At 40.8% G+C, this 124,786-nt stretch overlaps 1 protein-coding gene across 7 annotated transcripts; it reads right to left on the bottom strand.

Moving 5' to 3' along the window:
• Nucleotides 1–3,392: 3,392 nt before the first annotated feature.
• B4GALT6 (beta-1,4-galactosyltransferase 6) lies at nt 3,393–85,194 on the bottom strand. Of its 7 annotated transcripts, none has more exons than XM_081801447.1 (9): nt 84,523–85,191; nt 62,960–63,076; nt 56,510–56,623; nt 39,444–39,568; nt 32,865–32,981; nt 25,991–26,178; nt 21,975–22,097; nt 21,593–21,694; nt 3,393–4,081 (listed from the first exon to the last, which is right to left on the bottom strand). In XM_081801447.1, exons 1-9 carry the CDS (start codon nt 84,635–84,637, stop codon nt 4,042–4,044), a joined length of 1,041 nt encoding a protein of 346 aa, XP_081657573.1. In that variant the 5' UTR covers nt 84,638–85,191; the 3' UTR covers nt 3,393–4,041. The 7 variants fall into 7 exon arrangements, with proteins under 7 accessions (XP_081657573.1, XP_081657577.1, XP_081657572.1 ...); XM_081801451.1 differs by lacking the exon at nt 3,393–4,081 and adding an exon at nt 17,612–20,977 and having other exon boundaries at nt 84,523–85,190; XM_081801446.1 differs by lacking the exon at nt 3,393–4,081 and adding an exon at nt 17,612–21,099 and having other exon boundaries at nt 84,523–85,189.
• Between the last annotated feature and the right edge of the window lie 39,592 nt (nt 85,195–124,786).

Here is a 124,786-nt window from a genome sequence, read left to right as displayed (position 1 = left end):
GGTGTTATGCACAAACAATGAATCATGGAACACTTCATCTAAAACTAATGATGTAATGTATGGGGATTAACATAAGAATAAAAAAAAAAAAAGAAGGGAAGGATCAGAGAAGAGATAACGAATGAATGGGGTCATATAACTTCCCACAGTGGGAAGGCGAGAGCTGTGGACATGAGCCCAGTGAGGTTAGTATTGCTGGAGACAAAGACCAGAGCAGGGAGGCCAGCCTGACGGACAGCAGCTGGCGTGCGAGGCTCCTTCTGTGCCACCCCAAGTAATCTTCAGTGCAAACAAGCACAGAGGACTTGTTCATCTCATCCCAATGCAGGGTGTTAAGCAGAGAAGTGGTACGATTAAATTGGAATGCCAGATGATTGTTTCTCATTTAAGAAAAAAACGTCTATGCCCTACTGTGTGTGTGTGTGTGTTTGTGTGTGTGTGTGTTTAATTCTAGTATAGTTAACATAAAGTGTTACTGAGTTTCAGGTGTACAACATAGTGATTCAACACTTCCGTAACTGAGCTCAGTGCTCCTCACGGTAAGTGTACTCTTCATCCCCGTCCTCTGTTTCACCCATCCCCCGCCCCCCTCCCCTCTGCTAACCATCTGCTTGTTCTCTATAGTTAAGAGTCTGTTTGTTTTTTTTGTAAAGGTTTTATTTATTTATGAAAGAGAGAAAAAGCACGAGCTGGGGGCGGGGGGGATGCAGAGAGAGAAGCACCGCTGAGCAGGGAATCCGATGCTGGGGCTCGATCCCAGGACACTGAGATCATGACCTGAGCCATCCAGGCATCTAAGAGTCTGTTTTTTTATTTGTCTCTTTTTTTGTTTGTTTTTGTTTCTTAAATTCCACATATGATTAAAATCATATGGTATTTGTCTTTCTCTGACTCACTTATTTCACTTAGCATTATCACCTCTAGGTCCATCTATGTTGTTGCAAATGGCAAGATTTCATTCTTCTTTATGGCTGAATAATATTCCATTTGTGACTTGTGTGTGTGTGTGTGTGTGTACCATTTTTTCTTTATCTATTCATCTATCAGTGGACCATAATTTGACTATTGTAAATAAAGCTGCAATAAACATAGGGGTGTATATATCTTTTCAAATTAGTGTTTTCATATTCGTTGGGTAAATACCCAGTAATGGAATTACTGAATCATGTGGTAGTTCTATTTGTAATTTTTTGAGGAATCTCCATACTGTTTTCCACAGTGGCTGCACCAGTTTGCATTCCCATCTACACTGCATGAGGGTTCCTTTTTGTCCACATCCTTGCCAACACTTGTTGGTTTCTTGTGTTTTTGATTTCAGTCAGTGTGACAAGTGTGAGGTGATATCTCATTGTGGTTTTGATTTGCATTTCCCTGAGGATGAGTGATGTTGAGCATCTTTTCATGGGTCTCTTTGCCATCTGGATGTCTTCTTTGGAGAAATGTCTGTTCATGTCTTCTGCCCATTTTTCAATTACATTATTTGGGGTTTTTTGAGTTGTATAAGTTCTTTACATATTTTAGATAATAACCTTTTATCAGATATGTCATTTGTAAATATCTTCTCCCATTCTATAAGTTGTCTTTTAGTTTTGTTGATTGTTTCCTCTGCTGTGCAGAAACTTTTTATTTTGATGTAGTCTCAATAGTTTATTTTTGCTTTTGTTTTCCTTGCCTCAGGAGACATACCTAGAAAAACATCGCTATGTATGCCCTGTTGTTTTAACTTCTCATTTTGAATTAATTTTCGCCTCAGAGAAGAAAAGTTGGAAAAATAGTATATAGAGCTCCTTACCCAAATTCTAATGCTAACATCATACATGATCATAGTACAATTATCAAAACTGGGAAAACAACACGGATATAAGGTTTGCTAGTGGCATCCAACCTGTAACAGTTTCTCGGTCTTTTCTTACTGTATTAGATTCCTGGGGCTGCTGTAAAGTACCATAAACCAGGCGGCTTAAAACAACAGAAATTTATTCCCTCGCAGTTCTGGGGCTGAGAAGTCCAAAATCAAGACATTGGCAGGGCCCTGTGCCTTCTGAAATCTGAAGGATAGGATCCTTCCTTGCCTCCCCTCTAGCTTCTGGTGACTTGCTAGTAATCTTTGGGGTCCTTGGCTTGCAGCGGTGTGTCTCCAGTCTCTGCCTCCTGCCCAAATCCACCAGGAGCACTTTGATGTAGTTGAACCCCTTGTGTTTATTACTCCTTCTAGCCAGAGAGAACACACGCCATGGGGAACCATAGAGTGTCTCACTGAGAGTGTTGGAAAGAACTATTATAGGATTTGGGCTTTAATTGAATGAGTTGAGAAAGAGTCTAAGGAAGTAGGACTTCATCGAGATTGGACGCTGTCTGAAAGTGAGGGCAATTCTATGGGTCACAGAGGTTTATCTGTAGGGAGGGCAGAGCAGAGAAGAGGAAGAACTGTAATTGGTAATGAAGCAGAAGCAGTGACTCCTTTCAATAGAGGGGAGGTTTGGTGCTTTGTGGGTTTCACGGTGATTTTGGTTTTTGTCTTTGTCATGGTCTCAGAGCAACCTTGATGATGCTGATGCTCTGTGATATTGTCATGTCCAACGGACCACTGCCCTATGGTGAGCACCAAACTAGCTTGTGATAACACTGAGGCCAGTTCCTCCACGCGTGAGCTGCTTCCCCACCCCTCCCTCCGCTTTATCTCCATGTCTATAGAGGTATTTAGAATAGAAAATCAGCAGGTAGCAATGCTGGCTTCGTTGTGGGAATGGGGAGAATTAGAGGAGTCTGTGACTTCTCTGGCACCCATCAATGGCTAGCAGATTGAGTGGATGAGCCAGCAACCGAGCTCAGGAATACGGGCAGAAGAGCAGATTCGTAGGCAGAGATGGTAAGTTCAATTTCAACCATGCTGAGCCTCAAGTAACCAAGCCACTTTTTAATCTCATACCTTGGGAGTTGGCATTGTGCGCACACATATAAGCAGAAAACAAAAATCGCCAATATTAAAATAACTCCAGAAACATTCAGATAGCACCTGTCCAACAGGGACATTTAGGGTATTTATGCCTTAAACTACATTTTGTCTGCAGAGACAGCGCTTCCTAGGAATTCTGTTCCTCATCCAAACCCTCATTTTTTTTTTTAATTTTTTTTCAAATTTATTTTATTATGTTACGTTAATCACCATACATTACATCATTAGTTTTTGATGCAGTGTTCCATGATTCATTGTTTGTGTATAACCCCCAGTGCTCCATGCAGAACGTGCCCTCCTTAATACCCATCACCAGGCTAACCCATCCCCCCACTCCTCTCCCCTCTAGAACACACAGTCTGTTTAAAACCCTCAGTTTACAGCCATTCCTTCTTTCTACTTCCCAGTTTGTAGAACACACCCCTCGCTTAGCCCCACTCCTTCTTACTGCCTCTCAAAATGGAAATAAGCTCCCAATCAATTCCATTTCCCAGCCTACCATTCACTGTGGGTTAGAACGGCCCCAGTTAATTTAAAGCCAAGGCAGATGGCAATTCATCTTTGGCAATCAATGCAAATGCTGAAGGTCTGTTCTGGAACCGCCTGCAGCTAGCAGGGGAGAGGGGCTCCATGCAGCCTGCTTACATAAACGCTGGACATGCGGCGCTTCCCTCCAGGCTCAGCAGTCACCCACCTGCTGGCCCGGCCACTAAGGTCACTCCCCAGGAGGCCAGAGGCTGTGCAACCGGGTGTCAAGCCTGCTGTGGAAAGCGGTGGCGGGCTAGAGGGAGAGAACCCTGAGGTTGGCCTCAGAGCCCCCGGCAGCTTCTAGATGACCTGCGCTGAGCTGAATGAACACTGCTCCACAGTTTTCCCTGGCAAAGTGTTTTCGGAAAAGACATTGGAATGTATTTTGAAGTATCTGCAGAGAGGGTCCAGCACACAGTCAGTGTTCAGTAAATATTTGCTGCAGGATAGGGGCGCCTGGGTGGCTCAGTCGTTGGGCGTCTGCCTTCTGCCCCGGTCATGATCCCGGGGTCCTGGGATCGAGCCCCGCATCCGCGGGAAGCCTGCTTCTCCCCCTCTCACTCCCCCTGCTTGTGTTCCCTCTCTCGGTGTGTCTCTCTGTCAAATAAATAAAATCTTTAAATAAATAAATAAATAAATAAATAAATAAATAAATAAATAAATATTTGCTGCAGGATAAGTGAACGGCTTGACTCTGAGTGGGCAAACAGTTCTCCTGTGAGCCCTTACAAGGTCTCGGGGTTTTACCTGGATGTTTTTTCCTCTCATACGGACACATGAGACATGGCACCATGACCTATCAATCTACAAGAAACAGACCAGTTTGTTGGGAAACACTAAAAGACTACCAGCTCCTGGTTCAAATCCTGAGTGCCAAGGTTCTACATCCTTGAACTGATTTCAAGAACTTAGTCACTGGGAATGTTTAAAAATAGAAAACAGTCTATTTAAAATGTTCTTCTGCCTAGGGCCAGGGCCAAAAGAACAAAAGTGTCCCTTCATTCAAATTATAATTAAAGACTATTATTGAGTGGGTTTTGCTTCAACATCCTGAAAGGCAGAGACCCACAGCCGTTCCAGGCCAGCCCACAGAGAGGCATCATGGGGTGGGAGCCCCGCATCGTGGGGCGTCAGGGCCCTGCACAGGGGGTGAGCCCGACTCAGAGCTCGAGCTCATGAGCCTGAGATCAGGACCTGAGCCGAAATCAAGAGTCAGGATCCTGCATAAGTATTTGGCATCTTGTCAGGAGTCAAGGCCCTTCCTGCTTCCTGAAAGTTCTGTAATGAATATTCCAACATCCATTCCATACATTCTGCTTCCTTTGAAGAGCAATGCAAATGCTCCTGGAGAAGGGAGTGGGAGCAAGGAGTTTAATCTGTCTAAATCAGTCTCATCATCTTTGCCCCCATGTTTAGTGTAGGGGTGCTCAGGGACCTAACGTAGTCCAATCAGAGGGAAACCCGGGACTTCTCTTTCACGGTGAGATAAGAATGTGACGTCTCCCCTGGAAGAGCCCGGGAGGTGCTGGTAGGCGTCCTATGAGGGGTGATCTTCAGGAGGGAGCCAGTTCCAGAAAGGCAGAAAGCGAGGCTTGGTGACATGTTGGCACAGCTGAAGCATTTAATATTTCTTGAATTTTCACTGGCATTAACCAATACTTTATTTTTTAATTGTGTTTGAATCAGGGTTTTTTAAATCGATTTTTCTTTATTTATAAAAATAGCTTTTTAAAAATTATATATACTTTTTAAAAAGTTTTTTAAAATAAACTTTGAATTTTAGAACAATTTTGGATTTACTGATTTATTTATTTTGCTACTTGTGACCAAGAATGTCTCAAGGGGTGCCTGGGTGGCTCAGTCAGTTAAGTATCTGCCTTTGGCTCAGGTCATGATCTCAGGGCCCTGGGATTGAGCCCCATGTATGGCTCCCTGCTCAGTGGGGAGTCTGCTTCTCCCTCTCCTTCTGTCCTTCCCCTCACCCATGCTCTCTCTCTCAAATAAATAATATCTTTTTTTTTAAAGAATGTCTCAAATGATACAGCTGTAGAAATACCCATCTTCTCTCGGTAAGAGAAAAACATGTACCAAAAAAATCAGTAATGTTTCCAAAATAGGCTTTCTCATACATATTATTAAATTGAAAGATTCAATCCCATCATTTATTGAGAAAAAAGTTAGCAGAGTTTTTTCAAAGATAATTATTTTATTATACTTTTATTGAAAAGAATTTAATAATGTTCAAGAAACTAAAATTATAGCAACATATAGTTGTACCGCAATAGAATGTTCTTATTAATAGAATGCTATAAACATATTTATATAAATTTGCAATCATAATGTAAAATTATTTTTTTTAAGATTTTATTTATTTATTTGACAGAGAAATAGAGAGAGATCACAAGTAGGCAGAGTGGCAGGCAGAGGGAGAAGGAGAAGCAAGCTCTCCGCTGAGCAGGGAGCCGGATGTGGGGCTTGATCCCAGCACCCCAGGATCATGACCTGAGCCGAAGGCAGCTGCTTAACCGACTGAGCCACCCGGGCACCCCATTTTATTTTCATGCTTTAATTATGTTATCACGAACAGTTTCTCATATTTCCATATAATCTTTATAATTATAATTTTTATTTTTGAAAAATTTACAGCACTTTCATAATGTAATATACTTAGTCTCAATTTTGAGGACTTGTAGTTAGTGCTACAATGAACATCTTTATGAAGCGTACAGCTTTTTGCTTCTGTTGAATTGAGTGACCTAACATTTTCTAGAAGTATCTAACTCTTAGATGACATGGAGCCTTGGTCATCAAACTGCCTGGGAAGTAGTCTTGGCTTCACCATTACAAGCTGTTTGATCTTGAACAGATTACATCAGCTTTCTATGTCTTGGTTTTTTTTCATTTGTAGAATGGGAATAATCACAGCACCATTTCCAAAGAGTTATTTTAAAGACCAATTGTCATAATACATGTAAAAAGGTTTAAAACAATCCACAGAACATATTAAGTTCTCAAGAACTATGATATATTATTTGGAGTAATATTGGAGAATGAACATATTAATGTAAAAAATTCTATAACACTGAAGCCTTACCAGTTCTGCTTATTAGAAATGTTTTACCACTTTAGCAGATAGATCATTATGTCTCATGATTGCTTGAATTTTTATTTTTTGACTACAAAGGATGAACATTTATCTTGTATCTATTTTTTTTTAAAGATTTGTTTATTTATTTTAGAGAGAGAGCACAAGCAGGAGGGGCAGAGGGAGAAGGTCAGAGAATGTCAAGCAGATTCCACACCCACCTCGAAGCCCAACACTGGGCTCAGTCTCATGACCCTGAGATCATGTCCTGAGCCGAAATCAAGAGTCAGACACTTAACCGACTGAGCCACCCAGGCACTGTATTTATTTTATTTTTAATGTGTATGATCTATTCCATTTAATAAACCATTTTTTAAAATATATCTAATAGTCTGAAAGGTCTGACTCGTTGATTCATTTAGGCATGTGTATTAGTGTATTAATGTATTGTCGCTGGAACAAATTACCACAAATTCAGTGGCTTAAAACAATCCAGATTTATTCTCTTACACTTCCGGAAGCCAGAAGTCTAAAATCAAGATGTTGGCAGGGCTGTGTTCCTTCTGGATGGTTGGCCTCAAAGAGTGGTTCTCCTGGCCTTTTTAAGCTTCTAGAGGCCACTTGCCTCCTTGGCTCATGGCCCTTTCTTACAAGGAGCCTTGCGATTATATTGGGTCACTCAGATAATCCAGGATAATTTCTCCATCTCAAGATCCTAAATTTAATCACATCTGCAAAGTTCCTTGCACAGATTCTGGGAACTAGCACGTGGATATCTTTGGGGGGCAGGTGGGGTGCATTATTCAATCTATGACAACACACATGTATTGGTTCTTACACACACACACACACATACACACACGTGTTGAGCACCTGTCCTGGGTGCTGGAGCCAGAGGGATGAAATAAGACACCAAGTCTGTTTTCAGGGAACTCATGTTATTACCAGTGGAGATGGGCATGAAAGAACTGAGAGAAAGAGAGAAAGACGGGAGGAAGGAGGGAGGGAGGAAGGAAAGTAGAGAGAGGGAAAGAAAGTCAGCACTTCGGTAAAAAGATTGAAATGCTATGGCAGCCTAACAGAAAAACTTGCCCAGATTCCTGGGGGCCCAGAGGCATCACAGAAGAGGGAACAACTGAGCTTGTCCTTAGAAGCTAAGTAGGAGGCACCAGGCAAATAAGGGAAAAGCCATTCCTGGGGAGGAGACTGAACTGCAGAGGGACAGAGATGTGCAAGGACATTAAACAGTGCGACAAAGGCAAGCAACTTGGTTTCATTCGAGGCAGGCTATTTCATACCGAGTAGCAGAGGACGGATGGCCTATGCTAAGAAGTTAAAGAACCTGTGGGTAAAGGGGAAGCTGGTGTCAAGGTAAAAACAGGCAATGAACTGATTTGATCAGTGCTTTAATCCGTCCATGGCTGGGATAGACTGAATGACGGGAACCTTACAGTTGCCTGGTGGAGGAGTGGTAAATCCCATTTATCTTTCTTTTTGTTTTAATGGGTACCTAATACAATAACTAGAAAGGAAAAGAAATGAACTGGATGATGTTAAAGTTCCTTTCTGACCTAAAGTTCTCTGGTATCACAATCCCTATTCAATTTGTTCTCCCCATGGGACTGGTAATTACAATACTTTAGCTACTAGGCCTAGAGTAAAAAAATTACATTTACTCCCAGGACTTACAAAAGAAGTTTTTAGATAAGTAGCTACTAAAAAGTGTTATTAAAAAATTACTCAATTATTTCCCCCGATGTATACTCCAAAGCCTTTGGATAGATTGTTACTTCCTTACAAAAGCACACTATAAAAGCAATACCATATTCCTTATAACCTAAAAGCAGCAAAACCCTTCAGACCACAGACTCAGAAAAACAATGTTTATTGTTCTTTTTTTTTCTTAATTTTAATAAATTGTTGGACAATTTAAAGGTTGAATTCTAGAGTCATGAGTTAATTTCTAGAAAGTTTTTCCTAAGGCATGTAAATTTCTGGGGTTTGTAAAATTTCTCATCCACTTCTTATTCTACTTCTTTAGACCTTCCAATTTCCTTTAACCACTTCCATGTTTTGATTTATCTCAAAAGGGCAGCATTTAACTTTTGCTCTTCTGCCATTGAATCTCTTTCCTGTGACTTCTCAACAGATCCCTACTTTTACTCGTTCAGGGTGGTTGTGAAGACCAGTAACGAGGTATGACCTGAAACAGGCTTAGAAAGTACCTGGGCATTGTAGACATGTAGTGTGTGAAATATTATCTACATGAACTTTGTGGAAACTGAGCACATTATCCTATGAAATAGTCAAAAACTTGTCAAGATAATGGTCTTATTAAACAGTCTCTCATAATGGAGCGCCTGGGTGGCTCAGTTGGTTGAGTGCATGACTGTTGATTTTGGCTCAGGTCATGATTTCAGGATCATGGGATTGAGCCTTGTGTCGTTGGGCTCCAGCTCAGCGCAGTCTGCTTGGGATTCTCACTCTCCCTCTCCTCTGCCCCTCCTCCCGCTCACGCACATGCTCTCTCTCTCTCTCTCTTTTATTTTTTTAAAGATTTTATTTATTTATTTGACAGACAAACACAGCTAAAGAGGGAATACAAGCAGGGGGAGTGGGAGAGGGAGAAGCAGGCTTCCCATGGAGCAGGGAGCCCGATGTGGGGCTCGATCCCAGGGACCCTGGGATCATGACCTGAGCCGAAGGCAGACGCTCAAAGATTGAGCCACCCAGGCGCCCCCTCTCTCTAAAATAAATAATCTGTCATAAGTCTCCAGCATCTTTCTTCAGAAATAATAATAATTTATGGCCCAAAAGGAGAGAGGGAGGGCCATGGGCCAAGGCACCCCCACAGGTTCTACCTGAGCCTGTTCTGGCCTCAAGCAGTGGTTCCCAAACTTCAGTACCCATCAGCCTGGACCAAGGTCTACATCGGTGTGAAAAGTCCCGTGAGTACATCAACAGCAAGGTCCCATTAATGATTTAGGATTTACTGCCATGGTTTTTAATCCCAGCTGCATTTTTGAGTCACTTGGGAATATTTTGAAGCATACCCGTACCCAGGCCCCAACCCAGACCAATTAAATCAATTCTCTGGGGCGCCTGGGTGGCTCAGTCGTTAAGTGTCTGCCTTCGGCTCAGGTCATGATCCCAGGGTCCTGGGATCGAGCCCCGCATCGGGCTCCCTGCTCTGTGGGGAGCCTGCTTCTCCCTCTCCCTCTGCCCACCCCCTACTCATGTTCTCTCTCTCTCTCAAATAAATAAATAAAAATCTTTAAAATAAAATAAAATAAAATAAATCAATTCTCTGGAGGTGGTGCCCAAGTGTGATTACAGTTTAAAAAACTCCCCACCAGCTGAGAGTATCGTCCATGTAAACAGTTCCCAAACCATGGGAAATCCCTGCCTCAGCTTCCCAGGACTCCCTAGAAAAGGGCCGATGGGGCCCAGATATCTGGGTGATTGTTCCAGAATATCCAAAGCTCCTGAAATCCAACTCAAACTGAAGCTGTACTTGAAAGAGTCTACATTCTGTTGTCTTGGGAAAAGTTGTTTGGAAAAAAACCAAACAAACTGAATCCATGCTCTAAGGGCCGTAACTGAAAAAAGTGTCACTTAGCACGTATTTATTGAACACCCATGAGGAGTGCCAGGTAAAGATGAAAAAGAAATGGTTGTCTTCAAAGACATCTCACTCCAGTAGGGCTATTTTTATGTAGGTTTGAATACCCTTGATTATGAATAGCTTGTCACTCTGATCAAGGTAATCAAACTTGATTTTAATGAGGTCAAAACCCTTTCTAAAAGAAATGAAGTGTCTCAACAAGGGGTTCATTTAAGAAACACAAACTCAGCCCAGCTATCTTGAATGACGAGGGATTTATTTAAGGATTCATATGTATCTCACGGAACACAAATGGAACAGACACAGCTGGGCCTCACCAGGGACTGGGTCTGGAAAGCCATCAGGAACTAAAGTAACTACCTTTTTATCTATTTTTGAGGTGCATGATTCCCAATATAGGTCTTCTTCCTTCTCGATGCAGACCAGCTTCTCTGCTCACCTCACCACATGGAAGGAAATTTGGACTCAGTCCCCACCCCCAAATTAACTGCCTCAGTCCCTGTGTCCCTTCAAACTTCTGAGAATCTGGTTGGCTTGGTTTGTGTATTATTGTGCTTTCTCTGGGCAAGGCTCTATCCACCCTTTGTCCAGTGAGCAGTGGTGAGCAAAGCTAGAGGGGGTGTGGAACTCCCCCTTTGAGGAGGTGGTTGAGGCGGGTTTTCTGGGCAAGCTATGAGCGGGGCCGCTAAACCCACTGATATGGCCACAGAGGAGAAGTTATATTTGTCGCATTAACAATACAAACTAAACTGTCTACAAAAAAGAAAAATGCACAGTAAAAATGGGAAGAATAAAAGTTAAGCCTATAAAACATGCAAACACAGTATTAGCGACACTTACATAATGCAGCCATGATCAAACAAGAATTGTTTTCTTTACACTTGCTAAGGTTAATCATTAGCTAATGAAGAACAAACTCACTAGACAACATTTGTTCTGCTTCGCCCCGATACATTTTTTTAAAAGATTTTATTTATTTGACAGAGAGAGAGAGAGAGAGCACAAGCAGGGGGAGCGGCAGGGAGAGGGAGAAGCAGAATCCTCGCTGAGCAGGGAGCCCGATGTGGGACTCGATCCCAGGACTCTGGGATCATGACCTGAGCCGAAGGCAGACGCTTAACCGACTGAGCCACCCAGGCGCCCCTGCCCCAATACATTTTTAAATTTGTTTCTGTTGAAAATCGATTTTAGGGTTTGCTGTAAATTCATTTTTTTTTAATTTTGCAAAAATATTGACACAATGCCAGTTCCTAACTATATAAAATCACACTGGAACAAACAGTCTCACTGCCAACCCCGTGGCCTTCACCCCACTGTTCCCCTCCCCTACACAGACCACCATTTTTGTTATCCTGCCAGTGACTGTTTCGTAAAAGAGAAGCAAGCACACACATATATTTTTAGCTCCCCTTCTTTCATTCACAAAAGGCAGCATTTTATATAGTGTGTGAACCTTATTTTTTTACCCCCCACAGGACACCATTGGCCTGGAAACCAGTACAATCAGAACATAGAATTTAGGCCCCCTCTTTTTTGGCTGCAAAGTGCTTCAGTGTGTGGGTGACTAACTGCTTAGCTTCCATCTTTTGCTATTCTAAGTAACACCTCCATGAATAAACTTGTACACGTTATTTCACATCTGTAGAGATGTATCTTTAGAATAGATGCCTAAAAAAAGCTTTCTGGGACAAAGGGTAAAGGCTTTAGTAATTTTGCTGGATATTGCTGAATCCCCCTCCACAGGGCTTGTGACACTTTGCATCCGATGTATGAGAGCACTTGGCTCGCCACGGCCTCACCAATCGTGTTGGTGAAACTTCTGGATTTTTGCCAATCAGATGGGTCAGAATTGGTACTTCCACGTAATTTTCATTTGCATCTCTCTTACTGTGAGTGGAGTCGATCATCTTTCATATAGGGTACTTTACCTCTTTGGTAATAAAATTCTTAACTTTGAGGTCATCAGAGACTCACATGCAGTTTTCAGAAATGACACAGAGAGACCCCGGACCCTTTCCCCTGTCCTGCATGCAGTTATAATGCCATGTCACAGCTACCATACTGACCCACAGTCAAGATACACAACAGTTCCTGACCTTTCTTTGTAGGGGACATTCCTAGGAGTTGGACAAGATGGGGTAAATGCATTCCACTGACTTCTCCCACTAATCACCAAACAACAACGAAACCCCACCAGAAGACTGAAAGGTGGAGTATAGAAGGCAAACTCCCAGGGGACGTGGGGACTTGATGAGGAACAACCCAGGTGTGAGTTCTGGGAGTTTTTTTTTCTTGCCCCCTCAGTATCCCAGCCTGGGTGCTAGATAGGTCTGCAGCCCAGAAATGCTAATAGCAGACCCTCCCACCCCCATCCAAGCAAAGCCTGTTCTCTGTAGCCCAAGAGCCTAGAAGAGCACAGGCCATCAGGCAGACACCTTTCCAACATACCTGTCTATTCTACCAGAAAAGACAGGGCCCTCTCCATCTGAAACCCGCAATCATGTCCCCTCCACTCCCCACCTCCACCTTCTCCATGGTAGAGGTGAGGCTCTCCCTCACAGAGCCTGTGGATGCAACTCTTTGGGAACTCCCCACTTCTATATGACCTGTCCAAGACTTTCTCCATTTTTCTATTGGGTTTCCAAGAAGATTGTAAAATATTTAGAGGCAAAGGGGTGGCCCCCGTGAGAAGCCCTTGGCAAGCATTTCCCTTGCTTGGCTGTGGCCTACGTGGGGGAAGGAACTGCCTTATTTGCTCTCACGTCCTCAGCACAGCACAGTGCCTGACGTAATAGCAGGTGCTTAGTAACTGCCCGGACGTACTGGGGTTGGAGAGACCAGAAACAAGGCTGCCAGAAGTTGCCAAGCAGGTTAAAAGACTGGTTAATTACTCTATGCAAAATGACATTTATACAAGGTCAAGGGATAAGAGAATAATGAAGGGGAAGTCTGGTTACCATGGTGACCCTGTTCTGTCTGAACAAAAGCACTCACAGGATTTCATAAGGACTCCAGGGAAACAAATCGCTGCCATGATTTTTTCCTGATTCTAACAACAGTGGTGGTGGAAGAGAAGAAAGAAGGAAAAACAGGTGAAGAAAGGGAGGAGGAGGGATAACTGTGTAAAATAAAGTCCTTGGAAATCAACTAAATGCATTTTAAAAAGTGCCTCAGATAGAAATTATGTTCCACAGGTAAATTAACACCTTCTCTCTGGTATGAAGTCAAACAGGTGTTTCTAGCATCTACTCTCATTCTTTCTTCAACACAGTAGTGTCTTGTGACATTTATTTTATGGGAAGGATGACTTTCACTTTCCAGGTTTTTTTTTAAATTTAATAAAAATTTTAGCAGTGAATTCTTCACTATTCTATTTCTTTTATACACTAATCTATAATAATTTTTAAAAAGATTTATTCTCTACCTCAAACTAATATACTATGTTAATTTAAGTAAAATTTAAAAAAATAAAGATTATTTGAGAGAGAAAGAGCTGGGGGGGAGAGGCAGAGGCAGAGGGAGAGAATGTCAAGTGGACTCCCTGCTGAGCGTGGAGCCCAACGAACGTGGAACTCATCTCATGACCCTGAGATCATGACCTGAGCCAAAATCAAGAGTCAGACACTTAACCAACTGAGCTACCCAGGTGCCCCTACATTAATTTTCTAAAGCTTAGTACCTTTAAATTTTAAAAATGTGTTGAGTAAAAAGATGGGCCTGGCTCCCTATTCAGATAGATTTATAGGTAGGTCGAAATGCATCTTGATGATGGCACTTAATAGTCCTGATTAAGGCACTGATCCTGCTGAACACAGCTCTGAGTAGGTATGACATATGGAGTAATAGCGTAATTTAGAATGCTATGGAGTGTTCTGCCCTAACAGATGGCAAACAGTGTTGCCCTGACAGGATGGTCATTCACTGAGCGCTGTGCAGGATGCTGGGTATACAAAACCAAATGGCACTGACCACTGCCCTCAAAGAGCTAACAGTCTTTGAGAGAAAAAGAAAACGCATAAGCAAATTTAATGGCGTAAGACATGCTTTAATAGTGCAGTACTACATGTAGGGGGCAGGAGTGCAGGAGAGGGAGGGGCAAATTTTACTTGGGTCGGCCAGAGACAGCTTCCAGAGGAGCTAGTCTTTTTTCTTTTTTTTTTTTTAAGCAGGCTCCAAACCCAGTGTGGAGCCCAATGCGGGCCGTGAACTCACGGCCCTGAGATCAAGACCCAAGCCAAAATCAAGAGTTGGACACCCAACCAACTGAGCCACCCAGGTGCCCCAAGAGCTTGAGTCTTTAAGAGATAGGTAGGAGACCCTCTGGTGGATGAGGGTAGAAAAGGTCAATGGGAGTAGTTCACGGGCAACTGGAGAATGAAACAGGGTGCGAGAGGGATGGGCAGGGAGGTGTTCGTCCTGCAGAGGCCAGCAGAAGCCAGATCATTCAGGCCCTGGTCTGAGCAGCAGAAATATTTGGACATTTTTCTAGAAGTAGGCAATGGGGAGCCACTGAAAGATTTAAAGCACAGTAGTATTTCAAAAGACAGAGTTTTGTGTGTCAAGATGGAAGACATATTCAAAACAGAAGGCATACCTTTGCAGTAAGACTGGGAGGATCCACGCACTTGTTGCAGAAACAAAAGACCCTACAGATTGAAGAGGGACTTCAGAGGTGGAGCTAACACCTTGATTGTACGGAGGAGAAAGGCGAGGGTGACTCACAGATTTGGCCTTGAGTTCCTAAGTGGACGGTAAAACAAGAGGAAGACCAGGTTTTGAAGATGGATATGATAAATTCAGCTTAGGACATACCGGGTTTTGAGTTTCTGTGAACAAGCAGGTCGAGATGACCCATAAGTTGATGATGTGGGTCAGGAGCTAACAATTCTCAGCTGGACATTTGGCTTGAGAGCCTCCTGCTTGTACTTAGGGACGTCATGAGGTTAAAGTTCTGCGAGTATAAGAGATCACCTGCTGTATGTGGCTGTTTACATTTATCTAAGACTTAACAAAATCCAGTTCCTGGCTCACGCCAGCCACATTTCAAGTGCTCAACAACCACATGTGGCTAGAGGCTACCATACTGGACAGCACAGTCCCAGAACCTTTCCATCATTCTAAAACATTCCACCGGACAGTGTTACCCAGTGGTCCTAGAAACTGAGTTACTGATCAGAGAGAAGGGGCAAAGAATGGAAAGCAGAGGAAGAAGGGTCTTCCAAGGAAACTGGGAAGAAAATAGGTGAAAAAGCCAAGCCCAAAAGCCAAGGTAGGATAGAAAAAGCAGTAGAGGCCCACATGGCATTTAACTTTCTCAGTCACAATACTGAGAGAAGCTACACGTTACTGAATGCCTTCCATAAGCAAAGTATTGTAACAGGTGCTTCCCACGCTACCTAAAATCACACAAGCCTCTGAGCAAACGGAGCCCGATTCCCACTTGCTACATTTCTCCTCATGACTATTACTGCTAAAATTTAATTTTGCACCTTTGCCAATTTTACTAATTGTTTACATGCATTATCATGTATAGATAGGGTAATCACTAACTTCATTTCCTAATGGAATCAAAGAATGCAATATTATTTTTAAAATATGATCCAAGATAACTTGCATGAAAGAAAAGCCTGTTACTGTTGAGCTGAAAACTGACTTAATTATAAGCCAAGTTTTTGCTCAGCATGTCAGGCGCTGGGCTCAGTTCTCTGTTAGGATTAGCTTATTTAAGTTCTTCAGCAATCCTTGGGTAGTTCCTATCATCCTCAACTGTAAGATCAGGAAACTGAAGACCACCGGGGTTTAAAATTTTGCTAAAATGTCCCAGTGAACAAGGAGGGGATCTCTGAATTCAAACTCAGGTCAGTCTGATTCCAGCGTCTTTGCTTATAACCACTGCCTTCCACACAGTCCTATTAAAAGTTAACTGTAAATCCTCAAGATTCACTGTAGACAAACGATGATCTCAACTACCCTTCTGATACATAGGGTATACAGCTAAGAAACATTCCGTGCCTTGGGAAAAGCTTCTCCTACAAAGATGTTCTATTGGCCTAATACTGCCTTAGTAAAATCTAAAACCAGTGTTTGCAGAGGACACAATTGAGCACCTCATTTCATAGTACGTCGGTTTTTCAGTTGTTTCCATGACTGTTTTACTCACAGAAGACAGTAAATTCCACTAGTGTAGGTAATGTCTGAATCTTATCGGAGATCAAAGACTTCAACTGATGGAGTTAGGAGGATGAAATTAGCAACAGAATTCAGGTCCACCAAAATATGTTATAGGAATGTGTTGAGAAAGATACAAGCTTTATTTTTACAACCTATATATTTTTCTTTTAATTGTAGTATAATTTTGAGTGACATAGCACTATGTTCTCTGAAGTCACTTAAATTAAGAGCAATACAGTATATGCTCCTCAAGAACAGCCTTCTCTAAATAAAACAATCTGGGTCCAGAATATCTTCACAACCTTAAATCCATGTGTTTAAGACAGGACAAAAAAAATACATATATAAGATCATTAAACTGAGTTGGCATGTTTCATCAGAGGACACATTAGTACCATAGGTAGGAACCTGGGCCAGACTAAGCCAACTCAATTTTATGGCTCTGCATGATCTAAATGACTAAGAGATTATGATTCCACGATTGGCTTTCTTTGTGACATAAGAGTCACTACCCCGCTAGCTCATACTATGCATAAAAATTAATAATAATTCATTACACAAATAATTTAAGTTGACAAAATTCATGATCTCACATTCCAGGCCCACATACAAATCTAGTCCCTAGATATTATCTCCCTTAAAGATCTTCAATACTACTTGATACCTAGAAAACAAGAAGGGGATTGACCACCAACACACCAGCTTAGTTTACTCAAGTTTGCAGGCAGAAGAAATGTTAAAAACGACTCCTGGGGTGCCTGGGTGGCTCAGTCGTTGAGCGTCTGCCTTTGGCTCGGGTCATGGTCCCGGGGTCCTGGGATCGAGCCCCGCTTCGGGCTCCCTGCTCGGCAGGAAGCCTGCTTCTCCCTCTCCCACTCCCCCTGCTTGTGTTCCCTCTCTCGCTGTCTCTGTCAAATAAATAAATAAATAAATCTTAAAAAAAAAACACAAAAAACCAAAAACCGACTCCTTAAATATCCTTCTTGATACAGTAGATTACTAACTGTACTGATGAAAAATATTTAAATATTACTGTGTCTTTTCTGAGTTAAAAACTATGAGATCACTAAATGTATTTAAACTGTTGCAAAGGCAGATGCAGTGGTCGCTTTATGCTTCTGTTGCCATTCTCGTGCAACCAAGGTATTCATGAACAGTTCGCCTCAAAATTAGGAAAACAAACACAACAAAAAGCCCAGATAACCCCCAAAAAGTTCCTGAGCAAAAATAATTACAGTGTCACACAGAGTCTTTAGAACATTATATTTCATAAAAGACAATGATAAAAAAGTACAAACATTTCCATGAGAAGCAAAAAAAAAAAAATGAGAGTACAAGAAATTACTAGCATTTATTTCAGTGCATTTATGTAGAAGCCTTTCAGATCTAATAAATAAAATAATCTTAAGTACACTTCCTCTTTCTGATAAACAACACTATGGCCATTTTAGATCTCTCAATTGGCATACTTGTAAATACAAGGCAACAAATCTAGAGTACTAATATTTGTCTGAAAAGTACACAGAGAAATATAACAGATACAAGCAGAGGCCAAATCAAATGACACAAAATCTGCTTTCACTTGTAGGAAGCCTCCAAAAGAAGGACAATACTGTATTGGTTATTTTTCCATTTTACTTTAAAATGGATATCAATATTTTGGTTGTAAAAGGAGTCTAAGCAAGTTTTTAACACGTAATTATGTATTTGTATAATACTGTAAATAAGCTTTCTGATCGAACAGGTTTTCACAAAATATGAGCAAATTTAAATGCGGATTTTAAAAAAATACTCATGTGTACCCTTTTCCCTCTCTTTTCTACAAACAGGCTCATTAATCATTACTTCTCTCTCGAGGTGAAAGGCACAACGTAACATTCCCAGTTAGTGCCATAGGGACCTCAAAATAGCTCCATGTCCACATATATGTGTTTCTTGACTTTGAAACTAAGAAATACAACAGGTAAGTTATCAGAGGATGTCTTTATAATTTTAGAAAGGTTTCAACTTGCTTGATTTGATTTGTTCAGAAATAAAATACTTTTTCTGTTGGCATACCTCGCATTGCACTTGATACAGAATAGGCAATCAATACATGTTCCCTAAGAAATCCACCAAACATAATGATAAAAAGAATTTCCATTTGCAATGTATTTGTTAATTTTTATGGAACAGATTTTCATAAAATGAAGATAACTGAGCAAAACTATCACTCTTCTGGAAACATGTAAGTCATTCTTTATAGGCAAAAAAATATTAGGTATGCACTTAAAAAGCAAAACAAAACAAAAAAAAGGGGGGGAAAGCAAAAAACAAACTAATGAGATGATTTTCACAGGATGACATACCGTATTCAAAACTGAAGAGAGCAAAATAACATGGCTCACCCATAAAACAAAAATGGCTATTAGACTTAATCCAAGAAAATAAGGCAGATTCTAGTAGAACTGAGCTCTCCTGAAACTGTAAAATGTGTATCAAAATGAGGATTCCAAATGTGGGCAGCTCCACATTAAAAAGCAAAAAATACGTTTTACGAGTAAGACTCAGAAACAGCCCTAATTTTCCCCACAGTTAAAATATGTAAGTATTAAAAAAATATTTAAGTATTATTGGGTTAATTATGCTCTTATGCCCCTACTATCTTGTTAGTGATCACAAATGTTAACATTCCCAACCAACTTTCATTTCACCAAATTAAAAAAACTACATTGGCTATGAGACCAAAATGAACAGATATACAAATTCAGAACAAATCTCTTACTTTTCAGAAGGTTTGATTTTTTTGTGATTTTGAGTACCACCAAAAAAATGGAAGATAAATATCTTGGAAATATTGCTAAAGAAATAAATATGGAAAATTCTGTTTGCTATCATAAGGGAGAGTGATCAATTTTTTCAAAGTATAAGAATTTCAATTACATTATGATTTGGTTTGTGGTCATTTGTATTACTAATATTGCCATAAAAGATGATACTTCAAAATTAAACTTAAACCTGAGATAAATAACCATATTTCTGTTTTAGGTGAACAATCCATAAGGCAAATATTATCCCAACTTCCCTCATAGATAGATTTCTATTGTTCTTCATTGTTTTTGAAGATTCACTTTATAGATAATTTTTTGTTTTAAATTTGTGAAAATATTAAGATATTTTCTAGAATCTTTGGTTAACTACAGTTGATAATTTTCTAAGTAAGGATATTGTTTGGTTTTGCCATGAAAACTTCATCCAAATTTAAGATCAAGTAATATACTGGATGTCAGGTAGTGAGACCTGTTCTCAGAGAAGTGTCCTAGAACATCAATGCATTTAAATAACTGATTATATATTTTAAATCATTTCAGTGAGGCAATTTTAAGAATACCAGAAATGTAATTTCTTAAAAGTGAAAAAAAATATATAGTTCTAATAAACCTGGCCGACATTAAAGGTTCCCTTCAAAAACTTCAAATTCTATGAGTCTGAGAATTAAACTTAAAATTTGTCTTTATCTACTAAGCATTTATCTTCATAAAAATAGAACATTTAATTTCTTATCTAATAGTATAATTCATTTGTATATTATAAGTACTACTGGGTTTTCCATAGCTCATTCTTTTAAAAAAAATTGTTTTGATTTTTTTTAAATGAAAATTGTTTTCTGGCTCTTCTGAACTAGAAATAATGAAAGTGCTGTTCACTATGAATTAAAAAAAAAAATAGTGTACAAATACACACAACCTCGGGAAGATTTTTTTGAGGCACAAAATCCCTGACAATTACACCAAAGATACATGAAAGACAGTTAATTAACATAAAGAGGTCCTTTATATCATGTTACGTCACAACGTTTAAGATTTTCTTGGTAATACTCATGCAATGTGCATAAACAATATGGTTGTGATTTAGCAAAATCTGATGAGATTGCAAGCAAGGAAAAAAACAGGTAATCCTGGTAGGAAGAAAAGTGGTCTAAGTCCTTTCTTCTTACCCTGTAAAACCCTAAGAAAGCTGTGACTTCTTCCACACAAAAGGCTGAAGGTCTAAAGCTCAAAACTAGTATATAACAGTTTACTGTAGGAGTTGGCTGTCAATTATTGACAGTTCCTTCATTTCACACAAGGGTTAACCTTTGTTTAGTGACATAAATTTGCATTGTTTTCTTCCATGCAAATAAAAAATGTCTATAAAAGTCCGATAAAGGCATAACCAATTACATGCAAAACTGCAACACATCATCTTTTTCAACAATTTGAACACGTTGATTTACATCACATATATACAAAACATGTTTAAACAGAAATAAAGCATTCTCTTGAATTAAATTATATATTTTAGTATAAAAATTTTCTCTTTGTAGGGAGCTCTCTTAACTTCCAGATTTCAGCAAGGGCATCGGGTGTCTGCAGGGCTCGCCGTGGGGGTGTGTCTCAGAGAAGAGGATGGGTGATGGTCTCTAACCTCACACTGTAAACAAGGGCTGCTGGCTCTTCTCACGCAGCAGGGCACCATGACACATCCATTCACTGACCTCCAGTAAGAATAGACTCCCAGTTGATGATCCAGCATTGCAGTCTATCTTGCCATGAGAGCTACTTCTTTTAGTAGTCTTCAATTGGAGCTAACTCTGGCATGAGGTTTACAGATATATTTGTATACAACCTATCAACCAGTATTTTTGGCGTATATATTAAATTGTTCAACCCATCAATGTACTGACGCTCTTTTGAATATCTTAGTAATTTATACCTACGGTGTTAGAGAAAAAAATGAAAAATAACAGCAACACGTTCAAAAAGAAAAACTGACAACAAATATGCTCAAGGTCGTTCTTATTTAAAGCTTTTTCAATTTTTACTTTTCATACATAATTAAAAATCTTTTAAACCATCATCTAAATTAGCATTTTTACTAGTCTTAAAATGCCTCCTGAAAAAATTATTTTGGGCACTTACAACTTGGACATCCTTAAGAAATAAAATGTTTTATGAAATAATACATTTTATGTTAAGGAAACACTTTTTATGTAAATAGTTAACCGGGCTCTCTAATATAACATAAATACACATGTATTGCTCTTCGAAACAAGCACAAAAATATTTTACTTCTATAAAGAAAAATAAAATCAAGAGAAAATTCCCTGCAGAAGATTTTTTTGGGGCTGCAATGTTTTTTTTTAACAAATCTTTCATACATCAAATAATTCTGAAACCTTGTTATATGAAGGTGATAGTGAACTTACCGTCCTAAAAACTGGACTTCACCTCGATGGTGATGAGGAATAGACTTGTATTTTCCCAAGTCTCCCTCTGGTCTTGTTACATTATATCCAGCATAGTGAACTCTACAATACATAGAAATAAAAATATAAAGGAATAAACTGTGACTAAAAATTGATTACATGAGTTCAACTTGAAATGCAAAAGAATGTTATCATTAGAAAGAGGTCAAGAATTTCAGAAGGCACTCTTAATGAAGAAAGGCAGAAACACAAAGTAGGATTTAGAAACCTCAAAAATTTTCCATCCCAAAAAATCTTTTCTTGGAATAGCAAAATGCAATCTAACTAATAGAAAGGAAATTTATACAAATTCTATTATTAGGCAATTTGTACCTCAACATACCTGTTCCAAAGGTCATCATCTTCTCCTCCCCATCCCCAGAAGGCATTAGGAAAACCATTGATCTTTCTAAATTGTTCCACTGTCAGTCCACTTACACCACCAAAAAACTCTTTATATGGAAGACTAAAAAGAAAGACAGCATTCTAAAAATGAAATCAAAACAGTTTGCCATCTGAAATCAAGTTTTCAGTTTTATATGCGCTTTGCAAAATATATTCTTATTTTCCATATAAACAATTGTTCTGATTAAATCATTTTCTGGGAAATGTAAAGTACACCAAGAAAGAAAACATTTTCACAGTCTAGCAAAACATCTAAATGTGTTAGGTAAAACACTTGTGATAAATGAAATTTAATATTCAGTATTGTTACTTTGTAAGACTCACAACCCAGTGTTCAAAAATTGAGAAGAGGGCGCCTGGGTGGCTCAGTTGGTTAAGCGACTGTCTTCGGCTCAGGTCATGATCCTGGAGTCCCTGGATCGAGTCCCGCATCGGGCTCCCTGCTAGGCAGGGAGTCTGCTTTGCCCTCTGACCCTATCCCCTCTCATGTGTTCTCTCTCTCAAATAAATAAATAAAATCTTTAAAAAAAAAAAGATTAAAAAAAAAAAAATTGAGAAGACTTCCATACCAAAGTAAATTTGATTAAATACACCAATAGTTATCAATCCAATGTTAGATACTGTTAAGCTAATAAAGTGTTCTAAATTAATTGAATTATAAATGTGTTATTTATTATGTAGACCAGGATAAATATAAATTAGTAAATATAACTCTAGCATTTAATTTTGAAATGACTAGCTGCCTGTTCCTGTAATAATCATACCTGTTTGGTATGATACCATAATACTCATGGATATTTACAAATATATTATTTTTGATGTACTAATATTTAGATAAATGACTTTTTGATTGAGATATAATAAACTTATAACATTGTATTCATTTTAGGTGTACAACATAATGATTTCACACACACATATATATTGCAAAATGATTACCACAATAAATCTAGTTAATATCCATCACCACACACAGTTACAAAATTCTTCGTTTTCTTGTGATGAGAGCTTTTAAGACCTATTCTCTTAGCAACTTTCAAATATATAGTAGAGTGTCATTAACTCTCATCACCATGCTGTACATTACATCCCCAGGGCTTATTTATCTTACAAGTGACCTGTGTACCTTTTAACCCCCTTCAGCCACCCTCCCCATCCCCACCCACCACTTTTGGCAACCACCAATCTGTCCTCTGCATCTATGAGTTTCTTTGTTTGTTTTAGATTCCACATATAAATGAGGTCATACAGTATTTGTCTCTCTTTGAGAAATGACTACTACATTTTCAAATCTGGATTTATTTTCCTTACCTTTCCCTAATTCATACTCCAAGGAATTTGTCAAACTAATTTGTTCCTTTAGATATAGATTGGTTTTCTGATCTCAAGGTAGCATCCCTAGACTTAGTTCTGAATAAATTCCTGTGCCCCCAAACGTGCTAATGGGAAGCGTCAAGCCAGGGCCTCTACAGAGGCCAGGTCAATGTGGGAGGCCAACAGGGAAAACATGACCATGCACAGCATCCAGAAACCAAGCTAAGGGAATCCTGGCCAGGATGATGGCAGAGCTGCCTCAGAGAAGGGGAGAGAGCGGATCTCATTGTTTTTGTGGGAGGACTCTCCTCTCACTCCCTGTAGGGAAGAAGTGCCGGGTGTCAGCTGAGGTCAGGTGTGGTCACAGAAGACGGGAGAAGCAGCTCCTGCATGGAACTCACAGGGTGCACAAGAAAGCGATCTTGGACCCACTGGCCAAAGGCACCCAAAGACAATCACAGTGTCCCAGGAGACGGCACGAGGCTTACATTTGGGAAGTAAGGATTCTAGTTATAGTACCAGTTGGGGTTCAGTAGGGCTGATAAGGATTCGTGGCACTGTTGGGTTTCCCATGCCAGTTAGATTCTTCTTCCCTAAGCTAGTGGTTTGGGAGAAACCTGAGATTAGTAGATAGGTAGATATGGATAAATGTGTGTATGTGTGTGTGTGTGTGTGTGTGTTTTCATTAATGTGTATAAATTGGCAAGCACATTAATTCCATTTATTGTTCTGCTTAAGTGCAAACAACTAATTGCACTATACCCAGAATGAAGAAAGATTAGGTAAAAGGAAGGCGTAACAAACTAAAGAAGAGAAAACAGAAGCTCAACAAAAAATCCAGTAGGATTTCTCTCACACTGACCCAGGGGAGAGAGTCACTAATCTGGGGACCGGAGCTTTCTGGTCCACAGCCACCATAGTGTGGGTGCCATTATGGGGCAGGGATGCTCCATCAGGCTTCACCCGTGGCCCGAAGTCTACTCACTACCGGCACTACTCCTTGATCTGCTGACATTCTCCCTAAGCTACATTCTAATTTCTACTCAAATTTCCAAGATACCCTACTAACTCTGGGATCAGTCTAGGTAGATATAAGTATCACATACATTAATACTTAATGTTTTCAAGTAAGAGAAATTAATTTAGAATTCTTAGTTTATATGACCTATATGACGCTTTTTAGTGAAAATCAGTTACTCTGAATCTAATTTAACTCTAGTGGGGGCTAACCAAAACTGAGTTTCCAAGAACCAGGGCTAAAACCCAGATTCTGAACTTGGATGATCTTCCCCAAGCCCGTGGTAACACTGGACTTCAGAGTTCAGATACTGTAATAATTAAGAAAAGGTTTTCTCATGATAATGACCAGCAAAAAAAAAAAAAAAAAAAAGAAGAAGAAGAAAAAAAAAGCATTCCTTTCCTGTTCTAGTGCTGATTCACCTGGCCATGTCCTTGAGACTTTTTGCCTCCCCCTACTCTGTAGGTCGGGCAGCAGACAAAACTGTGATGTAGGTAACATCTCCCCTGCTCCAGGCTGTTCTGTCTTCTCTCCACTTCCATCAGTCAATGAGAACTGTGATGACGTGCATGCTTCAATGTCAACTTAAATTACCATCAGAGCTCCAATGACTGTTTACGTTTCAAGGTAGGTGCAGTCAGAGAGCAAGAAAGATCTGCCTCTTATTATTAAAGGCAAGACAAGAACCTATAACTTAGAAAGAAGACACACTGCACAGAAAGGGCCTCCTCCGCACTAAAACAAGTCACTGGAGAAGGGGAAGCAGGAGGGAGCCGCCACAGGGCGCCTGGGTGGCTCAGTCGTTAAGCGTCTGCCTTCGGCGCAGGTCATGATCCCAGGGTCCTGGGATCGAGCCCCGCGTGGGGGGCTCCCTGCTCAGCCGGGAACCTGCTTCTCCCTCTCCGCTCATGCTCCCTGCTCATGTTCTCTGTTGCTATCTCTCTCTCTCTCAAATGAATAAATAAAATCTTAAAAAAAAAAAAAAAGGGAGCCACCATGTGCGACCTGCACCTACGCAGGGCAGGTCCAGCGTGTGTGATCTCCTACAGCCCTAGGGGTGGACTCTATTGCTCCGATGGATGGACAAGAAAACCAACACGCAGAGACAGAAGGAACTAACCAAGTCCTATCACTGGTAGGCGTGCAACCAGAAAGTTAAGTCTACATTTGCTTGACACGGAACCCAGGTTCTCTTTCCCATCAACCCACATGCAAACCTCTGTGGGAGGAAGCACCTACATGGCGGGCAGGTGACTCTACATCCTGGCTCCCTGTGTGAGGACCAAATGGAGTGAAAGATACTCTTAGGCTTTTAGGCCCTCTCAGATCCAGCCACGTTAAGAGAGCTACCACTTCTGGGCGCCTGGGTGGCTCAGATGGTTAAGCGTCTGCCTTCGGCTCAGGTCATGATCTCAGGGTCCTGGGATCGAGTCCCTCATCGGGCTCCCTGCTCCTTGGGAGTCTGCTTCTCCCTCTGCCTTTCTCTCTCGCTCTGTCTCTCATGAATAAAAAAAAAAAATCTTTAAAAAAAAATTAAAAAAAAAAAAAAAGAGAGCTACCACTTCAATGACACGATTTTGTAAGTATGCTGTCTGCTATCAGGAGGAATGCATATTACTCACATATACATGTATTTATCCAGCTTTGCTGCAAAATGACGTGGCATTTCTCCACAACCATAATAGTTTCGGTCATTTTCGGGTAGATGATCCACATCATGGAAGATGACGCAGTCCCAGACACTGTCTTTCATGGCCTCTTTGAAGCCCACATTGAAGAGCATTGCACGGTTAAAAGGCTGTGTGCCAGTCTTCACAAAGGAAAACAGAAATGTAGTCAGGCTTTGTCATCTGACTTTTTTCTATGGTTTTCTAAACTTGTTGAAGCATGGTCAAATAACAATAGTAAATACATCCAAATCAACTAGGTAACATAAAAAAACATACGTCAGGATCTTCAAATACACTGTTTAGATTTACTTACTCCATTCTTTTGTACTTTGGTTACATATAAGAAAACACTGTTATCTAGTGCATTCACAGAACGTTTCTGTTTTACTTCAAATACATCAGGATACAGATCATTTATGACCGGGAGAAAAAAATAAAACAATTAAAAATAATATAGGTTGTATTTTTTAGTGACGCTTTCCCTATGTGTCAAGGCTAAGAGAAGCATGAAGTTCACTGGGACTGGACAAGCCCGTAGGCCTCCGCTTATGGAACAAGGCCAGCGAGAGCGAACTCTGTACTGTTAATGCTTACAATAAAGACAAACATTTTTAGAGACAAAAACAAGTGGAACTTATTACACAAAACCCAACTTCCTTTATTACAACCAAATTTCCTTTATTATTAAGAAAAATCTAGTAAAGTGCCCGGGCAACAAACACTTCCTATTTTTATTATTCTTGCTTATGATACAGACCAAGAGCACTTTAAGTAACGAGAAGATGGGAACTTATTACACAGAACCCAACCTCCTATGGAATGTCCACTTCCCTTCATTTATGAGGGAAATTATATGAAGGTGCACTGGCAATTAAATCACTTCATTCTGTATCTGAAGGAAATTAAAGAGCAATTACCCATGCCTTGGCAGTATTTCTCAAAATCATTTCCAAACTAGACAACAAAACAGGATGATGACAGAAGCAAATGAGATACACAACACAGTCATCATCAGAGGGCTGCCTCAGGATTGAGAAATGACTAATTTTTAGTCCCGAGTCCTGCACTAACTTGAGGTAACAGAAATCACTTTACTTTTTACAGCTTCCTTCTTCACCAATGAAAAAGAGAATAAAAAAGAAAGGGAGTTAAATTACAGTGTCATGTGTCATACGGGCACATCAACATCAGTGTGAACAAACTCCTTCCCTTTAAGGTTTTAAAAACTGTTTTTTATTAAATGTGGACAGAATATTTTATGGCTTATAATCAAAATAGTAAGTTCCATGTCTAACCCATCTTCATCTTCCAAAAGCAGAGCATCTCACCTCCTCTAGTAGTTTATTCCAGTACTTCTCTCCATATTGCAAGGTAATGAGAGTTCATACATTTCCTGGCTTCATTAACATTAGACATGGTCTCCTGACTTCATACCATGGTCACTGAGGATTCCCACCACCACACTCACTGCCCCTCCATCCATTTTCCCAATATAGTTATATCATAATTTTTGGCTTAACCAATAGTGTTTACATCATTAGGACTGCATAAATATTTCTTGAGTGCAGGGGTGCCTGGGTGGCTCAGTTGGTTGGGCATCTGCCTTTGGCTCGGGTCATCATCTCAGGTACTGGGATCGAGCCCCACATCGGGCTCTCCACTCAACAGGGTGTCTGCTTCTCCTTCTCACTCTCCCTTTCTGTTCTCCCCCCTTCTCTCTCAAATAAATAAATAAAATCTTTAAAATATATATATTTTTCTTGAGTGCCAAGTGAATTATGATTCTGTTTTCTTTTTCAAACTGGGATTAATAACCAGCTTCTGTTTTCTTAGTTTTCTAACTATTATTACTCTGTATAAAAGCCCCAATAGATATACCTTCTACTTACTAATAATTGATGTAATTCAAACACATCACATCATCTATCAATTCCTTTTCCACCCCCTCAAGCCCAATTCCCAGTCCCATTGCCCTGGATTCTTGCTCCAGTCTGGACTGGTCTGACCATTGGCACCTCTCATCCTAAGACTTCTTCATTCCTTAGCATCACCCCTGTCCCTGACTTGGCTCTCTCCATTTGCTGAGGCATGTCCTTCAGCAGCTTCCTAAGTAAGGGTCCATGGAAAAAAATATATATACATTTTTAGTCAATGAATGCTGGAAAATGCAATCAGTCTACCCTCATACCTGATGGACATTTTGGCTGGGTAAAAATTTCTAGATTAAAAATCACTTTCCCCTAGAATTTATTTTATTTTATTTTATTTATTTGTCAGAGAGAGAGTACATAAGCAGGGGGAGCGGCAGATAGAGGAAGAGAGAGAAAAGTAGGCTCCCTGCTGAGCAAGGAGCCCAAGGTGGGACTCAACCCCAGGACCCTGGGATCATGACGTGAGCCGAAGGTGGACGCTTAACCGACTGAGCCACCCAGGCGCCCCTCCCCTAGAATTATAAAGGCATGGCTCCACAATCTTCCAGTTATCAGCATTACTAAGAAGGTTCCTATGATCCTGATATATAATCACTGGAAATTCTTCCTACAGAACCTTCTTGATACCTTCTCTTTTTAATTTGTACTCTACAATTTCAAAATAACATGCTTCACAGTGGATCTATATTTCATTCACGTGTACATGTGAGTTCCTTCAATCTGAAGACATGTCTTTCCTTCTGGGAAATTTCCTTGTATTATTTCTTTGGTCATTTCTCCTCCCACTCCCTCCTCAGTTTTTTTCGCTCTACTTTTCCAGAACTCGGAGTAGCAAGTCTACTGCTAATTGTGAGCAGGGAACTGTGACAGCACCGCACAGAAGCCTTCTCTCTGCTCCAGGACGTCAGGGCCTCGGCTGGAGGATCCGCTCCCAAGGGGGCTCGCCCACACAGCCAGCAAGATGATGCTGCCAAGCTGGTTTCCCCTCCACAGGGCTGCCTGAATGTCCTCATGACCTGGGAGCTGGCTTCCCTGACAGTGAGGGATCCAAGAGACCAAGGCAGAAGCAGCAAGGTCTTTCATGGCCTGCCCTCAAAGTCACATGCTGTCGTTCTTCCAGTTTGGTTGCCCCTGCAAGTCAGCCCATATTCATTGCAGGAAGAGACCACACAGGGGCCTGGTTACACAGTGGCAAAAATCCTTGCAGGCCATCTTGGAAGTGGTTACCCCCGTGACATACTGGTACTGACTGATCTTCTTAATTTCTTATGTTTTGGTTCTATTTTAGGAGTTATTTTCTTAAGTTTATCTTCCAGCCATTCTATTCAAAGTTTTGTTTTAGTTAGGGCATTTCCTTATTCTGACCACTCTTCCTTTATGATGTCCTATTTTTGCAGATTCATTATCTTTACTCTCTGTGGATATTGATTATGAGCTTTTGTTGCTCTTTTAAGATGTTCTCTGTTTCCTTCATTGTCTCTGTTCTCTATACTCCCTCTTGTTGGATTGGTTTTGTCTCCTCTTGTGCAAGCTTTCTTCAAAATCTGAGAAGCCTTGGCGTTCGTGCTTGAGAGTGAGGCACTAAAAAGCTGGGGAGAGTCTCCACGTAGGTGTGCGAGGAGGACTGTGGCATCCCACTCTTGACTCAAACACATACACCACACACGCACACACATGTGCACAAGCAAATCCCTAAACCAAACTAAAACAAGAAACCAAAAGCCCCATTCCTCTCCCCTGTCCTCCACGTTCTTGGCCCAGAAAATGGCGACACCCTTGTTCAAGACACATACCCTGACACTGCCGACAATTCTCCATCACTCACAATGCACACCCGATTCGTCAGCAGTAACATTACTTTCCAATCCAATGTAGCCAGCCAAAGCCCACCAGAGCTCAGCCCCTGCTCCGCCACCAGAGCTGCGCAAGCCCATGCCTCCTCCTGCCTGGACATCTGCAAAGCGCTGTAGCCGCCCTCGTCTATGCCCTTGCCCCACTCCGTCTGCTCTCACCACAGTCCTCTTTTCAAAGCCTCAGGTAGATCATGTCATTGCTCTCCTCAAAACCCGCCGGTGTCTTCCAGCCTCATGTGTGATAATCCAGGTCCTCACCCAGGCCTGTTGGGCCCTCCATTATCTGCTTCACATGCCCTCTCCTCCTCAACACTGTCCCCCACCCATCGCTCCAGCAACGTCCAGATGACCTCTGCACAAACACACCACGCACTTGCCTGGAATCCACATCCCATCACATGACTCAGGGCTGCCCCAACTTCACCTCCTCCAGGAGGCCTTCCCTGAACACTCTGTATAAAAGAGCACATCTCCCTGCCTTTACTGCTCTCTCCGCCCTTTTAGCCCAGAGCACCTCCTGACATATGGCAAATTGTCCATCTCTCCTCACCAGAACGAGGGGTCTTGCCTTGTTGTGTTCACTGCTGTATCCCCAGTGTTGAATGAAGGAAAGGGCTTTATGGAGGTGATAAGGCAATGAGCTGGCCTCTTCCTTTGGAAATTTCTAAATATTAGATTAGGCATCTTTTCCCTGGGGCTAATCTGTTTCTCTAACAAAGACACTACTCATGCCCTGCCTCAGTTGGAGGGGTTGGGGGGATTCATACCTAACTGCTGGCTTCAAAAAACCAGACAGAGAAAAGGCCCGAGGGTCCCTAGGGTCAGCATGCAAACTTACTTAACCTCTCTGTTCTGAGGCCCTCCAGCTGAGCTGGGCCAGCAGTCAGGACTTTCTCTGGTGTGGTTTCTCCAGAGGATAAACTTAAACTTTCGTTTTTTACAAGACACAATGGAGTAACCACCTGGCAACATAAGCAAAGATGAGGAACTGGGAATTTGATTGTTTTGTAATCAAACTTTTAAACAATCCTGTTACTTTAGCCCAGTAATTCAGTCCATCTGTGACATCTTTCAACTGCTAAGATCCACAGGACTTTGTCCAGCAAACTGACACAATGCTTGTCACAGGTACCCTCAACGAGCACGTGGGTTTGAACACCCTCTGCTCTACGAAGGGACTCATTAGTGCCCCATCTGCTTCCTGGCTTCCAGAAAAGTGCTGAACTCCCTCAACGACCATCTCTTTGTCCTTCTGGCTTAAAAACTTTTTTTTTTTTTTTAAGTTTTTTTCTTTCACTCTCGTTTTTAGGAGTTTAAAAAGGAGATGTGGTAAATATGTGTACAATCTTCTATATTTAACTAGGAGTTCCAAGCCTTTCTTCAATTGCTTAGCACTTCTGGGCACCAGTCCAGCAGAAAAATCACTCTTCTATTTCATATGTGGTAAAAACATTACCACCTCAAAACCACCCACTATTAAATACATGGGCCTGAACTAATATTGATTAAGGCTGAGATTTAGACTTAAGAGGTTTGTAAAATATGGATCTTAGCTGCTCTGTAAAGGCTGCTTCATCACGTACCCAAAATAATTCAGTGGTGCTGGACTCTCAGAAGAATATGCCTTCAAAAACACAAACACAGTGCCCTCTTCCATAGCTCAGCTGGTAGAGAGAAGGACTGTAAAAACAGACGCAGACAGCTGACCTCCCAGCACATGTGGAGACTGAAGTTTCAAAAAAGGAAGCTAGAAGTTGGTAACTCTGACTTAGAGGTTTTTTAACTATGGCTACATGAAAGAAGCTAAAAATTTTGATTTGTTATCAGGTAAAAAAAAATTGATTTTCATAGTATAGGTTGTTACATTAAAAAGTACATCTGCACTATATGTATCATTGTGCAGGAACAAATCACCTCAAAGGGTGATTTACATACAGAGAAGTAAATGTTGTAATAAATACCGAGTATTTCCAGGGGAAAAAATAGAGGCAAAAAGCTAAGAGCCGATCTAGAATAAGCCACAAAGGAACTGGGAAAACATATTATATATAATAATCTCAGGAACAAAATTTGAGTATGTCCACAAAAAAACAAAAAAACAAAACAAAACAAAAATACCACAGAAGCATCTAATAATACAAGCCTGGTCACTTTCTGTATACTGATAAGTAAGGAAATCCATCCTTAGTCAGGTTTAGTGTGAGTAAAAAGAAGGACTATCAAGACAAAATGAGGTTATCAATGTCAAAACCAAAAGTACCCAAATTACAATATATTTGAAACACAAACAAAATGCACCATTTTAGAAATGCTACCTAAAAATCACTGATAAAATTCAACAAGTACCCTAGTGCTTGGGAGGTGGGGTAGTGGAAAGATGAGGAAAGAAATCCAAGATGATACTTTAAGTATAAAGCTAGGTAATGACAGAAGTGGAAAAAACCAAAAGTATGGTAAATACCCTCAAAGGTCTCAAGTAAGACTGAAAGAAATTGTATATATGGAATACTGAGACATGAAAAATAATTATAGAGAAAAAACCAGCTGATAATATAAAGAATAATTCAAAAACAATACTTCATTTTAATAGGTAAGACATGATGATTAAAATTACAGGAGCACATCAACTGATAAATGGATTAACAAAATGTGGTATATGTAACATGCTCAATCCCAAATAAGAATTTACCCAAATATAAAACCAAAGATTCACCTTAAGCTAAACATTTTTAATCCCACCATATCTAAGAGTTTATTAAGTTCCAGTATACTCAGTTACCATTTTGAAAAATATTCTCATCTAGAGGAGCCTGGGCTGCTCAGTCGGTTAAGCATCCGACTCGATTTCAGCCCAGGTCATGATCTCATGGTCGTGAGATCGAGCCCCACATCAGGCTCTGCAATGAGCATGGAGTCCACATAAGATTCTCTCTCTCTCGCTCTCTACCCCTCCCCCCCACTCATGCACATGCTCTCTCGCTCTAAAAAAAAGAAATAAAATTTAAAAAAATTTTTTTAAATTAAAAAGAAAAATATTCTCACCTGTTCAATGACATAAAAGGCAAATTCTAGCCTCTGCTTCTGGAGCATTGGAATCAGATGCAAGAAAAAAATCGGAAGATGTTCATGGCGATTACGGAAAGGAATGAGAACTGCCACCTTTAAAAACAAAATAGTCACATATGTAAATAAATAGAGCAGCAAGTCCTAGAGGTAAAGATAAAAACTGATCCTTAAAAATTTCTGAAGGTTTAAGGGTGCCTGAGTGGCTCAGTCGTTGAGCATCTGCCTTCGGCTCGGGTCATGGTCCCAGGGTCCTGGGATCGAGCCCCACATCGGGCTCCCTGCTCCGCGGGAAGCCTGCTTCTCCCTCTCCCACTCCCCCTGCTTGTGTTCCCTCTCTCGCTGTGTCTCTGTCAAATAAATAAAAAAAATCTTAAAAAAAAAAATTTCTGAAGGTTTAAAAGTCCCACCTTTATGGATTTTCTCACCAGAGATCAACAGTGAGAAAAGACAGACATGGCCCTTGACTTTGTGCCACTTAGGCTCTTGTGAACCTGGGGAGGTGTAAGTGGGCTCTGAGGGCCACTCCTTAGATTGTGGTCTTTATTCTAGCAACACCATGGGAAATCCTGGAAAGATTCATTAAGAGTGATAAAATCCCATTTGGGGATGGGCAAAGACTACCATGGAGAGTAGACTGGAGAAACCCCAAAATAGATTCATGGAGCTGGTTAGGACATTAACGCAATTAGTCAAGAGGCAATGGTAGTTAGAACTAAGGGGAGGGTGGAGAAGAGGAGAGGTACATGAATTTTTGAAACATTTAAGAAGTAAATTAACAGGGGGCGCCTGGGTGGCTCAGTCGTTAAGCGTCTGCCTTCGGCTCAGGTCATGATCCCAGGGTCCTGGGATCGAGTCCCACATTGGGCTCCCTGCTCAGCGGGAAGCCTGCTCCTCCCTCTCCCACTCCCCCGGCTTGTGTTCCCTCTCTCGCTGTGTCTCTCTCTGTCAAATAAATAAAATCTTTAAAAAAAAAAAAAAAGAAGTAAATTAACAGGACTGGTTTATGGATTAGATAGAAGTCGTCAGGGGAAGGGATGTGTCAAGAGTAACTTCTAGGTTTTAAAGCAGATCATAAATAATAAATTCCTGGTTTTTAAACTAAATTTAAAAGAGATTCCAATTGAATATCTATTATCCTACACGTGGTTTATCTGGCCTAGAGTTATATTTGAGAAATATAAGGGATATATCATAGAAGTTTCATAATTATATTAACATCTTTCATTTAATCAAAATGCACAATTAAATTTTTGATACAGGGTCATGTTTATTTCAGTGGTAGGATAATACTGAGTTTAAAATGAAATTGATAATAAAATTACATTAAAATGTTAAGCTTAACAAAAAAAGTACTGTAAGCATCAGCAAAGAGAGAAATTTATCCTTTATAAACAGCCAAAGAAATGTGTTTCTTACATAATCTAAAGAACAAAAGAAAAAACACATATATGGAAATTAAATGGTTTCTCAGTAAATCGATGTTTCTTCTAATAGGAAAAAAAATGTATTGGGACTCTGAAAATCAAGATTAAAACACAACATCTATATAAAATGTGTTCATATAAAATAAGAATAAATGAATATCATCAATCATCACATATTCAAATCCTCTATTTCCTGGATCCAAACTTTGTCATACAAGCTAAGTTGCCCTACAGTTTAGATTTGCCCTTTAAAAAGATGAAATGTTTTCTAAACATGACTTTTCTTAGCAATTTCTGAGCTAAGCTGTGTTTATTGTGTCAATTTTCTAATACAAGTTGAAATTAAATGTTTTATACAGATTATAAATCCCCAAATCATTGGATTTTTGAAGAACATAACAGTAAAATATACTTAAATTACAATATCAATGTGTCACTCTATATTCCAATTTTAAAATACAGTCAACCTGGTTATAACAGAAAATCGTGTAGGAACATTAAATCTGGGACTTCCTGAAATTTCACTTACATCAAATAATTTTTACCAGTGAATGAATAAATGCAAATAATTGAAAAGGCGTAGGTTTAGGACCTAATCCTATTTGTAAAATCAGGACATGACATTAGATATAGTCAACAGAAAACAGTAGCATTCACTTGTGTATTTTACATTACCAGGATCATAAATGAGAGAAATTTTTCAGTTATTAAAATAGTTTTATTTTAAAAAAGCCCACAAAAGATAGTTTAGCAAAACTGAGAATGTCTAATCTAGAAACGCCACCACTAATTTTCCCTTAAATGCTGATGAGGTAGCAAGAAGGCAAAAGGGCCGCTATGACGCTGTTCTCAGAGGCTAGAATTTGCCTTTTATGTCATTGAACAGGTGAGAATATTTTTCTTTTTTTTTCTTTTTAATTTAAAAAAATTTTTTTAAATTTTATTTCTTTTTTTTAGAGCGAGAGAGCATGTGCATGAGTGGGGGGGAGGGGTAGAGAGCGAGAGAGAGAGAATCTCATGTGGACTCCATGCTCATTGCAGAGCCTGATGTGGGGCTCGATCTCATGACCATGAGATCATGACCTGGGCTGAAATCAAGAGTCGGACGCTTAACCGACTGAGCAGCCCAGGCTCCTCTAGATGAGAATATTTTTCAAAATGGTAACTGAGTATACTGTTCACACTGTTTCATATTTGGTCTGTTGGTAGGAACTCAGAGGCTCTGGTGCCTCTGCCAGGCCCACTCTGGATCCCATTCCTGTCTGGCTCTCCCATAAGGCACCTCTTAAACTGAGAGGCTCCCAGAGCAAAGCTACCCCACATCTAAGAGCTGCTTCCACCCACCCAGTGACTGGGGACTGCTGGTGGGAGTCAGTGTCCGCTGCTGGTGCAGCCCACACTATGCCCAAATCAATACCACTCCCAAACCCATTAGGGACCCCTAGGTTCACTCTCAGGAGAGCGAACTGCTATGAAAAGTCAAAGGAGAGAAGGGAGTCAGATGGCGAGCGAGATCAGATCCCTACCACCGGCCTTACGTGAAGCGAACAGCGTGATAACTTCTGCAGAAATAAGCATCAAGCTTGCCCTTCCTCATTTTGAATTTGGCCACAAGTTAGCCACCTAAGACATAATGTAAATGGGCCATAAAAGCAGTTAAGGAGAATTACAGATATTTAAGGAAAGAAGCTATTAAACGGCTGCCGAGTCCATATTATTTAAATACAATTACACTGAGTGATGAGTTGAACATATAAGAATAAACAAAGTCATAGTCCCTAATTCAGTCATTTGTCCAATGAAGCATTTAAAATATCAAGAGCTGGTTTTCTTTCGTAATCTTATAAAGAAACAGAATATTAGAAAAGAAATTACCAGTGTCTTGGCAAATTCAAAATAAGCTAAACTGTTGTCTTAACAGCAAATAAATGTCCATATTTTAATGAGACGGCTATCAAATATCTTGACTATGCCTAAAGCAAAGTTTTTATTAAAATAAAGCTAAACGGTATCGTAAAAATTCATTTGGCATGTCCCTTCTTGTGGCTGTGGAATGACATTCTTAACAGTCTACAATTTATTATCTATAAAATGAAGATCTCAGTGTTCTGCAATAATCTATTTCGAGGGTTAATAACCTCTGTTTCAGGACATTTCTTATGTGTACCCTAATTTGCTGTTTGAGCCATTCTCTTGTTGATGCATTTCCAGGGGAGACACACAACATCTGGTCATTATCTTCTGCAAAATAACACTTCATCTTCATGAATCTCTCCTCACCACCTCCTATTCAAGCAAAATTATCCCATTCAGTTTGCACTCACTTTAAATCACTAATCTTACTGAATTTATGCACCTATTTTTCTCACTTGCTTATTTTCTCTTATACTCACCATGAGGAGATTAGCAAGAAAAGTGTTTACTACATACATTTTCCCCACCAAGTATGTGTCCTACTTTGAAACTTCGAGCACACCAGCAGCTCCGGCGTCCCTAAGTGACCCGACGTCACACTTTGCCTCCAGCCAGGGCACACTGGTCTCTGCCACTGCCGAGGGCGGACACAGCAGAAGCCACTGTGCTCTCATTCTCCTGCAGGGTTTCCGGCTCCCTCTTCCTCAGCCTCCCCATTTCCAGTGTCTACAGAAGCTTCTCAAACAGGAGGCACTTGATAAAAAAGGCAGGTTCTTGTCCCTTCCCACCAATAGCATCGGAATGTCTGAGCACTACGTTCAAGAATCGTCATTTTTACCAAAAACCCCAGATGGTTCTGCACAGATGGCTAAGACTCGTCTCTGAGCCATCGGGGACGAGAAACGGAACGCGCCGCGGGCGGCTGCCTGGTTCTTCAAGCCTTTAGGTTTTAGACGGAAGAGGTTCAGACCCTCCCAGCCCCACCCCCCAGAATGGAAAGGCAATGTCACAGGTGAACACTTCACTTTTAATGTTAGGAAAAGCATCACTATCTTCGCCTTCCAACACCCCTTTCCAACCTCTATAAGGCCTCCAAGGTAGGCTGAATTTTCCACTTGAACCTCCAGTGCTGAAAAATACCTGAGAACTGCTGAAATCACTAGATTTAGAAGATCTCTATTCCAATTAATTGGCCATCAATGAACTCAGTTGGTATTTTTTTTTTTAAAGAAAAAGAACCTCAAATAATAAGAATCAAGTGGGTAGCACATGTTTAACATAACATGTTTCTCTTCCTCTCACTCAGCTCTGTTCCAAGACTGGAATGGGACATTAGGAGAATGTAAACAGGTTGCGGGCAGGGAGAGGAAGGGAAGAGTCCTTACTTAATTATTAATTAGTTAAATATGGCAAGTTCAAGTCACCTCTGAATGATGTCCAAATTTCCTCTCCTACCTTTAGCTGCATAGCTCAGAACTAGAAACTGTATTCTGAGAAGGGCTTGCGTCAAGTTGAAATAAGAGCAGCATTACCATATGGTTCCTAAATAAAATAAGCTTATTTTTAGATCCTTGAATTAGCTTGCTCCTGGGAACTCCACTTCCAATACTGTTACTTAGTCATTCACATGGAGTTTACGGTCTACTAAAATCTTTAAACAGGAACTACTTCTGTGTGTGATATACCTTTCTCCCAGAAAATGAGAAGAAGGAAACAAACCAGAAAATTTAAAATCCAGTGTCTGATATAGACCAATGAAGAACAAGAATACTTAATTTTTTCAATCCCAAATTATTTCATATTACCACACCGTGCACACCTGAGCAGTATGCCCACATAAATACTTCTGAGGACCAACCTCCAATGCTACCCCACAGCTATTGTGATTAATGATGCTTTTTTTCTTCCATTAGCATTCAATATACACTCATCACCCAAGTAAGAAAAATCATTTATTTGCCCGGGACATTTTTTAAAGGTAGAATTGTATAAATTAGGCCCTGTTTTATCTACAAGTGTGAGAAAAATCAATCATGAAATACGAAGATTCACTTATTAACAGAATCTGACAACTGTAAAATAAATGTATTTGCCAAAATTTGTACTGGAATCCATTTAAGCAGCCTTACACCTTGTTTGAGGCAAAAAACCAAACATTTATTTAATAATTTGTCACAAGGCATTTATTTATCTCATAACCTCAATTCAACAACACTGGGTTTAGTGCTTACTTTAGACAAGATAATATGCTCTGCGTTAGGGATGCAGATATAAATAACACACTCCCCCAAACACAGAGTTCAAGGCCAATTAAGTCAGAGGGCTTTTATCTAAATTCTCCTTCTCAGCAGTGATTTTTGTTTCCGAAAAGACAAATATTTTAGAAAAATACTAATACTGAAGAGAGGAATTGAAAACTCTTCCCAAATTAAGGCTATATCACAATCCTTGAGGATAGAACGTTTGATTTAATCATATGTACTTTTCACTTGAATTATGTGAATGCTACTTCCTACTCAAACATAACCACCTTACAGGAATATGCACTCACTAGCCAATTTCACAGTACTGTGAGCAACTCTAATTTAAATCACGGTTTTCAATTTATTTTAAGCAGCAGAGGCAGACCCATTCCCTTCTAGTTTTTCAAATAAGACATTAATTAAAACTCTGACATGTGTCAAAAAGATAAAAAGCTAGTGCTCTGCCTTCTGAAACAGAGGTGAAGGACCCAAAGTTTTCCTTTTTGTGTCCCACAGGGAACTCTGAGCGCCTCTCTTAAGATTCTGGAACTTTGAGGAAAGCCAAAGTGAGACCCACCCGAAAATCACAGTTCCAGGACTTGGTGGGGCTAGGCCGGTGGGTGACAGTAATTGTTAGGGATAGCAGCAGAAGACAGAGAAAGAAGGAAACAGGAAAACAGGAAGAAAAAATCTGTTTTCCAAGCCAATCTCAAATGAGGTACTTATTAGCAGGATCTCCAAGAGACAGCACATGAGCACATATTTTGTAAACACATAGGTATGCTTAGAGTCTTCAGAAGTAACACTATTAAATCATACTTGAACTGTGATACCTACACATTAAATACAAAACTTCTGAGGTCTTACATTTTCAAGAGACAAATACATTTCACTGTATATTCTGAACCAAGCACACTTTTCCTCACTCAGACGCATAGTAACAATTACATTACTTATGAAAAAATTTACCTCACCTTCCATCTGGGTTTACAGTCTTTAGGCCTCCAGTGACCTCCTGGCTCAATATCTAAATCCTTGGAGAAGAGTTGATGAATTTCATCAAAACTGATTTCACTTACATTGACATTGAGGAATCCCCCTAGAAGGTCAAACACGTGAAGAACTGTTTTAATATGAAGCAAGACAAACAGCAGTCAGTAGGGTATGGCATAACTTAGTTGCCAGGACGGTACAGTTTATTCCTCTTATCACCACATAATTGTTAGTATCACCCCCTTTTGGTTGTAGTCTGGATGATACATTATACCATCACTCCACTCTCTTTGGTAAATCAGCCAAAGTAAATCAAATTGTTGAAATCTTTGGCTCTGAGTACTACAGTGAATATTTTACTATTCTTTGGGAAATGTTTACATGTCATTACAAATTAGCTTATTATTGTAATTTTACAACTTATTCAAGTCTTTTAAAACTACTCTTAATTTCAACATAATCAACATAGGCAGCATGAGAGCACAGTACGTAAGAGTTAATTAAGCAGTTAGATTGGCAGGGAGCCGCCGAATCCTACGTTCTGTGCACTAGGGACACTATTGAACTTCTCTGTGCCTCAGCCTCCCTCTCTGTAAAAGCAGATGGTGATACCTGCCTCCCAGTGTGGTTACATCCACTAGATAAAATAGTGCATGTGAAGGATCAAGCACAGCGCCAGCCACAAAGGTACGCACTCAATAGACGTTAGCTATTATTACTCTCCTCTATTTTACTCACGTTTCTTGAGAGAATTTGCAAACACAACTCAATAAATTTATATTTTTAGCACCTACCCAGTATCCCCTTGATATGCAAAAACTGGAAAACTATAGGCTTTTAAGATATTCCTGGTCTACTAGGCATTCGCTCTCTGAATTAACAAATATATTCCTGGAGGTGTTTTTAACTAGTAGCTTCTCTGTTGTATACCACTGAAATAGGAATGACTCTTGGATGGAAAGCCATTCCCATTAACTCAATCAAAAACAGAACTAAGAAGTTACAGAACTAAGTTCTGTCTCGCTGTTCATCTCATGAAATACGTACCAAGAAATGAGGTTTCCCACTTCAAGTCCTCTGAGCCTGAGTGGCCCTGATTCCACATATAAAATCCTCAGCTCCTCTTGGAGAGAGCCTTTTTCCTTCCTCCTGTTGTTCTATATTCTAAGGCTTTACAGCTGCCTCTCTTTCCATCCCTCCCTTCTTCCCAAGTAGGCCAGAATACCAGCAGTTTCCACTAAGCACTGAGGCATGCCATGGGGCGCGTAGGTGGCTCAGTCATTAAGCGTCTGCCTTCGGCTCAGGTCATGATCCCAGGGTCCTGGGATCAAGCCCCGCATCGGGCTCCCTGCTCCGCGGGAAGCCTGTTCTCCCCCTCCCACTCCCCCTGCTTGTGTTCCCTCTCTCACTGTCTCTGTCAAATAAATAAATAAAATCTTTAAAAAAAAAAAATTCATTAAGCACTGAGGCATGCCAGAGAGAAGTATTTCAAAATACAAATGTCTACATTTCAAAGGGTATGCTGGGAAAAAATATGCAATCTTCTCATGTCTGCCAGTTCTCCTGACAATGTGGTCTTTTACAACCAAATACCCAGCCTTTCATGTGACAAGATTCACCTAAAGGAAAGAGTAACCTATGAACTTGCAGAGAAAGGGCAGGTCATGACGTGAGACTGATCAGCCTAATTACTGACTCCGCTGACAAAAACAGAACCTACCACCGTAATCAAATAAAATTCACACAAATAAATCTGATGCACTTAATGGTATGTGTGATTGCTAAAATGACAGTCATTAGGCTAAATTACAGGCAGTTCACAGAAGTCACCGAAGCCGGGATTCTTCAAGCACCATGACACCGATTTCTTTGCCTATTTTCCAGCTTGACGGGACCTGGCCCAGTGGAGATCACCATGGTCAGCAGGTCTCTCCAGTCTCATTTAGGTTAGTTCTCATCTCAAACACGCATGCACTGGCAAATTAGGCAAGCCTTCTACCTCTCTCCTCACTGGGCAGGGCCTCCGGTGGCCACCGCCTTCTCTAATGCTCGAGGCACCCAGAGTTCACTTCCCGTCCAGCTGCCCCACCATGCACATTCCTCGGGGTCCCTCAGCAGACTTCCCATGTGCCTGTTTTTTTTTTTAATTGCTCTTTCCTCTGAAATCCCAATCTCTTACTGGCTGAAGGCCAAAGATGACCCCAGTGGCATGACATTGTCATGCCAGGGGTCACAGCAACATTACTACTGGGGGGTGTGAGGGGGAGGGGACAGGCCTCCAAGACAGGACTGCCACACTGGGAACACTGGAAGTGTGATCAGAGAGAGAAGAGATTTAGTGGGGTGGGGCAGAGTGTGATGGGACAAACAACTCTGTTTCTCGGAGTTGCTGCCAAGGCATTTCAAAGTATGATAACCCTACTCACACCCACCCAGAGTCCCAACATTTAGATAAGGATGTGACTTCAGGATTCCTGCCATAAGTTCCTGCTTTGCTTCTCCCAGGGCACCTTTTTAAATAATCACTTACAGTTAAGGCCACAAAAAAGTGAAGCGACCTCTGCCCCAGCCACCCTGTAAGTGACAGGTGCTGGTTCCCCTGCTCTGCCTCCTGCTCACTCCGCCTGGAACATAGGACTGCCCTTCCCCCAGCTCACTGCACCCCCTTGCTTCTGGGATCTGTAAGTAATTACATCTTGTGACTCAACTTCCTTTGTGGGGCTGTACTGAGACTAACTTCAGTCAAAACGACCCCATGGGTTTGGGTTTCACTTCCCCAAAGTGGGAGCCCGGATGCCGAGGGAGCTAGCTGCCAACCCCATGTGGCAGCAAGTCACAATCTGGGTAACTGGCAATGAGGATGCGACTGGGGGCGCAGTGCGTGTCCCCATACAAGGCCCCGGGGCTGCAAATGGCTTACTAACCTCCTCTCCCAGACCGCTCGTCCCCCTGGAAGGAGCCCCCGCTTGCTGGCAGTCTGTGGCGCTGCCACAGATCCCCACCCTGAACTGTCGCTGCTGTAGAAGTCAGACTCCCCTGCAAGACCGACCCCCAGCAGGCCCCGTCTGAGGTGGGTGTGTTTCCCACTAGTCTCCAAACAAGCCCCCGCTGTGTGGCAGGTCTGGAGGTAACTGGCAGTACTCGCGTGCGGAAGTCCCAGCACTGGGCCAAGGTGAGCTAATACCCACGAACACCAGGGCTCTGCCTCCTTCCCCCAGGCAGGCACAGGGGACGCGGGCTATCAGATCCTGGGAGCACGGGGAGTTCCCTCAGGTCAGTGCCACAAGGGGAGGCTGGCTGCTGGGCCTACGGCGCTCATGGTCAGGACTGGGGTGTGGAGCCTGCAGAGCCGGCCCTGACGCACAACACAGGGAGCGCTGAGCGGGGCGTCGTGATGCACCTCCCACGCTGCCTCGTTCCCGGCGGCTACGGCCAACGGGCCCCCAGCCCCACGGGGTATCAGGAGCCCGCCCGTGGCGTGGTACAGCAAAACGAGTTCTCACTAAGGGCAGGCCCCTGAACACATGGCAGCAGCTCCTTCCCAGTTCCCAGAGGAGGCTGGAAAAACTTCCAGACACTTGCAGGACCCCTGCTCAAATGGCTTGTGGGGCATATCATACGCCTCATCGCGGCTGCTCCCTTCTTGAGGTTCGGGACACATCAGCTAATGTCGCACTGGTGGAGGTGAACCCCGACCCCCTGGAGGGTCGGTCGGGATAACCTAGAACAGGAGGTAGCAGCATATGAGTCAGGGAAGAGGCAACCTCAGTCCCAGGTGCTCCCTGTTACTATCCTTCCAACCAGAACGTCCAACCACCAGTGTGAAAAGAAAGAGACAAGTAACTATACAGGGTAGAAATGCCAAGGTTTTCTAGGAAAATCTGCCCGTGGGGAGGGGGAGAAGGATGCTAATTGGCTCTTACAGGTCTTTGGAACCGGCTCCGAGCTGTTGATTTCAGCAGTTGAGATGCCTGACCTGGCCAGATTGGCCAAAGACCCCAAAATTCACAATTTGTACAAAAAACAAAAAACAAAACAAACCACTCAAGGTACTGAAGGCCTATTTTATTAGAGACACCCTAGAAGAGACTCCGGACTTGTCACCACAGCGACAGCACCCCCAAATGAATTGAGCTATCAAGGCAGGAGATGAAGACAAAAAAGGGAAGAGACTCTCAGGAAAAGACCTCCCCCACAAGCATCCAGAGTCCACAGGGATAAGGAGAAAGCATCTCTGCCTCTCCTAGCTTGGGTTTCTTCTTAAAGCTCCCCTCCGCGCCTTGTAATTGAGGGGTTATAATTCACTACAGCGTAATAGGCATTAGACCACATCAATGCTGTAGCTAGACATGAAAAAGATAATTTTCCCGAAGGCCAAATCTTGTTTGCCAGTAAAGGCAAATGGCCCCTCTGCCCCTTCAGCTAGGAACCCAACAGAGGGACCTAGGAGATATAAAGGCTTCCAAGCCCCTTATTAGTCTCCCTCGAGGAGTGGCTCCTCGACTCAGCTCCCTCCCGCATACGATGACCAACAGGTCCCTCTGTATGGGCAACTCTGGAGATCAGGGGTCTCTACTCTGAGACAACTCAAATACAAGTCAGAAGCCTTTGCTCAGGTGCTGTGAGCTCTTCAAAAGACTGCCAGCCCACCATGAGGGCAAACGCCATCACCACTTAGAATGTCCCAGCCCTGGTGGCAGGATCTGGGGTCCCATACTCTGACCTCCAAGAGTGGAAGCTGCTAAGGCCACTGCCCTAGGGACCCAGCAGTTCCCCAGAGTTTGTCTCTCTTTCTGGGGGACAATCACCCATATATTTCTCTAATTATCCACTAGGACACACATAATAGTCCTCCATTCAAGCCTGCCAACAGTTTTCATATTTTTATACAATAGGCAGAAACTGGAGCTCATTTTGGGGGCCAATATAATTGCTAGGCATGTTACCAGGCTCAACAAAGGCTGTTTCCTGAGTCAGTGGCCTACCAAGCTGATTTACCAACCCTGTCCCCATTCGACCAGCAGAAGGGCCCGCCCCCATGCATCCCTATGGCTTTGCCTGGCCTCTCTCTATGCTGCTCAAGTGCTCTCATGCAGGACATTCTGCAGTACACTATGTGATACTTGGCAGGAGCCCTGCCCAGTGCCCTTTGTAATCTTCCATCTGCCCAAGCACCAACACCACATGGATGAGTATGATCTCCACCTCGTCCCAAGGAGAACAACCCCCATGGTCTTGGGCCTTAAGGCCCAACCATCCAGGAGGAACCTCCAACTTATCTTGGCTTCCCTGATTAAGCAGTTCGTGTCCACCGTGGGTACGGTGCGCTGGGGCCGTCACACATACATGGCTCTCTCTACGTGCACTTCTTCACTCAACCTCCAATGCATTTGCCTCCATGCCAGCCCCCAGAGTCCTGTCTAGTCATACCAATGTACTTTAGTCTTACAAATCACTGAACACAATACCCCGCAACCATCTCTGCTCCCTCACGTCAAAACCATGCAGAATCCAGCCCCTGAGCCGAGGTCTGCTGCTATCCCTCACTGGAACTGGGTTAGATGCCACCGCACGGGGCACACAACAACAAATTAGTAAAGACAAATACCAACCTGTCAGCCGCCCTGCTGAACACACGGGGCTGTAACACCAAAGACTAGCCCTGATATAACAACATGATTCTCTAGCACAGGCAGTTCGGATAACGGATAACCATTCCATTTTAGGTTACCTACTGGCCAGGGAAGGAGCTGTATGTGCTGGAAAGGGCGCCACCTGCTACAAGTATATTAATAATTCTGGAAAACTTCAGACAAATTTACAAAAGATGGCCCAACAGGTACAAGTATTCCACAATCTCATCCAAGTGTTTCATCAAATACCTACTTTAACCTTATCCAGAGGCTTTGGTTTATTTTCTTGGTTGGATCCCAGCAAATGGTGAGGGCGGTTACGGACAGCATTTCAAATTGTTCTTTGTCTATTGATATTGCTGACTGGCATTTTTGCTTTGCTCAAGTGTTTCATGCACTGGGTGACCAAAACCCTGCCAGTGGTTAATATCGTCACTGTCCAGATAGTGCCTATGATTTTCCCTAAAGATTAATGCCTAGGCATCCAGGGTCAATTGTGATGAGAAAAACAACTATTGTTCTTCTGAAAAAACAACTCTGTTTTTCTGAATTGTTGCCTAGGCATTTCAAAGTATGATAACCCTGCTCACACCCAGAATCTGGACACTTAGATAAGGACATGAGTTTAGGATTTCCGCCATAAATTCCTGCTTTGCTTTTGCCAGGGCACCTTTTAAAATAATCACTTAGAATGAAGCCCACAGAAAAGTGAAGCGACCTCTGCCCCAGCCACCCTGTAAGTGACAGGTGCTGGTTCCCCTGCTCTGCCTCCTGCTCACTCCGCCTGGAACACAGGACTGCCCTTCCCCCAGCTCACTGCACCCCCTTGCTTCTGGGATCTGTAAGTAATTACATCTTGTGACTCGACTGCCTTTGTGGGGCTGTACTAAAACTGTAACTTCAGTCAGAACGACCCCATGGGTTTGGGTTTCACTTCCCCAAAGTGGGAGCCCGGATGCCAAGGGAGTTAGCTGCCAACCCCATGTGGGTGGCTTGTGCCTCCTCATTCAGCAGGTCATAATCTGCATATTCTTAATACACCAGCTCCCCCTTCTCAACACATGGTATTGGGGGAAAGACCCCAGGCACAGGAAGTGAGGAGAAAGGGGCGTATTACAGAGAATGGCCAAGAAGAGGCACTGAGCAGATGAGCTACTGGTGATGTGGTTTCCAAACAAACCTCAGGAGAGAAAACCTCTCAAGGTGAGCCTGTGGTCAGGGAGGACTGGGGGTCCTCCCCTCACTGCACCCACTGAAGCTACTTTCACGTCCTTTACATACTGGATGTCCCCTTCAGGTCCCACTCAAAGAAGCATTCCAGTGCTTTGAAACCAGGAGACGACACATCTCTCTTTCCTTGTAGAGAAGTAAGCAATCAGCCAGGCTAGCCCCCTTTATTTCATTTGCTGAGATTTCAAGGGCAACTGGGGAGGAAGGACCAACTGAGCTCCACAGAGAACCCCCAATCTTCACGCCACACCTGTGCTAATCAGAGCTCTTCCAATGAGAATGTGTGCTCATTCCCCAATTAGAAATTAAAAGCTCGAAAAATAAATATATTTGCTGAAATCAATGTATCTAGTAGTGCCATCAAATTTTGATTTTCACCGTTTGGAAGGCGGAACTGAGATTAGAAAGCAAAGAGCAGGGCCTCACCTGGGGTCAAGTGGAAGAATGAAAGTCAAGTGTAAGCAGTCCATTAGTCCTGGCAACAAAGCCTGCATGCCAAACTCTTTCTTTTATGTGCAAGAAAAACTTAGTTGCATCATTGGTTATATTCGACATTCACTACAATCTCTTAATGCTGAATTAGCAAGACATGCAATAATGCCACACAGTTTGGAAACCTAAATGGGCCTGGGGACCATTAGGTATGTGCAGGCCCAAACCATGGGCTCATGGTAGTGTGCACTGTAAGGTATCACATGACATGACTTAGGATATTACTTTTTCTATTAAAATATAATTCTTAAAAGAATAGTCAATACATATGGATTACCTATATTTACATTTTTTCTTACATTCCAAGTAAAATTTAAGGCATATATTATCTCTAGCCAGAGAGTTGTTTTCCCTATAAATCAACAGCTTTCCATGACTACTTCACTCAGCTTAGGGTCTATTATCTATTTTTTGGTATCTAAAGCCTAATTCTGGATACCCTGGCTTTTTATCACCACTTCACCCTCAGGGTTTCAAATGTGCACAGCCCAACGATCTGATGACAGTGTTGAGAAAGACCTGAATTTCCTGAAGAAATATCCCATCAGGTGAATTCCACTCCAAAGTCAAAAAATGACTTTTATGACAAGAGAGCACATTCTCTCCCGCACCCTCTGGGCTGCACAGCTCGAGGCTATTTGGTTACATCAGTCATCTTGTCCCCAGTCACCCACTGCCCCCTTTGGAGCCAACACTAGAAACTGCCTATTCCCAATGGGGAATTACTTAGGCTTCTCAACTTCTGGAATTTTTTTTTTTAAGATTTTATTTATTTATTTAGAGAGCGTGCAAGCAGGGCGAGGGGCAGAGGGGGAGGGAGAGATTCTCAAGCAGACTCCTCACTGAGCATGGAGCCCGAGGCGGAGCTCAATCTCACGACCCTGAGATCATGACCTGAAACCAAGTGTCAGACACTTAACGCCGCCCAGGTGCCCCCAAATCTAAGTATTCTAAACACAGAGTGGTTTTTAGCCATGCATGACCAATGCCTGGACACTGGATGGATGAACGAACGAACGGATAAATGAATGGGTAGGAAGGGCAAAGCCAGCTATGTCCAAATTCTGTCTCACCTCTCTTTCTTCTGCTTCCTTTCTACCTGTGTCTCCACCCGCTGGCTCCATCAGGTGCTAAAATACGCCTATAAGACATTTGTGCCAAAGGTGTCCCCCATGTAGATGACCCAAAATAAGAGCCCTCAGCCAGCCCAAGTTCTCATCCCCTAATCCTCCCCCAACACACAGTTGTTAACACCCGATTTCCTCCCTTGCTTATGGTTTTCTCCCACTTGACTCTGAATGATTAACTGAAACCTGCAGGTAACAGTCTGCTTTTTGTCCCCACCTTTGCCTTCTAACCCACCCAATGAGCCTTTGTTCCAGCCCTGAAGGTCTCACAGCCTTTACCACACTCTTCCAAATGGTTTTCCTAGTCCCCAGCTGTTGCAAAGCTGACAACCACTTCTGGTGTCACCATCCACAACTATTACTTATTTCCTCAACTCTGACACATGCACTCATTTATGTTTTAGCATCCTGACATAGGGACATACCCCACAATGTGTGCATTTAATGTACTGCTTCTTCCTTGTTCCCAAAAAGCCATTATAAAATTAATGGTGTGTCTTGTCAAGAAAATACGGCATGTCAAAAAAAAAAGGAAGAAAGAAAGAAAAGAAAATATGGTATGTCATATACTCCTCTTGTGATGGCAAATGTGTTTTCTGGAACCATTTCATTACCAAGAAATTTCCATATGTGGCACCTCAGTGTTTTTTCTAGAACGACCACCCCACTCCTCATCTTAAATGAACAAGTGTTCTTCCTTTCAAAGTGTGTTAAGTGCTCACTTTCTTAGGTCTACAGTCTTGGAGGCAAGGATAAAAGAAGGTATTCCACAGACTTATACCTACACTTTACAAAAAAACGCTTACTTCCTTCTTTCATAAATTCACCCCCTTTGAAGTTTATGATGGTTAATCATACCACCTTCTAATATCCAGCCTTGTTTACTGATAGGGAGGCACTCTCTCCTCCCTGTCCATCATCCTTATAAACCCAGATCTGTATTCACCCCCTAAGCATCACTGTCACCTAGAATGATGGGCAGTGTCAGAGTTGAAAGCCAGTCAGCTCTGGCTTCAAGTTCTCTCTGCTCTATTCTCATCTTTCCCCCATCTATCTGGCTTCTAATCAAGCAGCTCACTAAATTTGGTGGTATGGCTAAGAATCAGCAGGCATGGCTGTTTAGAATGAAGGTTACTGGCCCCATTCTCAAAGCTGCTGTATCAGTAGACACCCCTGGATCATGTTTGCAGCCACCCAGCTTTATGTGAACACGTTTCAAGTGCTTGAACTGCTCACCACCGAGTCCTGCCTCCCACAGGAAGAAGCTAGAATCTACTCTCCCGTCCTCTCCAGCAGACAGAAGCAGTCACATGACCACCTGCACCAGCAGGAGTATTTAAATCAGAAGAGAACACCAGGAGGACGGGGGCACTTTACAAAACTACCTTTTGGTAAAAGCAGTGGCAGAAGCTTCCAGCTTTAGGGGCACCTCTGGTCTCCAGACCTGAGCACCGTGGTGGGAACTGTGACCTCTGCGGAATGAAAGAGATGCCTCACAGGAGTCTGGGCCTCATCGTAGCTGCTCAGCCTCTAACCCTAACTCTGGGCCACCCAGGTTTTTTGAGGACCGCCCGATACCTCTTCACAGGTTCCCTTCCCCTTAAATCAAGCCTAATTGTATTCTGGGGTTTGCAGCCAGGAAACCTGACCTTCTCTATGGATCTGGGGTTTGGCTCAGAGGCTGACATTTTTTAACCAGTATCCCAAGCTGATTCTGGTGTAGATGATCCCTGGACCATGCTTAGAGAAACACAGCTCCATGAGCTCTACCCTTGTAATGGGCTGAATGTTTGTGTCCTCTAAAATTCCTACCCTCAAAATCCTAACCCTCAATATGATGGTACTAGGAGGTGGGGCCTTTGGAAGGTGAGGACAAAGCCTTCATAAATAGGATTAGGAGCCTTAGAAAAGAGATCCCAGAGAGATCCCTCGCCCTTTCCACCACATGGGGACACAGTCAGAAGATGGCCATCTGTGAACCAAGAATCAGTCTCTTCACCAGACACTGAATCTGCTATAGCACTTTAATCTTTACACTTCTGGCCTCCATGACTATGAAATACTTAACTGCTTAAGCCATCCAGTCTATAGTATTTTTGTTTTAGCAGCCCAAATGGACTAAGCCACACCTATTCACTCACAAATACTCTTACTTCCCCTCCCTTCCTGACCTGACACACCTGATCAATAATTGTCCATGCTTGAATCCTCTACCCAATAAATACCACTAAAGAAAATCACATAAGCACATACACTAATGTCATCATAAGTGATAGTTATCTAATACATTGCCTTGAACACAGTAAGCCCTCAACAAAAACAAGTGTCACAATATTTGTGCATTTTGACCCCCCAGGCTAGTGGGGGGGGTGCTTTCTTGGCTAACCAGTTAGTCACCTTTAACTTGTGATTAGCTGACTCCACTCTTCATTCCCTACAACAACTTTTTATTTATTTATTTATTTTTTAAGATTTTATTTATTTTTGACAGAGAGACAGTGTACAAGCAGGGGAAGAAGCAGGCAGAGGGAGAGGGAGAAGCAGGTTCCCCGCTGAGCAGGGAGCCCAATGTGGGGCTCGACCCCAGGACACTGGGATCATGACCCGAGCTGAAGGCAGACGCTCAACCGTCTGAGCCACCCAGGCGCCCCTACAACAACTTTTTAAATATTTACTTCTCCCTTTCATGCTGCTCAGTCCTTCTTGGTCAACCTCTCATATATATGTGTCGTCCCACTTCATTAGGACACAGAATCAACAGGCTTGAACCCCCTTAACTTTCTCCACCTCATCTCCAAATGAACTGTACTCTTGCCTCAGAGGAGAGGCGGTTCCTACTTTCCAAGGCTAATTCCTTGACCTCAGCATATTTCTGTTTCCTGTACATGTCTCCAGAATCTGGCTCCATGGATACTTCCCTCCTGCTCCCTTATACTTCCCATCTCTTGTCTCTCTGTAATGCCTAAAACTCGCTCAAATCCTCATCTTCCCAAAGAGTTCCTTCCTTGCCCTCACCTCCTCCACATACCTTACCCCCTTCTGCTTCCTTTTCCCATCAAACTTTTTTTTAAACCAACTAGTTTTTATACACCTCTGAGTCACTTCTCCAGACAGTACATGTTGTCTCTTACCCTACCCTATCCTACTCTACTGAGACTGTGCTTGCTGTGGCAAATTCATGCCAAATTCTTCATGCCAAATTCTATGGCTCTTCACGGGTCTTCCTTCCAGCTGCTTTGAGGTATGTCACAAGACAGAACACTCTCTCCTGGAAACTCTCTTCTCGTTAGCCTCTGGGACACTGTTCTCTGACTCCTCTCTGCCCGACTGTTTCCCTTCTTCTACAGACGGACAACCCTTTCCCCCCAGCAAGTGCAGATGTTCTCCAGGGACCCACTCCCAGCATTCTGTCTCACTTCCTCTATTTCCAGCCTGGATCTCTCTGATGAAGTTCAGACCCCACATCAACTCTCCTGAGCTTTAAAAAGAACGGGCCCAACACTAACTTCCTCATTAACTTCCCCATTCTCCAAATGTGATGTTTATCCTGCATTACTTGTTTCAGTGACAGCTGCCAAGCCAGAAACCTGCTCATGAACCCTGATCCCTTAGTTGGTCACCACATCCGGCCAATGGCACCCCTGGAGCTTCTCCTTGGAGCCCCGTCCTCCCTCCAATGCCACGGTTTCCGCACATGCTCTTGTCATTTCTCTTGGCCTCCTCAGAAAGCTCCTCACTGGGCTTTCAGATTTCAGTGTTTCCCCACTCTCATCCATTTTTCAACTTCTCATCAGAATAATCTTTCTGAATACCATCTTAGTCACATTATTCATCTGCTTAAAGCAGTGGTTTTGGTTTTTGTTTTAGCCTTTTTTGTCCCCAACCCTTTGAAAACTGTGCACCCTCACCCTCCAGATATGCGCACAGGCCATAAATCAACCCTTGGCATATAGGCTCAGGGGCTCTGCTCCCTCTGAGGCCTATCTCATGGATGCCCAGGGATTCACGGAACCCACAAGGCCCTCAAGGCCCCTCACCTCCCTGTCCAGCCTCACTTCCCACACGCCCCACCAAGCACCTACCCTGGTCACAGCAGACCACCCTCTGTTCTCAAAACACAGAACCCTTCGTGCTCTGACACCTACCTCAGCTGCCTACTGAATGATCTTGCAAGACCCAATTACAACACCCCTCTCACTGACATCTCCCTTCTCCTTCTAGAATAAACCACTGACTCCTTCCATCACACAATAAACCATTCATATCAATGAGCACACTGCCTTTCTCTGAGCATGTTACCTGCTCTGGCTGGTAGACACAGGATCATAGTTAGCTTTGCTTCTCCTCTGCCTGTCCCTGGGAACAACCCAGGGCCACTACATGTCGTTTACTCCAAAATGGCTCCCATTTCTCTTTTTACAAAAACACATGCATGATGCTTTGTCACATTAAACAGTCTTTGAGCTTCTCTTTAAGTGTATTTATTTACCTTCTCCCTCTTTGCTGATTTTCATTTGAATTATTTAAACTCATATCAAAAAGTCCTTATAGCTTTTGTTATGTTCCTAAGTCTAGCAATATTGCAATTATCAGGTTTAAACCCTAAAGAGAACTATTCCACAAACAGTAAGGACAGAATACATGAAAGTTGCTGCAAATGTATTCTATTTAAGAATTAAAAGATAGGAAAACTCCAGGTAAGTCTACTGCAAAGTATACAAATGACACTTTCTGGCTCTACTTTACACAGAAAAATCAAAATATCCACGCTAAGCACTTACTATTTTTAACCTCTAGATAAAGTGAAATTTCTACTTTACTTTGTTAGCATGCAGAGTCTCACATAAATTTTAAAAAGCTGAAAGTGGATTAAGCTCTCTGGAGAATCTATAAATACTAACACTGACAAAGAAGTCATTCATATTGTATAAATAATGCACATAAAATAGATTTTAGAGTGTAACTGATTGAATGTAAAATATTGCTGAAATCCATTAAATCAATTTTATCTGAATTCCAATTGGAAAAGTTCCAACTTTATCTTATGGCAATCCAGTGCTTCTAGTCCCATTGTTACACTAGAGAAAAATAAAAAAAAAAAAGTTATAGCTAGCTAATCAAACACCAATTTTAAACCTTAACTTCACTTCTGGTGAATATAGGAAAATTAGGTATCATTCATACTTGGACAGTTTTCATCAAAGGAGGTCTTCTTCCTACACAGACTTCCTTTAACTATTATTGAGGGAAGTACTGTATTCAATTATTTTGTATGATATTATAATAAGATTTTACACTAGGTATTTTAGTATGCTGTTCTCTATTATGGATGGAAAATAATCCTGTTAATCAAAAATAAATTAGGGATGCAGAGCTAAGTATAGAACCCCCCAACCCCATCCATTTGTCCTAGGTTTCTCATTCCCTTGATCATTACAAAGTCTGGTTCCCTCAAAGTAGTGAGAAAGAAAGGGAATATCACACTAATGTCTGTCAAGCTTCAAGCTTGTATCCTTGCAACACTGTGATGTTGATATTATACTCCCATATTTTACAGATAGATCAAGTGAAGCTCTACTTTGTAGAGGTCACACGACTAAGTGAAGGGGCTCTCCTGGATGGAAGAAGTCTCATTACATTGGCTGTACCCACAGCCCCTTTCTAAGCAGTTATTGGTATGTGGTCGATTTTCTAATTGGACACGGGGTTGGTGCCAGGCCCAAAGCCAGGAGCCCATGAGGAGGCCTTCTGTGACAAGGTGACAAGGTGGCTTGCCAAAACAGTGTGGTTCTCTCTTGTGAAGAACGCAAGACTGATGGAAGCAGTGACAAGGAACAGTAGCACCAGGACATTCAGAAAAAAGGCAGCGCCCAGCAGCCCTGACACAATCTCTCAAGCACTAGGACAGGAGCAATTACGAGTTATGGGCCTGGAGGAGGACAGGGCTAGTAGGAAGGCCTGGCAGGCAGATGCTTTTAAACAGAGTTTAATTAGTACCCATAAAGCAGTAATTAAGAAAATGGGAACTACACCAAGAACAGAAAGATTTCCTAAAACTATAAATCCTTGAATATGCAAATTATGAAAATGAAATTATTGTAATCAATATTTCAACAGAACTTTACTTAGTGGTTTCAGTCCTGCACAGACAAAAACATTCATTTTTAGAAAACCAAGGCTACAATAACAAAGTAATGACAAATACACAGCCACAAAAATCACAGCTTCCTTCTCTACTATAAGACAGCAAAGAGACAGCAAGATTAGAAGCCACTGAGAATTTTTTTTAAATACCCATGCCCCCTGTCAGGTTAATAAAATCACTTAGGGGGTGGGACCAGGAATTATAAAAGTCGCCCAGGTTCAGTAGAACCAGGATCTATTCTAGATTAGCGGGTCTCAAAGTGTGGCCTAAGGGTGACTAGCACCTAGGAACTCATTAGAAATGAAGATTCTCAGACCCTCCTCGAGATCTACAGAGTCTGAAACTCTGACAGTGGAGCATAACAATCTGTATTTTAAAAGACTACCCAGCTGATTCTGATGTACCCCAAAATTTGAGAACCATGCCTTAGATGACATTGAAAGGTGACTCTTTTTTATTATAGCTATGTAACATCAACAACTTACCAACAATAAACTGAAAAAACATCCTAAAAATGACAGGTGAAGGCTAATTTCCTCAATAAAGAATACTCGTGTAAAGACATAAAAAACACATTCAGATACTACTTTAGAACCCAAGGGTAAACAAGCAATTCACAAGGATGTTCATTTAAATTTTAATTATATAAAAATTAACATACAAGCTTATATAGAAAGAGTGTGCTTAAAATTAGGGGAGGGAATATACGAAGGACAAAATGTCAGAATGCAAGCCCTGCAGCTTCCGAGCAGTTACAGCGGGCTTTTCAATGAGGACACATTGTCTTCATAATCTTGAAAAAATACACATTTAAAATTCACTATCTTGATCTCTATCTCGTATTATACACAAAAGTTAAATACAGGGACGCCTAGGTGGCTCAGTCAGGTAAGCGTCTGCCTTCGGCTCAGGTCATGATCTCAGGGTCCTGGGATGAAGCCCCATGTTGGGCTCCCTGCTCAGCGGGGAGCCTGCTTCTCCCTCTCCCTCTGCTGCTCCCCCTGCTGATGCTCCCTGCTGACGCTTCTCCCTCTCCCTCTGCCCCACTCATGCACGCTCTCTCTCTAGTGCTCGCTCTCTCTCAAATAAATAAAAAAATCTTAAAAAAAAAAGTTTAAAAAAATGGTAAAACTGTTAGAAGGAAATAAGAGTATTTGTATGGCCTTCAAGTAATAAGGAAAGCTTTCTTAAGACCAAAAAGCAAAAACTTTAAATAACATCACTGATACACTTGGAAACATTATAACCTTAAACTTCTATAAAAGATTCCATAAACAAAATGAAAAGACAAGCCAGGAACTTTGAAAAGCTGTTACACCACATACAGCAGACAATAGGTCACTATTGGAATATATGTAAAGAACTTCCATCAATTAATATGAAAACCTAATTAACCAATATGGAACTGATAAAGCACACGACTGAGTCACAGAAGAGAAAATGCAAAACCACTCACAAACACATCAAAAGTTACTGGAGGGACGCCTGGGTGGTTCAATGGGTTAAGTGTCTGACTCTTGATTTCGGCTCAGGTCCTGATCTCAGGGTCAGGAGACGGAGACCCTGCGTAGCATCCGGCTCAGCGCTCAGTGGGGAGTCTGCTGGAGATTCTCTCTCCCTCTCCCTCTACCCCTCCCCCTACTTGTGCTCTGCTCACTCTCTCTCTCTCTAAAATAAATAAATCTTAAAAAAAAAAAGTTATTTGAACCCACTAGTAATAAGAAAGGTGAAAATTCAAACAACGAGGTATCACTTTTTATCTAACAGATTAGAAAAAATATTTTTATCAGATTAGCAAAAATTTTAAAGTCCATCCATATCAATATGGTACATTCAAGCTTTGCTGTTGGGGATATAAACTGGTCCAGCTGCTTTGGTGCTAAACCAAGCCAGCCTATATAGCAACTCCAGTTCTAAGTCTGAACCCCCAAACACATATGCACCACATGCAGAGAACTCTGTACTCCGCTGCTCCCTATAACAGTACTTTGTGATAGCAAAAAAGTGGAAATAACCTAAATTTCTATCAGCAGAGAAAAAGGTAATTGAAATGTGGTACATTTATTCAAAGATGTACTATACAGTAGCTAAAAAAATAGACATCTGTATGTATCAACATGGATAGTTCTTAAAAAAGCAAGCAACTTACAGAAAGAATTGTAATTTTAAGACCATTTATATAAATTCTTAAAACCTTTGCAACATTATAATTTTCTATCTAACCATCTATTTGTATAAAAAGTAATTTTAAAATAACCTGTAAGAATACATATCAAACTCACAACAGAGGTCACATGCCACATAACATGAATATTAGCACCCACAGTAATGATCTGAGCGTGGTGTGCTCAAACCATGTGGTTTTTATTACTTTATTATAATACAAGCAAAGAGTTAAGTTAAAATTAGATGACACTTACGCATATAAGGCAGTTTCTCTGGGCAGGGTAGATATGGTGAATATGTGAAGTTTTCCGGAAGATATGTTGTTGTTTGAACAAGATAATCGCTTGAATTATTGCCTTCAGGATAATCTTGGAGAGAGAGGAAAGAAGTTACAACCAAAAAACTGCCTTCTGCTTTGCTCCTAGTATGAAATATGTCACTATCACTGTAAGAAGACCTGCAATATGCAATCTACAGAGGTACTTAAAAGCAATTATCTATAAAGAACCAGAGAAAAGCAAACACAGCTGCAGTGGCTACTCTCCCATTCACCCTTCACTGCTATTGGAAAGGACCTCTCAGCATGATTTCCCAAGGGAACTCGGGGACAAGTCTAGAGAGCAGCCTGGACTCATCTGTGCACACATACAGAGCAGGCTCATCTGCGACCCTATGAGAACACCTGCTCCCATCCCTCCCCCCGGCTGAGCAAGATCAAAAGGGACTGGGAAAGTACACCAGGGAATCCTCTCCACTATCAATGGCCAAGGGTATCCTGGGCGACCACAGAGCTACGGCACGATGCTTCTAGTAAGCACCGGGTTGAGGGGTGGGAGTATTGTTTTCTCACCACCCCACACTTAAGAACGAGATTTACCCACTCAACTTCCATAACGCAGTCCATTTTAAATCTTTAAGTTCCCAACTCATAGGCTGCAGTCCCTTGGGGAGCCCTGAGCTGTGTATTACATTAGGTCCGTCATCTTTAGATACTGCAAGTTTTATGGCATGGAGGGCACTGGTTAGAGCACCACAGTGAAATGTGGAGTTCAAATCCTTGCTCCGACATGCACGAGCTTTGTGGCACAGGGCAAGACGATGTAGTTTCTCTTCTCTGCCTACCTCATGTAGCCATTTTCAGATTTCCATAAGAGAAATGCACAAATTGCTTAGAACAATCCCGGGCCCATATACCTATTCAACGGCTGGAGCTCTGAGCGACTGGTTCAGAGCCGTGCACGTGACTTAACCCAGGACATTCAGAACCTTAGAAATTTTCAACTTGGAACCAAAAAGCTCATGTTTCAGCCCTTTCTGGAACAAGGTTCTAAGATGCAAGTCTGAGAACCATGACCGGCCAGTTTCCTCTATGTCAGAGGAAGCCAAAGAGAATGAGACCAACGTACAGTAAGAGACAAGACATGGAAACAGCTGATTAAATGAGAGTCTGTGTCCCGGATCATAAACCACGTACCCACAGGAAATGAAGCTCTAGCAGACACTTTAGGAAAATGCAAAGACATCCTTTCAACCTCGGTAATCTGCTCTGTTGATGGAGTTATTCCTATCTGAACTGGTCTGCAGGCAGAGATAAGAAAGAGGAGAACAGGGCGCCTGGGTGGCTCAGTTGGTTAAGCGACTGCCTTCAGCTCAGGTCATGATCCTGGAGTCCCGGGATCGAGTCCCGCATCGGGCTCCCTGCTCGGCAGGGAGTCTGCTTCTCCCTCTGACCCTCCCCCCTCTCATGTGCTCTCTCTCTCTCATTCTCTCTGTCTCAAATAAATAAATAAAATCTTTAAAAAAAAAAAAAGAAAGAGGAGAACAGGCATATGACTTGAAAGAGAGGCCTGTCTGCCAGTGACCAGCAAGCAAAAGGCGAAAGGTAAAAATCACACACCTTACTAAAATGTAAAAGCTAAACCCTCTCCCTAGGGAAAGATGGTAGAATCCTGGCAATTGAATATGAAGTATATGAGAAGAGTCAAAGAACACTAAACACTGACCCTGCAAACCTTTTGCCTGACATAGATATTCACTATCATCAAAATGGACTTGACAGGGGGTGCAGCCTGGGCTCTAGGACGGCACTGCCGAGCGAAGGCACACCTGCTGGAAGGGACCCTGCAGAGGCTGCTCTGCGGAGGGTAAGGGGTTCTGGTACCAACGAGGAGACAGAAGCTGGAGGAGAAGGTCCAATTCCAAAGGACTGCATGGAAATCCCAGTTATGAATTTGGCAGGGCATGGGGAAGGTTTTAAGATAAGTGTATTTATTGCCAGGAAACCCCAAGATGATAAGTAGGGCCGAATGATGTACAACCGCTAAGGCCTATTCCAGGAAATGGGAAAGTGGGAAAGCCCCAGTGACAGAATCCTCCCAAGAGCTCTCTCCAGAGCAGCCCTAGAAAGCACTTCATAGGAAAGTCCTCCAAGCCAAAGGGTAGGGGGCGTTCAGTAGACAGTAATTGCTTTGTAAGCCCAGGGACACACCAAGAGCATAGAGACCCCTCTAGTAGTCCATACTCTGTATGGCCCCCATACACATCTGAAAGATTTAAAGATACTGAACATAAAATAAGTGTAAGTCCATTAAAGTTCTGATTCTTTCCTTAAGATGCTTTTTAAAAATATATCTAGATATAAATCAAATTTCAAGTTATATTCAAAAAATGTTTCTGCATTTATGGGGACTCCTACTATACTAGGCAGCTAGTATAGTCCATGCATTTGTAGGATCTAAAAACAGAAGATAAATAAGGTTGTCCCTGGCCTTTATGTATTCTGAAGATTCATTTTCTTATAATCCTGAGGCAGAAAAATATTAACATTCTCAAAATTCTCAAGTATTTCTTAATGTCATGTAGATAACTTTAGATAAGAGTATTTTCTTATTTTGCATAATTTATTATTTCTTGTAATTAATGTTTGGGCCCCTTCTCTTAGCCATATGCTATGATTCTATAAATCTATATCCAACTCACAGAAATTGTAGGCTCTCTAGATATTTCTGCAAAACAAACTGTTAACGGAAGCTCCCCCTGGGCAGGCTGGTGGCAGCAGAAGACCTAGAGGACTGTTTCACTTTTTATTTTAGTGCTAGAATGACTGAGTCTTTCACAAGAGAACCCATGTATCACTTTGATCAGTTTTTAAAGGACTAAATTAAAAAAAACAACTCAAAGACATGGAATAACAGTATATTCACTTCCTTTAAATACAAAGTTTTGGAGCTAAACGTGTTATTCTTGGCTAAATCATTACAAATGATCATAAGGATCAACTCACTGCCAGAGTTACAGAAAGGTCTCTGCATTCCTTGGGTACCGTGTCCAATGCTGCTTATGTCATCCCAATGTATCATGTGTAAGTCTATCCACCCACCCCTGCCACTGGTCTGAATACCTCTTTTTTTAAATCAAATTGCCTTTGATTTCCAGTATCTAACAAAGTATCTACAACATGGTAAAAACTTACTGTAAATGAACACTTCACAACTGATCATTCAGCCAACAATAATTTAAGCTCTTGGAGACTATACTGTAATAAACCCACAAAATCATTATTCCCACAAAAGTGCTTGGGTCCATCAAGTATAACCACTGCTTTCAAACCCAGGAGTTTTAAAAGGTTACGCATGATAGATGCATTTGAGACGGATCTGCCACAACTGCTTTAAAATGTAGACATTATTTCATCTAATGAATGGATGGATGAAAACACAATGAGTTCTGGGATCCCCAGAACTTCTTCCTCTTTTCTAGAGCCACACCTGAAGAAAAGAGAAACACAGAATGAAAACTGCTGGACAGGTCCCCTCCTCAGCTCTCACTGGAACTTATCACTTACAGGAAAAGGAGAATCGCACCAAATTGGACTCTCAAGGGCTTTGTTCTTCCTGCAAAGGGCAGCTTAAAGCAGGTACAGAAACTCCATGAGAATTCTAGTCTGTTCACCCCTGGCTTGCTGTGTCTGTCTGGCGGTGTCTGAGGATTCAGACCACATGGCCATCAAACAAGGAAGTGTGCTCGGCTATTTCTAACCAACCTACCAGTTCTAACACTGCATGACCCTTATCATCTGCTTCGGTAATTATTCACTGATTACATCTTGTTTCCTTAATTTGACTAACTCCATAGCTACAAGGCTATAATCATTTGATTATGAGAGTATGTGATTTCTTTGCAAAAATATTATATGTAGTATCTATTTACACTTGGTGCTTCAGAAAGTCAGGTACAAGATTAAAAACCCCTTTTTGAAATCAAATGTACTTAGAAATATCACAACCTATTGCCATCAAGTGTTAAATTTTAAATGAGCCAGTACATGTTAATCAAGTCTCCCCTAGAGTTCAATTAGCTCTTGGTACACCTTCTTGGCCATTGTCTCCTTGTTGACAGATTATATCTATATAAGTCTGTGCAGAAATAAACAACTGCATTATAAGTAACTATGTATGCTTCCAACTTTCTCAAAGCCTTGAGATCCTCATACAAAGGGAGGATGTTCTTCTTAATGCTGTGTCTCCAAGTATCTAGGTAAGAATACTGACTACATGAATTGTTCAATATACATGAACACAGCAGAGTCTCACAGTTGCCTACTCAAACTCCATTTTCCCTTTCTCCTTAGGTAACAGAACCCCAATTTCATTCAAAGCACCAGTGTACCCAGCTCAAAGACTGTAATTTACAGTCCCTACAACAAAGTCCTGGCCAATGCAATGGAAGCAGAAATACCATGTGAAACTTCTGGGAAGTCTCCTTAAAAGGGTCCCTCTGTTCTTCTTCTCTCTTCCTTTCCTCCTCCTTACTAACCCAAGTACAAATAGAAAGACTGGAGCCCCACAACAACCTTCGAAGACTATAAAACTCTGTGACAGAGCAGAAGATGGAAGGCGTGTGGAGACTTTCTCCACCACGGCCCCAGACATCCAACTTCCGGATCTCTTTTACATTAGAACATAGAGTCTCATGGGCTTAAGCCGCTGCAGCCAGGACTCTCATACAACCAAACCCAATTCCTACCTGATGGACTATCTCCTGAGAACAGTTTTACCACCAGTAAAGGAACCATGAGAAAAGTTTTCAAAGGTTCATAAAAGTAAGCCAACTCTAATCAAAGTAGGTAGTGGTTGTGTGGTCAGTATTGAAACTATGAGTTGGTAAGGGGAAAAGAGAATTTCCCTTTTTCTTGTCTTCCAGTTGTGGGGTGTGGGTGGGGGAGAGAGTTTGTCTTGACCCAGTAATCAATTCTCCTAATCAAGCGCAACTGAGTTCCCACATAAAACTTATTCATGCCCCAGGAAAGGAACTCGATTATGCACAGATGTCCCGCACTCCCTTATACGAATACAGGAATCTAAGGATGCTGAGTATTTCTGTTCAGTTGAGTGAACTTTTAACAAACACTTTCACAATCAACTTATTCAACTAGGACAAGTCCTGAAGAAGCTTTTATAATGCTTAAACTACTCCTAACATCGACCTACTATTCCGAAGACCAATTAAAGCAGAAGACCAATTAATGAAATTTTTAGTATATGTGCTGCCGAAGCGAGCACCAATTAATGAAATTTTTACAATACTATTAAAATATCAGGTACAATGACAGTCTTTCTAAAAGAAATTTTTTTCAACTTAAACGGGAGAAAACGAGAGTGTTTTGATTTGTGGCATCATAAAACAATCAGGCAAATGACCAGAATGGATTTTGCAGAAGCATGTGTGAAATTAAATTAAGAATCAATTTGATACAGTCGTGAATTTTTAGAAGGGAAACTATTACTCACCTTAACATACATTTTAAGAAAAAATATCTATGGTTGGCAGATAGAGACTTCCCATTAGTAGTGTGTGCGTGTGTGTGTGTGTGTATCTGTCTGTCATTTACAGTGGCACAACTGCGAACTGTTGACAGGAATGAAATCTTTAACTGTTTAAAATAAGAATAGAGAGGATGCAACAAGTGACAACCAGTTAACTGAAACCTTTAAGTAACATCTAATAACACTTTAGGAGACAGTGCAGAAACACTGCCCCATGGGAGGCTGAGCATTCTTAAATGATAGTTCAATCTATTTTGCAACAATTCTGCCTTCATTCAATCACTACTTTGGCCTATTACTTGGTTTTAACCTCACATGATTCTGATGGACACTCTACTTCCAGATAATATTTTTAAAAGACAAGAGCAACTATGGATTTCCACTTTTATATAATTTCTCCTAAGCCCCCTAAAAAGGCCATAAAATTATTAAGAATCTTCTATAATTGAAAACAGTAAGTATTTCCTAAACATAGTTGGAAAAACATTTTAGGGGTTAGAATGGGCATAAAGAGAGATGGCAGAATGACTAATATGGATAAATTATTCTCTTTGTGGTTGATTTTTCTTAACTACGACAGGTGAATTGAAAAAAGCACAAGCTGCTTTTTGTATTTTATGTTTGCAGGAATTAACTTTAAAATAAAGAATTAACTTAAGTATCTTTGGACAAAACCCCCTTCACCTCTGAGAGAACACCTTTACATATCCTAAAACATGGAAAGCACTGGCTCGAGCAGTGAACGAATCTCCCAGGACGCTCCTTTAACAGGAAGGAGTCTCAGAGGCAAAACCAGAGCTTGAGAGATCTGGTTTACTTTTTTGACTACAAAGGTAAAGAAGGAGAAACAAAGCACGTTTAAGAAGCAAGCAATCTTACCTGTACCGTTGAGAGTACTGTTTTTATTTGTGTAAAGCCTGATCATATGCCCTATTGTTTTCACATTTTCTCTCAACATTATTCCTCGAGCTTGTACCATAAAGAGATATGTGTTGGCTACAAAAGAGAAGAGAGAAAATATCATTAACTCAGTAAGCTTTTTTTTTTTAATTTAATAAAATAATATTCAGACTAGGGAACTGCCCAATAAACCCAAACTGACTCAATTAGCATGTCCAAAGGGAAAACAAAAATATAAAATGACTATTTCCCATTATCAAAAGCTTATAAAAACAGGGGTGCCTGGCGAGCTCAGGCAGAAGAGCATGCCACTCTTGATCTTGGGGTTGCAAGTTTGAGCCCCCATGTTGGGTGCAGAGATTTCCTAAAAAAAAAAATAAAATCTAAAAAAAAAAAAGAAACCAAAAAAACAAACTTGTAAAAACCACTTTTTTAAAACAATAAAAATGAAAAATTCAAGTAGTAAAATCCATCAAATAGAATGAGACTAAATGAGGGGCGCCTGGGTGGCTCAGTCGGTCAAGCGGCTGCCTTCGGCTCAGGTCATGATCCCAGGGTCCTGGGATCGAGTCCCGCATCGGGCTCCCTGCTCAGTAGGGAGCCTGCTTCTCCCTCTCCCTCTGCCTGCCTCTCTGCCTACTTGTACTCTCTCTCTCTCTAATAAATAAATAAAAATCTTTAAAAAAAAAAAAAAAAAAGAATGAGACTAAATGAATATCATAATGAATTCCTTTATCCATAAGTGATTTTCTACCATAAAATATACTTACAAATTTCAAAAAGGCATTTTATTGCAAATATACAATCATATAGTATACTTTGTCTAATTCTATATTAACTCCCTCAAATCTAAAACTCCACAAGGGCAAGGATTCCTTATCTAATAGTAAATATATCATAAATCACCATAATATCTAGTATGAATATGAATCTTGCAATGGATCTTGTAAATTCTCAGTGTGTTTGGGGAAGGAGAGTTAGGGGGCAGAATGACCTAGAATCACTATCTATTTTGGTAATTTCTCTCTACTGAGTTAATTACTTAGAAGTTTTACACTCCCTTTCAATCACAAATCTACCTACCAGGATTGTAAAAGCAGACAAAATCAAAATCAATGTGCATTTTCAAGTTGGTACATTTAATTATTTGTGCTAAGTGCTTCAAAACTAGGCCCCTAATTTCTTGCTGTGGGAGAAACTGGTAAACTGCCAAAGATGACAAACATCTCTGCCTCTTGAGATGCTAGGACTCCTCAGAGAAGCACAGAAGTAATCAAAAGATCCTTTCTTTCTCAGTCCTGATTCTGTGAGCACAATGCACAACTTTGGACAGCTCGCTGAATCTCAGTTTCCTCACCTAAAAAGTCGGTATTGCATTAGATGTTCTCTAAAGGCCTTTCTACTCTCAATTCTCCAAGCATACAGCCAAAAAATCATAAACTCCACTCATTCAAGAGGAGGAAGATCATTTTCATGGCAAAACCAAAAAACTGCAAGTCTCAGTTAATGACTTCTTTCAATTTTAAAATAAGCTGCCCCTGAACACTGTAATGACACTCTCAAAAAATGAATGCTAAATTAAAAAATCTGAAATGCCAACTAATTTTCTGGGCCCTGCTCTACTTCCTTGAGATGCTACAGAGAGGTAAGCAAAATGGGATGTTTACTACCACCTTTCCCATTTTTTAAAAGATTTTATTTCCTTATTTGAGGGAGAGTGAGAGGGAGAGAGAGAGAGTGAGCGTGTATAGGCATGAGTTGGGGGAGGAGCAGAGGGAGAGGGAGAAGCAGGCTCCCCACTGAGCAGAAAACCTGATGAGGGGCTCCATCCTCAGAACCCCAAGATCATAACCTGAGCTGAAGGCAGATGCTTAACTGCTTAACCGCTTAACTGACTGAGCCACTCAGGCACACCTCTCCTTTGCCATTTTTTATGTAAATTTTAACTTGCTCAAAGTACAAAAGACAGAATAAATAAAAGTAATACAGAAGCAGAGTACAGTAACACTTCCCCTTTTACAGTCAATCCATAACAGAAAATAGAAATCCAAGCTGCAAATAAGTTTTACCTCAAATCATTTTTAAGAGTGTGTCTACATTCTCTCTAGAAAGCAGTCCTATAATTAGATATAACTTGTTTAGGTTTAAATTTATTACACCCATGGGGCTACAAATGCAAGTTTTTATTACATTTTTGCTCCTGAGTGGACTTTAAAAGAAAGAAGAAAAGAGACAAAGTGAAAAATGAAAACAAAAAGAACAGCCAACCCAAAACGTAGGAAAACATTCAGTAAAAGCCAACTAACGTTAGCAAAAGCAAAGATCTAAAATTCAACTGAAATGATGCAGGGAAAACCATCAAATAGAAAACTAATGCCTACTGGTTTACAACACCTTGGATCATTGAATCCTAAAGTTATATATGAAATTTGTTCTCAGTGATCTAGTATCTTGTAACATTTTTTTCTGCACCAAACCGTAGAGAGGACCTATCATGGGGCAGCGAACTAAGCAGCTGGAAACAATACTGGTCCAAGCAAGGATCTGCTAGGTAAGAACATCAGTGCACTTCCATGTGTCCTGGAAACGGAATTTTTAACACACCTACTCATATAAAGAATATCGTCAGACATCGTGAAGCCAAGTCAGATTTAAGCAGCAAAGAAAAGATCTGGTATAGAAAAGAATCATCAAAGTCAAATTATCCTAAAAACTTCCAAAACATCAGGTAACAAACCTGTTACAGGAAAAAAAAAAAAAAAAATGATGACTGATGGCAACTGTGACGATGGTGAACCATTTACCAAAAGAATGCATTTACCATTCATTAGATGGATGGAGATAAAATTAAGGAATGCAAGACACCAGGCTCTCCAAAATGAGAATCTATTAGTTTATTTTAAATCATTTACAGCTAATTGAGTCACATTCCTTAGGTTAATGGTCCTCATGGGTTTAATCCCTGAAGATCAAAACCCATTAAGGAACGAAGCTGTTTTGTTTAAATAGAGTCCTTGTTAACAGGAAGAATGCAATGTGTCCAAGTGTTGCAAGGCACACTAACCCAGCATGAGAATGGTTCCAACTGTCTGATTTCTAAACACCCTAAACTGCTAACCCACACTCAAATAACTATATGACCGCTAATTACCATTAATATAAAATGTAACGTCTTATTGGCAAGCCAGCAAGTTAGAGGAAATCTTTGTCTAACATTTCTATTCCAAGTAAAAGAAACTGCATTTCAGAAAACAGGGAAATCTTTCTCAGCTTTGCCCTTTGGTACTGAGACAACTCAGAAATACACTAAAAACTACCACTGCTTAATTAATTAAAATCATGCCCTGTTCTCTAATTTAGTTAATTTGCTATACGCCTCTGCTTTGTGAGACATAAATTTAACTTATTTACCTAGGTCTGCTTTTGGGGGGTGGGAGATACCTACAACTTATAAAAAAAAAAAAAACCCTCAAAAATCAAGTTTACAACAGCTTTTAGGCATCCTACCCGGGTTTTTGAGGTAAGCGATTTATGAACTTGCCTCGTTCTCCGCTTAAGAAAACTAAGGAATGAGGAATGCACTTGCTAGTACTGTGTCTCCCCATCCCTTTCCACATCCAGCTTTGTTCAGCGAAAAAAGTATCCTAGACAAGGAGAATGTGCCAGTCTGCACTCATCTAGAAAGCTTTCCTGAGCTTCAAAGGCCTCGGACACAACATCCCCCTGGTCCCAATACTATGATACACTGCCGCAGGTCCGTTAACAAAAAGTAATCCAGCGAGAAGCTGATTTTGAGAGGCAGATTATGTTGGATAGGTACATTGTAAGTGCAGGACTGGAGCTAAGAAAGAAGGGCAAGAAATACAATTTGAGGTGACATTCATATAAGAGTGGGAACTATGGTGGTGAATTACCATAAGGAAAAATTATCCAGAAAAGGTATAAGAAAGTGAAGTTCAGATACATGGAAAGAGACCACAAAGAGGGTCACAAAGATAAAATGCCCCAAGATGAATTAGTCTGAGCTTGAACACAGTGAAGAAGAGGAAATGGTCAACCATATCAAACACCACGGAGGCTAAAAAGACTAAAAAATAAGAGCTTAAAAAAATAAAACACTAATACTTGGTGCATACTCTTTGCCAGGCAACCTTAGAAGGGCTTTACATATACTAACCTAATTAATCCTTACAAGCAACCCTATAATGTTGTTACTAATATTATTCCCATTTTACAGATAGAAATTGGAACATGGAGTTAAGTAGCTTGCTCAAGGTCACATAGTTATTATTAGCTGGTGGTGGAGCCAGAATTCAAATGCCAGCAGGCTGGCCCCAGCAGTCTAGCTCTTTACCACCATACAATGCAGCCTCTTAAAAATACTGTTAGGAGATCACTGTCAATCTTTAAAAGAAGAGTTTCTGGAAAGCAATGGAAACAAAAGGCAAGTAGGAAAGAGTAAAGTGGACAGTGACAAAGTAAAAGCAATTTTAAGAGAAGTGACAGCAAGGTCAAGGAAGTTTTTTTTTTTAGACAGGAGAAACCTGAGCATGACTGTGGCCTAAGAAGAGGGAAGAAAGAGTAAATTTAAACTTAAGGCCCTGAAAGAAATAGGAGGAAGGATGGAAAAGAACACTTCCCCCGAGGGGACAGCATAAGCAGAGGCTCTGGAGTGTACGGGTGCACAGCACATCCAGGAGTAAACAATCTGACTTGAGTAGAGTTTGGCAGCAGTGAAAAATAATTTGTAAAGGTCTAAGTGGATGGATGGTGTGAAAAAACAGAAGAAAAGAGGGGAGAGGACTCGAGGTCCTTGTGAAGATGAGAGGCAATGTTAACAACAGTGAGAAAGTGCCAGAAGGATAAGGTTAGAAGACTATGGTCTGGAGAGATGCAAGGGAGAGCAGGTCACAACTACTAGGACCTGACATGGCCACACAAGGGAGGATGGAAGACAAGGACCAGACTGCCTGACGGCCACCAACAGGACATCCATGGGGGACGAAGTGGGGCAGGAAAGTCCTGAACTGAGAGCGGGCTTACCTCAGAGACATTGCAGTTCTGCTGCAGACGACCACAAGAAAGCACATATTTCAATAAATCAAGTCAAAATAAATGTTTTAATTTCCCAGTGCATATAAAAGTTTACACTACAGTCTCTTAGGTGTGCAATAGCATTATGTCTTCAAAAGCAATGTACATACCTTAATTTAAAAATATTTTATTGCCAAAAAAATCTTAATCATCATCTGAGCTTTCAGCAAGTAATAACCTTTTTGCTGATGGAGGGTCTTGCCTCTTGATGGGAGTGTTGGTGGCTGCTGACCAATTAGGGTGGTGATTGCTGATGGTGGGGTGGCTGTGGCAATTTCTTAAAATAAGACAACAATGAAGTCTGCCACATCGAATGAGTCTTCCTTTCATCAGTGATTTCTCAGCAGCATGTTAATGCTGTTTGTAGCATTTTACCCACAGTAGAACTTCTTTCAAAACTGGAGCCAATCCTCTCAAACCCTGCCACTGCTTTACCAACTAAGCTTATGAAATCCTTTATTGTCATTTCAACAATCTTCACAGCATCTGCACCAGGAGTGGAAGCCATCTCAAGAAACCATGTTCTTTACTCATCCATAAGAAGCAGCTCCTCGTCTGTTCGAATTTTCTCAGGAGATTGACAGCAATTCAGTCACATCTTCAGGCTCCGCTTCTAATTCTAGTTCTCTTGCTCTTTCCACCACATCTGCAGTGACTTCCTCCACAAAGTCTTGAATCCCTCAAAGTCATCCAGGAGGGCTGGAATCAACTTCTTCCAAACTCTTGGTAATGCTGATATTTGGACCTCTTCCCATCATAAATGTTCTTAATGGGATCTAGAAGGGGGAATCCTTTCCAGGTTTTCAATTTACCTTGCCCAGATCCATCAGAGGAATTACTATGTATGGCAGGTAAAGCTTTATGAAATGTATTCTTAAATAAGACTTGAAAGTCAAAATGATTCCTTGACCCATGAGCCCCAGCATGGATGTGGTTTTAGCAGGCATGAAAATACCAACCTCATTGTGTATCTCCATCAGAGCTCTTGAGTGACAAGGTACATTGTCAATGAGCAGTAATATCTTGTAAGAAACCTTTTTTTCTAAGCAGTAGGTCTCAACAGTAGGCTTAAAATATTCAGTAAACCATGTTGTAAACAAATGTGCTCTCACCGAGGCTTTGTTTTTCCATTTCCAGAGCACAGGCAGAGTAGATTTAGCATAATTCTTCAGGGTCCTAAGAATTGGGGAATGGCAGATGAGCAATGGCTTCAACTTAAAGTCACCAGCTACATCAGCCCCTACCTAACAAGAGAGTCCACCTGTCCTTTAGCGCTTTGAAACCAGGCACTGACTCCCCTTCTCTAGCTATAAAAGTCCTAGATGGCATCTTCTTCCAACAGAAAACTATTTTGTCTACATTAGAAATCTGTTGTTTAGTGTAGCCACCTTCATTAATTAACTAGACTTTCTGGATCATTTGTTACAGCTTCTACATCAGCACTTGCTGCTTCCACCTTGCTCTGTCATGTTCTTTCTTTAAACCTCATGAACCATCCTCTGCTAGCTTCAGACTTTTCTCCTGCAGGTTCCTCACCTCTCTCAGCCTTCATGGAATTGAAGAGATTTAGGGCCTTGCTCTGGGTTAGGCTCTGGCTTCAGGAAATATTGTGGCTGGTTGGATCTTCTAACCAAACACTAAAACATTTTCCACTTCAGCATTAAGATTTTTTCACTTGCTTCACTGGAGTAGCACTTTTAATTTCCTTCCAGAACCCTTGCTCTAGGGGCGCCTGGGTGGTTCAGTCGTTAAGTGTCTGCCTTCGGCTCAGGTCATGATCCCAGGGTCCTGGGATCAAGCCCCGCATCAGGCTCCCTGCTCAGCAGTGAGTCTGCTTGTCTCTTTCCCTCTGCTCCTGCTCTCTTTCTCTCAAATAAATAAAACGTAAAAAAAAAAGAACCATTCCTCTGCATTCACATCTTGGTTAACTGTTTGATGCAAGACGCCCAGCCTTTTGCCTATCTCGGCTTTCGACATCCCTTCCTCATTAAGCATAATCACTTCTAGCTTCTGATTTAAAGTGAGAGACATGTGACACTTCCTTTCAGGTGAACAGTTAGAGACCACTGTAGGATTATTAATCAGCCTAATTTCAATATTGTTGTGTCTCAGGGAATATAGGGAGGCCCAAGGAGAGGGAGACTGATGGGGAATGGCCAGTCAGCGAAGCTGTCAGAACACACACTTTTATCAATTAAGTTTGCTGTCTTATAGGAGCACAGTTCATGACACCCAAAACAATTACAATAGTAATATCAAAGAACACAGATGACCATAACATATATAATAATAATGAAAAGGTTTGAAATATTACGACAATTATCAAATGTGACAGAGACATGAAGTGAGCAGATATTGTTGGAGAAATGGCAGTAATAGGCTTGCTTAATAGAAGATTGCCACAAACTTTCAATTTATAAAAAATCTGTTATCTGCAAAGCACAATAAAGTGAAGCATAATAAAATGAGATATGCCTGTACTAACTGCCAAAATCATGCCGGGATGCAGAATGTCGGTGGGCAGAGGCTTCTCAAGAGAAGGGAGGGGCCCCTGGGGGGCTCACTCAGCTAAGCGTCTGACTCTTGGTTTCAGCTCAACTCATGATCTCAGGGTCATGAGATTGAGCCCCTGTATTGGGCAGGTGCCTGTTGGCAATTCTTGCCTTCCTGGGCTCGTGGTCACATCACTCCAGTCTCTGACTCCATCTGTACATTGCTCCGTGCACAGTACAGAGTCCACTTGAGATTCTTTCCCTCTCCCTCCGCCTCTGCCCCTCCCTGAGTGTGTGCACGCATGTGTGTGTGCATGAGCTAACAAGTAAAATTTTTTAAAAAAATAAAGAGAAGGGAAATGAATTAACATTTATTGAGTACCTACATTGGTCATGTATAAATATATTTAAATACACATACATATAAGTATATTTCATTTAATTCTTAAACCACCTGTATGTAGCAGGTCGAATGTGCCCACCCCCCCAAAAAAAAATATGTGAATCCTAATCCTCAGAAGCTGTGAAAACATTATCTTATTTGGAAAAGGAGTCTTTGCAGATGTAATTAAGGATCTTGAGATGAGGAGATCATCCCGAATTATCTGGGTGGGCTCTAAATCCAATGACAAATGTTCAGATAAGAAAAAGGCAAGAGATATTTTACACACACACACACACACACACACAGGCAAGGGATATATTACACACAGGCACAGGAGAAAGCAATGTAAAGATGGAGGCAGAAACTGGAGTGATGTGACCACAAGCCTAGAAAGGCAAGGAATGCCAACAGGCACCTGAAGCTGGAAACAGCAAGAAAGGATCCCCCTCGAGAGCCTCCAGAGGGAGCACAGTCCTGACAACACCTGATTTCAGACTTCTGGCCTCCAGAACTACGAGATAATAAATTCCTATTGTTTTAAGCCATTCCGTGTTTGGTAATGTGTATGGCAGTCCTAGGAAACTAGTATACCACCGCATGGTGTGGGTATAATTTTTCCCCATTTGAAAGATCAGAAAACAAACTCAGAAGTAAATTGCATAGATAGAATTTAGAAAAACTGGGATTCAAGGACAGGTCCGAATGTCTGAGGGGCAGCAATTTGGAAGAAGCAATGGTTGGAAGTCATAGAGGAGAGGGAGGAGCAAAAAAAGAAAAAAGAGAGAGAGAGAAATCTTCACTGTAAAAAGTAATGAGGGAGTGAGAAAGGAGGGATAAGCCAGATCTCAACCGGTCAGAGGAGGAGGAGGAAATCAGAAGGGGCACTAAAAGGTTACAGGAGAGAAAGCAGTTTCCCTTATCAGCTACAGAACATATAAAGAAACAATGTAGAAAAAAAGCAAAATACCACTTATACATGCCCCTGGATATTACTATAGATACCTGAATCTCATTATCTCTGAATCTCTTGAACTCACAATAATCTTCTAAGGATCTGTTTCAGATGCCTAAAGGTTTTCTTCTACTCACATCTATCCCTTGTTCATCTAATTCCCAAAAATGACTCATCCAAGATGGTAAAGCTAAACATATTATCTCTGGTAATAATGCTGTAAGCCCCAGGATTACGCCAGACTATATATGAAATACTGCTCATACTCTGCCTAGGTCCAAAGTACTGCTTGGGTTAAAAACAAAAAAATAACATATGTCTAGGCTGTGCCAGGCTGTAAACCAAATGATTCACTTTATGTCAAAGTACTATTTAAAAGCAGAGTATCTGACCACGGTGACAATAATTCAAAGCCAGGTATGGGCTTAAGGCAATCTGTAGTGCAAATAATTACCAACCTATAATAACCTCCCCCCCATCTTTCAAGTGAGTCATGGGCTGACTGATGAATAAAGAGAATGAAACCATTCTGCCTTCAGAATCCCATTTTATCAAGGAATAATGAATTCCATGATTATATACAGTATAGATCTGTTTCAGATCTTAGCCAACAGCTACAGCTTTGCTGACGTAGACACTAAAAATTAACAAGAAATTCTTTACACCTGGTGCTTTCACCATTTCCACTCTGCAGTTTAGCAGTTTTATTTTTGGGAGATTATTTGTGTTTGAATACTGATCAAAATTAAATATTTTTAAATAAAATTGGACTTTTCCAATAGTCTTATTAAAGACGTTCAAGGTGGAGACATGTGTTTGTTCAACAGGTATTTACTGAATGCCTACCATTTGCTGAGCAGTACCAGAAACTAAGGTGTCCGGGGTGTTCCTCTGTAAAAACTAAAATCCTGAAGCATAAACAGCCTAAAAGGTCAGAAGTACTTTCGAAACAATCAGACTGTCAGTTCAGGCTAGTTTACACTTAGCTGGTAATTCTAAAAATAGACTCCGAACCTGGCAATATGAAAACACTATCTAACCCAAGATATCGATCTGCTCCGTCATGTGTTAGTTCACTGTTATTCCCTTAAAATAAACACCTGTTTCTTTAAAGCAGGCAGGAGCTTAAAGAGTTAAGCATTACACCCCACATGGTAGAAAAGTAAAATTAGGAGGAAATGAGGGAATCGAGGAAGAAGAATACAGGCAACTAAATAGATTTTCTTAAAGCCAGTCAGTAAGGAAACTTAATGAAATTACAGACTAAAAGATTAAACCATAAATAAACATACCAGAAAACATTACAAAATTGTTGAAAATTAATGATTTCACAGTACATAAGGTGAATGTGAAATGAATCTCTATCCTCTTAAGAATTCTATCATGAGAAAAAAAGTGGTATATGAACTACATGTTTTACAATCATCCCCGATTTCCTTGTGTTTCACAATTAAAATACCTTTTGAAATTTCAACTTATTTATTTTATGAAAGGAAAATGACTCTAAAATAAGCAGGAGAGAAGGGGACACTGTGGGAAATGAATTTCAAAGATTTCCAAAGCCAGGGGTGGCTCAGTCAGTTGAGTGTCGGACTCTTTTGGCTCCAGTCGTGATCTCAGGGTTGTGAGATCGATGGGCTCCGTGCAGAGTCTGCTTGAGACCTTCTCTCCCTTTCTCTCCTTCTCCCTCTGCCCTCCCGCCCTGTATGCACGAGCTCTCTCTCTCTCAAACAAATAAAATTTTTAAAAAAGACTTCCAAAGCCAGAGCATATTTTCAAATCAATAAACAAGGCACCTTATAATTCTCTGCCTTAAGTCTCTTGATTCAAATAAAAATAAAGTCCAATTTCTCTTCCTCTGAGTCAAACTGGAAATTGCAGAAGTCATAATTTCTGAGCTATTAACTTAATTATCAGGAAGGCAATATATATATAATGGTTTCAGTAAAGTCACATTAACACTAGCAAGCCTCATTAACACTAGCAAGCAATATTTAAAAATAAAACAACACGGGGCGCCTGGGTAGCTCAGTCGTTAAGCGTCTGCCTTCGGCTCAGGTCATGATCCCAGGGTCCTGGGATCGAGCCCCGCATCGGGCTCCCTGCTCAGCGGGGAAGCCTGCTTCTCCCTCTCCCACTTCCCCTGCTTGTGTTCCCTCTCTCACTGTGTCTCTCTCTGTCAAATAAACAAATAATCTTTAAAAAAAACAAAAAACAAAAAAAAACCAAGACACAATATTTCAATCAAGATGACAGGTTACAGTAACAAATCTCATATACCTACTTACCTGTAATATTACAAAGGGACTTTTCTAGCCAAATGCTATAGGAAATGTTTTTAAATCATTGGCTAACATGCAGGGCTATATGCTTTAATCACTTTTACTGATCTTATTAAGTAAATTACAATGTGTCTTTCTAATAATTAGAAACACTAACAAGTTTCTGATCAACCTCTAACTCAATCACAGAGTCACTGCACACTCACAAAGAAACACGTGATCCTGGTTGTCTTAAAGGATGTTTTGTCCATTCTGTCCATTTCTATTCTGGAGGAAAAAAATTCTTCACCATGACAGCCACCTCTAGCTCCAGTAAAACATGATGCTACAAACAAGTTAATCTGGTTTTTAAAAAGTAAGGTTATTTCTATGAAAGAGCAAATGATCTAAGATGATTAATTTCCAAAAAGAAACCTATCTAGCACTTGATTTTTTTTAACCCACCATTTGGGGTATTTGTCAGAAATAAAGTTTCCAGGGTCCAGAATTACCTAGAATGTGTATTAAAAATGAACCAAAATCAGAATTAGCATCTCTGGTAATAAAACCTAGGAAATAAGTTTATTTATGCAAACCACCTTAAGTAAGGCTTAAGCTCATTTATGTTTGAAAAACACTGCTTGTAGTAATTCTTTAAACATAACATTTGTCACAAGCAAAAAAAGTAGAATCTTCCTTTTATATTAGTTTAACTTACATTAAATAAATCCTCTTTACACAGCTTTCTAATTTCAGAATCTACGTTTACCTCCTATTATAATGGTATCACACAATGATTTGGTGGAGTCAAAGACTTTTACTAACTCGAATAATTAATCATGAAAACAAAGATGAAAGCAGAAAGCCATATTTATTACGCCTCTGGAGAAAAAAAAGTTAATTATAAATTTCAGATTTAAAATTACTAAGTATGTTTTCCTAAACATTTGGCTGTGCCACATAGCCAAAAATATAACTGCTGACGAACATCCTTTAAGCTAGCTTTCCTATTTTAACTGAGGAGCGTTTTTGCTGTAGCTTTAAACCAAACTTTGCCAAGTTCTGGTATGACCGAAAACAAGTATGCTCACGAAACGTAACAAATCAAGGTGGCCCGACATAGGATTCACATACTAGAGGAAAATAAAATTGGGGTGTTACCTGAAATTCTCTAGTGAATCCAAGACATGAAGTAAAAATCTCTAGTACTAACTGGAGTAAACTCTTCATTTTGCAAAGGCATGTTAATGGCCTTATAGGTAGGTTTTCCTTAGAAAACCTACTTTCAACCTTGAATTGGCCTCATCTTCAACTCAAATCACATCACCTGTATAGTATTCTCTTTGTTGTTATTCTGACAAAAGGCAGAAATGGAAAGAAACAGTCTTTTAAATACTAAATTACCGTGTTCTCCAGAAATTAAAAAGAAAAAAAAAAGAGAGAGAGAAACAGAATCAGAGGGAAAAGAGGGGGGAAAGGATGGCAGCGATGACAGGGGCAGGCTGCTCTGGTTAACCCGGGAGACTGCAGTCAGAGGAAATGCTAACAACAAGCCAGCTTGGTCTAAGGCGGCAGGAAAATTGACCAGAAGAATACTGTAAATGCGGAAATCAATGCTCTTGGAAACTCCCAAATGTGACCCAGGAAAACCAAGCTCTAGACAAATCACTGCAATGCACCTTTCCACTGTCTCAGTGCAGCGCCCCCCCCCACCACCTCCCCACTTACTGAGGTTAAGACAAACATGAAACGCAGGCTTGAAAGGGAAAGGGAGTCACAAAAGGCAGTGTGGGTGGGGGTGGAGGAGCAGGTCTGCCCCTGGGTGAGCAAGGGTGCTGCCGAGTTCAACACAGCATCACTGAGTTTAAGAGGCTATCGGAAGTCTATCCAGTCTCCCGAGCACCTTCTCCAGCCTTAACAGGTGGTCATTTACCCTCGGCCTGATGAGGCACCTTTGAGGCACGTATTTCATTGTTTATAGCTCAGAAGGGTTTGATTTCTTAAAATCTGCCTCTTTGTAACTACCCTCACTGCTATCTGACGCTATCCAAAGAAAGGTTCATCTCTCTTCTACGTGTTCCTTTAACCTAAAGAGCAGAGAGCTCATGTTTCCCCCGAGTCATTTTCCAGGGCAACAATGACCAGGGCCTTCAGCTCCAGCACAGTGGAAGAGTCAGCTACCCCAAGGTGTACATTTCAGCTCTTCCAAAAAACTGCCTACTTCAGCTCTTCCGACAACGACACGTGAGACTGGGGCAAATGACAATCGTTGGGAGGCTGTCTTGCCTTCTCTCTCTTTACAACAAGGCTATTATTCCATGAGCATGGGGCTTGGGGGTGTGGCAGGGACAACTCTATGAAGCTCCAACAGTGGACAAGGCAGCCGGCTACATCTGGAATCTTTCTCCTGGGACTTCTTTGCTTTGGCTCCAGAGACAGACACCACGGCCTCTGTGTCCAAGGTTCCCGTGGCCCCGCACCCTTGAACAGAGGATCAAACCTAGAGGCTCTGGTGGGGAGACCGGCAGCCACAGCTCTGACTACCAGAGCTGAAGGTCTACAAACCCAAGTGCCCTGATAAGCTTTGTAGTACATTCTGTGATAAACAGGCTGGCCACGGGATAGGTTAGGAAATTATCCACCCTATATAACACTGCCTCAACAGAAAAACCCATTCAGTTCCCAGCTAAATTCCAACTAGTATTTGGAATACCTACCACACCTACCATACAGAGACTACAAACCTAGATTAAGCGTTTCTCTTTTAAAAGTATCCACAGACATGGCTTTTTTGCCTTTCATAAACATTAAAAGGCAGTATGATAAACACTCCTGCAGAATACATATATCACTTTTCGTATTCTGCCATGTTGTGTTTTTTTTTTTAAGTTTTTTTTACTTATTCACTTGAGAAAGAGAGAGCACAAGCAGGAGGGAGAAGCAGAGAAGCAGACTCCCTGCTGAGCCAGGAGCCCGACCTGGGGCTCGATCCCAGGACCTGGAGATCACGACCTGAGCTGAAGGCAGATGCTTAACCATCGGGGCCACCCAGGCACCCCTCTGCCATGTTGTTTAATAGACCTCAAATTTATTCATGAAAGGATAACATGAAGAATGGTATTTAGCATTGTCAGATTTCAATGAATCCATTTTTCCTCCAAAAATACCTCATTTCCCACAAGTCCACAGGATTTAGATTCACTTATACTGAACCAATATAGCTTGAGTTACATATGGTGCTCAAGAATGGCAATCTGACTAGGGTCAGAAGTCTCTAAGAATGCCTCCCATTCCCTTGAATGTAGACTAGACTGAGTGACTCTTTTCTAAGAAAATAGGGCAGGGATGCCTGGGTGGCGCAGTCGGTAAAGCATCTGCTTTGAGCTCAGGTCATGATCCTGGGGTCCTGGGATCGAGGCCTGCATCAGGCTCCCTGCTCAGTGGAGAGTCTGTTTCTCCCTCTCCCTCTGCCCCTCACCCTTGCTCGTGCTCTCTTTCTCGCTCTACTCTCTCTCTCAAATAAATAAAATCTTAAAAAAAAAAAAAAGAAAGAAAGAAAGAAAAGAAAATATGGCAAAAGTGATGGGGTCAGGAGCTGCACTATGGAGAGGCCCATGTGGCAAGAAGTGAGGGAGGCCTCCAACTAACAACCTGCAAAGAACTGAGGCCCTCAGTCCAACAACCCTCAAGGAACTGAATCCTGCCCAAATCCACATGGGTGAACCACAACCCTGATCAACACTCAAGACTCTGTAACCTAGTGGGAGACCTTGAACCAGAGGCATGCAGCCAAACCATGTCCAGATTCCTAGCCCACCGCATCTATGAGATAATAATATATTTGTTCTTTTAAACCCCTACATTTTGGGGTAATTCACAAAGTTACAGATAACTAACATACTGACCAATTTTCTCTACGGTTTCTAATTCCCAACCCATCCCTCCATATTCTCCCAAGGTATCTAACATATAACATCCCAATGGTATTGATGAGTCAGGTCGTAAGAGAACAAAGGAGCTGCCATACCAAGAGAAGTGATTTAATCAGAAACATTCAGCCACTCAACAATTCTTTACTCTAGTGTGGACCAAGGCAGAAACCAAATCTCTTAACTTAGGTTAGGAAATAGTTCACTCTATACTAAGATTTGGTCAAATAAACTGAGCCCCTCACTCTCAACAGATAACTCAGATACCTACCTAATCAAGTATGAATTCCCTCAATCTCCTCCTCCATATTTGTCTAATTTTAGCTACTGCAAACATTTTTTTTAAAAGATTTTATTTATTTATTGGACATTGAAAGACACAGCGAAAGGGGGAACACAAGCAGGGGGAGTGGCAGAGGGAGAAGCAGGCTTCCCGCCAAGCAGGGAACCTTCAAATCTTCCATTCCTGCCTAAAATATTTTTCCCCCAAGCCAATCTTTTAATTACCTAATTTCAGCTTCTGGCCTCAGCTTCAGCTTCATCTTCTCCATAATACCTAAACCGGTTTAGTGCCACCCCACAACAATAAATAGCAAATGGTATTTCTACTCTAGAACATTATTCTTCAGTTGTGAGGATTTCTCATTGTCCATATGATCTATGAAGACAGGAACCATGTGGATCCTGTTCGATGCTGAACCATAGCGCTTTCTGCAGACAAACATTTGCTGTATGAAAAAAGAAACGAAGTCTTCCTAGATAGATCACATGTCATAATCTGTTCCCTTTCTCAAATCTTCAAACCCTGTCCTCAGTCCTTAAACCTTTCTGTAAGCTCAGGTCTTCCCATCTTGTAAGGCTCCTTAGATCCTGCTTTGCCCTACTTCCCACTAAATAAGGCACTTTCACGTGACCTCTGACATACTACCCAACTCAAGGCTATCTGACCAGTCAAAACAAAAATTGCTCTTGGAGTAGCTGTCATGGACCTCCTACTTACCAAACTGGTAATTCTCCTTCCAAGCATTAACCCATGTCAACACTTGTCTTGCTAATCATCATTTTTCTTTCATTCATTCACAAAGGCCTCACTTCCCTCATATGATCTCACTTTCCCTTCATTTTCCTGTTCCTATTTCTCCACTTGCCCTAAACTGTTAGATTGCATCCATGGCTACCTTCTCTTCAATTTCCACAAGCTCTCCTTGAGTGGCCACCCAAAATTCCCATGGTGGCAACCACAATGACTTCCTATTTGGGACTGGGGAATGAAAAGGGTAACAGAGTCTCCTGGGAAACTTTTCAAAGTATACTTGGGCCTCCTCTATATTTTGATTTAACCCCTATCATCCCACGTTAAGAGTAACTGACTCAGTGAGTCACTTCTGCTTGCAGAGTTAGTTTTATCATTCAGGTGTGTTGGGAGAGAAATAAGTAAGGACCATTCACCTACCTGCTGAAAACAGCCAAATCTCTCTCCTGTCAGACATTTCTCCTGGGCTCCAAGTCCTTATGTCCATCTTCCTACCTACTGACAAGTTCTTCCTGGATATCCCACAGGCATCCTAACTCAATTTCTCTAAAACCAAAATAGTTCCCTCCAAGCACATGCCTTTCTCTACTCCCTACGACCAGCCACCTGGTTGTCTAAGCTAGAATACAAGCATCATCTTATAGCTTCTCCCTTTCCTTTAATGTCACTACTCCGATCCGCTCAACTCTGCCCAGATCCAACTATGACCTTGATCAGGTTCTAATCTTCTGAGCTACTGAAATAACTTCCTACCTGGTCTCCTTGCCGCTAGTTCTGCCCTCTATCACCATGCTCCATGTTAAAAGAAATGCTGTAAAACAAAGGGTTGCATCATTCCCCTTTTCAAAACTTCTGATGTTTTCTACTACTCCCAGGACAAAAATTTGAGCATTGGATGAGTGACCGGCAAAGGAAGGCCCAGAGGAAAGAAACCCAAATCAAAAGAACCCCTGAAAGGAGCCATGTAGGTCAGAGAACTTGGTGAGGAAAAAAAAACAAAGGACCTTTGAAACACAAAGCAAACTGTAACAGCTCAAAAAGAACACAACCAGGCTCACCCAGCCAGGGCCAGGAGGCTAAAGGGCTATGATAAGAAAGCTGCAGGGCAACTTGCCACCTTCTGAGCTAGCCAAGAGAAACCCAGGCAAAATGTCAGGGCACTCTCAGCAAGGATCTAACTAAGCCACCCTCTCCCCTAACACCTACCCTTACACATACCCACACACCCTGACCACCCATTAGCTACACCAATACCAGCAGAGCACAAACTGCCTAGAGGCCCAAATAACAAAGCACTTGCCAGGTAATTCCTTAAAGGGCCCATAGGAATCCAGACCAAAGTGCCCCAACCAGATTCCACCTCTACTCAAAGAACAAAACGGTCTGTCAGCACATCTAGGAAAGGTCAAAACCTCTGGTGAGTCACATAGATGTGAAACCCCACTCCCAATGGAGTTGTGCAATCTTCTCCACAATACTAACCCGTTGATTATAGGCACATCAACTTTTTTCTTAATCATAGACAGCTTTGATAAACCTTTGTGAGTTAAGACCAGCTTCTGCCAGGAATTTTAGGGACCTCAACACCAAAACACTAGGCTGGGCAGGGGAGTCCCAAGACTTTTTCTCAACCTGGCTGATCTGCCACCCCATACCCTAAGTGGTAGCCAGATGGAAATACTCCTATTTTCTAAGTACCATGCTGGCCATGCTGTCCCATTGCTTAGTCCAGATAAATCTTCATCCTCAATGGCCCGCTCCCTCTGGAAATCCTTAACCAGCCCTCACTCCACAATGCAGGCGTTCCAAGGACTGGCTACAGCTCTTTCCTGGTGCTCCTCCCATTGTAGCATGAAGGAAGTAACTGTGTCTTAGTCATCTATCTTCAATGTCCAGCCTATCTGTGATACTCCACTTGTATTTGCTGAATGAACTCATAAGTCATAAGTTCATCTTCTCCTATGATGCTTTAGCAGGAAAATTAATTATATTGTGTTGGAAGTTGCACTGGAAACTAAACACTAAATGGAATTCCACTCTCAATCCAGCCATGTCAAGACCTTGGGGGGAAACTGCACTCATTTTTTTGCAATCATGCACAAAGGTGAAAGAGAACGAGAAACAACTAATGGCTCCTGACTGTACCAGGTGGGCTAGGGAAAAATCTGCCTTCCTGTGGGGGTGGGTGTCTGCAGACCAGTTTCCCTTGTTATTAAAGTTCATAATATAAAGACTATCCCTGTGTTTCCTGCATGAATTAGAAATTTCAAAGAAAATGTTTCAAATTATTTTTTTTTTATTTTTTTTCTTTTTAAGATTTTATTTATTTGTGAGAGAGAGAATGAGAGACAGAGAGCATGAGAGGGAGGAGGGTCAGAGGGAGAAGCAGACTCCCTGCCGAGCAGGGAGCCCGATGCGGGACTCGATCCCGGGACTCCAGGATCATGACCTGAGCCGAAGGCAGTCGCTTAACCAACTGAGCCACCCAGGTGCCCTCAAATTATTCTTAAAATAATGAGCTTTGAGTTTGATGGGGCTCATTGTAGACTAACACTGAAATAGACAAAAAACTGTTGAACATGAGAAAACATTGAAAACTAAACAGACTACGCTGTCTACAACTGCGCGGTACTGCCTGCTTAGAGGGAAGAGAGAGGGAGAGAGAAACACAGGTGAAGAAGGCTAAGGAAGAGGGACTAAAAATGAGAGAAGGACTGCTTGGGGGAAGGTGCATGACAAAAATAGGTCTCTGGACAGAAAATGTAGGAAAACAAAATTAATGTCTACACAACAGGTTGATGTGGATAGGAATAATATGGACTTTCTAACAGAAGACATTTGAAACATTTATTTAGGATAAATAAAAAGTGCTCTCTTACACCATGTATATTTTAGTCACAAGAAAGTTTTGCCCCAAGATGTAAAGATGAATCTTTCAAGAAGTTTCTCTGTACATCTAATGTAAATTAGTTATAAGAATTTAGTTAGTTTGGGGTATATCTCATTAAGAAGAAATCTGTAATGAAACGGGAAGCGTACATAAGGCATTTCTGTAGCACACCAATGTACTATGGTTATCCTGAAAATCAACTTGTGCACTGATTTTGCATTATGAGCTGAACTAGCCATATTTTTCATAAACTATCACTTTCACTTTAAAGAACTGACAAATTTGGTTATTTAAACTCCTGTATTTGACCTACATTTTCCCAAAAATGAACGAAGTGAGCCAGGCACTTCAAAAACAAAAAAACAAAAACAAAAACTGGCAGTATTTGTTGCCAATGATAAAGTTTGAGCTTTCAGGCAAACACGTGATTTTTGGAAAACTGCTTCCCAATAAAAGAGAAATAAGGAGACTTTTTTTTCTGCTAAATAATACTGGCTTTGGGAAATAGATACAGCTTAACAAATTGATAGCACTTTATAAGTTTTGGTTTTCATTCTCCTTACTGGCTTTAATCAATTTTTTTAAGTTATAAATTTTAAGACCCACAAAAACAGTAGCTTAAACCGTGTCAACCTAATTGCCATAAGAAAGTTGCCAAATTTTTATGACATATCAGTGATTATTCTATGGCAAACATTAAACTTATACATAAGTGAGAAAAACGTATTAGTATTTCGTATAAACTGAATGTTAAGAATCTACAGATAATATATTGATGCACCAAGAAAAAAAAAAGGAGGACTACCAAGTAACAGAATTCTGATTTCCTTTGGTTAACTTTTTGAGTAACACAACTTCAACAAGTTACCCAAAATACCAAGAGGGTGAAAACATTGTTACCTAACTGCAAAAAACCTTTTTTCTGCAAAACCTTTCAAAGTTGAATGTCTGATTAACTAACATCACCCAAAGATTTCCAACCTTTAAAGAGCTACCTGACAAAGTAAAAACGGCTGTAGAATGAAGAGTTAATTTATAAGACTGCCAAAATTGCAGAGGACTTTAAGAAAAGCCAGCCAAATAATTTGGCTAACTACTCTCAAGTCCACTGAACTACCACTGTCATTTCTACTACAGGCTTCCAGGGGTTTTTATTTTGCCTAAAGAAAAATCTGCATTAAAGAAAAAGAGTATCTTAAAATATTCATACTTGTTTGAACTTTAACGTCAAACTCCTATTCTGGAATACATCAAGGTTTCAACAATTTATGTCTTCTCAAGCATCGTTACCTTAGTTTATACATCTTACTTGAATCTAAAAATTTAATCAAGAAAAAGTCACACAGTAATTCTGTTCTAGGAAATGCAACAGTCTCCACTAGGTTTGCATCTTCCTTCTCCCCTGCAATTCATTACAATAATCTGTTATCACACAAGACAATGCCCTGCTACTAATTCCATCTCAAAATTCTGCACGTGTTTTCACTGTATAAGAGGCCATACATTTTTGGCTGACCCAGGGAGAAATGGTTGGCTCAAAAGACTACTAGTGTCTAAAAAGAAATAACAGGAGATACACACTATTACTAAGGGAACATTAAACTTACACTTTACACTAAATACGTTAACATTAAATATATACCACAAATATTTTAACATTAAACACATAATAACCAGGAAAAACTCAGAAAAAGTTTTGGAGATGCGATGTGTTTTAATATCCATATGAAGTTCTTATTTTTTATTCATTAGAATGCCCGAGTGGCACCTTTTCAACCAAAGGGGACTGAGTAATTAGAATATTAAATAAGCCAATTCAAGTAGATTTAAAAAGTATATCCGGCCCAAAATATGATAAATAGGTTAAAATGTTAAACTACAAACTATCCTGTGTAACTGTCATTTTAATCATTATATTATCTCAGAAATCATCCTAACAGGTAGCAGAGTCTACCTATCCTTGAAAAGCAGACTGAAGAATGGAGCACTGTTTTCACAAGAAAACTCATCGCCTAAAAATTCCTGAAGTGTGGCACAAATGTTCACTGACCCCATTCTAAAAAAGTGACCTAGAACACAAGAATACATACATTCTTGAACTCAATCACATTCCCTGGTGTTGGTTTCTCCTTCATATTTTTAAACCAGTTATTATATCTGAGGGTGTTTGAATAAAACTACGATTAAGCATCGAGTTTAGGCTTAAAGACGTGATATTAAATGAATAAAGCTGTCATGAATACTCAAGAAAGCGACCAGGGCATCCGGGGTCACCACACCTAATTTTGCTACGTCCATTTAATGCAGTCTTTTAAGTTATTTAAACCGGCACAAACGAAACTCACGTACCAAAGCCATGCCCCGAGCAGTTTATCTGACACGTCTGAAATTCAAATAAAATGCTTTCTGCGGGGCCCCTGTTTATGCACCTTCCAAATCCCATAAGTAAGATCTTGCATTTCCTTCGGTGTGACCGTGGGAAGGGAGGGTGTGTCTCGGTGCTTACCGATGCCCGGAGCCACATAGACGAAGTAGAGGCAGGACGAGGAGAGGGAGAAGAAGAAGATGAAGGCGAGGAGGGAGCGATTGGAGACCCGCATCATCCGCTTGAGCACAGACATCTTCCTCTTCCCGGCCAGCAGCTCAGGCTGCGCTCTCAGGCCGGACTTGGGGGCACCATCCAGGCCCTAAACTTCCATGAATGTGCTAAGAACCCCGAGACTGCAATGGGGTCCGCGCGGGGAGGACCTAGGGGAGAGGGCCAGAGCGGGAAGGAGGAATGTGGAGGGAGCGGACGGAATGAATGGGAGGCCGGAGAGCCGGGGGAGGGGAGGCGCGGGAGGAGAAGAGGAAGGGGTGGAGGAGGGAAAAGGGAGGCAAGGCGCGGGGAGGGGAGGGCCGGGGACCGCTGGACCTGAGGAGGCCCTGGAAGGGCAAGGACGCGCCTTTTATCCGCCCGGCAGCGGCGGGAGGAGGGGCTGCAGGTGGGGAGAGGCGCGGGCTGCGCGCCGCGGCGCCCCTGCGGAGAGGGGCAGCAAACTGCAGCACGCCCGGGCTCCCCTAGTCCGCCGGGGTCCTGGACGCGAAGCCCCGGCGCTCAGGAGGCGGCCCGCCCGCGCTCGGCAGGCCTGCGCCGCCGCCTCGTCCCGGCCGCGGCGTCTCGTGCCTGCGCGGGGCTAGCGTGGGCGCCGGGGCCGCAGTCGGCGCGCGCGACGCGCGGGGGCCCGCGGGGGCCCTGGGGGCCGAGGAGCTGAGCGCTCGCGGGCGCGCAGCCTCCTCCTCATGCCGCGCCGGGCCCCGGCGCCCCGCGGCGGCCGCGGGAGCAGAGCGCAGGCGAGGGCGGCGTCCCGGCTAGCGGCGAGCGCGCTCCGACTCCGGCTCCTGCCACGGCCAGCTGCCCGCCCGGCCGCAAGGGCGGCAACCGCAGCAACATTACCGCCGCCGGCCCAGGGCGAGGCGCCCCCGCCGGCGCCGCCCCCACTCCGCCCCCGGACACCAAGCGTTGAGCGGCCGGGCGACTCGCGCTGCGGGCAGAGCCGGGGAGTCCGAAGAGGAGGAGGCCGGACGCCGTCGGAGCCGCGTCTGGGTCGCAGAAGGGGGCGGGCCTGAAAGGGCGGGGGAGCCGCGGAAAACCGGGACCGGCGGGCGCGCCCGGAGACCCCCGCGGGGCTCCGCGCCTGTGCTCGAAACTGCAGGCGGCGCTGCCTGGGCACCCGAGAAAACCTGGAGGCCCCCACCCGCCCTCTCCCCTCCCTTCGCCCCAAACACCGCGCCTCCTGATTGGCCGGCGCCGCACCGCGCCGAGCAACCTGCCCCCTCCTCCCCCCCACCACCTCCCCGCGCAGCGACCTGGGCCGCGGCCGCCTCCTGCGTCACCGCCGCCCCCGCCAGCCGCGGGACCCTAGCGCCAGCCGCGCTGCTCGGAGCCGAGGCACAGGTCTTGAGCCCCGGGTACGCACTCCCTCCTAGGGATCGATAAAGCAGGATGATGTACCTGGAGGGAAAAGGGTATCTCGAGGAGAGGACTTCAATGGTGTAATTTCCTCCCAAAATACACGCTCCGGGAACAAGATTTTTTTTTTCGTCCCAGATTAATGAAACCTTCCATCCCGTACTTCTTACAGAAACATACTGCCAGGATGTGTTACGGATCTACATATATCCCTTATAATGGGACTCGCCTTCTCATCTGAAGGTAGAGCCCTGGGTAGTCCTACAGTAGCTCTATCCATTCAGGCGGGGCGGAAAAGACTTCTGTGCAGCCAATTGGCCGTTCAGTACTGCAGCACCAACCGGCTTCAATAGGCAAATTGTTTTAATTCCACTCCTAGGCCTTGGTCTCCCCTTTGTTCAAAAACTGCTTCTTCCTGCTAGCTGAATAAATTAGTCCGGAGCCTTAGTTTAGCTATCTCACAGTTTGCCAACGTGAGTGTGAAGGTGGTTCAGCTAATCATGTGGGAAGTGGCTAGATGCCCCCTACCTCCATTATTTGCTCAGTATTTCCAGATGCAGTGGAGTTGACCCATCACTTGATTGCCAGCAAATCTGGTACTTTCTTAGCAAGATACCCATACCTTGGATCGTCTCTTAAATAGTACTATGTTACATGGAGGCTGAAACACCTGGATTTATAATTTACTACGGTCTTTCATTAACTGTGAAATTCATGGCAAGCTACTACCCTCTGCAAGCCTCTCTACGCAGCCCTCAAATGATGGGTGTGAGACCACCTTGCAAGGCTGTGTATGGAGTTAAATGGGGTAACTGTGTAAAATCCCAAGCACTATGTTTGGCACATAAGAGATTTCCTCATATCCCATTAGACAGTTGACTGAATGGAATTGCCAAGTTCAAATTCATTTTTTAATATTTAGTTTTTTTGGAATTCCCTGGCTGATGGGATATTTAATGTGAAAGGAAATGACACTATTCTGTAACATTTTTAGATACGTAAGGGGAATGTGAAATATAAATGGAGCAATTTTAAATGAAAATTAACCACACTTAAAAAAAAAAAAATACCTATACAAAAGAAAGAAATCCATGAATGGTCTGGAAGCAAAGAGTTTCCCTCTCAGACCCTGCTGACTTTTCATCACTCTATTCCCATGAGTTCAGCCACCATGCTGGCTTAGCAATGGCCAGGTCTCAGGCAAGGCTGGCTTTTTATAAGGAAAGTTTATTATGTAACTAAGAGGGAAGTATTAACATTGTAGAAATTGATTATTAATCTTATTGTAAGAAATCTGACATCTGTGTATAGATGTGCCTGGCTGGCAGAGACAACTGCCATGGTTACTCTCTCAAGTTCACCACAGTACTTGTTAAAACTAATTGGTTGCTAAGAGAGTAAACCTTAAAAGGTCACATCACAAGAAAAAAAAATTGTAACTATGCATGGTGACAGATGATAACCAGATTTATTGTGGTCATCATTTCATAGCATATACAAATATTGAACCATGCTGTACACCTGAAACTAATGTAAGATTATATATCAACTCTACCTCAATAAAAAAAAAAATCAATTATAGAAAAAAATTTTCAAATTAAAAAAAAAAAGAAAAAGACTGGTTGGCTCTCCCCTGGAGTAAAGCAGTGTACCAGAAAACCAGCTCAGTTGGCACACCCATTAGCACTCTTATCACTAGTCACAGAGGCAGCCAAGCCTTTGGTGCCAGGGAGCCTGAGGTTGAATCCCAATCACTCTCTGATCAAGTGACCTCAAAGATAATCATACTACCTATTAAGGTTGTTGTAAGTGTTAAATTAAATGAGTTAATGCCTCTAAAGAGTTTGGGGGAGCCTGGTACCTAGTAAGCACAATTCAAATATTTGTTAATTTTTTTTTAATCTCTCTTTTAGATCACACTCTGCCAACACTAAGGGTGATGCTGGTCTCTTTCTGTTTAAAAACCAAATTTCCTACTGGGTCACCCATGAAGTTTCTAGCCGTCTGAAGGATGCCTCAGGATCTCAGCCCATTTGTAAAGCCAAAATCCATGAAATACTCAGAGCTCAAGGAACGCTAACCAAATCTTTCCAAACCAGATTATCAACTGATACTTCCTCAGGAGCCAGGTAAAGTCCATAGCAGAGGAATGGCCTTGCAGAAAGTTTCATTTTATAACATCAAAGTTTAGTTTTATAATATCAACAAGACTGGGGCGCCTGGGTGGCTCAGTCGTTAAGCATCTGCCTTAAGCTCAGGTCATGGTCCCAGGGTCCTGGGATCGAGCCCCGCATTGGGCTCCCTGCTCCGCGGGAGGCCTGCTTCTCCTGCTCCTACTCCCCCTGCTTGTGTTCCCTCTCTCGCTGTGTCTCTCTCTATCAGATAAATAAAATCTTTAAAAAATAACAATAATAATAATATCAACAAGACTTTAAACTTATAATAATAAGACAAAACATACAATAGTAAGACACAAGTGAATTTCATTTAATTGCTGTTCTATATTTATTACTATCATGTATTCCTTTTACTGTTTTCTGTCTACGAGAGCCCCCATGCTCTTGAATATTTCAGTATCAAATTGAGTAAGTTAAGTTTTAACTAATGGTTTTCTATTTATGTTAATCAGAAATATATTACTGAGATTGTGATTACAACAAAAAAGAAAAATGTACTTGTTTGATGAGGTGAATGACATTATACTTGGTCCGTGCTGAGTGAGGATAAACAATATCCATGAAGTGTTTTGGATTTGCTCACAACCTTGGTAGTATAAAAATCAGTAAGTTTTTTTCCCTATAAATTGGATGGGGGGGGAAAGGAATGAAAGAAAGCACATTAAACCTCACTTTTATGGTTAGTTAGGGTTCAGACCTCCATATTACAATCACTGATTAAATATAGTAATTTTATATATTTAAACACAGGGTCTCAGCACCTGAGATTCATTTAAAGAAAATTGTTGGGTTGATGAATTGTGCTTAGACAGTTGAATTTTTTTTTTATTTACGTAATTGAAATGTAAATTGTATAAGAGTTAGACATTGGCATGAGCTATAAAATGGAATAAATATTCCAAAATATTATTGTGGCACAGAAACCTTTTTTTTTCTTTGAGCCCAACATGGGGCTTGAATTCACCTCCTTCATATCAAGACCTGAGCTAATATCAAGCTAATGTCAAGATGCTTAACTGACTGAGCCACCCAGATGCCCCCAGAAACTTCCCTTAAATAAAGCCCATTTCCCACTGATTTCCATGATAAATATAATTAGAGTTCTGCTGAGAAAAAAACATTAGTCCCTATATCTTATTTAGGTTATAATAAAGAAACTTTAAAATGAATGTCTTACATTTGAGAGCAAACATAATCACTTTAAAGCCAGACTTTAATAATCGTATGTATATGAAATAACATAAACTTTATAATAATACTGTATTGTGGTTAAAATTTAAAAAGAAAACCACTGGAGTGATAAGAATCCCTACTTCAGCAGTTGCCCCAATTTCATACTCCTCTCAGACTGCATAACCCTTGCATCTGAAATCCAAAATCATTCTTTCTCATCATAAGAATGCATTATAGCATATTCAAACCACCTTCCCATCATTTTCACAAAATCCCTTTGGCATACATTTAGCAAGTATTATTATGTCACTTGTGATGAGGGAACTACAGCTCAGTCAGGTACAGTGTGTGGCCTGAGTTCACATGGTAATGAGGTAGCAGCAGAGCTGGGAAAAGAGAGCTGAGATGTTAGCAGCCTTCCAGTGTCCCTTCCACAAACCACACCAGCTCCCGTCTTCACAGGGATTGCTTTGCCTATTAGGGCAAAGTTTTCTAGAAATAAATAGGTGCTCTCCATCTTTCAAACTATCTTTACTGATTTTGTCTCCGACATCTGTGTCACAAAGTATATTGATTGTACTACGTGGTACATAAAGTTAAAGCCCCTCTGTCTGGCTCAAGCAACTGATAAGTCACAATGAAAAATTAATAGATTGTGTTTGCTTTATCCCTTCTTTTTCTCAGCATAATGTTGATTTATTCAACAGATGGCTAGTTTTGCCTTAAAGAGACTCTGAGCTTCCAGGCCATGCCCCTGACTTAGCCCTCAGGCTAAGTATGGATGGAGAAAATCCTCTGCCCATGGCAGATGGAATTAGATTCTGTTGGGAAAACCGGACATTAAAGGTTGGGGAACAGACAATGAAAAGCCAAGACAGGAGATTGAAAGAGCAGCTGAGTCACATACATGGTAGCGCCTGGTGCCTTCCATGGAAAGGGATGTGATTTCAGCACCCATCAGGGTAGACGTAGGAGGCTTCCTCTTCCTGCTTGAGGTTTCCATCTCCCAGGTCCCATGCAGCCCCCTGAAAGCTGAGGGAAATCCAAGTATCAGCACACATATAAACCAGATGCATAGGACATGTGGGCCTTGTACATACCAGCTGAGCAACCCAGCCCTCGAGAGAGTCCTTAAACCTGGCTACTAAACAGACAAAACAATAGCCACATCCCCAGAGCTGCCTTGAATTCTAAACCGTAGTCAGTCCTGAGTAACTCTGAGAGATACCTTTCTTACTGATACACACATCCATGTTAAAAAGAAGGAAAAAAGAAAACCACTCCTGTTACTTGACACAGTTAGAAAGATTCTGCTTTTTGTAGTCAAAATAGCCCATCCTCAGCCATTTAATTTTTGAAAAAATCATTTCCTGAACATTATTCTATTTTGTTGATATACAGTAGTAGCCCAGAACCTTGTATAAAAACAAGGCAATAAATAATTATTGAATGAATAAATCAACACACTCTTAACCTTTTACATAATTACATATATTCCTCTGGGTAGTGTAACAAGGAGTACAAGTTGGTTCACCTTAACTTACCCAGAGCATTTTATCAAAAGAGCCATCTTCATAGGTGAATGAATCATAAAAGTAGAAGATAAAATGCATAGATAAAAGATAGTGTACTATTAAAGTGTTCTTCTATCGTATCAAGAATCTTATTCCTGTGGCAGCCAAAAGCAATAAAAAAATAGAATTTAAAATACGGAATAACCTTTAATGAAGGACATTAGTAGGTAATTGTCTATCCATTTTTTTTTATCCTGTTTAACATCACAAGGCTCAGAGGATTTTCTCCATCTATTCTTTTAATGACTAAATCACCCTGGGTGGGGAGGGGGCAGGGTAACTAGTTTTAGAGTTTAAATGGCTAAATATTGAAGTGAGAAAGAAGATTCAGGTAAATTTGATAAAAGGATTTCAGTGCTTCTGTGTCTGAAAAGGTAATTTGGGAATGTTGACATCCTGACTTAAACTAAAATTCACAAGTTCATAGTCACCGGAAGGATTTAAGTCACTGTAATAAGGGACGTAAAAACATAAATTTAAATATGTCAGAGTTAACCAAAAGAAAGATGGAAGCCAGTCTTTTCAGCCTAAAAAGTACAAATAATACCAATTCACCATGACCAAGAAGGAATGTCCCAGAAATGCAAGAACCTAGCAACATTAGGCAAATTATTAACATAATCCAACATATTAGGCCAAAGAAAAAAATTTATATCATTTTCAAGTGATTTAATTTAATTACCTATCCTGTTACTTGTTAATGAACATTGCTTTTCAGTTTGATCCAGTTACAAATAAAACTAGTATAATGCACACATTATAAACAAAAATTTGTGCATTTCTGTTGGCTATATGCCTACTAGTCAAAATTCTTGACTTCATGATATGGGCATGCTCAGATTTCAGAAATAATATAATGGCAACCAATTCTCCAAAATGGTTTTACCAGCTTACACTCCCAACAATAGTGTTTAAGGGTTCAAGTTCCTTACGTTTTCACCAACACTTGGTGTAATCAACCCTATTAATATTAGCATTTCAGGTTGAATATAGTGGTGTCTCATTTTGGTTTTAATATTCACTTTCCTAAGGACTAACAACAAGATTGAGCCAATTTTTCAAAATGTATTGGCATACAATATCCTCCTATAAAGGCTAGAAAAGCATTTGATACAATCAAGCAATTTCTGATGTTAAAACTTTTCATAAAATAGAGATAAGAGGATATGGTTGTTTGTTTGTTTGTTTGTTTTTTAAGCAGGCTCCTTGCCCACTGTGGAGTCCAACATGAGGCTTGAACTCAGGACCCCAAGATTAAGACCTGAGCTGAAATCAATTGGACATTTAACCAGCTGAGCCACCCAAGTGCCCCTGTTCTTGTTTTTTAAAGACCAGGAGGCATCCTTATGATTAATGTAGAATCATCCTCATTCAAATCATGAATAAGACATGGACAGGCAAGAATTAGGCAATGCACTTGGATGAGAATATGAAGAGGTAAAAACAGTGAAAAGAAAGTGAGAAAAAATATTGCTATTTATAGGTTTGTGACCACCAAACAAAGCATTAACTGGAAAACCTGTTAGATCTAATAGGGAAGATCAATAAAGAGCCAATGAACACAATATACGCGCACTTAACCAGTTTAGCCTGGAGATACATGCCTAGGAATCAGAGCTCTAACTGAGCTTAGTTATATGAGGTCCTATAGTTCCCATGGGGAAGTATTTTAAGTATCATACTGAAGCAATTTCTCAATCCTCTCCATTTTTAGCAATGTTTAAGATATCCTTCAAGGGCCGCCTGGGTGGCTCAGTCATTAAGCGTCTGCCTTCGGCTCAGGTCATGGTCCCAGGGTCCTGGGATCGAGCCCCACGTCACGCTCCCTGCTCAGCAGGAAGCCGGCTTCTCCCTCTCCCACTCCCCCTGCTTGTGTTCCTGCTCTTGCTGTGTCTCTCTCTGTCAAATAAATAAATAAAATCTTTAAAATATATATATATATATCCTTCAAAATGTTAAAAAAAGACTTCTACCAATCTCCTAATTTTCTTTATTCTCTGCTTCCTCAAGCATTTCCTTGAAAGCATCACAAGTGACCAGAAAATTTGTCTTCTAACTTAGCTTCTGACCCTCCTTGTTCCTTTGTAGTAGGTAAAGCACTGTGGCACCATAACTTTGGAAGTCGATTTATGTCAAAATTATTTACCAGAACTCAAAATTCAGGAGAAGCTAGAGCAGAGAAAACAATGTACATTGTAGAACCACTCATCTCAGGATGACTGGGATATCACTCACTGGTTACATTTGTTAGCAGTGTAGTCCCCTAGTACCTCATGGGTTAAACATATGATGGCACTCAGAGCATAACCCTATTAACATATGATGGCACCCAGAGAAAAACCCTATTAACAGGGTAATATGATAGATTATTAAATATATAAATGTATTGTTATACACATAGCATATTCTATCTTTGAAAATATCATAAAGGCAAGTAGCAAGTGGGAAATGTAATGTACCTGATTATATTACAAAATGGGAAAAATTCAATCAACTTATCCCACACAAATATTAACCTGTGAGTTAACCACAGCCCAACTTGCTGGGGCATTATCAGAGCCTAACTGACCTAGGGGAAAGGAAATTCCCAACGCCAGTCAGCTCTAGCCTTCCACGTGGGAGAAGAGAAATACCCACATCCAGCCTAAGATCTCAGTTGATCTACCAAGTTCCCAACTTGATCTATAGATTCAGTGCAATCCCAGTCAAAATCCCAGCAGGTTATTTTATGGATATTGGCAAACTGATTCTAAACTTTATATGAAGAGGTAAAAGACCCAGAATAGCCAACACAATATTAAAGGAGAAGAAGAAGAAAGTTGGAAAGCCCACACTACCCAACTTCAAGACTTACCATAAGTAATCAAGACAGTTTGATATTGGCAAAAGAAGAGACAACTGGATCAGTGGAACAGAATAAAGAGCTCAGAAATAGACTCACATAGATATGGTCAACTGATATTTGACAAAGGAGAAAAGGCAATAGAATGGAGCAAAGATGGTCTTTAACAAATGGTGCTGGAACAAGTGGACATACACATGCAAAAAAAAAAAAAATGTAGACACAGACCTTATACTCTTCACAAAAATTAACTCAAAATGGATCAGAGACCTAAATGTAAAAGGCAAAACTATAAAACTCCTATAAAATAACATAGGAGAAAACCTAGATGCCCTGGGTATGGTGATGACTTCTTAGAACACTAAGGGCATGATCCATGAAAGAAATAATGGATAAACTGTACTTCATTAAAATTTAAAAACTTCTTCACTGCGAAAGGCAATGTCAAGAGAGTGAGAAGACAAGCCACAGGCTGGGAGAAAATATTTGCAAAAGATACATCTGATAAAGGACTGTTACCCAAATTTTACAAAGAATTCCTGAAACTCAATAATATGAAAACAGAAAACTCAATTAAAAAATGTACTAAAGACCTTAGCAGACACCTCTCCAAAGAAGATATACAAATAGCAAATAAGGATATGCAAAATGCTCCACAGCATATGTCATTAGGGAAATGCAAATTAAAACAAGATACCACACACCTATCAGAATGGCCAAAATCCAGGGGCACCTGGGTGGCTCAGTCGGTTGAGCATCCAACTCTTGATTTTAACTCAGGTTGAGCCCCATGTCCGACTCTGCATTGGGAGTGGAGTCTGCTTAAGATTCTCTCTCTCCATCTCCCTCTGCCCCTCCCCCTCCCCTCTCTCTCCCTCTCTAAAAAGCAAAAACTAAAACTAAACATACTCCTATCATACAATCCAGTAGTCATCCTCCTTGATATTTATCCAAGGGAGTTGAAAACAGGTCCACACAAAAACCAGCCCATAGACAATGGAATATATTATCCCAGACTGAAAAGAAATGAGCAATCAAACCATGAAAAGACATAGAGAAACCTTAATGCATTACTAAGTGAATATTACCTAGTGAAAGAGCCAATCTGAAAGGGCTACTGACTGTATGATTCCAATTATATGATTATTCTGGAAAGGCCAAACTATGAAAATAGTAAAAAGACCAGTATTTGCCAGGGGTTGGGAGGGGGAAGGGGATGAATAGGCAGAGCACAGAGGATTTTTAGGGCAGTGAAAATACTCTGTATGATGCTAGAATGATGGATATATGTCATTATATATTTGCCCGAACTCATAGAATATGCAACACCAAGAGCAAACCCTAATGTAAAAACTATGGACTTTGGGTGATAATGATGTGTCAATTGTAGGTGCATCACTTGTAACAAATGTACCACTGTGGTGGGGGATGTTGACAATGGGAGAAGCTATGCAGGTGGGGGCAGGGGTATATGGGGGAATCTCTGTACCTTCCCTTCAATTTTTCTGTGAACCTGAAACTGTTCTAAAAAAAATAAACAAAAGGGGCACCTGGGTGGCTCAGTCAGTTAAGCGTCTGACTTTTGACTTTGGCTCAGGTCATGATCCCAGGGTCCTCAGTTTGGGCCACCTTGGGCTCCACGCTGTGTGTGGAGCCTGCTTGGGATTCTGTCTCTCCCTCTGCCCCTCCCTGCTCGCACTCTCTCTCTCAGAAAAAAAATTTTTTAATTAATTAATTAAACAAAAAAGCAAAGCTTCTAAAATAAGGGCCAATTTGAAAATGAGCGCAACTCCTATTCAAAATCAAGTGTTTTATTAAAATAAATTTGCTTCCAGAAAAATGGAGACCAAAAAGAAGACTTAAGAAATGGAAAGAGGAATTCAGTATTATAAAGATGTGGATTCTCTCTGACTGTGACCATGAATGTTGGAGAATGACCAGGTTAGAGAGTTACAATCACTTATTCCAAAAATAGACGGTTTGAGATAGGACACACAGCAGTAAATTTGCTTCCAAAGCAAAGGACAACTCCCTAACTATAATATTTATTATCACTGCCAATTAATATTTCTAGTATTCTTCATCTGACAAGGCATGAAAAATATGGTTAACTGTCAAGGTGAGAAAAACAGATTAATCTATCCTTAAATAAAGAAAGTCTTTCCTTCAGGAAGAGGTAAAGTAAATAGGAAGTATTTCTAGACTAGTTCGCTAAAACGTCTGAGGTAGAAAAAGTCAGCACTCATAAACAACACTTGCCTTCCTAGGTGGAAGCATTATTGCTTGCACCAAGCGTAATACTCCTTCGCTTACCCAGAACATAGATGTGTCCAGGGAAGACTGGACAACTTTGAACACACCATCCTCCTCAGGACTATGGTATACTAGGTGGGGAATGATTGCTCAAGTCTCTCCAGGCTCGACAGTGTGTTGAGAGAGCCAAGGTACTAAGGAGAGGATGTGAAGTGACTTCAGAGCCCTAGAGCCCTTGGCTATATCCCTGGTCAAATGAAAAGCATGAATAGGACTTTTGTTCACGCAGATCATTTGCAGCAACTGGCAATTATTACTGAGTTGGTTTTGTTTCTGGTCCTGTTGTAAGTTTTCTTAGAATAACTTCAATAAAAAATTTCCCTATTTTTGCTGTATGATAAAAATAGCTTAACCTAAAATCCCACTTTATCAAAACAATGGGCATTCAATGTGAAACTGATAATACAAAATAACAAATAAATTTGACCCCTCCACGTGTGGCTTACCAATCATCCCCAGACCCCATATGTCTTTAAACTGTTATCAGTGGAATAATTTTACCAATACGAATTGCATTGTGATTAATAAAGATATTTAACTTTAAATATTCTTGATTGAGTTCCAGGTCTGCTTGTAAGATAACATTAAAGTCTCTTGGGAGCCTTCCTCATGTGTTAAGAACCAGGCTATACAGTGGAGAGGGAATATTGATCTGATGAATTAGAAGTCTTGTTAAAGTAAGATGGGAGTGACTTTTCCCTATTTTTAGGAAAAATCTTTCTGGTAAGCCCTTCTCCACTCCTACAGAGAAAGGGGCTAAAACAATAAAAGTACACATGTAGCAGGAGGTGACTTGTTATTAAAAGCGAGGCTGGCAAAAGGTGGTTTCCAGTTTAAAGCAATGAAGTAAAAATAGCTCTGCCACCTCTTCTCCCTGAAATCAACTGAAAATAATAAGGAGTACAAGAAAAAGCCTCAATGATGCAAGAAAATACCTAAAATTCTGAACAATGATATACGAAGAAAGCCTGGGAATGTTGTCCGTCAGTCACGGAGAATGCTATAAGCGAATCCCTACTCAGTCCATTGGGACAGCTCTCAGAGCGCCCAGTTCCCTCGGTGGTGGGGCCTCTGAGCAGCAAAACAGTCACCATCTCCTCTGGAAGGAGAGGTGGTGTCTAGGCTGCCTAAGGAGCTTCTCTCCCCTCTATTGACCATGTGGCAGAGGAAGTATTCAACCAGCAAAGCACAGGCTCACCATTTCTCTAAGAAGCAGGCTATCAATGTATCCTGTGGAAGCAAAACCTGCCACTTTGTATACGTTGAAGGTTGTGAAAGCTAAGTCAAAGGTAAATATCGTGGAAAATTGTATCACATGGAGGTTCATGCAAAACCAGTGCAACTTCTCCTAACTTGCATTAGAATTATGCCACAGGGCAAAGTAGTAAAACAGCTTTCATCCACAATGTCCTATAATGCAGCTGACCCGCAGGGGCACTCCCTGGCCCTTACCTCCTACCAGACTGGGAACAACTTCATTCCAAACAGAAATAGCCAAGAAGGGGTCACCATAAAACACAAGAAAACCAAGAAGAAAAAGAACATGATGTAAGAAAGGTAGACAACCACATACCAGAAAGATAATACCATAAATGAGGTCAAGATAAATTTTTTTTTAATTCCAAAGAATTTTTATACACACACATTTATCTGGGATATATATATAGAGAGAGAGATACAAGGGCTCAAGAAAGCAGATGCAAAATAATCTGGCAGAGCTCAGGAGAAAAATGAAAGAGAAGAATAATGCCATCACAAAAATCATATCCATATGGAGGGCAGAAATAACAGAATAACAGATATTGCTGAAAACACAGAAATGTGAGATAACAAGCTTAAAAAAAACTGAGCAAAGTGAAATAATAAAGGGAAAAGTAGATATGAAAGACGGGCAATAGAATTCATCACATGCACATTTGGTGCTGCTGAAGAAGAAAACAGAATAAATGCGACAGAAAAAAATTCAAAAATATAAATGAACAAACCAAAAAGAAAGAATAGCTCTATTCATTATAGATTTTTTTTGGCTTTCTTTATTCCTATCAAATCTTGCATTTTGATTAATCAAGTTTTATTTCATTACGTTCCCCCCTTTACTGTTTTCTACATTCTGTTTCTATAACTCTATTGATTACCTTCAAATTTTCAACATACATATTAAATTTTTTATTATTTTTAAGTAATTCTAAAATTATCAGTGTCTCTTTCTCGAAGATCTAGAACAATTTAACTTCTCCCCAAACAGCCTACTTTCCATATAACATGCCATGCCTACCATTTTATTTTCATTGTTTTAAACCCCATCAAATGTCTTTTTTAAAGAAATTGTTGTTGCTGTTTTTAGGATTAATACTTACATATTTTTTTCTGAGATATTTTACCCATTTCTCTTCTTACCATGGCTTCTTGCATCAGCTGTTTCATCTTCGTCCATGTTCCTTCTTGCTTAAATATATCCTTTAGAGTCCTTACAGTAAGGGTCTGTGGTATTAAGCTGTCAATCATTGTGTGTATAAATATGACTTTATTTTGCTAAATGATTGCTAGCTTGGCACAGAATTATAGGTTGACAGTGATTCTTCCTTCAGCCTTTGAAGGTATTGGTTATTGTCTTTTTTTTTTTTTTAAAGATTTTATTTATTTATTTGACAGACAGAGACCCACAGCTAGATAGGGAACACAAGCAGGGGGAGTGGGAGAGGGAGAAGCAGGCTTCCTGCCGAGCAGGGAGCCCTATGTGGGACTCGATCCCAGGACCCTGGGATCATGACCTGAGCCGAAGGCAGACGCTTAACGACTGAGCCACCCAGGCACCCCTGGTTATTGTCTTATGGTATCTATGGTTGCTATTTGACTGATTATCATTCTTTAGTAGATAATTTTCCCTTCATCACTATTAGAATGTTCTCTCTTTGGGGATGTTCTGTGGTTTCATTATTATGTGTTTGAAATATGTTCTTATTTATACTGTTAGGGATTCAGTATGTGATGTCCTTCTTAAGTTCTGGAAAATTTGCAGTCATTAGCTCCCTGAATATTCTACTTCCCCGTTCTTTCTAGGTGCTCCTTCAGGAAGTCTGTTTGGTGTATGTTGGATCTTCCCATTCCCCCTGCCTGTCTTTTAATTTGTCTTTCAGTTTTCCATCTCTTCATCTCTGAGTCTGCTTCATTCTGAGTTAGAGCCTCAGCTGATATTCAGTTCAGCCATTACATTGCTTTTCTAGTCTTCTTTTTGATTTTTTCAAAGTGTTTACAATGGAAGGGATGCCTCTGTCATGTGAACTCGGTCTACCATCTTAAAGGAGGCTGAAGACTTAAGTCAACATGTTCAAAGTTCATGCCATGTCCCAGAAGAAAAATTAATACAAACTAATCAACATTGATCAGTATACTCAGTAAACAGCAAAAAAGAGTCTTCTGGACATGTGAGCAAAAAAGGTCAAATCATTACAACAGGGAAAAAATTAACTGGCTCCAGACTTCTCTACCAAGTTGTTGAATTCTATAATAATTTTCAGAAATCACCAGGGGGGACAAATGTCATGCAATAATTTTATACCCATAGAAACTGTTATACGCATAGCATAAAGGCAACACATACTTTCAAATGTGGAAGAAGTCAAAAAGTATACTTCCCATGAGCCCCTTCTTGAAAAATCTGCTGTATAGAGAACTTCAACTAGCAAAGAGCTGAATGAAGAAATGATGGTGGAGGAATGCTATGAACATTGAATCAATACAGACTACTACAACTAATAAACTCAGCTGCCAAAACAATAAAGCAGAGTAGAAATTCAGAATTAAATTCAAATGAATATGGAAATTCAATATATATAAAAAGTGGCATTTTTGGGGTGCCTGGCTGGCTCAGTCAGTAGAACATGCTACTCTTGATTTTGGGGTTGTGAGTTCAAACCCCACACTGGCTATAGAGGTTTCTTAAAAATAAAATCTTGAAAAAAGTGGCATTGGGTGGCATTTTTGAAGTCATGGGAAGTGGGCAAGATTAGTCATTAAAAGGAGAAGGAATAATACTAACATCTGGAAGGAACTAGATCTACTTAATTTTTTTTTTTTTAAAGAGTTTATTTATTTATTTGAGAGAGAGAGAATGAGAGACAGAGAGCATGAGAGGGAGGAGGGTCAGAGGGAGAAGCAGACTCCCTGCCGAGCAGGGAGCCCGATGCAGGACTCGATCCTGGGACTCCGGGATCATGACCTGAGCCGAAGGCAGTCGCTTAACCAACTGAGCCACCCAGGAGCCCCGATCTACTTAATTTTTTATGCTGAAAATTTCCAGAGTTCAAAGTTTTAAACATAGAAGTATAGAAAGTAAAAACTATAAAAATACTGAAGAAATACAAGGAGAATCCTTCAATTGTCTCAAGATGGGGAAGGTCTTTCTAACAAAGACATTTTTAAAAATGGTTGAGAAGTGTTACTAAGCAAATATAACTTTCTTCATTGGAAATGTTCCCTAAGCAAAGTTAAAAATCAATGATAATCTGAAAACAAGTATTTGAAATGCATGAAAGAGACAAAGAATTAATTTCCTTAATATATAATAAAAGCACTTATATATCAATAAGAGATGGGGAAAGGAGCTTTCTGGGAAAAAATAATTTTAAATATAAAGTTGTTAAACTTTCACTCACAATTCTTAAGATGCAAATTAAAATGGCAATGAGATACCACCTTTCACTTAATGGGTTTGGTAAAGAATTAACTGTATTGGCAAGATATTATCAAAGGCAGTACAAAACTAATACAAATCTCTAAGGGGGCAATTGTTGGCATTTACTAATATTTTAAGTGCCTATAGGCTTTGGTACAGTGGTTACTATTTTTTAAAAAATTATTCTGCAGTTCTATTTGTACATAAGTGCAAAAATATAAACACAAGCTTGTATGTTTGCATCAGTGTCGTAAACAGGAAATAACCTAACTGCCAACATTCAGGGACAGGTAAATAAATTACAGCAGTGTGATATGTGATTCAATACTATGCTTATAAAGGCCTAAGGTAGATTTCATGTGAGTTGATACATCCTGACATCTAAGCTCCAGAAAACTGCGTAAATGGTGGTCCCATTTATATCTTTAGGATTCCACCAGGTCACATTCAAACTGGATAACCTGAGGAGTTCTCAAAGGAGACTGTTAATAAATTTGGGAGGGTGTGGTGGAGAAACCTCTAGAGATAATCCAAGGCATTATAACCACAAATAGACCTGAAGAGATGGAAGAAAGTCATAGTTACCAGAACTGGAATGAAAGTAATTGGAAAGAGCCACCAAGGGGAACCTAGGATGCCAGGCCAAGGCCCCACCTCTCTCTTCCCCTTAGATCTTCCAACACAAAGCCAGAGGTGAGCAAGTCTGAGGATTGATCCATAACGGAGCTCCGAGCAGGGAAAGAAAGGTAGAGAGTTGATCTGGAGAGGGAAATGGGAGATATGCAGCACTTTGTTTTGAAAAGTGCTACTATACTTATACTTATGTACTCAAGAATCTGGTATGAGGGTTCTTTGAGAAAGACAACCATGGGAATGGGGTCTTTGCAGTATGAGGTGGAAAAAAATCATATTTTCTCTGCATTCTTTATTTTACTGTTGACAGTTTTGTAACCTTACGCATATATTATTCTTTCAATTTAAAAACTAGCTGCTGGCAGAATTTCTTTTAGGGACAACACTCTTGTTTAGCAAGCATCTTGGTAGGTCATCCTGGCTGAAGAAAGAGAGGAGAGAGAAAAAGAAACTGTTAAGAATAATTTGAAGAGGGTAAGGGAACCCAGGAATGAGTAGAAAGCAGGAAGAACTTTTTTTTAAGTAAGCTCTACCCGCAATGTAGGTCTCGAACTCACAACCCTGAGATCAAGGGTGCATGCTCTACTGACTGAGCCTGGCTCAGTGACGAAGTGATGAAGTTGAGGAGAGATACAAAGGGCACAGAAAATGCCGGATAGCTAAGACCTAAGGAGAAAAAAAGGACCAGAATGACACAGAACTCTAAGAACAAGCTCTTAATACCCAGTTTTGTATTACCTCAATCCTTCAGAAAAACCAACTATATTCACTGCTTGTACTTATGGTATGTGGTTAGGGCGGGTGGGAGAGATTAAAAGGATAGGACTCTGTTTCCTGTTTGGGCTATTTTAGGACTGAGAATAAAGAAGAATTACAGTTAGCCAGACAGACACACACAAAAAAACGCATTTCATCCTAAACCAGAAATTGGGGCAGAATCTGACTTGGGAAAACATAAGCCCCTAGAAAGTCTTCAGTAATGTAGGAGGGATGCTGATTTTCGCAATATTTGAGGTCGGAGACCAAGCCAGTTTTGAGAAACGAGTGAGCCTAAACAGCTAGAGCTCTAAGGATGCCTGGGGAGCTGTGTGATATATATAGAACTCGAGGAGAAGCAAATAAATGTATTCAAGGACAGGTCTGACTCAGGTATTCTGCAGATGTCTAAGAATTCATATGGAGAAATATGTAAAGCTCTGAGCTCAACTGCTTTGCATTGGCTCTTTTTCATATCAGCAGGGTTAAGAGGTTTAAATATTATTCTGGGAATTGATAGCCAGTGCGTTATGATTCAGAAGAGGCAATCAGACTTTGTCTATCATAATAAATCATGTATCCAGCCCCAGAATTTTAATCCTTCTTTGTTATCTGTTTCCAGCAAAAACAACATTAATGACAGCAACAAAACTGAATATAAAAAACTAGTCCTAGAAAAGTTTTGTGGTAAATGATATGTCAGACTGTCAGGTACACATAATAATAATAATTCATAATAATTCTACAATTAATTACTAATATGAAGAACCTAGAGGGCTTCAAGATATATAGGAATAATAGAATTGGTTAAGCAAAACCAAGATCTTTCACAAAAGAGCATAGGACATCTTTTTCATTTCAAGAAAGTCCTGTATCTATTCTTAGTATAGTTTTTGTTATGTCTTTTCCAAATATATAAACTCTCATAAACAGGCATTTGGATTCGCTTTTCTTTCCTTTCTTTTTAAAAAATAAATTGCATTTATTGAAGTATATAGACCACATAAATGCAAAAATTAACAAACATATTTTCAAGTGGATTTAGGATATTTACAAAAACTGACAAAATGTATGAAAACACACTGGATTTGTTTTTCTGAGACTGATGATGGGTTACATCTTTAGAAGACATATATGTAGGCTTTTTTGCTCTCTCCTAACCAATAATACATATTTGTGAATTAACCAATTGGCTTAGGGATGCAGGCCATGGCCATTCAAGAGTTTTTTCATATTAAAGTTAAGCAACCTCTAAAGACCTCATTTGTACAATACACACAATAATCAATTGGGCTGAGTAGCCCAGAGTTTGGGGGACATGGAAAGAGTCACATGTTTAGTGATTAATATACAATTTGAGAGAGATATAAGAGATGTATAGAAAAATGTACATAGGCATTCAAAGTTAAATATAGCTATAACTATAGTAATATTCTGTTCACCTCCCAAAAGAGTTTGGCATAAATTTAAAATGTCATTTAATGTCATTTAAAATGTCATTTAAAAATAAAATTGTCATTTAAAAATCACAGATACAGCATAATGCCACATCAGTCAAATAAGATAAATAAGACAAAAGTCAAGTAATAAATATGGCGCTAAATGAATATAGCTATTCTCAGTTTATAGATGGGAATATAGAATAGAGCTGACCTCAAACTCAGATCTTTTTACTGCCTTGTAAAATATATGTGACTCAGCATATATGAATATGATATTTTTTCTTAACTCTAACAAATTAATGAGAATAATAAAAGTACTTATACAATAGAGTACGTTAAAAGATAGTATGTAACACTTGGCTATAAGGCAGAGAAAGTGCAGAGTGTACTTTCAATGTCATACTGGGGCATTGTTGAACCAGCCTATTCATGGATTATTTCATTATCTGGGGTAACATTCCTTTGTTTGATTTTCATACAGAACTTTGTGTATGATTTGTACATAAATTAAGATCTTAGGCTTTGTGGAGTTACATGTTAACTTGAAGGTAGATACAGTGGAACAGCAAGTAATTTCTGCCGGTAGAAAAATAGCCCCAAAGGTGATGTTCTTTTACTGCCCTCAAGATCAGTCTTATTCTAACATTCCTCTTATGTGTCTCTAAACACCCAGTTCCTCAAAATACTTTTTGAACCACTTTATTATGTTGCCGATTTGTTCATTAATGAGTTAATAAATCTTTAGCATATGTTCATCCTATATTGGAATGAGAATCATGTTTTTAGTTTCTTGAAAATTATATTTATTTGTTTAAAAGACATTTATTTGAGAGAGAGAGCGCGCACGCAGAGGGGAGGGGCAGAGTCTTAAGCAGATGCTGGGCTGAGCAGAGAGGCCAACACGGGGCTCAATCTCATGACCCTGAGATCATGACCTGAGCTGAAACCAAGAGTCGATCACTCAACCAGCTGCTCCACCCAGGCACCCCAAAAATTATATTTAGACAGGTAGTTATGATGGTTAAATCAGACAAGTCTAGAACATAGTAAATGCTCAATAAATAAATATTAGGTTTCATTAAGTTTCATATCCTAATTCCTCTGACTTTATAGAAAAACGTAACACTGTTCACAGAGGAAATACACACATATGTGCATATAAATGTATTAGATGTGTATATATATGTATCTGTACATGTGTTATAATATATGTATAATATTGATGTATAGATCTTATACACAACACATTTGCTATCAAAAACCTTATGTAACTTCAAGAGAATCTCCGTATATTTACTTATTCTTATGACTGACATTAATGTCTTCTAGAAATGTTGATATTAATAACCAGTAACATATGCTCAAGCCTGTTTTTGGCTTAGTATCCCTAAGCTGAAAGTACGTAAACGGACCAAATAAGAAACAACAGCAGCATCATAAAGGTAACTCAGAGAATTTGCGAAGAGAAGGTTACTGAATATTCCGTGAGAACTCTAAAACACTAGCCATGTTGATATACCTAAAGTGCAAGAATTGCTTATCAACAAACATCTGTTTTGAGTGGACATTTCTTCATGTGCCCTGGTCTATACAAGGGAGATGGATCCAAGGAAGAAGGAAACTGCAAAGAAACATAAACAGGCACCGTTTGTCTATATTTTTTCTCTCTTCATAAGAGTGGCTGCACAGCATAGTGTCTGGGAAACTGTTTTCCTTGCAAATAAAAATATGAAAGTCAACTTCTTCTGAACTTTTTACTAAGGGACCCAAATCGATTAACCACACCCTTATCTGTGAGAAATAGTTAATTGATTTATTTTTATATTTATTTTTTTTAACATTTAATGTCACCTAGGAAACCAGAACCTATTTTTTCCCTCTTTAATAAAATATTCACTCATGGGGGCGCCTGGGTGGCTCAGTCGTTAAGCATCTGCCTTCTGCTCAGGTCATGATCCCAGGGTCCTGGGATCGAGCCCCGCATCGGGCTCCCTGCTCCACGGGAAGCCTGCTTCTCCCTCTCCCACTCCCCTTGCTTGTGTTCCCTCTCTCGCTGTGTCTCTCTCTCAAATAAAGAAATAAAATCTTTAAAAAAAAAAAAAAAAATTCACTCATGTTCCAAGACACTCTAGTGTTAGAACGTAGCAATATATTTCACTAGCACCTGGAACCTAAACAAGGTATCTGGCTGAAAGATGATCGTTTTCTTTCTTTCTCATTCATAGATGTTCATCAACTGGCCTCACTAAGAGTTACAGCTTTTACCACAATGAAAAAGGTAGGCACAGAATTTTGTATTCTTCCCTGTCTAGATGAAGAGGTTAATTTACGAGCTAAGTTAAACATGTTCTGCCTGTAATTTAGAATGTTTGAAAAGAGTAAGCTCGGGAAAGGAATGAATAAAACATTTTTCACAGTGGTAAATTATTTAAATGGTATTAATTAAGTTAAGCCTCCTCAGAAGCTTCCCTGTCATTGTCATTTAACGACAGGAGCTCCTAGGCAGTTTCTTATTTTAATACTTCCCCCCAATTATGCATAGTTCATAATAGACTCATTATAGAAATTTGTAAACAGAAATATATTGAGTGGAAGTGGAAGTCTCTAACACAACTTAGGATGCTGCTCACTGTTCTTTCGGATATTATACTCACATGCATACACATAACAAAGTATGCTACAGAGTACATATGCTATATGTTACATTGCATATATGATATATATTAAAAAAATAAATGAGATCATCTTAAACCTGATCATGCTTTAACCTGACCTTTCACTCAACAGATTATGGATATTTATCAATGTCAATTCATATTGCTCTACCTTATTATCCTTTTTGATAGCTATATAGCATTCCTTCACATTGGTTCATCAGGAAGTAGTTTAGAGCATTAATTAGCCCATTTCAGTTTACATTACTTACACTCTTGTGAAGTTTAGTAATTATCCTGCTGTCAATGTCCAGCTTATACATATTTAGATTCAGAAGGCCCAGCATGGGACTCAAACATCTATATATATATTTTTTAATTTTATTTTATTATGTTAGTCACCATACATTACATCATTAGTTTTTGATGTAGTGTTCCATGATTCGTTGCTTGCGTATAACACCCAGTGCTCCATTCAGTACATGCCCTCTTTAATACCCATCACCAGGCTAACCCATCCTCCCACCCCCCTCCCCTCTAGAACCCTCAGTTTGTTTCATCTCCCCCTCCGATTTCCCCCCCTTCATTTTTCCCTTCCTGCTATCTTCTTCTTTTTTTTTTTAACATATAATGTATTATTTGTTTCAGAGGTACAGGTCTGTGATTCAACAGTCTTACACAATTCACAGCACTCACCATAGCACATACCCTCCCCAATGTCTCAAACATCTATATTTTTAAGAGGGTTCAGAGGAGATTCTGATACAGACCACTTAGTTAACAATTTTCTTATTGATGTACATTTAGTTCTGTTTTTTTGTGTGTGCAAAACCTTGTAAAAGTATTGACACCTGAAAACAAAAGAAACAGAAAGTTAGGAAGAAATAATCTGGGGCGCTTGGGTGGCTCAGTCGGTTAAGCATCTGCCTTTGGCTCAGGTCATGATCCCAGGGTCCTGGGATGGAGCCTTGTGTCGGACTCCCTGCTCAGAGGGGAGTCTGCTTCTTCCTCTGCCCCTCCCCCCAGCCCATGCTCTCTCTCTCTCTCTCTCTCTCTAGCTCTGCTCTCTCTCTTTCAAATAAGGTTTTTAAGAAAAAAAAATTTTTAATAAATAAAAAATAATTTGAAAGGAAGAGATAATCTTATTTTTCTCTCTCTCCCTTTATTCTTCCCACCCTTTCTTCTTCATTTCACCCCAGCCTCTGACTTTCCCACTTACTCCATGGAAGGAAAAATAGTAAAATATTGGAGTTTTGAAAAAAATAAAGGAAACTATGACAAGAAAGGAGATCAGTAGAAGATACTGGGAAATATTGGCAGAAGGAAAAACAAAATAATGTCATAAAGCAAAGAATGCATTTATTCAATTAATATATTTAATTAGAAAGATGGAAAATGGTGATGGTAATGTAGAAGAGAGGCCATCCTCTGGTTTAGGAATAAGCAACTGAAAAAAGATGAGCCTAGGTTTGTCCTTCTAGATGCATCATTATGAAATAGGAACTCCTATTTTAAATACATTTTTCATTTCATCAGGGTTTCTACCTATGTACTTAATTTTCAAAACTGTTGCAAATTTAACTTTAAGCAATAAAGGTGAATGGGACCAGCTCTAGACCTCATTCTCTATCTTTACTGTCTAGCTGGGTGATCTTCGACTAGTCAGTTTCTCCTGCATCAGCTTCCTAGCCTATAAAATATGTATGCTAGATTAAGACTAATCTATAGAAACCTTCACCTCTACTATTCTTTAATTCTGTGAGAGAACAATTTATTTCATTTTGTAATTAACCCCATTTCAGAAAAAGAGCTTTTCTTTATTCTAATTTAAAAACCCATGGGCACTGGGATATGTGACAATGAGCATTTATAGCCAGTAAATACACATCTCACTGGAACCTTTCTCATTGAAGGTGCATTACATACTATATGTTATTCTGAAACACAGAGGGCTGAAGAGAATTCATTAATTATAGAAGGGTTTTAATACTTCAATGTGAGTCAATCCACAAAGACTTTAGTAGGAAAATGATGTCTCTAGGATACCAACAATTTAAAACAAGTTCTAGGCAAGTACAAAAATTTAGGCTCAAACTCAAAGACTACCAACAGCAACTCAAGGACTTTTCGTCTTTAGGAAATAAGAAATGAGTAGATGGAAAGTGTGCTTTTCTGATTAAAACAGTTGCCTTGTCAGGATAAAACCAAACCACACGAGTATAAAATGAGGAAAGACTGCATAGGCTGAAATAAACAGCAAGTAAGTGACAAATATTTGAATATCAGTGAACAATAAACTGATATAAACAAGCAATGCAGTGATCTCAAAATATCAGATGGGAAGTTCCTGCCTACTCACCGGCTTAACGTCTTACCACAACTCATCTTGTAGTGGGTTGAATGGTGGCTCCTAAAAGATAGGTCCACCCAGAACTTGTGAATGTGACCTATTTGCAAAAAAGGTTTTTGGAAATGTAATCTGCACTGTTCTAAATCCAATGACAAGTGTGCTTATCACAGAGGAAATGGTGAAGTGAAGATTGAACATGTCTGTAATCCAAGTATTGCTAGTATTCATACTCCCTCCAAGCCACCAGGGAACAAACCCAGCTGAACCCTGATTTCAGACCTCTGGACTTGTGGCCTCCAGAACTGTGAGAGAGTAAGTTTCTGTTGTTTTAAACCATCTAGTTTATGACAATATGTGACAGCAGCCTTAGGAAACAAATACACTCCTTTAAAAATACACAATTGTTGGGGCACCTAGGTGGTGCAGTTGGTTAAGCATCAACTCTTGATTTCAGCTCAGGTCATTATCTCGGAATCATGAGATCATCAAACCCCATGTCGGGCTCCACACTCAGCAAGGAGTCTGCTTGAGATTCTCTCCCTCTCTCTCCTACTGCCCCTCCCCCCACCCCATCCCCCGCTCATGGTCTCTAAATAAGTAAATAAAATCTTCTAAAAAAATAAAATAAAAATACACAGCTGTCCCTTAAACAACACAGGGGTTAGGGATACGGACCCCCGTGCAGTTGAAAATCAGCATATAACTTTTGACTCTCCCAGAACTTAACAACTAATAGCCTATTGTTGACTGAAAGCCTTACTAAGAACATAACAGTCCATTAATACATCTTGTGTATGTTGTATGTATTATATACTGTATTCTTACAGTAAAGTAGCTAGAGAAAAGAAAATCATTAGGAAGAGAAAATATTTTTATGGTACTGTATTTATCAAAAGAAATCCATGTATAAGTGGACCTGTGCAGTTCAAACTCCTGTTGTTCAAGGGTCAACTGTAGTTTCCAAAATTACCAATCTGCTCAGACTTCTCTGAACATTCTGTACGATGTACACATAATATAGTCCCCATATGCTTTAGAGAGCAGGTGATGTTGGCCTAAACCTACTTTCATGACCTATAATAGTCAGCCCCACCCCACCCCCCATATGTCCTGTGAATTCCCATCCCATACAGAGTTCCTCATGGTTGGGGCTGCCATATCAAGTCGTGCAGGCTGTGTATTGCAGGTCATCCAGCCAAGGAGGTACAAGTGAGGACTGCAATCCAGCAGCACTCTGCCCTCAAAGCTTTGCATCCTGCTGTGGGAGGATCAAAAGGAGATCCCCAATTGCCTTGGTGATGCAAGGCTTCTTTTTTTTTCACAAATGAACTACCCAGTCCCAAAGAGATATCTTTTTAAAATTCATGCAAACATGATATAACATCAGCAGTGGTCTTGGTGGTTCTTTTTGTCTATCCTCTTGCCCCTGGTCCCAGGGTATCAGCTTCCCCAAGACTGGTATCCACAAATAACTCCCAAATATCAAGCATCTTTAAGCCTAGGAAGACTACTAAAGTTTGGGGGTAATACAGAGGAAAGATCACACACATAAAGCACAATTTCACTGTCACGTTCAGTTTTTTCCCTCATGTTACCCTCTCCTTTCCAAAATTCCAAAATGTTTAATATACAACTCTGCTACTGATGTAAGCCATCCACAAACTCTCTCTGTGTACCATAGTCTGGAAAATAAATTTTTTTCCATCTTTTTATACTATTTTGTCTCTGAGCCTTTGAACATGCAGAACCTTATGCTTAGAATCACTTTCTGAACCTCTTGTCCACCAGGTAAACTCTTATTCATCTAGTTATCTTTCAAAACCCATTTCAAAATGAAAGAAATGGGATTATTAAAAAGTAAAGACTATATAATGCATCTCCAAATTTACCAGTCATCACTTATCTCCCACATTAGCCTCTGTTCTCTCCTACATCTCCCCAACTTGATGATAACTCTTTGAGAGCAGAGCCCTGATTGGTTGTTCCCATTGCATTTAGCTCTCCATGCTGGAATGTTTGTTTCCTAAGCATTTTTCTCATAACCAGATACCCTAAGAGGATTATAGTCACTTAAGTTTAAACTCCTGCCATTTTCCAAAATCAGTAACATTAAAAGTCATAATACACCTTCTGTTGGCCATCACTTCAACTGATGATGTAGACATAAACTATAGCATAAAGTCTTTTTCTTATTTACCATTGGATTTCTGCAATAGTTTGGCATTGCCATTGTTTTTGTAGCTCTATGGTACATCCTCTTTCCTTTTGCTTTCCTGACGTAGTATCTTTAAGGAAAATCACTTTCCCTTTCTCCTTCCTAATTCCCTTTGTTACACTCAAATTTGCATTCATTGCCCTACTTTTTTTATTTTAAAAGATTTTACTTATTTATTTGACAGAGAGAGAGACAGCGAGAGAGGGAACACAAGTAGGGGGAGTGGAAGAGGGAGAAACAGGCCTCCCGCTGAGCAGGGAGCCCAATGCACGGCCCGATCCCAGGACCCTGAGATCATGACGTGAGCCGACGGCAGTCGCTTAACCGACTGAGCCACCCAGGTGCCCCTCATTGCCCTATTTTTAAGGGCTTTTGGTGATGTTATGTTTCATCTAAATTTGATTTCTTTGTCTATTTTTGACTCCTTTCCAATTCCAAATTAACTATGCCACTAAGCAGGGAAAGTGTGTTAATGAGTCAATTTCATCTTGACAGGCTCAAAATGCAGTTATTTTCTTGTAGGGTATATTAGATTATGATCAATGAGTGTAAGCCTGAAAACATATAAAAAGAAACTTTTATTTCCTCTATATAGGCTGCAGAACTTTATTTTTTATTTGTTAACAAAAAAGTGCATTGTTTCCAAGCACTGTTTAGGTCTCCCCAGATTCTTTAAAAATTGACATTCTTATCTAAATATAAAAATTATAACTCAGAGGAAAGTGTTATTTTTAAAATCTTTTAATTTATTAATTTATATACTTCATTGTGGTAAAGCCACATAATGATACTATAAGGTAAGTACTATAATTAGCTTTTGTTACAGATGGGTAAACAGCATTTCTCAGAGACAAAAGGATGGGACCAAAGTTGTCTGCTTAGAACATAATGATTCCAGCATGTAGTCCTACTCTGACAGAGTTTGAAGCCCCCACTTTCCTATACGTGGGCCTCTTCTTTCATCAGAGGCACCTTCTAATTAATATTTTCAAAAAGCATCTCGGAGTTAGGAATTTAATTAATTTATTTTCATAAAGGTGAAACTTCATTGTTGTTTTCTTTTTTTTAAATTTTTTTAAAAAGATTTTATTTATTTGTCAGAAAGACACAGCAAGAGAGGGAACACAAGCAGTGGGAGAGGGAGAGGGAGAGGCAGGCTTCCTGCTGAGCAGGGAACCCGATGTGGGACTCGATCCCAGGACCCTGGGACCATGACCCGAGCCTAAGGCAGACGCCTAATGACTGAGCCACCCAGGCGCCCCTCATCATTGTTTTTCAAACAGGGATCCCAAAATCAAATGCCTGTGGCAACTAGGCAGATATTGAAAGCAGGTGGTATATAAAGTAAAACAAAAGCAAGGGGCGCCTGGGTGGCTCAGTCGGTTGAGCGACTGCCTTCGGCTCAGGTCATGATCCCGGAGTCCTGGGATCGAGCCCCACATCGGGTTCCCGGCTCGGCGGGGAGCCTGTTTCTCCCTCTGACCTTCCCCCCCTCTCATGCTGTTTCTCTCTCGCTCGCTCTCTAATAAATAAATAAATAAAATCTTTAAAAAAAAAAGCAAAATAACCACGGATAAGCTCAAGTTAATTAGTGCCTTGAGGACTGTTGGCTTGTTTGCCAGGTTTTTGTTATCTTCCAAATAAGCCAGAAATTTAGGTTTTCACTTAAAATCTGCCAGTTATTAAATGTTAGCAACTAAATCAGGTCTTTTTGTTTTTCTAACTGTGCAAACTAAATGCGTCTATGTGGCCCACAAGCTGCTGGCTGGTGAATGACTATAGTATATGCTGATGTTGGCCCATAAACCACATGTCCAATATGGTAGCCAATAGCCACATGCAGCTATTTTAATTTTAATTTTAATTAAAATAAAATAAAACTTAAACGTCAGTTCTTCAGTTGAACTAGCAACATTTCCAGTGTTCAGTAGGAACATGTAGTTTGTGGGCACTGTAATGGACAGTGCAGAGCATTTCCATTCTAGAACGTTCTATTGAACAGCACTGAACTAGAACAACAGGAAAATCCAGGCTATTTTTCTGTCACCTTTCATGATTCACCAACTGGTACTGCAGTGCTAAAGTTAACTGCTCCCCCCAGGCCCATTTCTACCACTTCTCATCCACCTGAACAGAGAGAGGCCACAAAGGCCACTCATCTGGCTGGGCATCACTGTAACTGAGAACAAGTCAGATCCAGGACAGGCCTGGGGAGTAGGCAAAGTGTGTCCTTAGCCTCTTCCACACCCCAGCTCTGGAACTATAAGTCAGGCCACTATCCTCCCCTTTCCACAAAGGTCAGAGCCTCATATCCTCTTTATTCACTCTCAAAAACTTATGGTTAGATGGTTCAAATACAGTAGCGTATAAATAATAGATACTTACCTGAAGTTTCTATCCTTCCCTAGGATGTTTACATCTATAATGTATAAAATTCTAAGAGTGAGGGATGCCTGGGTGGCTCAGTAGATTAAGCATCTGCCTTTGGCTCAGGTCATGATCCCGGGGTCCTGGGATCCAGTCCCACATCAGGTTCCTTGCTCAGCAGAGGGCCTGCTTCTCCCTCTGCCTGCCACTCCCCTTGCTTGTGCTCACTCTCTCTCTCCCTCTCTCTTTGACAAATAAATAAATAAAATATTGTTTAAAAAATAATAAAATAAAGTAAAATTCTAAGAATGAAATGTCAAGCCTAGAAGAGATGGTAAGGCAGGATTTCTTATTCTCATAGGAAAAGACCATCATCATCTCCCTAGAGCATCTAAAATCCTGCCTTATAGGCAGTCAGCTCATTTCCCTCATTTAATGGCAGGCCCCACTCAGGATCTGGGTCAGTAGTTTCTAAAGGAGTTGCACATGAGAATTACCTGTGTAGGACTACCAGTATTAGCAAGTAAAAATACAAAATTCTCAGTTAAATTTCAGTTTCAGGTAAACAATGAATAATTTTTTTAGCAGAAGTATGTCCCATATGCCATACAATATGGATTGTATCTGAAAATCCTATACCTATGGCCTTATTATAAAAATAGTATTGGGGTGCCTGGGTGGTTCAGTCGGTTGAGTGTCCAACTCTTGATTTCAGCCCAGGTCATGATCTCAGGGTCATGAGATTGAGCCCCGTGTTGGGCTCCGCACAGTTGGGAGTCAGTTTGAGGTTCTCTCTCTCCCTCTGCCCCTTGCCCCTTGCCCCTTCCTCTCTCTCTCTAAAATAAAATCTTTTTAAAAAATACTGTTTTTTCTGGCTCCAATAATTCTTTTTTTTAAAGATTTATTTATTTATTTATTTATTTGAGAGAGAGAGCAAAAACTCGAGTGGGGAGATAAAGGGAGAGGGAAAGAGAGAGAGAAAAGCAGACTCCCCACTGAGTGTGGAGCCTGATGTAGGGCTTGATCTCCTGACCCTGAGTTCATGACCTGAGCCAAAATCAAGAGTCAGACACTTAACCAACTGAGCCACCTAGACGCCCCCCTCTGGCTCCAATAAATCTTAATATTCATTAAGACTTAGGAACCATTGATCATAATTAATTCACCTGCCTCTGGGTAGTGTTTCAGTTCTTAGCCAAATCTCCATCACCTTTAGAACAGTCTTTTTAGATGGAATCACAGTCCCCTAAAGCAAATATCAAGCTACACGTGACTGTGGCCTTCATTATGCTATTTGATCCTCACGATAACCCCGTAAAGTAAGAAAGGCAAAGAGCCTCCCCATTTTGTCAATAAGAAAACTGAGGCTCAGAGACTTAAACTTCCCAGGCCAACCTGCTAGTAAATGGCAAACTAAGAATCCAAACTCCGGTCTTCTGGGTTCCAATTATAATGCTCATTCAACTGTTCAGTGCTATAAGTGAAAGAGGGTGGGAACAACATAAGACAGAGACAGAAAGAGAAAGAAAGAAACTGAGACAAAGAGCTTCTAAGAATTTCTCATCCAAAGTATGGTTAACCAATTACCACTCTGTTGACTCACAGCTTTCTAAGCCACCAAGTAACTAGGAAGCTGAAGGGGCAGACCTGGGACCCAGAGTTCAAAAGACCCCAAGTCCCCAGATACTTAGGGGTCTGAGAGAGACTTCAGAAGTGGGTGATAGAAGCAAAATAGTTCAGAAATTGGCTTTGGGACTGGTAATGAGAGTGATGACAGAGAATGCCTGAAAGAATGTTTTGTGCTCAAAACTGTTGTTAAACTGGGAGTAATGAGATCCTATACCTGTAATTTACCTCAACCACCGAGCTCATACTCTGGAATTTCTTCACAGTAACAAAAATGAGTAGCTCTGCACTTGATCTGATCCCAAGGGCTGCAATGCAGTGAACAGGGTCAGAGACGGGTTACTGCTGGAGAAGGAGAGGAAGTGGGGAGAAACCACATACCTAGGCTGTTGGGCTGCCAAGGAGAGACAGCTACTCTGCCCCAACTGAATGCCAGGAGGTGGTGGCAGAAGCTGAGCAGCCTCTGCACCCAGCTCCTTAAGTTCTTTGCTATTGAGAGCAATTCCTTGAAGGTGCCCAAGCCATCACACATCCACAATTACGTAGAACGTTCGTGTGCTACCAGAAGAGATTCATTCAGTTCTAAGAAATAACAACTACTCAAGTGAATTTCCAAAACAAGTAGAGGAGTTATAGCACCATCTGTCCATTTTAGTATGTGTCTCATGTTTAATCCTTTCTATGAGCTATTAATATACTGAACGTTATAATATTCCTGAATCCTTACAGTTGATTGAAAGGTACCCATTTCAGACACTTCAGGCTTGATATCATGTTCAATCAACATATGATGCACAGGATGAGAGCATATGCTCAGCATCATGTTGTAAATCAATGAATATTCTTATAACTAAACAATTCATCCTTATTAGGTTATAGCTGGGTGAATGAATTATTATTATAGACATTTGACTCTCATTAGAGACACTCAGATTTAAAATCATTTTGGAAGTAACTTTCTCTATTAATCTCTAAAACGCTTGTCCATATTTGACCAGGGAACGCAATGTAAAAAAATTATTTTCTCAAGGAATTCTTTTTTTTCTAAGTTTATTTTTTTAGTAATCTCTATACCCAACATGGCACTTGAACTCAGCTGAAGAGTTGCACACTCTTCAACTGAGCCAGCCAGGTGCCCCAAGGAACTCTTTTGACGAGATTTAAAACATCAGCCTCTTGCATTTAAAAAGACATCAGAGTTGATAACAATAGAGTCTATGAGCTTATGTGTTGGCTGATTTGACATAGAAATAAAAGGGTTACGTGGAAACGAAAGGTTTAAAGATCAGATGGCCTCACAAGCTACTTCCAGACTCTTTTCCAGATCCATATTGTGGTAGCAAACATACACTTACCAAAATAAAATATTTAAACAACAAATATTTGTTCTTACCCCAAAATCAGCATACACTGGACTTGAAACAATATAGCAAGTATGTTTTCTCTTTTGAGGAAAATTTCTCACTGTATTCATTCTGGTATTGTACCAAGAATAATAATAATGCTGCAGACCGGTCATCAGCGAGTCTCATGCTCGGCAGTCAAAGTTGCTAGGTAACAAAGAGCATACGCGCTCGGGGAGTGACAGGTCAGACGTCCAGGACTGCAGAAGGCATAGCCTGCCGCAAGAAATAGGACGCTCAGGAATGAGGACAGAAGGAGGAGGGAGGGCTTTTAGAAATTCTAAGCATTGAGACTCCCAAATCTGCTGGAGATAAATCCTGGCCTTTCTGTTGGTACAACTCTTGGGAATTCAGGTGTGGGAATAATAGAGCTGATAGCGATGCAAGTGAAAGATCTTCCTTTCACGTTCTGCTTATCAGTCAAGGATCCCAGGAAGGTCCTACAGCAAAATGGTGGAGACATAGGTATTAAGAATTGTCCTCTTCCTCCCGGGCTCAAACAAGTTGCAACATTTGGGAATCTCCTGTTTTGACAGTGTCTGGGGTTTTTAGCCTCACTGCTTCTTTTGCAACAGTGTTTTAAAATTTTTCTTAATGTGAGCTAGAGTAAAAATGCATTTTACTGGCACGCACGCACACACACACACACACACACTCACTCGCACAAAGGAAACAAACATTTTACTCTATATGAAGTTAAAAAGCAACAAAGCTAATATAAATGTGATTTTGTTATTGCAACATTATATTCTACCTCTTCTTCATTTAATTTTTATAGCAACCTACTAAAATGATTTTTTTCAATCATGCTTTACAAATGGGAGTTTGAAATACTAAACAAAGGATTTTTCCCAAAGCATTAGTCTTACCACAAAGTAATATAAACAAAGGTAACAGTACTAGCCCTCAGTAATATTTAGTATATGCTGGGCCCTGCTTTAAGTGTACTTCAGATGATAACACTGTGGCAATGGTGCAATGTTTATTCCCATTTTTATATTTTATATGAGGAAAAGGGCATAGAGAGAGTCAGTGGCTCCTCGAGATCACACAGCCAACAGGAAACAAACCTCATATTCAAACGCAGGCTTTCCAGCTCCGAAACTACACACTTACACACTACATTATATTTTTCCACCCCTATCTTCAAATTCATTCAAATGAAATTCTCCCCTAGTCCTACTCAGTTTAAAGGAGAGGACCCACAGAGCTACCTAACTTCTTCTGGGTCCCCTGGAGATGTTTCACCAGGGAGCATAATTCTAGCCCCGGAGACAGCGGTGACAATGCCAACCAGGAAGAGTTTTCTCTGTCTCCCAAATCTAGGATGTGGCACAACGAACAAATAAACAATCTAAGAAACAATATGCCACCAAGAGATACACCTTTTTAAAGCCTGATAGAATCTCTGGTAGCAGTTCCCTCCCACCTACCTACATGACTATGGGAGCTATCTTTACAAACACACATTTTAGCTTGTTACTCCTACCCTTAGAATCTTTCATGACTCTCATCACCTACTCAATAGTCTAAATAAATTATGATCATTACGCTCGGTCACAATCTTGCCCCTACTTAACTAGAATCTCACTCGGTAGTTCTCTATGCACAAACCTTAATTTCACATTCTTGCTTCTATATAAGCTCCTCTTTCTAGCTAAAATGATCTTTCCCACCTTGTTCGCCTGGATCTTTACCCCTACAAATCCAGTTCAACCAGAGCAGAATGTGAAAGCTTCTCCTATGTAGATATCAAAATGTAGACCTATAGACAGAGATAGAGTTGACTAGGATAAAAGAGACAAACAGTGATCCAGGAACTGAAAAACACAGAGAAATGAGGGAATGCGATCTGGGGGTTGGTAATGAACACCAACATGGAAGAGAAGTGATTGAAAAGCCTGGTGACATGGTATTCAAGAGTGGGTGTTTAGGGAGGAGGTGAAATCATCTGAAGAAACAAAGGACCGCAAAGAAGATACTTAGCACTCTCCTTGAGAAGCCTGCAGAGGAAGCAGTGTCCTAGAGGGAAAGATTTCTTTGAGAAAGACATTGTTTTCAGAGGGAATTTAAAGTTTAAAGGGAACCAAAAAAAAAAAAAAAAATTCCAGTTCAATATCATAGCTATCATAATATTTAGCTACTGCTGTTACTAGTATAATAGCACAAGGTGGTTTAAGTAGCAAACCAGAACTTCTTTCAAAATGCTTTGATAAATATCTTCTAATGCTACCTTGGGCATGCTGCTCTCAAATATTCTAGGTAGGAGAGTAAATCTATTCAGCCTCCGTGGAGAGTAACTTGATACGATGCGTACATTTTAAGTGTTAACTTGGCTAGGCTACAGTGCCCAGTTATCTGGTCAAACATTCATCTAGATGTTGCAGCGAAGGTATTTTGTAGACATGATTAACACCTACAATCAGTTGACTTCAAGAGATTGCCCTTGATAATGGGGTGGAATTCATCTAATCAGTTAAGACTTTAAGGGCAAAAACTGAGGTTTTCCAGAGTAGAATGAATTCTGCTTCAAGACTGTTAACATAGAAATCCTTCCTGGGGAGTGATGTCATCAAGAGGGCAATAGAGGTCATTCTTGATTTTAGACCCCCTCACGAAAAACCCCAACCAGCAACTACCCATAGGCAAGACAACATTGTGAAAATCCCAGAACCCAGGGGTGAGTGAGGCTGAAGCACCACCATGGACCACAGAGACTGAGAAGGACCATAATAGAAGGGCAAGAGGTGCAATTTCACTTTGACCATACGGCCCCTCCCCTAGGCCAGCATAGCGCCACACCAAGAGGGTCCCCTCAGTGTACGTTCTCCAGTGGGAAAAAGGGAGCCCAAGGTGGGCATCCAACTTCCCCAACATTGCAGGACCCTTCCCGGGAGGCCCACTTGGGTCTCACCTCATGGGATCACTGGGGGGAATCTGCAGGGCTGGACCACTGGGGGTGAGATAGAGACAGAGAAGGGGGCGGGGCTTATGGGACTGAGGACTCAGATCTTGGTGGACTGCATTCCTGTTGGCAGAAGCCTCTGAGGGGAGAACCCATCCAGCAGCCCTGTCCATCTATGAAAGCTGGGGAGATAGAGTAAGGCGGGGTGGGGAAGGAGACACACACACCTAAACTGTTCTGAAGAGGATTGCTGGCCAGAGTAAAGCAGTGGGAAACAATTTGGGGTCATAAGGGTGGAGGAGGATGAGGAGAGAGAAAGCAAGTGTCTCTTTGATTCAGGGAAGGAAAACACAGCAACTACCAGAAATGTGACAGATTTGTCAAAAGTATACGAAAGCTCCTCAAGAACAGGGCCCAAGTCTGTGTTTGTTCACATTATGTACCCCATGCCTAGCACAGAGCCTGGAACATATTAACTATTTGTTGGCTGAATTAATAATGAATGTATGAATAAATTAGCCATATAATTTTTTAAAAATCCTTCCTGAGTTCGCAGCCTGCCAGCCTACTCTACAAATTTCAAACTCAGAACTACAACATCAGCCACTCCCTGAGTTCCCAGCCCGCCAGCCTGCCTTATGGATTTCACACTTACCAGCCCCCATAATTGCATGAGGCAATCCCTGTTTTTCACCTACAGATGTAATCAGTGCCTAAGTGAAATTATTCACATACAAGGTCCCATCATACTGCAGAAACAACTAAATGCCCTTTACCAAAGTATTGCTTGAAAAATTATGGCACACCCATAGCTAGAATAATTTGCAGCCTCAACAAGAAAGCTCTCTATATTCTTACACTGGATTTTAACCAAGATAATATGCACTGAAAAAAATTCAAGACACAGAATAGGGTGTTCAGATGCTACCACTTGGATAAAAGGAGGGAGGAAGTCAGGTAAACGCACGCACTCATGCACATAAACTATCTCTGTAAGGGTATAGAGGGTTCTTTTGGCTGTTTCTGGGGAATAACACTACCCTTCTCTCACTCTGCGGTTTGGTACCATAGATCCTGAAAACAAATCAACTTGAAATGAAATCAAAGGGCACACATTATGAAAGAAAGGATACAGAATCCTGGGTCGCTGTTTGCCCGGAATTGCTCGCAGGCTTGTGACTTCTCTGCCCTCTAGAGGCCACTTAGAGAACTTGACGTGACAGTGGTGAACCCCTCCCCGGCCAACCTCCATCATCAGCGCAGGCCTGAAAAGGCTGCTGGCAGGCTGGTTCTCCCCTGGCCACAAGCCCTCACTTCAGCTGGGAGCGGAGGTTCCCACAACACTGGAACGCAATAGTCAGTAGCTATTTCAGCAGGAAGAGTCGGAGCTTGAACGAACCACAGCTGTACTGAGATCGCTCAGAAACAATTCACACATATTCAGAGTGGAGAGTAGATCTTCAGTCACTAATGAAACACTGATACTTTATTACTCAATTGTGGTCAAAGATAGAAAACTAGAGAATAAAATGGTAGAATTCATTTATATTTGTGAATATAGCCTCTGACATATAAATCAATTACATAATAATCATGGGGTTGGATTTTAAATTCGGGCAGACACAAAATGGACCCAAACAGGACTTTTTAACCCCACGTTCTTACTGCAGGCTGTAGCTGAATCATGAAAAATGGAAAATAAACAGTTTTTTAAACTTCTTACTTTTTCAAAATTTAAATATATAATTTAACAATACAACAAACACGTTTCTACCACTACACAGTCTCATAGGTATAAGAATGGATATTTTACCTGGCTTTAGAATGTTTTACAAGAAAAGTAAGTCTTAACTGATCATGTCCTTGCTACTAAAATGCTTGTGTTTTTCATCACGATGCCGTGTGCTTCTAAATTAATAATCATTTTCGTTGTAGAAAAATGGAGTGAATTTATATTGGTCTTGGAAACTAATAATAGCATTGTAAATTTATGAGGTGATTTTAACAGAAAAAATTATAGAAGAATATAGTTATTTTAATTGTAATATTACTAACTGTAGGGTGAGAAAGGGGGGGTCCCATTGTGGTGAACTACGTTATAGCTTGTTACTCACAGTTCCTTTTTGATCATTTTTTTGGTCTCTGAGGTGAAACGAGTTATTAATTAAAATTTGTAAACTCACATATGCATATTGTATATGTGTAGAAATGTAATCACACTTTATCTTGGAATTACATTAAACTGTTTGGAATCACTGTAAAAAATAATATTTTTCACATTTGCTTCCAACTAATTTCTTTTTTAAAAACTAAGATGTATTTTTTTCTGAAAAAATTAGAAAATGATGGCATTAGAGGGCATCATTAGAAAATGATGGCATTCCCATTATTGACAATTTCAAAATATGAAAAGTTTAACAATGTTACTAAGGTTAACTAAAACAATAAAATTGGCTGAAGTTTGTTGTTGTGCAATAAAAAAATTTTAAATCAATGCAAATATTCATAACCTGTAAAAGCTTTCTCTAAAAAGTCACCAAAGACTATTTATTTAATCCTGTTTTGATTGATGTTAAATTCTTCACAACTTATTACACGAGGACATAGTGCAATAAGGATTTAAAAGAGGAAGAAGCAATTTATTTTATGTTCATTGTACAGTCACCATGGAACAGTATTAAGTAGCCAGGAGCAGATGGGTTTAGGTACTTTGTAAATCCAGGGAAAGACACACCCTTTGATTTTCCAGTACATAAACTGTCACTGGATCTTCTCTATCTGACCATTAAAGGCTGCTCATCTTCAAGGTTCTTTCCTAGACACTGTGTGCTCTATTAACTCTTAACACTGGTTCCTTGCACTCTCCTTGTGTAGTCTCACCTGTATGCTGGTGACACCTGGGTCCCTATCTCCAACTCTGGGCTCTCCACTGACCTCCAGGCTTGCTGGATCTTCCCTGGTTGCATCAGATTCAACATGTCTAACAGTGAACTCACCATTGTTCCTCCAAAAGTTTTCCTTCATCAGTGTTCCCTATCACCTGCTTAACCAGATGCCAGTAAGCATCCTATACTCTTCTCCCTCGTCGCCTTCATATCCAATGTCTCAAGTCTGTCCAATTTCACTACCTAAATATTGTCAAATCCTCCAGCCCTAGATCAGACCTGGACATCATTGTTTCAGCCCCTTCCTAATTATCCTTCCTGTCTCCAGGCTTGCCTTTCTCTGCATTTGTCCACAATGAAACCAGAATGATGGGTCCAAAATGCACTTCTGGGGAGAGACTATCACTTGACCTAACACAATTTGGTCTATGAAAAAGCATGAAGCCAAATAATCCTACTCTATATTCTAATATATATATAGTATATATATAGTATATGTATATACACATATATGTAGTAACATATGGAGAACTTTGTGAGTGTGTGTGTGTGTGTGTGTGTGTGTATAAGTTTGTAAGGCAGTTTTTGACTTACAAACATCTGACATATAAGCATCTCTTACCTAGACATGGGTGTCTCATTCAGGAGTTCACCTCCTTAATTTCCTACTGAAAACAGCCCCCTCTTCCCCCCCCCACCTCCCCACCCCCACCCCCACCCCCATGTATTACATTCTGTGTGGGGAGCACCTCTCCCATGCCAATGGTGCCCCCTGGGGTCAGCAACAGAGTGGTGCTGACTGGATGCCTCCCCTCTCTGCTGGACTTGGGTGATTCCGGCTTCTTCTCTGCTGCTTGCAGTCTCATCCCTTTTACTCCCATTGCAGAGGACAACTGGAATCTCTGTCCCCTCCAGATTCATGAATCTGGCTGGAATTCTGGCCCCAGTATTAGCATTATTACCTTAAACAAATTATCTCACCTCCCAAAGTCTCCATTCCCTGTCTTTTAAAACATCCTTTTGGGGTTGTTCATTTTCTAGATTCCAAAATTGGTCCTTTGGTGGCCATTGGCTCTGTCTAGCTTCATCTCCTCCGATGGCTAGTCCTGCTCAAATATCTCATTATTTTTCACATATTGCCCATTTTAATAAATAAACAGTCAAGTGTTTCCCAAGTGTGGCTGGTAGAACATCAGGCGCTTGGTTAAAAAACAAAAAAGCATATTTGTAAGGCTTCATTATTGATCAACATCCTCTTCGGATGGGGGCCAGGAACATGTATTTTAAACAGTTTCTCCAGATGATTCCCATGTGACACAGAGTTTGAGAACCACCAAGAGTTCCAAAGGTGCTGGTAACTCATGGGGGTTTGCTCAGATGTCATATAGATTGGTTTTCCCTGTTCTCTTCTCTTCTCACACTACCTGTCCCCTGCAGGTGGTCACTCCAAGCATTCTCTGGGAGCTATTGACTTTGATTGGTGTTCCTCAAGTCTTTGGGCATTTCTTTCTGACTGTTCCCTTGGTTTAAAGGAAAAGAAAAGATTGACCTAGCTTGGCTAAGGAGCCCTTTTTACTTCCAACACTGTCTGGTGGACAAATTTACTCTCCAAATCCTTTCACAGTGTATATATATATCAAATCACATTGTATACATTAAATCTATTCTAATTTTACTTACCAATTATCCCTCATTAAAACTGGAAAAAATGTTTATCTTCCAATTCTGTTATTCTTGGCAATCTGTCATGAAGAAAACTTCAGGGGAAAAATTTTTTTTAAATATCAAGAGCCCCATGGGTAAGCCCCAGTGCCTGTACTTAGGCACAGCTTAATAAACCCTAGTGCCAAAGAAAGAAAGAAAGAAAGAAAGAAAGAAAGAAAGAAAGAGAAAGAAAGAAAGAAAGAAAGAAAGAAAGAAAGAAAGAAAGAAAGAAAGAAAGAAAGAAAGAAAAAGAAAAAAGAAAGAAAGAAAAAGAAAAAAGAAAAGGAAGAAAGGAAGAGAAAGAAAGGGGGTGCCTGGGTGGCTCAGTCAGTTAAGCATCCGACTTTTGTTTCAGCTCAGGTCATGATCTCAAGGTTGTGAGATGGAGCCCCACATCAGGATCCACACTCAGTGTGGAACCTGCTTGAGATTCTCTCTCCCTCTCCCTCTACCCCTCCCTCCCCCCATCTCTCTCTCTCTCTCTCTCAAAAATGAAAAAGAAGGAAGGAAGGAAGGAAGGAAAGAAAGAAAGAAGAAAGAGGAAAGGAAAGGGGAAAAAAACTTCAGGGGAGTTCCTATCTATCTTTGTCAAAACCTATCCAGGCATCCAGCCCTTGCCCTGTAAGCTTCAAGGAATTAGCTGGGACTTCAATATTAGTTCCACTTACTGTCTGGAGTCTTCTTTCATTTTAGTTCAGATCACACTTCATCTGGAAAATCTTCTTTGTGGTTTATTGTCTGCAGTTGAGGACTTTGTTAGCTTCAGCTGTGCTATAATGTTCTGCTCTGTTATTGCTTCTTCAGAGGATATCCAGTGGTCATGGGGAAGATGTTTATTTGATCACCTATCAGCACTGCCTTTTTCCCCCTAGACAGCAGTTTTTAGAAGTCTCCTGATGGAATAGTTGCATTGCTAGTGATTGGTTCTCATCTCAAAGAACTAGTTACCGGCCAGAACAGGAAAGAAATGGTCACGCTCCATTTTCATATGCCTTGAGGATTTCTGGAAGGAGTGGCTGCTATCTGGAAGGCATAGTGAGGCCCTGGGTCGGAAGGCGTGCTGTGGACTCCCTGGGAAGGGTTTATATCCTCAAACCTGGGACTCAGATGGAGAGCTCGTGCCT

This window comes from Leptonychotes weddellii, chromosome 13, assembly GCF_054177405.1.
Source record: "Leptonychotes weddellii isolate Sample4059 chromosome 13, ASM5417740v2, whole genome shotgun sequence".
Taxonomy (NCBI): domain Eukaryota; kingdom Metazoa; phylum Chordata; class Mammalia; order Carnivora; family Phocidae; genus Leptonychotes; species Leptonychotes weddellii.
Note: the sequence above shows the minus strand (reverse complement) of the source record. Positions and strands in the feature narration are given on the sequence as shown.

Bases quoted from the DNA above. Each gene is read 5' to 3' on its own strand.
- B4GALT6 (XM_081801446.1), bottom strand. From the start codon at position 84,637: ATGTCTGTGCTCAAGCGGATGATGCGGGTCTCCAATCGCTCCCTCCTC. The intron at 26,179-32,864 runs GTGAGAATATTT...TCCTTTGTGAAG, and splicing joins CCTTTTATGTCATTGAACAG to ACTGGCACACAGCCTTTTAA. The intron at 21,695-21,974 runs GTATGTTGAGGT...TATGTATTGTAG, and splicing joins GATGATGACCTTTGGAACAG to AGTTCACTATGCTGGATATA.